Source organism: Hippopotamus amphibius, chromosome 4 (assembly GCF_030028045.1).
Source record: "Hippopotamus amphibius kiboko isolate mHipAmp2 chromosome 4, mHipAmp2.hap2, whole genome shotgun sequence".
NCBI classification, from domain to species: Eukaryota; Metazoa; Chordata; class Mammalia; order Artiodactyla; family Hippopotamidae; genus Hippopotamus; species Hippopotamus amphibius.
In genome coordinates this window covers 58,818,461-58,935,660 of record NC_080189.1, presented here as the reverse complement: position 1 = coordinate 58,935,660, position 117,200 = coordinate 58,818,461, and the positions used below count along the sequence as shown (strand labels likewise).

At 36.0% G+C, this 117,200-nt stretch overlaps 2 protein-coding genes and 1 pseudogene across 5 annotated transcripts; all 3 read right to left on the bottom strand.

Moving 5' to 3' along the window:
* Positions 1–18,523: 18,523 nt before the first annotated feature.
* On the bottom strand, positions 18,524–18,851 carry LOC130851877 (peptidyl-prolyl cis-trans isomerase FKBP1A-like; annotated as a pseudogene).
* A 15,263-nt stretch (positions 18,852–34,114) lies between these two features.
* Positions 34,115–96,228, bottom strand: CASD1 (CAS1 domain containing 1). Of its 4 annotated transcripts, XR_009053301.1 has the most exons (19): positions 95,828–96,102; positions 88,625–88,721; positions 87,954–88,074; positions 73,217–73,261; positions 71,770–71,832; positions 67,976–68,020; positions 67,407–67,530; positions 66,017–66,231; positions 63,989–64,411; positions 62,870–62,959; positions 57,346–57,465; positions 56,181–56,337; positions 54,720–54,799; positions 52,276–52,377; positions 50,168–50,308; positions 49,568–49,645; positions 47,608–47,700; positions 36,716–36,820; positions 35,467–35,565 (listed from the first exon to the last, which is right to left on the bottom strand). XR_009053301.1 is itself a non-coding variant. In XM_057732804.1 (18 exons), the coding sequence occupies exons 1-18, from the start codon at positions 95,958–95,960 to the stop codon at positions 35,299–35,301; spliced, it is 2,394 nt and encodes a 797-aa protein (XP_057588787.1). In that variant the 5' UTR covers positions 95,961–96,228; the 3' UTR covers positions 34,115–35,298. The 4 variants fall into 4 exon arrangements, 3 of the variants coding, with proteins under 3 accessions (XP_057588787.1, XP_057588788.1, XP_057588789.1); XM_057732804.1 differs by lacking the exon at positions 36,716–36,820 and having other exon boundaries at positions 34,115–35,565; positions 95,828–96,228; XM_057732806.1 differs by lacking the exons at positions 35,467–35,565; positions 36,716–36,820 and adding an exon at positions 37,178–37,292.
* Positions 96,229–109,925: 13,697 nt separating this feature from the next.
* On the bottom strand, positions 109,926–111,115 carry LOC130851555 (ubiquitin-conjugating enzyme E2 variant 2-like). Its single transcript, XM_057732050.1, has one exon. It carries the CDS (start codon positions 111,096–111,098, stop codon positions 110,661–110,663), a length of 438 nt encoding a protein of 145 aa, XP_057588033.1. The 5' UTR covers positions 111,099–111,115; the 3' UTR covers positions 109,926–110,660.
* Between the last annotated feature and the right edge of the window lie 6,085 nt (positions 111,116–117,200).

Here is a 117,200-nt window from a genome sequence, read left to right as displayed (position 1 = left end):
GTGGTTAGATCATCTCACTTTACATTCCATTAATAGGCTGCAGTTCATCCTAGGTAATTTATCATGTAGTTTTCATATTGGTGTTTATATTTGTTAGAATTGTGGCAGCCATGGTGGGTGCTGCTTGGATCTTCTTTCAGGAAGGAATTCGCCATTCAGCTGCAAGGAGGGCGGTTAACTGACAGCTTCCAGTTGTTAGCACCTTCAGGACTTGCCTTGGCCTCTTAACAGAGAAACTCTTCCTGGGCAGCCACCCTCCAGCCATGACTGAGCATGGTCTGAGTCGCAGGACCTGGGACTCCTCTAATGGGAAATCTTTACTCTGGAGCTTTCTATTGGGTTGGCTGTGACTTCGTCAGATGTACATTGTGGTCAGACGACCTCCTTACCCAATCCTGCTTCCTCTCTACCCCCTTTTCTGTCAGAGATGTCAGATCGCCATCGTGGGTTGAAGATTTTCCTTGTCCAGCTCTTCTTCCATCCCCTCTTATCTTTCACAGCTTTGGCACCAATAAACCTTTGCACTTGCAATTTCATTTCAACATCTACTTTCCAGAGGTTTCCAACTGATCACTATGTATTGCTTCATGTTCCCAATCACAAATGTAGATCAGTGGTTCAAAAATGGTTTACTGAAGAAGAAAAGTCATAAAAATAAGCACACTATACCAAGAGATACACATACTATAATTCAAAAGAATGCCATGAACGTAAGAACTGATTAGGGCTCCCACTGCAAATATAGGATGTAAGTCTCTGTGTACTAGAATACATGATTTTGGGCGAGGATTTTACATAAAAGAAGCCCAAACAGAAAAGTACCCGTCTTAAAAAAGTGGATTTTACCTGATCAGAAATCTGTTCCCTAGTACCTCAGTAACTAGTTTGTTGTCTGTTTTGGCATCATTTTCAAACAATATGTAATTCCTCTTTAATAAATTGGGAATGAAATTGATTGCTTTTATAGATAAATTCATGAAAGGTAGCAATACCAGAGAAGTATTGGATTAGTTTGGTTCCCCCCAAAATAGGTCGTTCGTTTGGGAGGAAATCCCAGGAAGCCAGAGTACAGAAGCAGAAAGAGTGAGGAGGTTAGAAGGAAAGACCTGAAGGGTGTGTCCTTGAGCTGGCTGTTATCCTGGAGAGCAGATCCCCCTACTGGGGATCCTCTAATGAACTGTGTAGCGTAAACCTCAGAATTTTCCCTCCGCATGACAGGAGGTTTAGACTTTTACTCACAGACTTACCAGCTTGTAGTTGAGAGTTGCTCTGGGGGTGGGGGTGGGGGGAGGGACTCCCGTGAACTTGTGGGCTCTGGCTGTGAGTAGGCCAGGTGAGATCCTTGTGCTTCTGGAGAAAAACCTGGGGCAGAGAGGCTCAGAGATGCTCAAATGTCTTGATCAAGGGACACTGCTGGATATTGCATAGTATTATTGACCTACAATGTTTAAAGGCAATTACTATATTACTATCACTTGTACTTATTAGCAGACATATCAGTTTGAGATGAACAGCATGCAAGTTGACTTGTGATATACATGAGATTCATATATAAGGGAGAATGGCTTGATATGCTTTTTGCTCTATTGTTGGAGTCTCATGCCATGCGAGGACTGATTTTCATTTAGGGAAAAATTATGTTGAGAGCCATGTTGATGTGATACATATATCCCTGAAATCACAGTGGCTTAACACAATAAGAGTTTACTGCTCACTCATATCTCAGTCCAGTGCAACTATGTCAGCCTGCCTTCATCTTGCGTGCTATATGATTTGGAACACATGATATCCAGGATTTCTATGCAAAAGGAAATTAAAGCTGAAAGGTCATGTTGGTTGTTCTTTTTTTGATAAATTTATTTATTTATTTTATTGGCTGTGTTGGGTCTTTTTTGCTGTGCGCAGACTTTCCTTAGTTGCAGTGAGTGGGGCTACTCTTCGCTGTGGTGCACAGGCTCCTCATTGCCGTGGCTTCTCTTGTTGTGGAGCACGGGCTCTAGGCGTGTGGGCTTCAGTAGCTGCAGCACATGGGCTCAGTAGTTGTGGCTCACGGGCTTTAAAGCGCAGGCTCAATAGTTGTGGCTCAAGGGCTCTAAAGCGCAGGTTCAATAGTTGTGGTGCACGGGCTTAGTTGCTCCGTGTTATGTGGGATCTTCCTGGAGCAGGGCTTGAACCCATGTCCTCTGCATTGGCAGGCAGATTCTTAACTACTGCGCCACATAGGAAGCCCATGTTGGTTGTCTTTAAAAGATGGGCTTTGGAATGGCATCTGTCACTCTTAAATCTACACTCTATTGGCTCATAATGTCTTATTACCCAGACATAATTGCCATGGGCACTGGGAAATGTAGTCTTCCTGTGTACTCAGGAAGAAAAAATGGTGTGGTGAACACAAGCATTGTCCCAAACATATGACCAGTGCTTGTGGACTAATCGCAGTATATGAAAATGAAGGACTTGATTATGCAGATAAGTAGTTCTATCATTCTCAATGATGTAATTTCTCAGGTAGAATTTTTAATTCAGTGGAATTAAAAACAAAAAAGAAACTGCCTAGATATAATAACTGAGCTGAATACATTTTGGAAAAATACTGTATTGAATTCTTGTAGAAAAATATATGATTTTAAGTTCACAGTCCCTTATCTGCTATTTCCAAATCCGAAGACCTCAATTTTTCTCATAGCTTCGTAGATAATCCATTCGGTGACAGAACTTGACCGGAACGAAAATGAGGATGCGTATATTATCTTTCTTAATCCTACTTGGCATCAGTTTTTGCCATAGAAAGTTTAACATTTACTACAGGGAATTGCCCTTACCCTATTGAATATGTTACATAATATAAGGAACATACCTTATATTAACTGCACTTACAGAATCTTAAAAACAATTGAATATTAAAATATACCTGTTCTCAAGAGTTTTCAGTGATGTATTGTGGACTTACATTAGTAATTTTATAAATAATATATTTGATGACTTTTATATGATAAGCTGCTTCTTATTACCTAAATTTGGGGGTCCATGTGTGTGCCTAAAGCAAATTAAGTGCTAAAACAATGAGGCAAGATTGAGATAAATTGGTCTAACAATACTATATCCCCACTCCTTTAGCCCCCCCAAATCATCTCAAAATTTCTTATTGGATTTAGTATCAGGTCATTTTATTCATTCATTCAGTGAATATTTATTTAGAACCTGTTATGTTCTAGGCATTGAATTATATTTGGTAAATAAAATGGACATAATGTGTTATGAAAGACAATAGACAAAGTCTAGTACACTGTCTGGCACTGGTTAGCACTAAGTAAATATTTGTTGACGGAATTAATCTAATGTCAATAAGTAAAGGCTGTGAAGGTTAAAGGAGTGTTGTAATAGGGAATGGAGAAGGGAGTTGTTTAGATTAAATGATCAAAACAGGTCTATCTTAAGAGAAAACGCTTAAGATAACATTGGAAAGATGATCACATGCCAGTCACGCTTAGCAACTTTTTCAAATGGAATAGCATGAGCATGGACCCCCCAGAACACCTTCTTGTGCCAGAAAAAATTTAAATGTCCAATAAATAATGGAGGTTTACCAAAAGAATTCAGGAGCCAGCCACAAGAGGCTCACACTGGCCAGAGAGAGGACAATTTGAGTGACAAAGTAAGTATAGTAATGCATTATAAACTGTAGATGAGTCCCTGAATCTATACTGATATAAATGAATGCATGCATGCATAAATGAATAAATGCTTCCTTACAGTAGAATATCAACTAATGTAGAAGATATGATGGAATTAGCAAATCATCATTTTGCAACCACCACAGAGGTAACTGTCTAACACAGGAATCATAAATAGATAATAAAGTAGAAACTAAGATCTGGGTACTAGATATTCTAGGGTGTCATTGCTTCTAAGTCCTCCCAATGAACAGAGCTAGAAAATATATAGATGTATATATGTACACACACACATCTTCTATCTCTACAGTAAAATAGGATATTTACATAGTCTCAGAATATCTCCGTACAATCTAATGATTAAATACTGTTTTAGTTTCCCAAGGCTGCTGTAATAAAATATCACAATCTGGGTGGCTTAAAACAACAGAATTTACTGTCTCACAGTTCTAGAGGCTAGCAGTCTGAAATCAGCATGTCAGCAGGGCCCTGCTTTCTCTACAACCTTAGGGGAGAATCCTTCCTTGCCTCTTCCTAGTTTCTGGGGGTTTGCTGGCCATCTTGGCACTCCTTCAATCTCTGTCATCACATGGCATTCTCTCCCGGTGTCTCTGTGTCTCTTCTATTCTTCTCATAAGGACACCAATCAAATTGGATTAAGGGCTGACTCTATTTCAGTTTGACTTATTCTTAACTATTACAACAACCTTATTTCCAAATAAATTCACTTCTAAGCTACTGAGAGTTAGGACTTCATCATATCTGTTTATTTCCCCAGGTTTAATATATTTATTATCAAAATACTTTCAAAGAAGGTAAAGGTTTCAATTTCCACCCTAATCTGTGGGGAGACAGGTTGGCAAAGATGACAAAAATAATGATATTCATTGCTGGTACTGGTTCTAATTAATATTTCTTTGGTTATCACTAAAGGTGAACATTTTTTACATAGTGTTCTGGCCATCTTGTTTTTTCTTCTTACTGTAGTAACAAAAACCACACATAACATCAAACTTACAATCTTAACCGTTTTTAAGTGTACAGTTCAGTAATGTTAACTGTATTCACATTGCTGTGCAACAGATCTCTAGAACTTTGTCATCTTGCAAAATTGAAACTGTATACTCATTAAACACTAATTTCTCCTCCCCCCTTGTCTCAGTCCTTGGCAACTACCTTCTTACTTTGTGTTTCTATGATTTTTGACTACTTCAGCTACTTCATATGAATGGAATCATATAGTATCTGTCCTTTTATAACTGGCTTATTTCAGTTAGCATAACGTCCTTGAAGTTCATCCATGTTATAGCATATGACAGGATTTCCTTCTTTTTTTAAGGTGACATAATATTTCTTTTTTTTTTTAAGAACTTTTAATGAGATATGATTGATGTACAATAAACTGCATATATTTAACATGTACAGTTTGATATTTTTTCTTGTTAGTAATGTATATATGGCAATCCTAATCTCCCAATTCATCCCACCCCAACCCCCCCACCCCCCCCACCCCACTGTCCCCACTTGGTGTCCATAGGTTTGTTCTCTACATCTGTGTCTCTATTTCTGCCTTGCAAACCGGTTGATTTGTACCATTTTTCTATAGTCCGCATATATGTGTTAATACGCGATATTTGTTTTTCTCTTTTTGACTCACGTCACTCTGTATGACAGTCTCTAGGTCCATCCACGTCTTTACAAATGTCCCAGTTTCATTGCTTTTTACAGCTGAGTAATATTCCATTGTATATATGTACCACATCTTTTTTATCCATTCCTCTGTTGATGGACATTTAGGTTGCTTCCATGTCCTGGCTATTGTAAATAGTGCTGCAGTGAACACTGGAGTGCATGTGTCTTTTTGAATTATGGTGTTCTCTGGGTATATGCCCAGGAGTGGGATTGCTGGGTCATATGGTAGTTCTATTTTTAGTTTTTCAAGGAATCTCCATGCTCTTCTCCATAGTGGCTGTGTCAATTTACATTCCCACCAGCAATGCAAGAGCATTCCCTTTTCTCCACACCCTCTCCAGCATTTACTGTTTGTAGATTTTCTGATGATGCCCATTCTAACCGGTGTGAGGTGATACCTCATTGTAGTTTTGATTTGCATTTCTCTAATAATTAGTGATGTTGAGCAGCGTTTCATGTACCTCTTGGCCATCCATGTGTCTTCTTTGGAGAAAAGGTAGCATAATATTTCATTGTGTATCTATATCACATTTCTTTATCCATTCATCTATTGATAGACACTTGGTTTTCTTCTACCTCTTGGCTATTGTAAATAATGAACCAATGAACATGGGTGTGTAAATATCTCTTCAACATCCTGCTTTGATCAACATATCTTAACAATTACCTTGGTGAAAAACAGTAACTTTACTTAAAGACACCTGGTAAACACTACTTTAACCAAGCAACCAAAGGTACCATCAGTAATGGGACAAGTTGATGCCACACGCTTCCTGATATAATGCATCAAAAAGAACCACCATTTCTGTGATATTCCTGCCAAAAATGCGTATCCTAAATCAAACAGGCAGAAACATTTGATAATACCAAACTGAGAGACATTCTACAAAATAACTGGACTTATTGTTCAAAAGTATCAAGGTCATGGAGCTATACAGACAGAGGAACTCCAGATTAAAAGAGACTAAAGAGACATTACAATCAAATGCAACATGTGATCTTGAGTTGTAATTCTCAGCTCTTTTAGGAAATAAATTGTATATATAGAGAGAGACATGGATAGATATATAGACAGAAATAAAAAATCAAGTGTGATAAAATATTAACATTTGCTAAATTTAAGTATATGGTACTAGTTGTACTATATTTAAAACATTTTGCAAGTCTGAAATTATCTCAAAATACAAATCCTTAAAAACAGCACTCTAAAATATTAAGAATGGAGAAAAGGGGAAGGAGTTAATGCAGAGGAAAGAAGAGCAACTTTTGAGAAATAGGATGGGGAAGAAAAAATGGATAGAACTATTTGTCTTTGAGAAATTTTTTTGTACATAGAATTGATAGGATTTGTTGATGGCTTGGAAATGTGGTGAAAGGAGGAATGAGAATAATTTCCAGAGTTATGGCCTTAGTTCCTGGGTATATTTTTGATCTATTTACTGAGTTTGAGAAGGCTGAGCAAGGAATATATATCAAGGATAAAACTAAGAGTTTAGTTTTGAAGTTTTTTTTCCCTAGTTACAAAGGCCGACTCTTACTAGGGCAAAGAGCAAGGTAGATGGGCCATCTCAGGAATTTTTTATGCCATTGGCCGAATTTTTGTGTATATAAGTTTGTGTATATAAATTTTGAAACAAAATTTATTGGGTACAACAGACAGTATTAGTAAAACGTTAACTGGACATGTATACTAATGCGTGGTAATGTCTATATCAGTGCAAAGTGTTCAAAGGTTCTGTCATGGATACAGATAATGAAGTCCAGGGTTCTTGTTTCAGGTGAATGTGTAACACAGGGCTATCTTAGACAAACCTAAAAAAGGACAAACATATTTCAAAATAGAGTTATGGCCTACTTTATCTGTGGTGATTCCTCATCTCAGAAAATTATTGAAAAGTTGAAATGAATCATTGAAATTGCTTCCTTTTGTGTTCATGGATATGAATGTTGAGATAATGAACCCCCAGGCCAAGCCAAGTAGTCAGGGTCATTGATAAAGAAGAATTCTTTATTGACTGTACATGGAATTTCTAGTGAGACATAACAGTGTCATTGGTGCTACATCTTGATAGCCGATAATCATGGATCAGATATGTGAGGTCTTTCTTAAAAGAGCTTGGATCTATCACGTGGACAAATTCTGTATCACAGTGACTCACAAGCCCACTTTGTGAGAAATAGTCTATTTTGTGAGAAACGCCAAGTGCCTAAAAATTTTTAAATGTGATAGAAGATGTATCCTTCAACTAGATTATGCTAAGTAGCTTATGTCTTGATGTGTCATTTATCTACTGCTACAGTTCTGCTGTGTAACAGATTACCCCCAAAATAATAAGCATTTTTTAGCTCACTTTTGGTCAACCATTTACGCTGGGTTTTATTAGAAATTTCTTCTAGTCTCAGTTAAATTTCCTCATGTGCCGTGGAGTTGACTGACTACTGATCTAGGATGGCTGCAACTGGTATGGTGAGAAAGCTTGGTTTCCTCCAGGTTTATTTCATTTAATTGGGCTGGCATAGCATGTTCTCATAGCATGGCAGAAGCACAAAAGGGTTAGCAGAAAATGTGGATCTTCTTTCAAGCCACTCCTTGTGACATAGTTGCTAATATGTCATTGGTCAAAGCAAGTAAACGGACTGAGCCCTAAATCAGAATAGAAGAATATAAGATTACAGGCATGTTAATATGGGGCAGCTATTAACTGGGGCCATTAATGCAATCAGTCTGCAATAGTCTACACACTTGCCCTGATTGTTTTTGTTCCTTCCACATGCAAAATACACTAAACCCCTTTCAAGACTCCAAATTCTCATCCAAACACAGCAACAGACTTAAAATACAAGATTTTATGATCTACATCAAGTTCAGATGCTTCTCCTTGGGTGTGGTCCCTCTTGATGTGGAGACATATACTGAACTATGAGGAATCTGCCTCATTTCTACAATTCCACAAAGAATGATGAGATGGGGACTTGATAAATAAAATAGATACTTCTTTTTAAAAGAGGGAACCATTGAAGATGTGTAGCAGTCATTGATTTGTTTTCAGTTGCTATATGGAAATTATTACAAACTTAACAGCTTAGAACAACACAAATGTGTTATCTCAGTTTCCATGGGTCAAGCAAGTGGGTGTGGATTAGGTGAGTCCTCTGCTACATGACATGTCTAAAACAATGAACAAAATGCCAGAAGTAAGTCCTTTCTTATAAGTAGCTGCTGTAAGAGTAAATGGACTAAACTCTTCAATCAAATGTCAGAGATGGGCAGAATGAAAAAATGAGTCAACTCTATGCTGTCAACAGGAGACTCACTTCAGATCTAAAGACACAAATAGGTTGAAAGTTGTCAACTGATTTTCAACATGGGTGCCAAGAATATTTAATGGGAAAAGGACAGTCTTTGCAATAAATTGTGCTGGGAAAACTGGATGTTCACATGCAAAAGAATGAAGTCAAACTCTTACTTTGTAACACATACAAAAATTAATTCAAAATGGATCAAAGACCTGCAACAGGAAGGATACTTCCATTAGATATAGAACTATATTATTTTATAACATTATCACATAATATATTATAAAACCTCTATAATTAAAACTGTGTGGGGCTGTTGCATAAATAGCTAGTAATAGAGAGTAAGAAGTACGTAAATTGTTCCATACACATGAATGAATTTCGTATACATTATAGGTAACATCTAAAGTCAGTGATGGAAAAGGTGGACTACTTACCAAGTAGTAGGTAAGTCATTTGAAACAAAATCAAGTTGGAGCCCTACTTCACAAGTTATAGAAAAAAAATACAAGTGATTTCCTTTATTAGTTTGGAGTGGGGAAATCTTCTTTATTTAAAATCCAGAAGTCATAAAAGAAAAGACTGACAAAATCTTATATGTATATAGAACATCTACAGAGCAAAAACACCATAAGCAAAGCAAAAGACAGACTGAGAAAAAGTATCTATTTTTTATTATGGAAAAGGGCTACCCTCCCAAATATGTAAAGAATTCCTTGAAGCTGATAAGAAAAGGACCAACAATAGATAAATGAGCAAATAGTACAGGCAAAGTATTCACAGAAATGGAATTAGTAATTGCTTTTAAATATATGACAAGGTGCAATTTGATAACACACTGCATCAGGGGTGGGGCTCTAGGAGACAAGAACTGATGCATTGTTGGTTGGAAGTATACATTGCCAGGATCCCTAAGGAAAGCAATCTTGCTGTAAATATCAAAATAAAAAATGCATATACCCTATGACCCTGTGATCACACATCTGGGAACTTACATATAGCCTCCTACTGGTGGAAAATGACATATAAATAAGGCTATTCACTGTAGTATTATTTGTGACAGTAATTGGTTGGAACAAATTAATAAAAGAATGTGGGATCAATATGGGAATCAATGAAGGAATGCTAGATTGCTGTTGCCATATAACCCTATGCAGGGGTAACAAAGAGTGGGGAAACTATATACTGATCGGGAAAGATCTCCAAGGAATATTGCTAAGTGAAAAAAAAGTACAGAAATCTGGATAGTATATTTTGTGTTAAAGAAAGGGGAATATATATTTCTTTGTGCTGTATAAAGGGACTTTGTAAGGATACATGAAAGCTAGTGAAAGTTGCTACGTGCAGTGGAAGAGCAGCAGTCCTGAGAATTAGGCAGAAGAAGGACTGTGGAGGAAAAGCAAAACTTTTTTAAAAATGTTTTTTGATTTTTGAACCATCTAAATATATTCCCTATTCAAAAATAAAAACATGCAAACAAGTCATGAAGGAAGTTGACCTTGAGAGAAGATGCTAGAGGACACGGCCGGTGCCAGTATACATTCCTATTTCTGTTATCTTCACATATCTCCCCTGGTATTTTAAAGATGAGCAGAACGCTGAGAGAGAGGCTTACCAATCCTCTGGTGTCTTCTTTCTGATCTCCCCTTATAACTCCATTGGTATTTTCAAAGCTAGCACCTTGCCAAAAGTGAAGTGTACACATGCTTCATGCGGAAAGTGGTGGGCAATTTTAATTTTTGTTCCAATAATATGCCTGTTCCTTTTACATGTCCCCACTCAGATACAATTAGAACTCTGAGGAAAGAATTAAAGATAACCACTGGTCTGGTAAAAGCAGGATATCAAAGGTTTAAATCTGTAGAAAAGAAAAAAAAATGGGCCACTGCAATATGTTAGAACAGAGAAAAATAAATCACAACAATAAAGAGTAGTAAAATAATATAAAACAGGATGGAAGTAGTAAGACTAAAAATTACAGTTAGCAGAAGTGTAAAACCCCTCTGGCAATATCTGGCTTATAGCTATTCTGTTTGGTGGATTCAGAGTGCAAGTTTAAACAGTAACTGGCAGGGGACAGCGAGTTAAGGGAAACATTTTCTCTGCATCTTGAAAACCAGAAGAACCATCATTGTGCCACACCAGGATGAGCGGTGGAGGGAGTAAAGATCTGGCCAAGATGCTCCTCAAGAACAAACATGGAATTTGCTCTTAATCACAAACAGATGGGCCATTGAGGACACAAGTTTCTGCTCCCTTTAGCACAGACTCAATACTTTTATTCTGTAGAATGTCTAAGGAAGGTGTACCCCGAAGCCCACTGTGGCATGTTGAAAAAAATAAAAAAGGGAAAACTCATAAAAGCTCCCATAGAATGACCAGCTTTGAGAAGTGTTGCTTCCTGATGTACCCTCCAAGTTAAACTATTTATGTAATGTAGCCAAAGTAATGGAATGAAGTGATGTACCATAACATAAGCGACAAACAGCCATAAGTTGGAGAAAATCTTGTTTTAAAAAAAAAAATTGTAAGAGTTTTTTATATAAGAATATTAAAAGCAGGTCTACTCATTTTAAAAATACTTTTTTTCAATTTGCCTTTTAATTTATGGCATTTCTTTTGACCAAGAGAAATACTTCTTTTTTATAAATGAATATCCCAATCTTATGCATTTTGCTTTCATCTTTGGGGTATATGTTTAAGCTATTCTTTCTGTATCAGAGATTAGATTAAAATTAAGTTGTGTTTTTTTTCCTCCTTTCCCTGTTTACTTAAAATTCTGTGCTCACTGTATTATGAATTGTCCTGTATATAAGACTCTATTCCCAACTTTTTCTTCTGGTCCTTTGATGTAGCACGTGAACTTAGTTGTAACTTTCTGGGTTTCTTTGTTACTGCTGAGTACAACTGCTTCCCTCATTATTCTTTGTGGTGGCCATGGAGGTGTGCTGCTCAGATCTCCCCTCAAGACACGCACCGGTGTGAACCAGCACGTAAGAAGAGGAGTCACCCTTTTGGAAGGGACGAAGGATCCTGATCAGCAGTAGGAGGTAGGGTGGAGGGAAAGAACGTGTGTGGAACTGAGGTGATCCACTTGGGTTCCGCTTGGTTCTCCCTTGCTCTACTGTAACTGTGAATGAACAAGAGCATCAGCCCCAGCCTAGTAAGAGTATGATTACCAAGAACTCAGACCCTTGCAGAAGGAGAGTTTGGATCACAACTCCAGGTAAGCCACGGAGAGCTGCATGGCTACGGGCAAAAGGAATTTAGAATTGACAGTGGAGGAGGGAGATGTGAGCATGAGTTTGGGCCCGAAGGCTAACTGCAGATGCAAGCACTGTATTTTGTCCTCTTCACCTCTCTTTTGAAAATTCATCTTTAGAAAAAGTGACCCATAGAAATCATATAGGACAAATGCCCTGAAAATGTATGGATGTGGATTCGCGTCCAACACCAATGATGAACTGTGATGGCTGTGGAGGTGTCCTGTTCACATCTCTCTTCAAGAAAACCCGACGTGAAGAAGGTGACAGTGGACACTCTGCAGATACAACACCTTTGCACCTGCCTCATTGTTCAGGCTGAGATCTCCATCTCCCTGGGCTGCCCCCAGCCAACAGCAAGCATGGTGGGTGCCCATTAGCCAAGCTATTCCCCTCTGATGCAGGACTCCTCTGAATGGGAGATCCTTGCTCCAGGGCTCCTCCACAGCCTGCCTGAGACTTCTCAGGGTTTCTGCACTCTGAAGCGCCTCTCACCTAAATTTCTATCCTTTCCCCTTTCCTTTCACAGGTATCACAAATGCATCATGGTTTGAGGGAAAGAGATTAATAAAAATGACATAAATTTTGAGCTTGAACATTATTATGCGAAAAGTTATAATCAGTCAAATTAGAAGACCAATGGCAACCAGGGAAAGTATTTGCAAAATTAGACAAAGGGTTGTCATCCTATTATACAATGAACACTGACAGGTTACCGAGATTTACAGATTACTAAGAGAAAGGTGAGCTTTTAGTTCCATATGGATAAAGGAAATGAATAGGCATTTTATTAAGAAAAAAATTGAAAACCGAAAATAATTATGACTTGATTCTCTGATTGGTCCAACCATCGAAAAACAAAAAACAAAAACACCTTCCCTCAAAGAATTCTTTAGTTACGTATGAGTTTCCTAAAGCTTAAATATGATCTTCTCAGAGAGGCCCTTTCTGACCTTTGCAGGGAAGAGGCCTCTTTGACATTGACTCCTTTTAAAAAATATGGAGAAGGGAGTAAGGAGGGAAGTAGTGTAACCTCCTATCTTGAGTGGTCTACTCAACACCTCTTCCAAGTGCCATGTTCTTCTTACTCCTCTCTTCTCTGCCAAGGGTCACTCCTCACTTTGACACAGACTACAGGTTGGGAATTCATGGGTTAGCATCCTTCTAAAGATAATACTGCTGTTTCTCTCAAGGTCCCTGTGTGCAGAGTAGGGGTTGAGCATGGGGCAGACCTTACTCTCCTTTCACTCAACATTGGATCAGATTGTTACGGTGTCTCAAATTTTTCTGAAGGGCCAGGAAAACTAAAGCCACAAGAAAGAGAGGAATTTTCCTGAATCCTCCAGCATCCTCTGGGATACAGGAAAAAGGGGACAGGGAGACTACATTCTAGTGGGGAGATAGCGTCTGATTCATGGTTGAAAATGGAGCCCCTTGGCTGGGGCCAGATGCTGTTATAGCAGTAGCATAACGATGGTGCTGTGAGAAGCAGGTATCCACAGAAGAGGTCACTGCCCTTGCCTCAGGGCGAGTGTGTACAACATCTTGAGGCTGTGGCCTGGCATCTGGTCCTCAGAGCAGGAACCTTCAAAAGGGGAACAGAACTGGGAGTTAGGAAAGGAACCAGCACAGATATCACTAGAATTTTTGGCAATTAAAAAAAAGGAAACAGCATTGGCTGAGAAAGAAGAAGTAGTGTAGAGGGAACAAGAGGAGAACTCTCAGCCTTGTTTTTATGAAGAGTTAAACGGAGAGCTGTGAATGGGTTGAGGGTCATTTTATGAGCTACTCTGGGTATGCTGCTGTCGCTATCCTGGCTGGTGTGGTCTGAAGACACGTATGACCACCACACTGCCTTGTTCCAAAAAAGGATGTAAGATGGCTTACAGGACAAGGCAAAATATAGTCAGCATCATTTAAAGTAGATGACAGGAAAAAAAGGGCCAAAAATGAGGCTAATATAAATAACGGAGACCAAAGTGCCCTGTATTCTGGGATGGAGCACAAATCTAGCTCTAGTTTTTTATCAGCATATTTGAAAAGCCAACTCACAGTGTCCATAAGATAGTAGCAAATGAACGAACCGTTCTGGAGAAGTGCGAGTATCCAACGCGAAGGCCAGAATGAAATAACTCGTGAGAGTCCACATAAAGAGGCCATTGTGTAATGTAATCAACAACACTCTTACAGTGACACGATGATAAATTTCATGTAATGGTTTTGTAGAGCATCCTGCAATGCTGACCGAGGGCTTCAAACCAAAGACAAATCCTGAGGGTCCAGAAGGAAGATATTGCACAGGCTATCTTTGTTGGGTGCTTGCCTGACTTAATTCTGAGGTTCATTTTAAAGGATCTGAGGAGGTGGTAAAAACCAAATCCTTAGTATTCTCTTATATATTTGGCCCAAGACAAACCCATAACTGATAGACATTAGGTAGCTGGAAGTTCAAAACTGGATATCCTACACCTGGAGTTCTACTATTCCAGAGATCTAGGGAAAAAGCAGTAGCGCAGTAGGACATTGAGTAAGTGTAGAAGTGACACCTTTTGGGAAAATTTAGGAGTCTACTAATCAGGAGTTTCCGAAGGAGTACTCGAGAGCCCAGCCAAGATTCTCTTTAGGGAAAAAAAATGGGATATGTACTCTCAGACAGATGGGCCATTTAAGTTCCAAATTTCGGCTCGATACAACCTAGTCCTAATTAATATTAGTCTGGAAAATGTGTAGGAAAGGCAAACTAAACATAGTGCCCATTAAATCCTCCTCTCCCCCAACTCTTGAAAAACATCCATAGAAAGCCTAGCTTTGAGCACTGTGATTTCCTGATGTTCTTCCAAGTTAAATTATTTGTGTAATGTACATCAAGGTATCTGAATGAAGTGAACTTCTGTATAGAATTAATCAGGAACCAATGGAAGTTTGGAAAATATCTTGATTTTTCAAAACTTTAAGAGACCTATATGTACTCAGGACATTAAATTTTTGTCAAATATTCATGTTCTAAAATTTTCTGGCTTGTATTTCTTCTGCTAATATCTTTCGGCATATTCGTTTTAAATTTTTATGTAATGGAATTAACAATTCTGGTTGTATCTTTTGCTTCATTCTTAGTAAGTAGGTCTTTTCTCATCTTGAGATATTTACTTGTAATAGGGAAGAAGCTTTTGTATTCTATTACAAGCTAATCAGGAAAGGGATGTTGCCTATAAGCTTCAATCATACATAATGGCCCATCTCTGGGAACCCTGCCTCCCAGGTAATAAGCATTTAGCTAAAATACCTTTGTATAGCTTTTTAGCTCCTGACCAGGCCCACCTGTGGACAGCTGCAGGAAGGAAGACATGAAAGCCCTGGTTCTGGGTTCTGGTCGGAACCAGGGCTTGAATCCCTCGCCTTTCCGTATAAAAGAAGCCTCAGTTCTGACTCAGGGAAGATGGTTCTTTGGGATATTAGCCAACCGTGTTCTCCGTCTGCTGGCTTTCCGAATAAAGTCACGATCCCTCGCCCCAACAACTCATCTCTTGACTTATTGGCGTGTCGTGCCGTGAGCAGTACGAGCGTGGACTCAGTGAAATTTTGACAAAGCTAGCCGGACGTCTTGCTGCTGGCGGGCGGCCAGCCCCACTTGGGGAATTTTCAGGTAAGGCCACTTGTCCTGAGGGTCTGCCCTTCAAAACTCCCCCAAGTGGAACTGGCTGTCCCAGGGCTTGGCAGTTGGAGAAAGGAATCGACACCTGAGAGCGGATGGGCTCAATACGGTAGGGTAAGTCACTCTGGTTTGTATGGCCGGAAACTCATTTTCCTCTGTTTGGGGCTTTTTCCTCTGGAATCAGCCAATTTATTTGGTATTTGAGTGGGATACCCTGTTGGAGAGTGAAAACCGTTCTTGGACTTTTACCCGATTTGTTTGTTTCTTTGTGTGCTAGCATCTGTGCGCGCTGTTTGTGTTTTGCTTGTCTTGTACTTCTGTCTTTAAAAAGTGGGGACTGTTTCAACTCTTCCTAAATAGGCAAGTTCTCTGAAGCACATTTTGGATAAGTGATGTGATTACAGCTATGAACCCATGACTGAGAGGAAGATGTTTTATTGTAACCATGTGTGGCCACAGTAGCGTTAGGATCTCCACAAGGGGTTTCGGCAGCGTTACCTTGGGACCCTGTGCACCATGTACTGTCACCCTTGCTGTGCCAAGTACGTCGTTGGTGGTCTCCGGTGTCGTTGGTCTGGATCCAACAGCTCTCCCAGGAGTTACATTGCCTTGGGGTTGAGTTGATGTTTCTTGTGATACGTGAGACCCTCGAGACCAAACCTGAGGGTTTACTTACGGTGTTCAGTTTGTTCTTAGGGTTTTTCACTTCATTTTATCTTGGTACTGTTTCTCTATTTACAGACTGATGTCAATTGGAGGAACGGAACAACAACAAAAAACCTGTCTGTTCTTGTGTGAGGGTGGGATATACTCAGGGAGAAGAGAAAGTTTCCACTTGGTTCCTAAAATCACCAAAAACCCCATCCCATAATTCAGCCCTGTTGGCTAATGACAGGGGGAAAAGGCATTCCTTTAATGGTTAGAGATGATCAATTGCTATTTTATGGTGGCGTTTGGATGGCTCTATAGCTATTCTATGAAGGAACGGGGAAGAATGATGAAATCTTCTCTGTGCAGGATTTGTGCTATTACATCAGGGTGGGCGAAAGTCACACAGTTGTCACCTTTATGGTAAAAGAAACCAAGGGAAAATGTCATGCCAGGACAAAAAGAAAAGGAACAAGGGCAAGGGTATGTTGCTCCAACCTCTGCCCGAGCTGACCATCCCAGCTGCTTCAGCCCTTATACCAATGTATCCACCCCTGCCACTGCCTCCTGTTCCTGTCCAGCCCCAATTCCCGACTGAGGATCAGGAAGTGGTCAGATTGGCTTTGCCGCCTTAGAGGGTCAATTAGAAAATCCTGTTAGTTCCCAGGGCACAGGGGCCTAGTCTGGTACAGCCATCTAAGACCCACAAGGCACTCAGTTTGAACCGGGAGCCACTTCTGGAGCAGGGCAATTTCCCTTGTGCCAATATCCTGTAGGAGGCCTTCATGCAGATGGCAACCAGCTGCATTTCTATAGATCCGTAGTCCTTTTTCCACCTCAGACTTGTTTAACTGGAAAGATTGCATGCCTCCTTAAAGGGGGATATGCTTACAGGAGATGAAAGGAGAATGGTCATTGAGAAAGCCAGGGAAGAAGAGTACCAGCACCACCTAATAATAGACTCAAATGGTACACCTGAAGCCCACTTGGCAGTACACAGAGCTGAGCCAGATTACGACCCAAGTGAGTGAGGAATGCCCTCATATGAGCTCTACCGTAAGTGCATCTCGGCAGGGCTTTGAAAAGGGGTACCAAAGCAAAAGCATTTGAACAAAATTCAAGAAGTTCACCAAAAACCAAGTGAAGATTCCTTTTTATTTATTTTTTATTTTTACGAAAGCCAGTATAAAGCATTTTTTTATTTTTGCAATAAGAAAACTTGAAACATATGTAGTGCGGGGGGTGGAAATAGGGGAGGAGGAGTAAGCAGCGATTTCTCTCACCAAATCACTACACAGGACAGCAAAGGTGAGAGGCAGGGAAGTTGAAGCCAGGAAACTCTGAGATCAGCAGGGAGAGCTGAGCATGAAAAGCCAGAAAATACTGAAGCTGTGATAACCAACATTATTTTCTTAAAACAACAGGATGTGCCATGAAAGCTGGGCTTTCATGTGTGTTAATTGTCTACAAACAGCACCCTCAATTAAACTTCAATTACAGTTTTTAAAATTTGGGAAGTGGAGCTTGGATAGCCATGAGATGACAAGAGTCCTGAATATCTATTAGAAAAACCACAGGATGGAAAAAAAAAAAAAGCCAGGTCATGAGGAAGATTTCAGAGGTCCCTGCTGGCCTGGGGACAGACGCCCGTAGTGTCCACCGTCTCCGTGAAAACCACCTGCTTTCAAAAGGCAGAGCGTTTAAGGGGAGGGTGGGGGTTGGACAGTGGAGGCAAAGACTCTCCGCTTTCGCATTTTAGTTTTGGGTAGGGCTCTAATTAAACCCAAGGGCATCGCTCAACTTGGAGAATAATTCGGCCCTCAGAAGCACTTCAGATATGCTATGGCTCTGCAGTGCGGCAGCAGCAAGACTGTTTAATATATAATAGATAAAGCTTTCATCCAAAAAAATAAAGATTCTTGCACACACACACACTACCCCCATCCGGCACATACACACCAATCCTTATTCTAAAGTTAACCTATAACTTGTGCTGTTAATACCTGACTAGTACTTAACTGGAAACGCAGATCCGAAAGACTGAAGCTCAGTCTTCACCCCTAAACGAAAACAAACTGAAATGAGTGACTTGAGGTTTATGGCATGTAGGTCAGGTCACCACACATAGGAGAAAGCGGAAGAGCAGAGCGGGTGACAGAACACATTCATCAGGGAAGACGCTTATGCAGAGTGTAGTGGAGCATCGGGAAACACTCCTTGCAGACTCGCTGTGGCATCTGGGGGCGCCAGATCCTTCCATGGTGCATCCAAGAATGGGGAGCTCAAGAAGGAGGCCATTACTGTCGTTCCAGTTTTAGAAGCTCCATGTCAAAGATGAGAGTGGCATTTGGTGGAATGATGCCTGGGTGCCCAGTGGCACTGTAGGCATAGTCTGGGAAGATAGCTTGGCTCTGTGACCCACACTCATCTGGGAAACCCCTCCTTCCCAGCCTCGGACCACCTCCTATTTGCCCAGCACACAATTAAAGGCTTGTTTCTGTCCCGGGAGGAATCAAGTTTCTTTCCATCATCAAGCATCCCTGTGTAGTGCACCATGCAGGTCTGGCCAGGCTTCAGGAAAGTGCACTGGACCCTGGGGGAGATGGTCTCCACCTGCACTCCCATGGCAGCAGGGCAGCAGACACTGGGTGGACAGCCGGTACCATGGGCTGCATGGACCAAGAGTGGACGGGTGGTGGTTCTGCTGCTCTGCCTCTCCTCTGAATTTTTGGAAAGGATTTATCAGGCCTACAGACGCTATACTGATGCAGATCTGTAGGCCCCTGAAAGTATGAGCGTGGTAAATTTGACCTTTTTTTTGGGCAAAGTGCCTCAGATATCAGGAGAAAGTTGCAAAAATTAGATGGTGCATTTGGAGTGAACCCTTCTCAACTGATAGAGGTTGCTTTTAAAGTGTTCAACAACAGGGAACAACAACATAAAAAAGAAGATGCACAGCAAAATTCCGCTTTTTCTTTTTTTTCTGTTACTTTAAAAAACTGAAGTATAGTTGATTCACAATGTTGTGTTTTCAGGTGTACAATAGTGATTCAGTTATACTTATTTATATCTATTCTTTTTCAGATTCTTTTCCCTTGTAGGTTATTACAAAATACTGAGTATAATTCCCTGTGCTATAGAGTATGTCCTTGTCAGTTATCTATTATATACAGTAGTGTGTATCTGTTAGTCCCATTCTCCTAATTTATCCCTCCCCGTCAAGGGCAACCTGAGCCTTCCAGTAAGTCCTCCACTTTTGGGGAAGGAGAGTGGCCTCTTCCTGTCCAGAAACACTAGGGTTTATGTCTCATTCCTTCCCTCACTTCCAGTTCACATACTTTGATAACCATGAGTTTGTTTTCTATGTCTGTGGGTCAATTTCTGTTCTGTATATAAGTTCATTTGTATCTTTTTTTTCAGATTCTGCATATAGGCAATATCATATGATATTTGTCTTTCTCTGTTATGTCACCTAGTATGATAATCTCTAGGTCCATCCATTTTGCTGCAAATGGCATTATTTAATTGTTTTTTATGGCTGAGTAATAGTCCGTTGTGTATATATATCACAAGTTCTTTATTCACTTATCTGTCAATGGAATTAGGTTGCTTCCGTGTCTTGGCTGTTGTAAATAGTGCAGCAATGAACCTGGGGTGCATGTATCTTTTTGAATTATCGTTTTCTCCAGAATAAGGCCCAGGAGTGGGATAGCAGGATCATATGGCAACTCTATTTTTAGTTTCTTAAAGAACCTCCATACTGTACTCTATAGTGGCTATACCAATTTACATTCCCACCAACAATTGTAGGAGGGTTCTTTTTTTCTCCATACCCTCTCCAGCATTTACTATTTGTAGATTTTTCAATGATGGCCATTCTGACCAGTGTAAGGTGATACCTCATTATAATTTTGATTTGCATTTCTCTAATAATTAGTGATGTTGAGCATATCTTCATGTACCTCTTGGCCATCTGTATGTCTTCTTTGGTGAAATGTCTTTTTAGGTCTTCTGCCCATTTTTTGATTGGGTTTTCTTGTTTAGTTGTATGAGCTACTTGTACATTTTGGAAATACATCATTTGCAAATATTTTCTCCCAGTCCATAGGTTGTCTTTTCATTTTGTTTGTAGTTTCCTTTGCTGTGAAAAAGCTTATAAGCTTGATTAGGTCCCATTTGTTTATTTTTGCTTTTATTTCTATTGACTTGGAGACTGACTGACCTAAGAAAACTTTGGTATGACATAAATCATAATGTTTTGCCTATGTTCTCTTCTAGGATTTTTATGGTATCATGTCTTATGTTTAAGTCTTTAAGCCATTTTGAGTTTATTTTTGTATGTGGTGTAAGGGTATGTTCTAACTTCATTGATGTACATGCAGCTGTCCAGCTTTCCCAGCATAACTTGCTGAAGAAATTGTCTTTTCTCCATTGTAGATTCTTGCCATCTTTGTCAAAGATTAGTTGATTGTATGTGTATGGGTTTATTTCTGAACTCTTAATTCTGTTCCATTGATCCATATGTGTGTTTTTGTGCCAGTACAGTGCTGCTTTGATTACTGTAGCTTTGTGCTATTGTCCGAAGTCTGAGAGGGTTATGCTTCCTGCTTTGTTCTTTTTCCTCAGGATTGCTTTAGCAATTCTGGGTCTTTTATAGTTCCATGTAAATTTTAGCATTCTAGTTCTGTGAAAAATGCCATGGGTAATTTCATAGGGATCACGTTAAATCTGTAGATTACTTTGGGTAGTATGGCCACTTTAACAGTATTAATTCTTCCAATCCAAGAGCATGGGATATCTTTCCATTTCTTGGAATCATCCTCATTTTCCTTACTGTTTTATAGTTCTCAGCATATAAGTATTTTACCTCCTTGGTCAGCTTTATTCCTAAGTATTTTAATTTTTTGATGTGATTTTAAAAGGGATTTTTTTTTTTTTGTAATTTTGTGTTTGTTTTTCCTTTCCCTTTCTGATATTTGTTAGTGTAAAGAAGTTCAATGGATTTCTGTATGTTAATCTTGTGCTATCTTGCTGTATTCATTCATAGTAGTTCTTGTAGTTTTTGTGTGGAATCTTTAGGGTTTTCTATATATAATATCATGTCATCTGCATATAATGACAGTTTTATGTCTTCTCTTCCAATTTGGATATGTTTTTATTTCTTGTCTGATTACTGTGACTAGGACTTCCAATACTATGTTGAATAGAAGTGATTAGAGTGAGCATCCTTGTCTTGTTCCAGATTTTAGCAAGAAGGCTTTCAGCTTTCCACCATTGAGTGTTATGTTGGCTGTGGGTTTGTTATAAATGGCTTTTATTATGTTGAGATATGTTCCCTCTATACCCACTTTGGTAAATTTTCTTTATATATATCAAAACTGGATGTTGAATTTTATCAAATGCTTTTTCTGCATCTATTGAGATAATCATGTGGTTTTTGTCTTTTGTTGATGTGGGGTAGCACATTGATTTATGTTGAACCATGCTTGTGATGCTGGGATGAATCCAACTTGATTGTGGTATATGATTTTTATGTGTTGGTGGATTTGGTTTGCTAATATTTTTGTTGAGAGTTTTTGCATCTATATTCATCAAAGATACTGGCTGGTAATTTTCTTTTTTGGTATTTCTAGTTTTGGTATCAAGGTGATGGTGTCTTCATAGAATGACTGGGAGTGTTCTGTCTTTAGTCTTTTGAAAGAATTTGAGAAGGATTGGAATAAGTTCTATGGTAGAATTCCCCAGTGAAGCCATCTGGTCCTGGACTTCTGTTTACAGGGAGTTTTTTGGGTTTTTGTTGTTGTCGTTGTTTTTCAGTTACAGATTGTATTTCACTTCTAGTGATTGATCTGTTCAAATTATCTATTTCTTTTTGATTCAGTTTTGGTGGGTTGTGTATTTCTAAGAAACTTTTTCATTTCTTTTAGACTGTCCAACTTGTTCATAGTATTCTGTTATGGCTTTTTTTTTTTTTTTTTTTTTTTTTTGGTGTTTCTGTGGTATTGGTTATTTCTCCTCTTTCATTTCTTATTTTGTTTATTTGGGTCATCTTTTCTTCTTGTTGAGTCTAGCCAGAAATTTGTTGATTTTTGTTTACCCTTTCAAAGAACAGCTCTTAATTTTATGGATTTTTTTTTCTATTTTTTAATTTCTATTTTATTTCCTCTCTGATCTTTATTCCTTTCCTTTTGTGGACTTTAGAAAAAGAGTAACAAAACCCAATTATTTTAGGTGGTAGGTTAGGTTGTTTGAGATTTTTCTTGTTTTTTTTTTTGAGGAATGACTGCATTGCTATGAACTTCCCTCTTAGGACTACTTTTGCTGCATCCCATAGATTTTGTATGGTTGTGTTTTCACTGTAATTTGTCTCAAGGTATTTTTTAATTTCCTCTAAGATTTCATCATTGAGCCATTGGGTTTTTTAGTAGCATGTTGTTTGGTCTCCATGTAATCATTTTCCCCCCTCATTTCTCTTTCTGTTGTTTATTTCTAGTTTCATGCCATTGTGTTCAGAAAAGATGCTTGAAATAATTTCTATCCTTAAATTTGCTGAGGCTTGTTTTGTGTGCTAGCATGTGGTCAATCCTAGAGAATGTTTCACATGCACTTGAAAAGAGTGTGTATTCAGATTTTTTTGGATGTAATATCTTAAAAACATCAATTAAGTCTAACTATTCTATTGTATAGTTTAGGATCTTTGTTGCCTTATGGATGTTCTGTCTGGAAGATCTGTCCATTGATGTGAGTAGGGTGTTAAAGTCTCCTACTTATTGTATTCCTGTCAATTTCTCCCTTTATGTCCATTAGTTTTCCTGGGTAGAGTAATAATAAATATTATCATTTAGAATAGAAAGTGAGAATTTCTCAGGCAAGCAAAAACTAAAAGAATAGAGCAATACTAAACCTATCCTAAAGGAAATAGAAAAGAAGCAGGAATCTATAGGAAAGAAAATACAACAATTGGAAAGTAAATCACATAAAAAGTCATTACACAGATTTAAAAAGAAAATCAAAAAAGTTTTTGTGAAAGCAACGATAACAACAATGAACAGCAAAAGGAAAACACGAAAATGTAAAAGAGGACAGTAAAGTCATAAAATGTGGTGGAGGGGAGTAATAAAATGTAGGTTTCTTTTTAGAATGTGATTGAGCCTATAGGACTACCAGTCTAAAGCAAGTAGCTATAGTAATGGGTTAACATACTTGAAAAGCAGGGTTACCACAAATCAAAAACATACAATAGATTCACAAAAACAAAAAAGAAAACGCAAGCATAATACAAAAGAAAATCATCAAACCACAAAAGAGAAAACAAAGGAACAAAGAAGAAATACAAAATTAACTGGAAAACAAAATATATATTTATAGCCATTTTAAATCTATCAAAAATTACTTTAAAGGTCAATGGACTAAATGTGCCAATCAAAAGAGTGGCAGATTGGATTAAAAAAAAAAACCCAAAAAACAAGAGCCTACAATATGCTGCTTATACGAGACCTGCTTTAGGGTGAAGGACACAGATAGATTAAAAGTGAGGGGGTAGAAAAAGATATTTCATGCAAACAAATGACAGGAAAGTGGGGGTAGCAACACTCATATCAGACAAAATAGACATTAAAGCAAGGCCATAAAGAAAGATAAAGAAGGACACTATATAATGAGAAAAGAAACAATACAGGAAGAGGAAATTACACTCATTAGCATATATGCACCCAATATAGGAGCACTGAAATTCATAAAATAAATATGAGCAGAAATGCCACTTTTCTGGCAGTGGCACTGGATTCCTGGGAGGCAAATAACCTAAAGAGTAACCTGAAGTAACCTGAAGAGAGGTAAGCCACTATTGGGGATGGATCAGTGTGCTTACGGTAAGGAGGAAGGACATTGGGAAACAGATTGCCCTAGGCTAAAACATAAGAACAATAAACGATGGGAGCCTCTCATATGGCAGAAAAAGAGGGACACTGATGAATGAGGAGGCCCAGGGGCTCCCTTAGACTTGAGGCACCTAATTCCAATTTCCCCATAGGAGCCCTGGGTAAACTTGATTGTGGGGAATGAGCTGATTGACTTTCTGATAGATAGGGTTGCAACATACTCTTAGTAGACATCAAGGTGGCACAGAAAACATCTCAATCCATTCTGGTCATGGAAATATCTGGAAGAGAACAAAATTGTTTATTCTTACAACCTCTGGCGTGCCAACTAGGGGACCTCACCCTGAAACAAAAATTCTTATATATGTCAGAGTGTCCAGTCCCTCTTTTGGGCCAAGATCTCCTTTGTAGAAAAGGGCAAAGAGAGGGCCAAAGAGTGGGGTTTCACTCTTGATCACACCTTGCTTGGCTGGAAATGTAGTGCATGAGGAATTGTTTTGATCCCTGAGATACTCGACACTGTACTGCAGCATATTCATAATAGTACCCACTATGGGAGAGATGCCACCTTACAATATACTCAAATATATATAGTGAGGCCTAACCTACAAAAGATCATCCAGTGAGTCACTCAGAAGTGCACGATTTATACCTAAAAATAACCTGAAAACTGCTGCCAGGCCTCCCCAGATGGGGACTCAACAGAAAGGAACCTGCCCCACGGAGGACTGGCAAATAGATGTTACTCAAATGCCTTGAGCTGCAGGAAATTTCAGACACCTGCTAGTGTTTGGATACTTTTTCAGCATTGGCAGAGGCCTATCCCACGCAGAAAGAAAAAGCCTCCGAAGTGGTTAAAGTTCTCCGTAGGGAAATTATTTCCTGGTTTGGATTGCCTAACACCCTTCAAAGCGACAATGGGACTGCTTTTGTCTCCAGTATAATCAAACAGGTATCTAAAGCATTGCAAATTAATTGGAAACTGTGTTCATTCCGGTGACCACAATCAATAGGAAAAACTGAGAAAATGAATCATCCATTAAAAAGGAGCATTGCTAAAATGTCAAGAGACTAACTTAACTTGGGATAAGGCCTTGACAGTTACCCTGCTACAGAACAGGGTGGCTCCCAGAAGCCGGCTTAAATTAAGCCCCTTTGATATATTGTATGGTAGGCCATTCCAGGTGTCTTCCAGGGTGGGAGAATCTATAAATGCTCTAAAGACCTAGTAGCTGCCAATTATGTTAAAACTTTGGGCCTTATACTAACCCTTATACTAATCTGTTCATAAGTTTGCCTTCAAGAGGTCTGCCTATCCAACTGAAGTAGCCTTACATCCTTTCTGACCTGGAGACCGAGTCCTCCTTTAAACCTGGAGAGAACAAGGGCCTGAATATCAGCTGACTGCAAGGTGGACAGGACCACATGTGGTATTACTTACCACGTATTCATCTGTCAAGTTAGCTGGAGTAAAGCCATGGATTCATCACACTTGGATAAAAGCAGCACCACTATCGTTCAAAAATGACCCTACTTCTGAGAGGCCTGGAGAGCAATGGGTTTGTGAAGTCTTAGAAGACTTAAGGTTGCGCTTTAAAAAAAAAGTATTGATTATAATTTCATTGTTGCTAGAGAAGGATCAGCCTATTTAATTTTGTCCCAATAAATAGCACAGGAATTTATATGTATTGGGAACAGGAACCAAAACCCCAAGTTCAGTTAAATTAGACAATAAAGTGCTAAGGGGCTTAATCAGCTTCAAATAATTGTAGATAAAAAAGGAAAAGGGATTGTACTACTGACTAAAAGATTCTAAGGAATATTTCCTGTCCAAAGTTGATCAATTCCATTCTGTAATCACCTCTTTGTCACCCCTTATCAGCAGGAATTAGAGGTCTTCATCCCTTTTCCCCCAGGATTGTGGAATGGATCACTGACAGTGGGAAGTTGTAATAGGGAAGAACCTTTGTATTCTATTACAAGTTAATCACTAAAGGGGATTTTGCCTATAAACTTAAATTACACATAATGGCCCATCTCTGGGAACCCTGCCTCCCAGGTAATGAGAATTAAACTAAAATACCTTTGTTTAGCTTTCAGGGAACATCCTGACCAGGCCCACCCGAACAGCTGCAGGAAGTAAGAAATTAACACATCCCTTCCAGAATCTGGCCAGAACCAGGATTTTACACCCCCACCCCCCTTTTAGCATTGATAAAAAAGAAGCCTGAATTTTAACCAGAGAAGATGGTTCTTTGGGACACTGGTTCATCATCTTCTCAGTCTGCTGACTTTCTGAATAAAGTTGCTATTCCTGCCCCAACAACTCATCTCTCCATTGGTGGGCCTGTCATGCAGTCAGTAGTACCAGCTTGGACTTTGTAACACATTTTCTAGTTCTTATTTTGTATGTCCTTAAACCCTTTAATCATCTTGAATATCTTTTGGTATATGGAGTAAGACAGGGAATTTACTGCCCCCACTCCCATAATTAAGCAATTGTCTGAAGGCTATTTAAAGACTATGTCTATCTTTCCTTAGTAATGTAAAATGAAATATTACCTTATTCTAATATTGTCTGAATTAAAATGTTTTTGTTTCATATTCTATCATTAATCTACATATTCTTGCATCTATTCCACACTGACAACTGTAGCTTAATGTGTCTATACATCCAATTGTACAAGTCCTACCCCCCTTCATTACTCTATCTAAATTCTCTTTTGGATAGCTGTGCCCATTACTTCTCTATAGTTTCCATTTTTAATTTCATAGTCTCTAAGTGCACCAGATCTGTGTCTCTTATGTGCAAATGTGTTTTGAAATTGCTGGATCCCTTGGCTTTCAACTAAATATTTTTCCATCACATTTTCTCTCCTAGTGATAGTGTTTCTAGGTGGAGTGAGATGGAAGGAGGTGTTGTAAGGAAAATGTGGATTCTTAGTTCTAGTTTACTCTTTCTATACCAGAGATGGCTGTCACTCTTTCTCCTGAATAGCCTAGGAAAAACTCATCTTGCCATTCCACACATTAATATCTAGTCTAGTCTCACAGAGGAGAGTCTAGTCCTTTTATTAGCAGGACTTTGACCCTATGACTTGTCAGAGAAAACAAAACAAAATATACTGACCTAGTTTTGAAAAAGCTAAGGTCAAAATTCAAGAACTTTGACCTGATAAAAAGTAGAATAAAGAAGGCTAAGAATTAAAAACAAACAAACAAAAAATCTAAAAAACAAACACAACTGCCAGATAGAGAATCAAACATTTATTTTCAATGTATGATGGCTTAAGCCTCTAATATAACATAAACATTTATAATATTGGAGATATTTTAAATTAGAAAATGAAAAAATGGAAAAAATTTTCTTTCTTGGTTTACCTTGAATTTGGAAAAACAATCTTGGTACTGTTTTTTACTAAGATTAAAGTGTCAGATTTTTCCATTTTGATGTTCAGTAAGCTTTTAGTTTTGAATCCTTTAAAGACAAAGTGTTTCATTTTATTCTTTCACAGTCCCCAAAATTCTTCATAATGGATAAAATACCTGTTAATAGCTTTTATATCTTAAAGCAACTATTCCTAGTGTTAAATAGAATTCAGCTATTCCAGTTTTGTCATATGTAGGTTCTGGTACCATATATGTGGCAGGCAGCCATATAACTTTTTTCTCATATCTCATTTTTACTATTAATATGAAAAAGTAAAACATACAGTGCTTTTACATTTTATAAGATTTAAAATCAGAAAAAGTTTTCTAGAATTTAGTCTTGAACTCCATAATTTTGGGAATGTGGTTGCCAATCATTCCTTCCCTGGAAACAATTTTTAGTATAAGAAAATGAACCAGAATAAATGTTGCCAAATACATTTCCCCAAATCACAATTATCCTGAGAAATGAACAAATTGAGTCATAGATTCAATCAGATTTGAATGTCTTCGCAGAGAAATATTCAGACTGGTAAGATGGGTTGAATTGCCAATCAAAATTGGCCAGCTTTATTTCAGTCTTTGAAATTAGGCTAATGATCATTTTCTCTTGAATTTAATCTCTTTCAATAGTTCTAAAGATCTTTAAGTACAATGCCATCTAACCTGCTGTCATATAGCAGGCTCCCATATGTTACATCCAATTTATCAAACAAAACACTGACCTGTCTATAAGATAAGCCACAAAACACTTCCAGTTGATGACTTTAAAGACTATATCCAGAATGTATTCTATTTTTAAAATTTAGCATAAAGCCATTCCCAGGGAATGAAATGAGTGGAATTAAGCTCCACATCCTTGCAAAACATCACTAATTTCAGTCTCATTTTGTTAAGTCCATGGATCATCACACTAGCACTTTCTGTTATTATACTAATTAACTTTATTAATATTAGCTTATATCAAACTTTGAGATCACCTCAATCCAATCAATCAGTAAATCATTTTCTTATAATGCACATGACATACATATGTTTCTGAGTCTGTTATATTAAAATTCTCAAAGTAAGCACAAATATAATTAACTAGGTGGTTTGCTGATATCTGGGCTCTCAACTGCAACAGAAAATATCAGCAATTACACTTTTCATAAACTTCTTCTGTAAGTTCTCAGCTATATCTTGATATGCTAGGGAGATAAGTTTTCCTAGTTAGCCTTATATTTTCAAAAGCTTATTTTTTTGGCATGTAATTTCTGCTACATACAATGGATATGCTTTTAAAACTTACCATCTGTTAAATGTTCTGAAGCAATTTTTTACTTAATATATATCTGAAATTCACAGTATTATCATTTAAAAAATTTTCATTAAAGTCCTGTTGAAATTTCAGGTTTTCATTTAATTAATTAATCTGATTTTACTTGTACTGGCACTCACATATACATTTCTATGTACTGGCAATAGTTTTTAATATAGTTTATTTCATAAAGGTTTTTTTTCTCAATAAATTTTAAAGGATTTAAGTCACGTAAAGTGTATGAATTGAATTGTGTCTTTTTTTTTAAGAACTTCTTTGAGACAGTTAACAAACAATAAACAGCATATATTTAGAGTGTACAATTTGGTTTTTTAAGTAATAGTATTTTTAAGTAGTATTTTATGACATACATTTTGTCTGAACACAGAAGAATAATTTTAGCTTCCACAAAAAGCACAATCTCTTTAAAATACATGGCTTTCTTTGTTCATCTTTTCATTTTCCACCTGTGATAGAGATAGGATTCCAAAGAAATAATTCTCTCTGCTATAACAAATATAGTAGTATAAGTACGATGACAAAATTGCAGTTGACCTTTTCCCCCAGCATAAAGCAAGAAAAGGAAGAATGGTAGGACCGACAGCAAGTAAAAGGCTTACGTTCTTCCTGGTATGGCTAGTGCTTAGGTCTGCAAGCAGTTTCCATCCAGGACAGAAAGGCCCTTACCCTGCTGCACAGTCACAGGCTATATGCCATGTGACTATTTACAGTCACTCTTTATCTGGCCGCATAAGTGTGGGTTAAATTTTTTATAACACTATTCAAATCAACACCCTAAAAGCCAAATAAAGTGTATCTTTAGCCTCCTATCCAAATCACTAGGGCAGTTGCGAAAATAATCTTCCTTTTCATCATTAGCAGGGCTACCCACCTGCCTTGTATGGGGTTAATACTTGACACCGTTTCTGTAGCATTTATTAATTAGTTCATTCAGCAAATGATTGAGAAGTATTGTTCTAGGAACTGTGGATACCATAGAGAGTAAAACAGACAAATCTGTGTCCTCAGAAAGATTATATTCTAATGGGGGGAGATGAAAGCTTTAAAAAATAGGTAAGTAAAAAGTGTAAGTATGTCAGAACTACAGAGAAAAATGAAGCTGACTAGTACCATAATCCAAGAAAGAGCTGGTGGACTTCTGGAACAGGGTGGTCACACTGGAGATGATGAAAATCGGTTGACTTATTGAATTATGGATATATTTTGAAGCTGAAGCTGATAAGATTTACTAAAATAGAAGACAAAAAGTGTGAGTCAACTTTTTTATCTGAGTGCCTGAAGAATGTAGTTGCCATTTACTGAGAAAAAGACTGTGGGTGGCCAGAAGTAGGGAAGCTTAGTTTTGTTTTAGACTTGTTAAGTTTGAGATGTCTTTTAGATATTCAAATGGAGATGTTAAACATGCAGGTAGGTATCTGGATTCGAATTATAGGGAAGACGTTCAGACGAAAGACATAAATTTGGTAGACCTCAAAATATAGATAATGTTTAAAGCCATGTGACTATTCATACTTACACCTTAAGTAGTATCACCTCAAGGTCTGAGGACTGAGCCTTCGGAAATTGCAGTTTAGAGACTGAGGGTGTGAAGAGGCTCCAGGATCCAGGGCTGTGTAGGAATGGCTGCTGAGGTAGGGGGAAAACAGGAAATGGTGATGTCCTAGAAGCACAGTGAAGATGATCGAAAAGGGAGGCAGTAAGTCAATATGTCAAATACTGCTTATAGGTCAAGTGGGTAAAAACTAAAACTTGATCAATGGATTTAATAATAAGGAAGCTCTTGTTGATCTTGACAAGAGCCGTTCAGGTCTGAAGGAGAAGGTCAATGAAGCGGTAGCTTTGGGAATGCTAGTGGTAAAGAGGAGCTTTGTTTTTAAGATGGGAGAAATAAAGCCAGAACCTGTCAGCTGATGGTCAAGCCTCTCTCTGCCTACTTGTGTGTAGCATGATACTTTGTGTATCCATCTTGACTCTGGAGTTGCAATCTTACTGAAGGAATGGAAGAAATGACAACATAATGACACCAGGTAATTCATGCTAGGATAGTTTAAAAGAAGACAGAGTATTGGCTCCACAGGTGGAGTTTAAATTCTATGTTAAAGAAATTGGATTTACAGGGATGAAAAGAGTGGGAACAAAGGAATAGTATATTTGGGGAACAGTAAGATTGGTCTGGGTGGAATTCATATTAAAAAATAGATAAACATGGAGAACTTTTGCCATCAGCTAAGTTCTGGTTTATTATTTTGGCAGTGGAGATTAAAAGAACTAAATAATCCATCTGTGGTAGGTGTAGAATTAAAAAGATCTTGTTAATAGTTTTATGCTCCTTTTAAGTGACTTTCATTTTTAAAAAACTTCTCTCAAATGTCTTCTACATAATAGGGCCACTAGGTAGTAGTGAAGTAAATGCTAATACAATCAGTTGAATTTTAAAATATTATAATTACTTTTAAGGATGAAAATTTTGCCTGCACATGACAAACACTTCTTAGGGAAGCAAAAATTTCCTCTTAAAATGTTGACCTACTCCACTTTTATGGTTTGGAATGGTACTTTTAAAAGTATTTTGTAAATAATTATGCATCATATCATGTCATCTGCAACAGTGACAGTTTTACTTCTTTTTTCATTTGGATCCCTTTCGTGTTTTCTTCTCCGATTGCCATGGCTCGGACTCCGAAATAAAAGCGGCAGGAGTGGACATCCTCGTCTTGTTCCTGATCTTGGAGGGAGTGCTTTCAGCTTTTCACCACTGAGTATGATGTTTGCTGTGGGTTTATCGTATATGGCCTTTATTATGTTGAGGTAGGTTCCCTCTATGCCCACCTGCTGGAGAGCTTTTAATCATAAATGGTGTTGGATTTTCTCAAAAGCTTTTTCTGCATCTATTGAGATGATCATGTGGTTTTTATTCCTCAATTTGTTAATGTGGTGTATTGCATTGATTGATTTGCAAATTTTGAAGACTCCCTGCACCCTTTCGGGATAACTCCCACTTGATCATGGTGTATGATCCTTTTAATGTGTTGTTGGATTCTGTTTGCTAGTATTTTGTTGAGATTTTTGTGTCTGTGTTCATCAGTGATATTTGGCTTGTAATTTTCTTCTTTTGTAGTGTCTTTGTCTGGTTTTGGTATCAGGGTGATGATGGCCTCGTAGAATGAGCTTGGGAGTGTTCTTTCTCCTGCAGTTTTTCGGAAGTTTCAGAAGGATGTGTTGACTCGTCTCTAAATGTTTGCTAGAATTCGCCTGTGAAGCCATCTGGTCCTGGACTTTTGTTTTTTGGAGGTTTTTTAATCATAGAAATTTAAATCTTGTTAATCTATTAGCTATATTATAGCTCATAATACATTCAACTCTACTTTTGGAAAATAGTCTCATTTTTACTACCTTATGGATCTTTTAAGGAAGCTTTATAATTCTAATTCATATCATACAAGACTCCAGAAGGGATTTCATTAAAAGACCAATACGGGATTTAAAGGTGCTCTTCAACCATGAGTATCTTAATATTTAGAATTTTTGAAGTTGTCAAGATCAGTTCTGCGGGTAACTACCCAAGTTGTTGGTTGTTGTTGTTTTAATTAAGGGAAGCTCTTAGTCTGAGCCCTATGAAACTGCCATTTTTGTAGGTCAAAATGATGGCATATTGGCGATTTAATACTGTTCAACATAAAAATTCCAACTTGGCTCTCAAGTTTACTAGATTGTCCCTCCCTATCAATCCAAAGGGGGAGATGCATTCTCCTAGAAATTGCATGTTCTTTGACAAACTGTCTTTTATTGTGTCTGTTTTATGAAGGTTCTGCCCTAGGTCCTAAGGTTTATTTGTTTAGGCTTGACAGTTTAATATACATATTTTTACTATCTAGTTAAAAAATATAATCAAACTCAGACATGCTTATCATTAAATTTTACCAAGCTTAAACGCTTCTTATGCTAACATTAGAAATAATAATATTCACTCATCTTTAAAATTTTAACTGGTCAACTTATCTCACAATGGAATTGTAGGATATATGTTATTTTATATCAGCACCTAAAGTAAATAATAGGAGCCAGTTCATAGGTACAGAGAATGGTTTTAGGTGAAGGCTCTGAATTTTTAATGCTATGTTGGCTATCCATAAAAAGGGGAAGGTTTGACAAGGGAAACAGGGAAGGATTGGGGTAGATTGAGTCAAGCAAGTACCTTTTGGGGCCAGATGATGGATTTTTTAAACGTGATTTATATTACAGAAAATTTGAGTTTTAGAGAACCTGTGGTTTTATCTTAATTTTAGCATATCTAAATATTCTGTTAAACATCTTTTTATGAAGAATAGTATGACTGAGTGATGCAAATAATCATCATGTGAGTCAATGCAGAAAAAAATATTAAAACATACCATAGATGCTATCATTGTGGCAACTTATACCATGATAACCTCTTATCCATAAAGACTCATTAAGAAAATAAAATATAAATAGAATGTATTTTAATTACAAATGCATATTTTAATTTTTATGTGCCACAGTTAAATTTTATATATATACAATTTATATATAAATATATATGTGTGTGTGTGTGTATATATATAAAATGAGAACATGTGATAAAGAAATAGGGCTTACCAGTTAAGTTTTAGGTTTGAGTTCAAATAGGAAAGAAAACTTATAGCCACTTGGGTATCACTATTAGAAGACATAAGTACTTTTAAAAAAACAAATACTGGTCATCTTTCTTTTTCAATTGTTTCATCAAGAAGAATCTTTTTCAGGTGATAAAACTTACAAGCTAAATTAAAATGCACTCTACTCATTGGCAAGCCACACAAACAAGAATAATGTGATCACAGCACTTGGAAGTTTTTGATTTATAACTACACTATTCTCTACTTATAAGCCTGCAGTCTAGGAGGCAGAGCAATGAATCATTACAATTGTCTATCTGGGAAATGTCAAAAGATTAAGTAAGGGCAGAAGAAGAGAGGAAAAAGAACACACATCTGTTTAAGAAATATTCCTCGGTTAATGGAAATATTTCACTAGTACATAAATCCTGTGCTAAAGCAATACATTTTTGAAGTCTTTAAGTAACATTACTAATGAAACAATGTTTTAACTCATGGACAGAAAAGGCAGATTATCCTCTGAAGCACTGATAACGAAATTATTAACTAGCACAGTGACCCATATATGCTAACAGGTTGAAAAAGTAAATTTAAGCTGAGGAAATGAATTAGACATTTGAACAAATCATTAATGGATCCAGCTTTAAAAAAAAAGTTTAATTGATACTTTACAATACAAAAATAAGCATCCACAGAATGTTTATTTACTGTTTAAATTACTCCATATTTTCATATACCATGAACAAAAAATATTTTACCCCATACACAGTAACAGCAAACAAGTGCAACCTTTCAAACATTAAAATTTGTAATCAAATCTGTACAACAGATAAATAAATTTATACCTCTAACAGCTGGTAACAAAACCCAAAACATACATTGCCCAAGGTCACCGATTTACTTAAAATTCTACTTATGGTTATACATCTCAAACAATTTGAATCTTTACTACACTTAGATCGATAAATATATATATTTTTTAAATAGGAGGGAGTAATAGGAAATACCAAAATGGTTATAAAGAGCTTCCAAACATTGGAAATACACAAAAATTAATTAGATGGGGGAAAGCATATTCAATGGATCCACAGGGTAACTAGTATTACACTGGTATAGCTTAAGGAAAGGAAACAGGTGAATGTTTTTACTAGAAAGAAAATTTGGCCTTTTTATAAAAAGCTACAACAGCATCAATGACACAACCCTGTCATGGAGCCTAGAACAACTCTGAGACAAAGTATACAAAGATTTTAGGCTTATATACCTGAAAACCATAGTTAGGAAGAAAAATCATGTCAGGAAACATAACAATCAGAACATGAACACATAAAAGACATACTGTTTGTCATTCCACATCATTGCACATATAAGAGAACAACACTGCAGTCTTCCTTGAGTAAGAAAGTTTTCAATGAAGTAGGAAGTTCCATGATGAATATAGGTGCATACAATTTTATTACCGCAAATTTAGTAAATATCAAAACACTCAGTGGTGTCACTAAGGTAATTAAATTATCTGTGTTTTTTACTGGAAAGGTAATTACTTCCCTGCCTTCATATGTTTACTGAAAATCACTTATAAATGGAAATATAGATCCAGTAGAAAAGACTTTTCAATGCACTCTGTTTCACTGATTTTTTTTCAGTATTTCACATTGTATATGTACATTTCCAAAATATACAAGCACACATGTTCAACAGATGTCACTGAGCTATCTTCTTGCCACACAAATTTTTATTTGCATATACATTTATGTCTCCAGATAGATGCTGTTCTCCTCCAGGTAGACACAAAGTTAATCTGAAGAGTTTAAGTTTTTAGGATCCTAATGTTTTGATTTATCTTGAATGGATGACAAGATGAGGAGTCCACAAAAAAATGCGGCAATACATGCCAACCTTTTCAACAGAGATGAGTTTTCTTTAGGAATAATAATCTGTGCAAGCTCATTAGTGATCTGAGAAATTTCGTGTGCCACACAAACAAATATGAAAGTGCTGACAATGATGTTGAGCATAGGGTTTCCAGGGATGAGGACCAAGATACCCCTTGTGTCCGCTGCCAGCCAGATGTGATATTGGCAAATAAAGAGCTGGAAGGAAAAATATTTCAAGTTAGGTATGTCCAGAGGGTCCATGAATATATAACAGGTTTTCCTAATTTAAATATATGATAGCATAATTATGTTAGAAGGCTTTTCCAAAACCATTTAATTATATGTTTCACTATTGGCTTTGAAAAGTCTATTGCAGTCTACTGTCAGAACTCTTAACTGCTGAAGCACTGCTTCAAAGTCTCCAAGAAATGAACCAGAGGAAACTTCTAACTTTAAAAACATTTCTTTGCATGATATAAAAGACAGCTGACAATGATATATGGACTCTTATATTCAGACTCCAAACAAAGAATTACTGTGTGTTTGTGTGTATACACGTCTGTACTGCATATGTATATTTGTGAATATATTTATGTATATATTATATGTATATATGGTTTTTAAGATGTCCTCATGTCTGTTCTGCACCAAACAAATCTTGTGAAATACATTTGAATGTTTCAAAAGCGTATTTCAACTTCTTTGTGAACATACATAGTAGAGGACACAATTAGTACTTTTGATTGTGATTACAAATGTGGTTCTACCATCACATTGCTTCAAAATATCAAAGATTAGGAAAATGCTTAAGCTACCTCAACAAATATCTATATGACCAAGAATGCTAAATTCTATACAATCTTTCTTTTAAAGGAAACTTAAAAAATAGGATATTCAGGGACAAGATGGTAGAGCAGAAGGACCTTGAACCCACTTTCTCTCAGGACAACATCAAAATCACAACTAACTGCTGAACAACCATCGATTAAAAAAAAAAAGACTGGAATGTACCAAAAATAGATATTCTACATCCAAAGACAAAGAAACCAAGAGAAGGTAGGAAAGGCACTCTCATGATATAATCAAATCCCATACCCCCTGGGTGGGAGACCCACAAAATGGAGAATAATTATGTCACAGAAGTTCTCCCAGAGGAGTGAGAGCTCTGAGCCCCATGCCATGCTCCCAAGCCTAGGGGTCTGGCATCAGGAGGAAGAGCCCCCAGAGCTTTTGGCTTTGAAGGCCAGTGGGGCTTGACTGCAGGAGCTCCACAGAACTGGGGGAAACAGCGACTCCACTCTTGAAGGGTGCACACCAGGACTCAGGGCAAAAGCAGTGACTCCACAGGAGCCTGGGCCAGAATTACCTGCTGGTCTTGGAAGGTCTCCTGCGGAGGTAGAGGGTGGCAGTGGCGCTCTCTGTGGTCATAAAAGTTGGTGGCAGGCATAGCAGGGACCTACGTGAACTCTGGCTAGAGGCAGACATGTTGGGTCATTAGCACTGAGACCTGGTCGCACCCAACAGCCTATAAAGTCCAGTGCTGGGACACCTCAGGGCAAAACCCAAAAGGGTGGAAACACAGCTATCCCCACCAGTAGACAGGCTGCCTAAAGACTTCCTGAACACCCAGCCACCTCTAGATACACCCCTGGCCAACCAGAGGGCCAAGACCCAGCTCCACCCACCAACGGCAGGCACCAGCCTCTCCCTCCAGGAAGCCTGCACAAGAATCTAGACCAGACTAACCCACCATGGGGGAGACACCAGAAGCGAGAAAACTATGATCCAGCAGCCCTAGAATTTAGTCTGAAAATAGGTCAGAACCTACCCTGGGAACAGCTGGTCCCTGGCCCTTGGGTGACAAGAGGGGAGTAAACTGCTGGGATCACATAGGACATCCCCTACAGAGGGCCACTTCTCCAAGGTCAAGAAACATATCTAAGCTACAACACATATAAAAACACAAATAGAAAATTAAAATGAGATAGCAAAGGAAGATGTTCCAGATGCAGGAACAAGATAAAAATCCCAGAACAACAAAGTAGAGATAACCAATCTACCCAAGAAGGAGTTCAGAGTAATAAGCATAAAGATGATTCAAGAACTTGGAAGAAGAATGATGAACAGAGCAAGAAGTTACAAGAAGTTTGTAGCAAAGAGTGAGAAAGTATAAAGAACAACCAGAGTTGAAGAATACAATAACTGAAATGAAAAATACACCAGAAGGAATCAATAGTAGAATAAATGAGGCAGAAGAATGACTCAGTGAGCTGGAAGACAGAGTGGTGGATATCACTGTCGTGAAACAAAAGAAAAAAGAATGAAATGAGTACAGTTTAAGAAACCTCTGGGATGTTAAATGCACCAATTCACGTTATAGGGGTCCCAGAAGGAGAAGAGGGAGAAGAAGGACCTGAGAAAATATTTGAAGAGATAATAACTGAACACTTCCCTAACACCAGAAAGGAAACAGTCACCCAAGTCCAGGAAACGCAGAGTCCCATACAGTATTAACCCAAGGAGGAACACTCTGAGACAATAGTAATCAACTTTACAAAACTTAAAGATAATGAGAAGATTTTAAAAACAAGGAAAAAGCAACAAATAAGAGTCCTGTGGGGATTTTCTTGTATATCAGCTGATTCTTCAGCAGAAACTCTGCAGGCCAGAAGGGAGTGGCATGATATATTTAAAGTGATGAAAGGGAAGAAAACTGCAACGAAGAATACTCTACCCAGCAAGGCCCTTGTTCAGATTAGATGGAGAAATCAAAAGCTTTACAGACAAGCAAAAGCTAAAAGAATTAAGCACCACCAAACAAGCTTTACAACAAATGCTAAAGGAACTTCTCTAGGCAGAGAAGGAAAGGCCACAACTAAAACAAGAAAATTATGAAATGGGAAAGCTCACCAGTAAAGGAAAACATATAGGAAAGGTAGGGAATCATCCACACACAAACATGATATTTAAACCAGTAACTGTGAGAGGAGGAAACTATAAGAAAGTAATGCAGGATATTTGAAATGCATTTGATATTAAGATATTAGCAACTTAAAACAATCATGTATATATCAAAACCTCATGGTAACCACAAACCAAAAAGCTATCATAGATATACACACAAATAATAAATAGGAGTCCAAAACAACACTATAAAGATAGTCATCAAATCACAAGTGAAGAGAACAAAAGAGGAAAGGAAGAAAAAAGACCTGCAAAAACAAATCCAAGACAATTAACAAAATGGCAATAAGGACATACATACTGATAACTACCTTAAATGTAAAGAGAGTAATTGCTCCAACCAAAATGCATACATTGGCTGAATGAATACAAACACAAGACCTGTATATATGCTGTCTACAAGAGACCTACATAAGACCTAGAGACAGATACAACTGAAAGTGAGGGGATGGAAAAAGGTCTTCATTCCATACAAATGAGAATGAAAAGAAAGCTGAAGTAGCAATACTTGTATCAGACAAAATAGACTTTAAAATAATGACTTACAAAAAACAAAGAAGGACACTAAAGAATGATCAAGGGATCAATCCAAGAAGAAGATATGACAATTGTAAATACATATGCACCCAACATAGGTGAACCTCAATATATAAGGTAAATGTTAACAGACATAAAAGGAGAATTTGACAGTAACACAATAATAGTGGGAGTCTTTAAATCCCACTACATCAATGGACAAATCATCCAGACAGAAAAATCAATAAGGAAACACAGGCCTTAAATGACACATTACACCAGATGGACTTAAATGCTATTTATAGAGTGTTCCATCCAAAAGCAGGGGAATACACATTCTTTTCAAGTGCACATGGAACATTCTCCAGCATAGATTACATTCTGGGCCACAAAGCAAGCCTGGGTAAATTTAAGAAAAAAAAATTTTTTTTAAGCTCTTTATTGGAATATCTAAGAAAACTGAAATCATATTAAGCCATCTTTTCTGACCACAACACTATGAGATTACAAATCAATTACAGAAAAAAAACTAAAAAACACAAACACGTGGAGGCTAAATATGCTATGAAACAACAAATGGATCACTGAAGATATCAAAGGGAAATCAAAAAATAGCTAGAGATAAGTGAAAATGAAAACACAACAATCTAAAACCTATGGGAGGTGGAAAAAACAGTTCTAAGAGGGAAGTTTACAGGAATACAATCTTACCTTAGGAAACCAGAAAAATCTCAAACAATCATATTTACACTTGAAGCAACTAGAGAAAGAAGAACAAACAAAACCTAAAGTTAAAAAAGGGCAAGAAATCACAAAGATCAGAGCAGAAATAAATGAAATATAGATGTAAAAAACAAAAGAAAAAAATCAATGAAAATAAAAACTGGTTCCTTGAGAAGATAAACAAAATTGATAAACCTTCAGCCAGACTCATCAAGAAAAAAAGGGAGAGTACTCAAATCAATAAAATTAGAAATAAAAAAGAAAAAAATTATGAGCACCACAGTAATACAAAGGATCATAAGAGACTACTAACAGCAACTATATGCCAATAAAATAGACAACCTAGAAGAAATGGACAAATTCTTGGAAAGGTACAACCTTCCAAGACTGAACCAGGAAGAAACAGAAAATATGAACAGACCAATCATAAGCCCTGAAACTTTAACTGTTATTAAAAATCTTTCAACAAACAGAAGTCCAGGACCAGAGGGCTTCACAGAATTCTATCAAACATTTAGAGAAGTCTCAATATCTACCCTTCCAAAACTCTTCCAAAAAACTGCAGAGGAAGGAACATCCCCAAGCTCATTCTACAAGGCCACTATCACCCTGATGTCAAAACCAGAGAAAGATATCACACACAAAAAGAGAATTTTACAGGCCAATATTGCTCATGAACATAGACACAAAAATCCTCAACAAAGTATTAACAAACAGAATCCAACAACACATTAAAAGGATTATACACCATGATCAAGTGGGATTTATCCCAGGGATGCAAGGATTTCTCAATACCCGTAAATCAGTGTGATACACCACATCAACAGATTGAAGAATAAAAACCATATGATAATCTCAATAGATGCAGAAAAAACTTTTGACAAAATCTAACACTGATTTATGGTAAAAACTCTCCAGAAAGTGGGCACAGAGGGAACCTACCTCAACATAATAAAGGTCACATTTGACAAGCTGACAGCAAACACCATTCTCGATGGTGAAAGACTAAAAAATTTCCTCTAAGATCAAGAATAAGACAAAGATGTCCATTCTTGCCACTATCACTCAACACAGTTTTGGAAGTCCTAGCCATGGCAACCAGAGAAGAAAAAGAAATAAAAGGAATCCAAATTGGAAAAGAAAAAATGTCACTGTTTGCAGATGACATGATACTACACATAGAAAACTAAAGATACTACCAGAAAATTACTAAAGCTCATCAATAAATCTGATAAAGTTGCAGGATACAAAATTAATACACAGAAATCTCTTGCATTCCTATACACTAACAATGACAGATCAGAAAGACAAATCAAGGAAACAATCCCATTTACCACTGCATCAAAAAGAATAAAATACCTAGAAATAAACCTACCTAAGGAGGCAAAAGACCTGTACTCAGAAAACTATAAGATGCTGATGAAAGAAATCAAAGATGACACAGATGGAGAGATACACCATGTTCTTGGATTGGAAGAATCAATACTGTCAAAATGACTATGTGACACAAAACAATCTACAGATTCAATGCAATCCCTATCAAATTACCAATAGTATTTTTCACAGAATTAGAACAAAAAATTGTACAGAAAAAAAATTTGTGTGGAAACACAAAAGACCACAAATAGCTAAAGCAATCTTGAGAAAGAAAAGCAGAGCTGGAGGAATCAGGCTCCCTGACTTCAGACTATACTACAAAACTACAGTAATCAAAACAGTAATGGTACTGGCACAAAAAACAGAAATATAGATCAATGGAACAGGATTGACAATCCAGAGATACACCCATGTACCAAGGGTCACCTAATCTATGACAAAGGAGGCAAGAATATACAATGGAGAAGACAGTGTCTTCAATAAGTGGTGTTGGGAAAACTGGACAGCTACATGTAAAAGAATGAAATTAGAACACTCCCTAACACTATACACATAAATAAACTCAAAATGGATTAAAGACCTAAATGTAAGACTGGATACTATAAAACTCTTAGAGGAAAACATAGGGAGAACATTCTTTGGCATAAATCACAGCAATATCATTTTGGATCCACCTCCTAGAGTAATGAAAATAAAAACAAAAATAAACAAATGGGACCTAATTAAATTTAAAAGCTCTTGCACAGCAAAGGAAACCATAAACAAGATGAAAAGACAATCCTCGGAATGGGAGAAAATATTTGCAAACAAAGCAACTGAGAAGGGATTAATCTCCAAGATATATAAACAGATCGTGCCGCTCAATATCAAAAAAACAAACCCAATCAAAAAATGGGTGGAAGATCTAAATACACATTTCTCTGAAGAAGACATATAGCTGGCTAAAAAGCACATGAACAGATGCTCAACATCATTAATTATTAGAGAAATGCGAATCAAAATTACAATGAGCTATTACCTTACAATGGTCAGAACTGCCATCATCAAAATATCTATAAGCAATAAATGCTGGAGAGGGTCTGGAGAAAAGGGAACCCTCCTACATTGTTGGTCAGAATGTAAACCGGTGTAGCCACTATGGAGAACAATATGAAGGTTCCTTAAAAACTAAAAATAGAGCTACCATATGATCCAGCAATCCTGCTCCTGGGCATATATATCTGGAGAAAACCATAATTTGAAAAGATACATGCACCCCAATGTTCATTTCAGCACTATTTCCAATAGCCAAGACATGGAAGCAACCTAAATGTCCAGCAACAGAGGAATGGGAAAAGATGTGGTACCTATATACAATGGAATATTACTCAACCATTAAAAAAAAATGAAATAATGCTATTTGCTGCAACACAGATGGACCTAGAGACTGTCATACTGAGTGAAGTAAGTCAGACAAAGACAAATATATCATATTGCTTATATGTGGAATCTAAAAAAAGGGTACAAATGAATTTATATACAAAACAGAAATAGAGTTACAGATATAGAAAACAAACTTATGGTTACCAGGGGGTAAGGGGGGTGTAGGAATAAACTGGAAGATTGGAGTTAAACACATTACTATGCATAAAATAGACAACTGGTAAGGACCTATTACATAGCACAGGGAACTCTACTCAATACTCTAATGAACTATAATGGAAAAGAATCTAAAATCAGTGGGTATATGTATATGTATAACTGATTCACTTTGCTGAAACTAACAACATTGTAAATCAACTATACTCCAATAAAAAAAAACCTATAAACAACCCAATCAAAAAATGGGCAGGGGACTTTCCTGATAGTGCAGTGATTAAGAATCTGTCTGCCAATGCAGAGGACATGGGTTCGATCCCTGAGCTGGGAAGAGCCCACATGCCGTGGAGCAACTAAAGCCTGTGCACCACAGCTACTGAAGCCTGAGTTCCTATAGCCCATGCTCTGCAACAAGAGAAGCCACTGCACTGAGAAGTCTGTGCACTGCAAACAAGAGTAGCCCCCACTCCGTGAGCAGCAACAAAGACCCAACACAGCCAAAAAATAAAGAAAGAAAGAAAGAAAGAAAGAAAAGAAAAGAAAATAGGTGCTATGGCTGCCCTGTTGTTGGTTGGGACAAGCCATCCCCAAATCTTTGAAAGAAAAAAAAAATGGGCAGAAAATCTAAATAGATATTTCTCTAAAGAAGACATACAGATGGCCAAAAATACATGAAAAGATGCTCAACATAACTAATTATCAGAGAAATGCAAATCAAAACTACAATGACGTAGACCTAGGGAATGTATTGGTGTTGGCTGGGCAGAGACAACCTGAAAGGGCTGGAGTGTTATATGGCTGCAACAGTGGGTGTTCATGGAAGATGCTCAGGCCTGCCACAGAAATGAAGGGCCACTGTTAAGTGGTGTGTGAAGGGCAGGGCCACCAAAGCAGCCTCCTTCTCCACATGCTGGCCCCTGCCTCAACTCCTCGGCCTCCAGGGGAGTGCACCCCATCCACCACTGTCTTAGCAGGCTCACATGCCAACCGCCACCTTGGCAGGTCCTGGGAGCAGATGCCAATAGGTTGCCCACACACAGAGGCAGGGCTGAAACCACAGCTGAGCCCCAGGGGCCAAGCAACTTAGGAAGCAGGGCTGAAATCTCTCCCCATGGCTATGTGAGCCACAGATTTACACCTCCGCCTGCGGACATCCAAACAGATAACAGGTGCTCCTATGGCTAGGAGGGGCCTGGCCTTAGCAGCTGTGGGCTTTGTGGGTATGTGTGTGCATGAGAGCTGGGCTGGGCCAGGGTGTGAGCTGCCTCCATAGCTCTGACAGTGGATTCAGATGCGTGAGTACTGCAGTCTTGGGACCTGACTTCAGTGGATCTGTATTGGTGGCCTTGTGAAAACAACACCTGAGGGACACCAGAGCCGACTTCTGGCATTCCCATTGTTGAGGTAGGGGTAAGGGCAGTGCCAACAACACTGTATTCTGTGAGCCCACATGACAGGTGAAAGGTGACACAACAGAGCACATTCACTGGTGAACAGCTCTCGCAGAGGAGAACTCAGTGGCTCCTCTCCCAGTGGGAGTGCTCCAATCCCGCCTACCTTGGACTGTAGCTCAGGAATGCAGCTCAGAAAAAGATCTGGGGGCTTCTAATCCAATAACTAGGGAGCAGACTCTGCCCCAAGCAGGGCTGTGACAAAAGAGCAAAGAGGAGGCCCCACTCAATATTCAGTGCTGGCTCTGGTCACCACAACACCAGTCACACCTCCTATAAAAGGGATAATGGCCAGCACACAATGAGGGAAGAGGCCAGCAAGCATCTATACTAAAAAGAGCCCTTGCACCAAAAAATATTAAACTCGTGCAGGCTACACAGGGATGCTGCCACATAAAAAACAGCCCTCTAAGACCACAGCAGATAATTATTTCTCCTATACTCATAGAGTAAGAAAAATATAAGTAAAATGAAGAAGCAGAGGAACCACTCCTAATTAAAAGATCAAGAGAACTCCCCTGAAAGAACAAGTAATAAAACAGACCTCTTCAGTCTAATAGACACTGAGTTCAAAAAGGAGATAATGAAAATACTGAAGGAATTAAGAAAGGCTATCAGATTACTGTAAAAAGGAGCTAGAAACTAAGAGGAGCCAAGAAAAATTAGAAAGTTCATTTGCAGAGACAAAAGCTGAACAAAAGGCAATGAAGAACAGAATGAATAATGCAGAAGAACACATAAGTGACCTGGAAGATAGAATAATGGAAATCACCCAATTAGAAGAGCAGACAGAAAGCCAAATGAAAAAAAAACTGAAAGCAATATGAGACCTATGGGATAATGCTAAGCATGCCAATCCACACATAATAGGGATTCCAGAAGGAGAAGAAAGAGAAAACAGGATTGAAAATGTATTTGAAGAAATTATGGCTGAAAATTTCCCATACCTAAAGGAAGCAGATATCCAGGTACAGGAAGCACACAGGGTCCCAAACAAGATAAACCCAAACAGACCTACACCAAGACATATTATAATTAAAATGGCAAAAGTTAAAGAGAGGGTTCTACAGGTAATAAAAGAAAAACAGAGTTAATTACAAGGGAACAAAGAGTTAGTTACAAGGGAACCCCCATAAAGCTTCAGCTGATTTCTCTACAGAAACGCTGCAGGCCAGAAGCGAGTGGCAGGATATATTCAAAGTCCTGAAAGGGAAAAATATGCCACCTAGGGTACTCTACCCAACAAGATTCTCATTTAGAATAAAAGGAGAGATAAAGAATTTCTCAGACAAGCAAAAACTAAAAGAATACAGCAATACTATACCTACCCTAAAGGAAACATTGAAAGGTCTTCTCTAAATAGAAAAGAAGTAAGACTCTATTAGAAAGAAATAATCACAATTGGAAAGCAAATCTCTTAAATAAGCCTGTACACAGATTAAAAAAAATAATAGAAAAATTCTGTGAAAGTGACGATAACCACAATGAGCAGAAAAAAGATGACCATGAAGACCCAAAAGAGGAGGTCAGGACCATAAAACATAGGGCAGGAGAGTGAAAAACACAGACTTTTTTGTAGAATGTGTTTGAGCCTATGTGACTACCAATCTACAGCAAGTAGACATAGAAAGGGGTTAACATACTTGAGAAACAGGGCAATGGCAAATCAAAAACATGCAGCAGATTCACAAAAAACAAGAAGAGAACGTAAGTATAATACAAAAGAAAACCACCAAACCACAAAAGGAAAAACAAAAAATATAAAACCAACAAGAAAACAAGGTTTGAAAAGGCAATAAATACATATCTATCAATAAATATCTCAGATGTTACAGGACTAAATGCTCCAATCAAAAGACACAGAGTGGCACACTGGATAAAAAAAGAAGAGCCTACAATATGCTATCTGCAAGAGACCCATTTTAAGGCAAAGGACACTCACAGATTGAAAGTGAGGGGAAGGAAAAAGATATTTCATGCAAATGGAACTGAGAAGAAAGCAGGGGTCTCAATTCTCATATAAGACAAAGTAGACTTTAAAACAAAGGATATAAAGAGAGATAAAGAAGGACACTATATAATGATAAAAGGATCAATACAAGGAGAGGATAGTATGCTTGTCAACATATAAACAGCTAATATGGGAACACCCAAATACATAAAACAAATACTAACAGACATAAAGGGAGAAATTGAAGGGAATACAATAACAATAGGAGACTTTAACACACCACACACATCAATGGATAGATCTTCGAGACAGAAAATCAATAAGGCAACAGAGATCCTAAATTATACAATAGGACAGTTAGACCTAATTGATATTTTCAGGACATTACATCCCCAAAAGGCAGAATACACATTCTTTTCAAGTGCCCATATGATCCTGCAATCCCAGTCCTTGGCATATATCTGCAGAAAACCATAATTTGAGAAGATACATGCACCCCAATGTTCACTGCAGCACTATTTCCAATAGCTAAGACATGGAAGCAATCTAAATGTCCATCAACTGGTGAATGGTTAAAGAAGATGTGTGTGTGGGGGTGGGGGGGCTGTGTTTGTGTGTGTATAAAATGGAATATCAGTCATAAAGAAAGAAATGGAATATTAGTCATAAAAAAGAAAGAAATAATGCCATTTGCAGCAACATGGACAGACCCAGAGATTATCATAGTAAGTGAAGTAAGCCAGACATAGACAGATATCATATGATATCACTTATATGTGGAATCTTAAAAAAACAAAAAAGACAAATGAACTTATTTCCAAGACAGAAAGAGATGCACAGATATAGAAAACAAACTTATGGTTACCAAAGGGGAAAGGGGTGGGAGTGATAAATTAGGCAGCTGGGATTAACACACTACTATACATAAAATAGATTACCAACAAGGACCTACTAATAGCACACAGAACTATACTGAATATTTTGTAATAACCTATAATGGAAGAGAATCTGAAAAAGAATGTGTATGTGTGTGTGTGTGTGTGTGTGTGTGTATAATAGAATCGCAGAGAAATTTTCCCCATTTTAAAGACAATAAATATTATAACTCTAAAATGTATCTTTTATGATTACAATACGAATTCTACTGTTTTAAAATGTTCTATTTCAAATAATAAAACTCAGAACACTCAGAATGTATTTCATAACCTACTTTAAGCTGATTTTGTAGATAATTTCATATCAGATATAGCACACAAAATGTAATGAGTTTAAAAATTTTCCCCAAACTTCCAATCATGTGTGAATTTTATTATAAGCATCAATAAACTAAATTCCAGTAATATTTAATTATAAATGAACAAATCAAAATCCTTTCAGCTTGATTTCATTTATGTCTATTTACAAATTGCATTTATATTTCATTCTTTTTCTCTTCTGATTTAAGCATCTTGGTGGTACCTGAAGACTTAAGACAATTTAAAGAATATTTGAAAGTCATCTATGTCCAGCCATTTAAATAAGGCTTTAAAAACATTCTATAATACTGCTGTTGAAGTACTAAGTTTTCCCCCTATAATTTCATAAATAACATAGCTTTGGCTGAAAAAAAATGTGTCAGACTTACACACCTATTTACTTATTCACATACACACCTGTATACAGGTTGTGTAAGATGGACCAAAATATTAATGTACCAACCTCTAATGAAATTTTTCCAAACCAAGCAAAAAATGAACTGTAAACTGAACGGGCATATCCAGGGATATTCCTTATTAGGATGAAGGCTAAAATCTAAAGAAAAAAACACAGAGGCAAATATTAATAATCTGCTTATTAAAATAACTTTGTTTTCTTTCAAGTGATAACTTTATTCTTTATGTTACTGAACTTGATATATAGACATAATGGTTTTTTTCAATAGATAAATGTTTTTTCTCAAGTTATTTTTGATCTAGAGTCTACTCAAACTGGATTTCTCAGCATATGGTCTGTATACTGCAAATAAGTACAGGTTTACACAGTATATGGCTGAACAGTTTTATTTTATGTATATTACAAAAAATATAAACTCATCTTGAGGCCCTTTGTATAGAAAAGAAATGACATATTTATGCAGCAAAATTCATAAAATTCCACGATACAATTTTGCTCCTCCCATAAAGTATTTGCTTTGTTGGGAGCTGCCCACCCCCATCTTTTTGCTCTCTTCAAAGTCTCTTTCTTATCGACAGTAAATGTGGGAAAAAAGTAACTTAGGAAAGATGAGCATGTGAAGGGTAGTGACTAGGAGAAAAGGTGGTAAGGCTCAGGAGTGCTTATGTTAGTGTCATTCTATGTGCAGGCACTCTCTCCCTTAGCTCCCCTCATATTGTTCTGTATTGGTGCACTGTTAGTGGAACATCCCCCCCTTCCTTTCATGTTGTTACAGAAATGACATCAGATATGATATACAGCGTGTTACTTGTGAGCACTATGGTTGTCTGCAGAAGTCATGAAAATGCTCTATGAATACAGTACAATGTTTAAAATGTCATTATCAGTTGTGTTTGGAGAGTCTGTCATATGCTTGGTTCCACTGACTATATAGAGGTTTGAGAGGGATAAAATAGTTTCTTCACTGAAGAGAACTTAAAACCTAAAAGAAGGTCCTCCAGAAATCCTCCCTGTTTCTCTTTGCTGAACTACTCATTTTTTAGGCCTCGCCTTAGACACACCTTCTCCAAGCACCCTACTCTGATATCAAGATGGGTTAGGAAGAAATCCCATGTGTCTTCTCTGTTTCCTACCGACCTCCCAGGCACTACCACATACCTCTAGACCTTGGCTCTCTGAGCTACAGCCCCAATGGCCTTCTTTAAGTTTCTTGAATATGAATATGCTCTCTTCTACCACAGAGCCCAAGTTCTCACTGCCTGCCTTCATTCCTCCACTCTCAGCTTAATTTTATCAGGGAAATCATCTCTGAACCCTAACCACCTTCACTCCAACTCCACCTAGGTCATATCCTGTCATTATATTCCCTTGTAGCATCATGTACTTCTATTTATAATTATGCGGTAATTATATGATTACTATCTCTGACAGAAGAATACAGGCTGTGAGGGTAGGGACCATGTCTTATTTGGTCACCACTATATTCCCCAGCATAATATCGAGCACACAGTAAGAATCAAATATTTGTTAAATGAATTTTAAAAACTGTTAAATGAATGAATGAATGTTTATTGGTCCATATCTCTATTAGACTGTAAGTTCTGTGAGGGCAGGAGCTACATGTACTTTTTACATGTAGCATGGTTCTTAACACATAGATCATTAATAACTTATTAGATCGTTAATAGCTATTAATGACTAAGTAAAAAAGTGCATGAAGAAATTTGAATAAATGATGAAAAAGTAAACAGGAGAAAAGAATTAACATTTTCTCAGTGCTTATTAAGCGACAAACACTGATCATTTCCATACATTTAATAATAACATTTAACTACCCTTTAAAAGAGATTTTAATATCTCTGTTAGAGTAGAGGAAGGTAGGGCTTAGAAAGATTAAGTATTATACCTACATTTAACAGAGTTTGATCTCAAATCTTTCTGCCTCTAAAGACTCCGTTCTTATCAAAAATTAAGAAGGAAAATTTCTCTACATAGGGATAATTACCTGTACCACGGAAACAGATGGGTGGAGTTCATTGCACTCTGCTTTGTTTTTACAACTGCTAGCCCAGATGGAATAGGTCTAAAACAAAAAATATATGGATCAGTTCACAAAAACAGTTGTGCCTTAAAGAGGTAGCACTCAATTTTAAAAACAGTTTTCTTTATTTATAACATGATACTTCATTATTCTATTAAAAAAGCTTCAGTAAAAACTATCCACAGGTTTGCTCACCACTCATTTTGGTGTGCTCAAATATAAGAAAGTAGAGAGAGAGGAGCACAGGTCTGCTTTTCTGGAAATAGTGATCATAAGCAGTGATGGCTCTTCCTGTCAAACACCTTATGTTATATTTTTTTCTCCAACTTATTACAACTTTTAAAATTTCTATTTCACTGACATCTCAGTTATTCTTCATATTTAACAAATATATTTATATTCTCTTTAGAATTTATATTCAATTAAAAAATAAGGAGAAAAAAGAATTTTAAAAGTAGAGATTTTACTTATTAAAAACAAATGATTAAATTTCTCTCTCTTAAAGTTAATTTTCTGCACTGTTTAGGATTTTGGAAGTTTAGAAGATTACGTTTTGAAACTTACCAAGAAAGAAACTACTGAAATAAATAATAGAAAATTTGAAATTTTGTTTGAAAAAAGAGGTTCACCCTTTCCTTCAGAAAGTACTTGGCGCTTCTGTAAAGCCAGATAAATGAAAGCAAACAACATTCCATGAAAGACTACCTAAAAAATAAGGAGAGAAAACCTGTTTTAAAACAGCTACTTTTCAATAAATAGCAAATGTATTTGGTAAAGAACAATATGTATAAAAGTATGTAGGTAAAAAGCTTAAAGGTCCAAAGTTTCTATGAAGAACTTAAACTTCAAGAAATGAAGTCAATGATCATTGGAAACAATCTGCCTTAGACAAGCAAACATCTCTTGCAATGACACAAGATAAGCTGGTTTACCCCAAGCAGTCTCAGCAGCAAGTGAAGAAATAAAGATAATTTATACATCCAGATAAAACCATAATTCGAAAAGATACATGCACCCCCATGTTCACTGCAGCACTATTTACAATAGCCAGGACATGGAAGCAACCTAAATGTCCATCAACAGGTGAGTGGATAAAAGAAGATGTGGTACATATAGACAATGGAATATTACTCAGTCATAAAAAAGAATGAAATAATGCCATTTGCAGCAACATGGATGGACCTAGAGATTGTCATACTGAGTGAAGTCAGAGAAAGACAAATATCATATGATATAGCTTATATGTGGAATCTAAAAAAATGGTTACAAATGAACTTATTCACAAAACAGAAACAGAGTCACAGATATAGAAAACAAACTTACGGTTACCAAGGGGGAAGGGGGGAGGGATAAACTGGGAGATTGAGATTGACATACACATACTACTATATATAAAACAGATAACTAATAACCTGCAGTATAGCACAGGGAACTCTACTCAATACTCTGTAATGACCTACATGGGACAAGAGGCTAAAAAAGAATGGATATATGCATATATGTATAACTGATTCACTTTGTTGTACACCTGAAACTAACACAATATTGTAAATCAACTATATATCAATAAAAATTAATTAAAAAATAAAGATAAAAACTATTCTGAAGACACATGATAAAATTTAAAGGTACTCAACCAAGATAAAACACATTTTACATTGGTACTTCCAAGCAAAGAAAACAAACGATAACATTACGAAGATCATACTTTTAAAAAGGAGTATATGCACATAAGAATGAAAAAAAAATGGTGGATCAGAAAGTACAAAAGCTTTCTTTTTTAAATAAACACTTAACATGAGCTATCATGGTAGACTGCTCTAATGAGAAAATTGAGAATTTAAAATTATTTTATGGCAGGCTTTAGCAAAGCTTTTTATTCACATGGTTTTGAAATGCAAGGCTCAATTAGAAAAATGAGGAAAAGAATTTTAAAAGTAAATTATTTATTAAGAATAATTGGAAAGTGCATAGGTATTAGAAACCAGGAATGGCACAGAAAAGGCACTAAGAAAACATTTGTTGAATGAAAAAAGGGAAGAGTAAAAGATGGAAGTTAAAGGGAGAGCGGAGAGTGGTAATTAATATTTATTCAGTGTCTATTATTTTCCAAATGCTGTGCTAGATGTTTTACATTTTCTTGGCCAATTTCTTGGCCTAATCAGCCTTCAATATAAAATTCATGGCATCATCCATGACACTGCTCTTTTTCTTTGCACACTTTTATTACAAATTCCATACTGCAGAGTTTGGCACCTAATTATAAGCAGTAATCTTGAGTTTAAAACTAGATTATAAGGTTTAGAAGCCTGGTGGTATGTCTTCTTTCTCTACAATATATCCCCTCATAACACCAACATCTAGAGCATATATTGGGGCTTAATAAATATTGTGTTGAATGGCTGAAGCATATGTATGAGATCATCTCTAAGCCAAAATTATGACTCAAATAAAGGTCACTGCATAGACAACATTTTTACAGTGTTTTCCTACTGATCTATGTACACATGCATACCCTTTCTCCACTATAAAAACAGGAGGAGGGCTGGATTGCTTTGATTTACCAAATCAATATGTTTCCTTATTCCAAAACTAAATATAGATTAAAATTTTCCAAATAATTTTTAAAATTATAATTTAAAATAGCAGAAGATCGCAAGGTAAATACATACGTAACGATCTAACCTCCATCTGAACCACCATTCATATACATTCCCTTTCAGTTCAAAACACTTGGACAATGGCCAAAGAGAAAAGATCTTCTCAAATGCACCCTGAGAAGAGAAATTCAAGAAATAAATTAAGATGGTACAAGTCTATATTTGCTTTGCAATTCTATTATAAACTGTAGTTTTCTAAAGTTAAGATTATATAAGGGTCATCAACAATTTACAAATTCTACTTAAATATTTCATTTGAAAATTTCATTTCATTTGAAATTCATTTGAAAATAAATTTATCCTACTAATGGCTAATAAAGATGACTTAAAACATTTTTGTTAACTTACTTTCACTGCACATGAAAGGCTACTGAGACTGCAAAATCAGAAGACAAACAAACAAACAAAAAACAAACAAAAAAATCCAGAACAAACCAAGCTGGTAATTGAAAAATTATTCCATTTAAGGTTTTTAATCTAGTATACAAAAGAGCTAATATTTTCTGATCAAAACACAAAAATACAAAACACTTCAGCCAATATGGTATAATAACCTAAAAGGATGATGATTAAAGTTATAGTTTTTCTTTATCTAAATGTTCTTAATAATCTATAATTAACCATTTGAGTTAAAAGAATCCTCTGAATTAGTCACCTTACTCAATCAACCATACCCAAATCCCATTACTAGCCTTTGAAACAAAGTTTACAATTTTACTCTGGTTGAGTTAGTGAATGTACTCTCTTATTAATTTGACAGCCTGGAAAATCTGGGAATGAAGGGGCAGAAGTCTTGGGTACATTCCTGCACATTAATGAAGTCTTTCAAAAAAGAGAACAAAAACCTCAATTTCCAGACTAAAGAATGACGACAAACTCTATTAAGGAAACTCCATTATCAGACATAATGCCACAACATAAAAAAATGTGTAACATCACAATTTTTAAAAAGGCTAATAAAAAATCAAAGCAAAATATGAAAATAGTATATTTTACGTAACACCAAATCTTTAGGTCAGAACTTTATTATTTTAATAAAATGCAATATTCTCCATTTAACCACAGAATTTAAAATGCTAATAGCTTATAAAAATAGGTTCTACCAAAGTCTATACCTCCAAAAATTAAGGATGATTATTACCAAGACTTGCAATGTAAGGTATATACCTATTTTATCATATTTCTATATTTTATCCATATATTAGATAGAGATACATGGCCCTATAAATAATATATCACATATATATCACATATATGTGATGTATTTATAATTTAAAAATTTATTTCTCATTAAAAATTTATTTATATGATCAATAAGCAAGTATTTAATGAGCACCCATTTTGTGAAAGACACTGGGCTATGTACATTTTTTACTTGTCTAGTGGTCAATACTGATCCAAAGCTGGGGAAATCTTCTTAATTCTTTCTATTGAATTGCTGGTCCGCCTTTCTTGCCCTCAGATGAACCAGGGAGTGTTGGGAATTTTACTGAATAATTGTCAAGTAGTGTGACAGTTACCTGGCTATTTCTTTATACATTTGTCTATTGCTTCCTTATTATTTTATATATTTCCTGCAAAAAACCCTGGAAGTCAGGCAGAAATAAAAATGCTCTATTTCTAAATATAAAAATAAGTAGGAATGCCTATAGAACAAACAAACAAAAAACAGCTTTATAGGACTACACACACACACACACACACACACACGTGCACACACACACTGCTTATATGGCATTTTTACCTGGGGCAGCCAGATACAAGACATAGAGTGTTGGAGATGCGAGTAAACTACAGAATATGTCACAACTACAGGCATTCAAATTAAAACATTTTGTTATAAATATCATGCTGCCCAAATAATATGTCTGTGTGATGGACTGACCAGCAGATAGCGATTTGCCGTCCTGCTAAAACAGCTGAAAAAATCTCAGCCATCATAATAGGGGGATAAAAGTTTAGAGATAAGAAAATGACCAAAAGTTTTATTAAGTTAAACATACTACATATATACAAACCCCTTTGCTCCTAAGTTGGTTTTATTAACAGACAAAATTTTACTCTATGCAGTTATGGAAAAATCAAGTAACACTTTGGTGCCATGAATAATGCACAAACCAAGTTGCAAATTCTGTCAAGGGAATTCTGATCTTCACTTAGAGTAGTGTGTTGTAAGAGGCATTCAATAAAAGTTTGATTGATCAAAGTCAAGTAAAATGGATTTTGAACAATTGCCAGAGGAAGAGCTTTCAATTGCTCTTACAACAAAAACAGTGGTAACAAAAGTAGATAGGTCTCAAAAGAACTACAGTGAGTAGTCAGCTACAGAGTGACACTTTTATTATAGTCATTAAAAATGAGGCTTAAAAAAAGCTCTGATTCCTCTCTCATACTTTTATAGATTTGAACTTTAGAATAAAATAGAACAAAATATAAGCCAAAAAGACTATACAAACCTGAGAATATGCCAAAAAACATATACATAACAGCAAGAAGGCTAGTTTCAACAGTAAGCCAAAATGCCAGAAACAATTTCCTAAGAGAGAAAATATTTAATTTACTAAGAAATGTAAACTTACATTAGAAAACACATTAAATACTCTCTATTTAACATATTAATTCCCTGCATAGCTCTTAAAAATAATTTAAGGCTGCCTACTGGATACACAAAATACATCTAAGTAGTATAAATTATAAGCAGGACACAAAGGAAGAAAAGGTGGAGGGTCCTTACTAGGAATGAGGCTACAAAATTAATCTGATACCCCATATACCTGCTATTTATCCACTATAAATACATTTGAAAACACCTCCTACATTCAATTATACTATTTATTATTGAAAGTTACAACAAAATTTAGATCAATAGGTTCAGTGTAATTCCAACAAACACTCACGTTTAATATAACTTAGGTAATACTGCTTAAACATTACAGTTCTAAGGAGAGAGCTTAAGAACTCCCTAGTGGACTAATTTAACCATAAGATGTATTTTCACACATGCATATTTTAAGTTATGTGTTCACAGTTTATACACATTGATTATCATTTGATTAATATGCTGGGTTTGTGTTGAGGAATTAAACTATACAGACTGTCCAAAGACACAAATGGACTTTATTGAAGGGTGGAGCTTAACTCTTTCCTGAAAAATTATTTGATATTATAATAGAAGTCAACAGAAAATATATTTTGATATACAATATTTGGTTGAAAGACAAGTTATTAAAGATAGAATATTTTCTTTTTCCAAAAAAGGGAGGCTTTTATTTTAATGGCATGATCTGGACGGGGAAAAACATTAAGATAAATGACTGTGACCTCACTTTGAACATTATCAGATCTGGCTGTGTGAAATTTGAAGATGACACCTCCTGGGCACTTAGATTTCCTTAAACGTAAAACTGGTTGATAATAACTACTTAAAGGGTTGTCTAGCAGATAAGCTATATTAGTGATTTTTAAACTTGTTTGACATAAAAAGCTTTTTTGCAAATGAATGTTTACTCAAAATCTCAATAAATCTAAGAAATCAAATAAAGCAGAACTTCGAAGATTGAAGCAGAATGTAAGGCCTTGGGCCCGTTTGGCCTTCCTCTCTTCTGACTCTCTCCATTCTGGCTCCACACAAGACAGTTTGAAAATGGATGCACTAGTAGACATGGCTTTGAAAATTTAACTTTTAAAAATGAGAAAGCACACATGATATAAATGCAAACTACTGTTCTGTATTGTTATACCACTTGAACTATTTAACTGTAAAATTTTAGAAACGTAATTTAAGAACGAAATTTCAAAATGTCAATGCTACACATAAACTGTCAACATGTCCCAATAAAAATAACAGCCTTTAGCAACTAAAAGAAACTTACATTGGAAGAATATATTTATTAACGTTAGTAAGAGAGTATATTTACCGTTTGCTTTTTTTTGGATTATTTGTGGCCATAGTGCTAAAGTAACATATATGACCATGAACCACACAGTGACCAAGGGGACAAAGTAATAGAATTGATAAGGCCGATCCATTACTATACATAACACCACTACCAGGAAATTGAGACGAAATAAGACCTATTAAAAAGGAGAAGAAAATGGTTTTCATTCCAGGTATGCATGAAAAGCAGACAGATTTTGACAGAGTATAAATGTTTATTTAAGACTAAAATAATAATTGTACAAGTATGTTTTACTAACCCCTAAAATCACATTTGTTTTAAAAACACTGTAAAGAGTTCAGTATAAAATATTTATGCATCATTATATTAACTGAATCCCAGCAAAGCACCAACCTGAGCTGTCCTTTGGCTACAACTGCCATCTTGTTAAACGCAGGAAAAGAATCATAAACCTCCTTGCTAGAGCTACAGTTCATAAACAGAGGTTAGATTACCTCAACAAGAGTGTCCATTTCACCTCTATTTGATGTTGATTTACCCCATTTGGTATTAAATTGAAAGTTTTAATAGATACAAAAAAAATCACTCAAATTAAAAAGTGTCTTTGAAAAACAAAAGTATCTTTGGGACTTCTGTAACAGTCATTTCAGAGAGTGTGGTGTCAAAGAATACAGAATTTGAGCAGATTAATATTAGAGATTTAATCACTTACTATGTGACCTTAGGGAAATTATTTAACCTCTCTGAGCCTCAATGTTCTTGTCTGTAAACATAAAGATGACAACTCAGGGTGGTAATGAAGGGTAAAAAAATAATGTTTACAAACTACCTAGCACAAGGTAGAAACTTAATAAATATTAATCCTTTTCTTAGAAAGAGAAAACACAGCACACTAGAACAATCCCAGGTAATTGTACGTTTCTATAAAACTAAAGTGAATCAGCAATGTTCTCCCTTCTGCTTTTATTATACATTCATCTAAATTCTATTTTTCCATCCCTCAGTAATAAATTATTTATCTTGAATTATTAACCACAGAACATGGAAATAACAGAACTTTAAAGTGCTATTTCATAAATTCAAACTATTCGTGGCCTTAAAATGGCCATATTTATATTTTCTCAACAGTTAGGCTAAAACCATGTTGAAATGAAAGGGAAAAAAAATAACAATGCATTCCTACCTGACATACTCTATGGATTCCAAAGTCTCCTTTGATCCAAAAGTATGAGAAATGCCCATACCCTGTCTGAAATAGATATGCAGCAACCAGAACCCGAATGTGCATGTATACAGGCAAAAACTGTTGACAAAAACAAATAGGTGAAATACATGCTGACACTAACTATACCTAAATTATCATACCCAGTACATTTAACCAAGATAATGGAGTATCACTACTATAGCGCAATGAAAAACTTTATTCTAAAAATTAAGGCATTATAGCAGGGGTTAAAAAAAGTAGAGTTTGGAATTAGATATACCTAAATTCAAATTCTGGTTCTGCCACTTATTAGCTATGTGACTTTAAACTTAAATTTGAATTTTCTAAACTGCAAAATGAGACTATCTTCTCCTTCCTTAAAGGGTCTTGTGAGGAATGACTGAGTTAATAAATGTGAAGCACTTTGTATTTTTCATCCAATTTCAATTAAATATATGATATCCATAATTATTAATCACCATGTATGCTGAATACAAGGTCACTCTGGAGTTCACATTTTCTCTACGAGAAGATAAAAAAAAAAACAACCGAAATCCTACACTTTTGGCCCTCTTTGATAAATAGAATTTAGACTTGTAAATAAAATTGTCACATGACTACTTAAAATATTTGATTATTTAGCAAAAAACACACATTTAAAAAACATATGCAAACATAATTCGGAAATATTATTTCCCTCCTAATCTTATTTTATAAAACAATTTATACTCCTGCATCGATGTTTCATCTTTACCATGATTTTTCAGAGCATCACATCTTCACTTCTAAGCTGAATGAAATATAACATTTCTAATCTATATTTTATGGGTGTCACTGGAAATATTATTTCATTTACAAGTCCTAATTCTCTTAACCTTGGAACACAGTCACTGCGCCTCCCCACCTCCTATGAGTCCCTTTGGTGTATATTCATGATCTCCACAACACAGGTAGTGTACTGCTTTTTAAAATGATCTTTAAAAGGCTTGTTCAGTGACATCCAACGTTTGTAATTATAAGGCCATTGGTTTAGGAATAATTACTAAATCTATGTAAACATTTTTTGGCTTCTATTTTATAGACTCATCTGATCACCTCTGTAATTATCCAGCATTAACACTGATTTTGGCCACTTTAGTATCTTCCCCAAGTGATACTTTGTAGGAAAAATGATGGAGCAGACATCTTAAATACATTTTTATAAGGCCTCGAACACATGCATCTTTTGTATATACCCTTGAATGCATCCTTGAACACTGTCTTTTTCTTCTCTGAGGGATAACTTTTTTTCCTGGAAGGAAAACCCCCTAAATTATAATAAGTCATAAATTCTTCAACATAGTCTCCACTCTAGACAAACTGTTAGGTTCTCTGTCTCCTAAACTGGTCCTTCTTGTGCTTTCCCATCACCTCTCCTTTGTTCATTCTACCCCGGAATGTTCTCTTAACCACATTTTGTTCATACAAATCCTATTCTTCTTTAGAACCCTGGTCAAATTTTCCAATCTTTTACTCTCAGATGAAAGCCATTTCTACTTCTTTTGAGGTCCTTCAGCACCAACAATCTATATATCAGGGTTTTTCTTTATCGCTCTTCATCATTAGGCCTTTTTAAATGTCTTATCTTGTCATTAGATCAGAAATTTTCAATGAGGGTATAACATATGAGAATCACGGGGATGGAGGTGGGAATATAGTATTGCAATAGCCTCAAAACTTACCTAATCTAAATCTGTATCTTTACCTCATTCTTGAATGCACTCTAAAATATTCCCTTCAAGTATCTGAGTACTTTTTAATAGCAGAAAACATACAAATTCCCAAGGCAATTCATTCCATTTTCAGACGGTCATTAATTGCTATAAAGTTCCTTTTCATGAAAAGTTGAAACCAAACTCTATGTAAAAGCTACCAACTTTAGCGCTCTAGGGCAGTGCTGTGGGATGAAAATTAATGTGAGCCACATGGTAAATTTTTAATGCAGCTGCCAGACATTTAAACAGTTAAAAGAAATAAGTGAAATTAATTTTAATAAACACATTTATTTAACTCAATATATATCCAAAATACTATCATTCCAACATATACTGTGATATTTCATATTTTTTATACTGTTTTTGAAATTTGTATGCATTTATCATAATGAATCATACTTAATCTGATATATATTTCACATTTACAGCACATCTCAGTTCCAGCTAGCTACATTTCAACCACTTGATGGCCACATGTGGCTAGTGGCCACCAAAATGGAGAGTCTAGCTCTAAAGCCATATGCACGCACTTAATCACTTTTACATCTGATAGTTCTGTGAGTATTTGAAAACAGATGTCAAATGGAGGCTAACCATTCCCAGTTACTTGAACCACTCTCCATAAAACATGCTTTCAAGTCCCTTCAAGACTGGGTCTGGGCCTACAATGTTGAGACTTCGTTACATTTAAACAGTAAATACAACCATTTAAATTGAATTGAACACTATCACAACAATTTGCCAAGTTTCTACAGTGTTGGATTATTACAAATTTCATGTAATACTTCCTCCCAACTTTTTAAGATATTTTAAACCAACAGGTAGTTGCAAGAATAGCACAATGAACACCAATTTACCATGCTGAACTATTTAAAAGTATTTGCAGACCATGTGACATGATCCCTAAATATTTTAGCAAAATCACCTAAGAAGAAAGAATAGTTTCTTACATAGTTGCTTACATATTATCATTATAATACCCAAGAAATTTAATATGACTATAATAGTACCTACTGTATAATCCATATATAAATTTCCTTGATTGTCCCAGTGATATCTTTTATGATTAAAAATTTTTTTTTGATTTTGGAACCCTGAACCAAGAACCACACATTGCATTTAGTTTTCATTCCCCTTTACTCTCCTTTAAACCAAATTGTTTTCCTTTTTGTCTTTCAGGAGTCAAGTATTACTTGCAACAAAATTTTAGTATTAAAAATGAATTGAGAATACAACTTCATTAGAATTAATAGTTAGGCTGACTTCTGGTTCTGTTCTTTTTCTAGCCCCACAAATTTTCCCGTAAGACCTTTTATTCAGATCCCTTCACGGAAGTTTATTTACAAACTCTCAAAGGAGAAAAAGCCAAAATGGAACACAAAATCATCTACTATATATACCTAACTTGCTGCACTCTCTATATTTAATTCACAGTATTTTATCCATATTTGATATGTTATATTTTAAAAGAATGTTTATACCGACAACTGCAATCTGCCAGACCATCTGGATTATTTTAATAATTCCCTGTTTTTTGACATAGTTTCTATTTTACTATAAAAACATGGCAAAACTAAAGTTTAACATATTTTACTCAAAATACATTATGATTAGATAATTAAAATAATCATAACCATTAAAAAGAGCTTTTAATGAGGGTAATCTCACAAATATCCAAGAATCAAGTCCCAAAATATGTGATAACCCATGATAATAATGCTTTGCCAATGTAGATAAGGTAATTTTTAACCACAAAATTCTATATAAAAGAACAGGGATATGTTAATCATAATAAATGACCTGTTAATAAAAAGTATGTCCTTCCAGAATAGAGATGTTTTTAAATTGTAATTTAGAATGTATTGGGATGTAGTCTAAGATGTATTAAAATGCTAGCTTGGCAAATGATTATAACAGAATGCCAAATTATTTTCATCCTTTTATGATTCAAATCCTTTTTGGAATCACTAAATTGAAGAACTGAATCTGCCATTAATTCTATTATTATTTTATTTTACAGTACTATCACCCTTTAGTATGTCCCAATTAATTATGTCTTTAGGTGGCATTTTCTTAAAACAAAACCTTTTCCCCACCCCCCTCAAATTAATCTAATCTTTCTTCATATGTCAGAGATATTTCTACAATTCAATATTCATCTTTATTTACTTTTTAGAGAATCTGCTATATTTATCCTACAAATTCTGAACTAGGCTTATAAACTAATTCTTACTATCTTCATCTCTCCTTGCTTTGGATCTCTTTTATTGTCTTGGCTCTTTCACAATTACTTGAATTCACTAGGTCCACTTCAGCTGCAGTGTCACAGGAGTTTTACTGCCATCACAAATATACATATCACAGCCATACAATTTCAGTAAAAATTATACTTCTTCCTCTGCCTTTTGCCCTTCAAACAAGCCATCCATAAAATCACCAGTAATTTTTGAAAATAATAGACTTAATGAAGAATAACATTAGTATTTTCTAATTGTTAGAGATATCTGAAAAACCTCAGTATTATTTATCTTCTTAACTGTTGCTAGGGAAATTTCAAAATACTCCTTTCTGGGCAACACTTCCCTATTATCTCAACTTAACATTGATTCAGTGTTAAATGAAATCACTGATTCTATGTTAAATTACTGTTTATAGACATATGCTTTAGATAAGCAAATAAAGCAATAAAAACCAGTACTGTAGTTCCCAAATTATAAAAGAATTTGTTAAATGTTTAAAACATATTTTATAGGAATTAGTTTGTACCTTCACTATAAAAACGTGTATGAAGATGCCTTAGAGGACTGGGACGGGGAGGGTGGGAGGGACTCGGGGGAGGGTGGGGGGGGAGTCGAGGGAGGGAGGGAATACGGGGACATGTGTATAAAAACAGATGATTGAACTTGGTGTACCCCCCCAAAAAATAATAAATAAATTAAAAAAAAAACAAAACATGTATGAAAAGCGGTTATTAGATACCCAGGTTTACTCTTTAAGGCTTGTTTTAACTGTATGTAGCTGTAATGTTACAAGTCTGAATACATTTTTTCTACCCCGACCAAATCTAAGATGTCCTCAGGTCATGAGAATCCCAAGTCTAAAAGATTTAAAAAGATACCTAGGGATAAGGGAAAAATTATTTTATCCAGCTACAGAGGGCACTAGGTAAGCAAATGATGGGTCCTCCATCTCATGGAAGTGGTAATACTTATGAAGTATGGCACATAATACATGGTCAACGACAGCACACCATCAGTATCTGAGTACTCCGGATACTGGGGCAAGAGAGTTCTAAGTTTTTAAACTTTAAAAGTATAAAAATGGTCGGTCAAACTTACTAAAATACAGTGAAGGGTAGAATATAAAATATCATCTAATTTGATTTCTTTTAATAGTAACCTGCCTATTCTAAATCCTTTGCAATTAAGTATCATCTACAAAGTTTCTTGACAACTTTAAATTAGTTGTTCAACAGGAGGACACAAAACAATACCCTACTACATTAAAATTAAGACCAAGTAAATACAAATTACTGCCTTATCTTTTAAAAAATAATTATTTTGTTTTTAAGACTACACATTCTCAAAGAGTCAGGTGGTAGGAGAAAAATGGGAAGACAGAAAGGTTGGGAATTAAGAAGAGTATCCACATGGTAGAGAATATAAAACACGAAAGAATTGGTGCCCTTAAGGAAACATTAAAGTGACATTATTTCCCATATTTTCTGAACTTAAATTCAAAATACTTACCGTACTTGCTCCAGAGATATGATAAATCAAAATCACAAGTTGCATCCAGCCTTTCCATTCATCTGTTTGTTCTCTATTTAATACTTTAGTCTGTGTAAAAGAATCAAAATTTGTTTTAAAATTCATCACAAAGCTATTATTTGGACAAAATACATTAGATATGTTAAAAATGTTCTTATAGGATGTAAAGCTAATGCTTCTTTCAAAAGAACCTCGGGGGAAAAAGTTAAATATTGTCATTTTATTTCTTGATAAAAGAGATAATAAAACTAAAGTATAATATGAATTTGAAAATGAATATAAAAGATTTTAAATATTTAAGTTGATACTTATGGTTTCATATTAAGATTACTTTTAAACTATGACAGCTGTGTTTGTAAATCAAAAAAATGGCATTTTATAATTTTCTTTAAGAAAATCTTAGAATTTCAGTTAGAAAAGTTCTCTTACACTTTATTGTGGTAAAAAAAGCTCCATTATTATACTTTATTTTCTCTAGAAATTCCCACCGGAGATGAAGAACTGATTAATCATCCTCATATGAAAGTTATTTCTTACAATAGAATTTATTAATTCAAATAAATCATGACTTATAAAGGAGTTACATTAATATTCTGAGCAATTACAGCAATGCTAAAATAGGAATTCAGAATATTGTGAACAGTGCCCACATTATTATGTAAGTTCTAATTTGTGTGTACATGTATCTGACTGTATAAATACATAAATATAGAAGTGTTTATTAGTATAATTATATGTTTTTAACTTATTAAAGATAATAGTATCTCATGTTTGAAGACCATTACAAAATTGGGAGCACCTTGACTTTCTCCATCCTCAAGCAGGCAAAATAACACCAAGTCATGATATCTTTTTCACAGGTCACTATTTTTCAACTTTTCAACAATCTTTATGAAAATCTGAAATTTCTCCAAACTGTTTCAAAAAAGCAGCAGTTAAGAGTTCACTAAGTGAAGTACAACTGCAATATTCCTTCATCCTCTTTTATAGATGTAAATGTTTGTATATTATGGCATGATAAATGATATTATTTCTTTAATCTAGACTTTGTAATGAGATGAGAAGGATAACATGAACTAAAAAGAAAATGACTCTTACCTCCTTGGTATTTTCATTGTAAAATACTCCCAAAACCAAGATGTAGATAATTGGAATAAAGAAAGTTGAATGTGTATAAAATTTGTTTTCCTTCATAAATAGATTTGCACGGTCACACATATAGAAATAAGCCATAATCAGGCCAAGTTTGCAGAAAGACTGTAAAAGTATTTCTAATGGAGACACAAGGGGATTGATAATATTTTTCTTTTCTTCTCCACTTTCCAAATCAGTACAAGGCTTATTCTTCCGATGAGCGTTACGATGAATTACATAAAAAATTAAATATCCAGTAACAGATAATGTGAAAAAACAAGCAGCTAGCTTCTGTAGGAGAGTAAGAGGAGGCCGAGGTTGACAACAGGAACCATCTATGGGCTTCAAAATCTTATTGCAATACACGTTCATAAGAATCATTGCACTCTGTGAACAAATCAAGTTATTTCGTTATTATCTTGTCAGTAATGTATTTCCCATTAGATTTTCTCCTGTGAATACTACCGACTTTTCAGCACTAAAACCAAAATGCTTTTGTACTTTTGCTATCATTTCCCAAACACTCATGTAAATAATGGTATTCCTTCAATCTGTAAATAACTAGTACAGGGTTTTTCAAACTTCCTGGGCCATGATCCATAATGAAAAATTCATTTTATAATATCACTCAGAACATATATACAGGAAACAATATCTATCCTTACTACTTGGAATGCATCTGACTTTTTTCTATTCTCTTTTTTAAAAAAAGAAAAAAATACTGATTTCATGGCTGTTAATGGGCCACGACCTTTGGTTATAAAAATACTGACAGATGTCAAGAAGCAAAGAATTTTAATTAGCAGATTTTCAGTACAGAAGATACCGAGATACTTAAGATAGAGTTCCATTCTTTAGATGTGAAAAAAGAATGTAAAAAAAACTGCCACCAAAAATAATGAATTCTTAGCTAATAATATTTATAATATGCCTTTCATTTGGTTTACAGTTTGTGGACGACAGCATTCAACAGTTTTTAAGATTTCTAATTTTAAATAAAGTGTAGAATCTTCAACATGATTTCATTATAATAAAAATATTCTAGGCAAGCTGTTAAGAGTCTTTCTAGCTGAAGGTTCAGTCAAATCTAGTTTTATGAAAACTTTATAGTTTAGGTACCTTTAGAACTCTTAAGATTATTATATTATTCAAGCCTAAAGCATTCAAAGTACTCAGCTATGTGGAAAATCTTTCTCTTAGCTCTGAGACATCAGGAGATTCTGAGCCTGGAACTTTTGTAGATACTAGCCAAAAACTCCATCCCAAGGTGCTTAACCAGTTCCAGGGAGTCCACAAAGCCCCTGATAAAATGTGGAGAACCGTGCATTTTTCTGCAGGAGAGGAAAGGAACCATTACCCTTTATCAGATACGGGGGTTATGTGATCCTCAAAAAGGTTAAGAACCACTGCTTTATAAGAAAACAGTAACTCTAAATAATACGTTGTACTATGTGTGAAAATTTATAATTATGCAGTTCTCTTTTGTACTTAACCTAAAATCCTTTTCCACTCATCAATCTGGATTTGTTCAGTATCTACTTTGTACTCTGAATAATGCTTAGGGTATCAGAACTAGAAGGAAATAATAAAAATTATTCAACATATTAAAAAAAATGTGTTCTTTACAGAAGCTTAACCTTGTAAATTTAAGGTTTAAGGCAAAGAGAATGTAAAGCAGTAGTTTTCAAACATAAGTGTGCTGAGAATTTATAAGCCTTTTACAAAACAAGGTATGTTAAGAGTAACTAGCACTCACTAAATGAAGTTGCTTTTCCTCCCTTCCATAGCTTTCTCTCTTAGAGTATACTAAAACTTTCGCTTATATATTCAGCTAGGTGATGGGAACCAAAATTATTTCTAGATCTATGTTTAGGTAAAGTAACTGCAAGTAATTATGATTGCAATTAAATTATTTATTACCATGTTATAGTGACATATAGCTATAACCAATTAGATATTACGGTCTCTACTGACAGATACAAGAATTCTTACAGTTTCTCTGCTTGATTCAGGAAGGTGTAAGCCATCCAAAGATTCCATGATGGTTTCCTGAGCAATTAATTTGGAAACACTGAACATCTTAACATTTGATTTAGAATTTCTGGTGCTGCTATTCAAAATACTGACTGCAGCTTCATTGTAGGCATCTATCTTCTCATTAGTGATCATTTTCCTATTTTCACTTAATAGATCTTCATAAACAGGATCTGCACATGAAACATATTTTTAAAAATACACTTAAAAATCCCTATTGATAGAAATTATAATCATGCAAGTTAGTTAACTGCATTTCATATTTTGTTGTTAAAGTTTAGAGAATTTCAAGCAACTAACAATTCATTTTAAAATGCAGTTGGCCATGGTTTGCAGATTTCCTATCTTGTATTCAATTTTTGAATCAATCCATATCTCTCTTAAAGAACTTTTATACCTCTTCTCTCTTAGGTGCACAGCTTTCAGGAAATATTTTTATGTTCCAGCATGTCTTAAGAGTTTCAAAATTTAAATTTTGAATTTAAAACTGGATTATGGAAGATGGCCTAATTAAGAATAGCAGCCAATCACTTTTTCCTCCCGTCACTGCTTCATTTTGCAAACTTTGTTCACACAATTAGGAGGTAATATTATTAAGGATTGAGGTCTTTTATGAATCATTTAAATTTAACTTTTTCTCACTCCAGTAATAGAAAGGTTAATAATGAGTCTGTAAGTGAAACAGGGATTTTGGAAGAGATTATCACCAACCTTGTTATTTCTCTCAGCTTGAAATTAAACTTGGAGATAATCATGAGAGTTTCTGACAAACAACTTGAATTGCTAAAATACCCAAGGCTTTTAATATTGTGCCAGGCATTAAATAATGGACATTTAATAAACTCCTGAAATGAGCTGATCTAATGTAAACTATCTCTTAAAAATTTCATTACCAAGTATAAACAGATGGTTTGAATTTAAATATATTCTGTCGATTCCAAAGAATATTTACTTCCAGTGAATCTAATATTATGAACCAGACAATTTTTTCTCTATTTTCCAATCACAATAAATATTCTTGGTAAGAAATAAAAAATCTGAGGCAAACATCTTATTTGCCTTTAGGACTTACTCTCTTTTTTTAAATATTCTGCAGACATTCTACCTGCTGAGGCTCCTTGGAGAATATCTTTATTTATTATTAATTTTTTAAAATTTATTATATCTATTAGTCTATGTGTTCCTTAAGTTCAAAACAGGAAAGCAACAGATTTATTCTAATTTCTCAAGTCTTGTTTCAAAATTTATTCTCATAAAGTAGTAATTTTGCTTCTTGCAATAGAAGATAACAGAAACCCATGCCTCTGAATATACACAAAATGACATTTTTTCATTACTTATCCCTTACCTTGTAAGACCCAATAAACATCACTAGTCTTTGCCAATTTTTCTAAAAGTGGTGCTATGGACGTGATGTTTATTTTATATTGAGAAAGCGCTTCGTTGCTGCCATTGTGAATCTTGATAGACCACTGAGAGGAAGTAAAATTTAAATATTAATTCAGTATTTATCACAGAAAAATTAAAGTATATAATTTCCTCTATTGAAACAAAGGTTATTATTTTAAGATAATTCCCATTTTTATTCAATATTAGAATAAAATATGGTCAATTTATTTCATGAAATATATGAAGGCAGTTACATAAAGCTGATGTAAAATTAGACTTTCAATGTATAACATTCAAGAGCAAAGAATGTAATTTTAGATATAAAATAATATTGACATTTACCATCAAATGTCCTAAGTTTATTCAGATCTTTTTATTAAAAATATCAGTTTAATTAATTATAATAGAAATAGGAATTCAAATATAAGTATAATCCAGAATTCTATTTAACATAAGTTAATTTTTTTCTCAGCATGTTCTTAAGTATGAAACAAAAATTATTATGTAAGAATACAGATAATAACTTACTGTGGCAGCTCCTGCTACAATTACATGGGGCTTTGCGACAGAATCCTGAAGAAAAAAAAAATCTTTATAATACTGTTATATTCAGTTCAGGAAATTAATACAAGTAATATCACTTAATTTTTTCCCTTAAATTTAAGTTCTTCCATTTAAATGCATTTTAATTTTCTAGATTCCTTATAAGATTCTTCTTACAACAAGATGGACATCCTATGCCTAAGACCTTACATGGTTATATGACTATACAGGATGGCATGAGGCTTGTATGGCTAATTCTTTGGTGTTCTTTAAAACAAAAACAAAAACACACTAGTGAAATCTAATACAGCCTACTATTATTCTGACTACTGAGTAAATTGTGTAATGCTCTAGTATATTATGTCAGCCAATTAAAAAGTATTCTTGGAAGGCTACAGGGTACACAGTTTAAGTGTTAAATAAAATGCAGTGCTATAAAGAAACATGATCTTTTGGAAAAGCCAATCTGGTGTGTATTTTACAAAGTAAACCAATTATTATAGACCATAATGTGGAAAGAAACAAGAAGAAATTTGGTAGAAATTCTTACCTAGTGCAAATCACACTATTAATAATACTACCAACTATATAGTACTCAGTAATTTACTAAGTATTTCTCTTAAATGAGTTCATTTTAATATAAATTCTTGCCACTTGTGAGATAGGCAGGAAGACATTATATATATATATCTTATAAAAATGGCTACAGACTCAGAAAGGTTTATAGGTATTTCTGAGGCTTGGCAGGGACAGAGCCAGAACTTAAGTCTTCCAACTACTGAGTTCAATGCATCTTCCATAACATAGAAGATCTGATAATATAATCATGTGCACAAGAAACAATTAAGAATAAGAAATCAGAAAAGTCCAACCCATATATAAAAACAGAAATGACAGTTACTGTCTCATTATGAAGGTAAAACATGTTCAGTGTAGAAAACTATGAAGGCAGAGAAAGGTAATACCAAAATTAATCTATTTCCCAACAGAGATATTCCAGTTTCCCGTCTAGCATGCTCCACTGTACGTCACTATTTTGGTGAAACTTTCCTCATCCAAAGGTGGCTTCCTTTCTCACTCTTAGCCCAAACTGTATTTTCCTTACACAGGTCCCTCCTATCTCTTCCTTACTTTTGGCATAAAGCCTAATTCTCAAACTCCACAGAGAAAATAGAATTCATCTGCTTGTGTGCTCTCGCCTGCCTTCCTCCATTCTTACCACTTTCTCCATATACTCACCCAGTCTACCTTCCTTGACAGAAGAGTAAACAAAATGTGTCCCTATTCTGCTTAATGGCCAACCTGTTACTCTGTGCCTGCATCTCCTCCCTTTTTATTTCTGGAGCTATATGGATATAAGTTATGTCCTCGAACTCCTAAATTGTCCACTTCATCCTTCTCTACTCTTCTTCCTCCCCTCAATCCACAGAACGTTAAATCATCTTTACCCTCAAAAAATGCTCCTTCAATCCTGTCTCACTCTCAATTCACACTCTTGACTAACAGATTACGTGGAAGAGCATTCTGCTTTCACTATGCTAATTTCCTTATCTCTCATTTATGCCTCAATTTGTCATGTTTTGATTTTGAGTTAATCATCCAATAAAACTACCCTTAGAGCCAATTAATGAACTCTGAATTGCCAAGTCCTGTAGTTTCATTCTCCCTATGTAGTTCCTAAAGTGACACTATCCACTTTTTAAAACTCTTTCCTTCCGTGTGTTATATTACACACTGCTTTTCCTCTTACTCCTTTTACTGCCTCCTTTCAGAATCTTTTTTTATAGTTCCATTCCTACACTCTTTTCTTTAATCTATACTTGCTGCCTATTCAATTATTTCCATTCAAGTCACTTCAAATATCACCTCACTCATTACCAAGACTCCCCAAATCCATCTAAGCAGCTCAGACTTAATGACTACCTACAGAATTAAATCTAAATTGCTGGTTTCCTCAATTACCTATATCTGCCACTCATCTAGAAGCTCTTTGAGGAGAGGAACTCTGTTATGTTAACCAGGGTATCAACAGTGTTTAGCCTGGTGCCTAAAATATGGCAGGTGATATATAAATATCTGTTGGATAACAGTACAGTTGTTTAAATTCAACTTTGCTTTTATGCCTATAGGTATCTGTAAGGCTATTTCAGTTCATAAGGATATCTTTCTAATCCACTGTTCTTCTGGAAATATTATTTCCTCTGTAAAGCTTTCTTAGATCCTCACCTATACTTTAAACAATTCTCACCCTAAGTGCCCCATCCATGTTTTCGTAGTTCTTTGTGCTCAATTCTATTGTTACCCTTCATATTATCATATCATTATTCATAAGAAATCACTATCTATTAGGTTGTACGTTCCTCGAGGCCTGAGACTGGCGCTAATTTCCAGACACATTCCTAATACCAAGAACAAAGCTAGTAATAGTACATACATAATAAAAGTATGGAACTTTGTATTCTCAGGATCTAGCAGATTACTATGAAAATAGTAAAAAAAAAAAAAAAAAATACATAAATGCATGCATATATACATACTCTTTGACTGAAATCAATCAACTAATCAATCTCAGGTAATTACATGGCCATCTATCCAAATAAGTTGAATCTTTCCTCTGCCCCCAATAATTATGAGCAGTTTTATAACAGAATCTAAAGCTTCAAAAACTAGTTTTAGCAAATTATAAGAACAGAAGATCTGAATGTGCAATATATCTCCAGGTTAGTAAATAACAAAGTTTTTCTGTGATCTTGCCTGACTTATAAATTATATTACACTGATGTTTAACTGTGAATTTCTACTACTTTAATGGATATACTTTCAGGTCCAGCACAAATATAAAACACATGTTTAAACCAACTTAAATATACATATAACATTATTCTATACTTCTGGACATTTAAAAATATCAATAAAAACAAAACAAAATTACATGAGATCCCAATTTTCTAGAAAGTTGAATTCTGGAAGTTGTCTGCATGTTTGCTTTTAAAAAACTTAAACATTTTCTCAAAGAAACAAAGTTAAAAATGTTGACTAGGTTCTCACTGGATCCTATAAAAATCCATTTGGTTGCCATACTAAATACTTATTGTGAAAAGAAGCAAAGAAAAATACCACTGCAACACAAGTAATTAAGCAAAACAAGGTCAACAAAATTGAATATTGTTTTATCCATCCCAAATGCAAATACCTCTAGCAAAAAAATACAAGTTTAATTAAAGGACTGACAAGGAGCTATAAGGAGACACTGTGGAAATTCTAAAGTGGACTTGTGAGAAGTCAGGGGTTTTCTGAGGTTAATAGCATTGCCTGCCTTATATCTAATTTATCTCCAAACATTATGAGCCAAAACACACTAGACTCAACTTTTAGGTCACAAATATAATGATAAAAGGGAAGAAAACAGGATATTAAAAAAAAAAAAAGGTTTCCTGAAGTATCAGGACATGAGTTTGAAGAACAAAGTAGAAAAATGCTCAAGAGAATGTGTATTGTTCTAGAAAGATTATCTAAGTTTGAATGAACTGAGCTGCAACACTAACAGTTTTAAATCAGTGAAGCGTGGTACGGGCATAATCACCATAGCGTTCGAATGATAACAGAGACACCCAATCAAAACTTTGTTTTCTCAGTAAAGCGATAATCAAACCAGCATGGTGGAAATCAAGGAGGTTGGTATCAAGTACAGGAGAGTGGGACACAGATGAGTATGGGAGACCCAGTTTTCAAAATTTGATTGTTCAAAACCAGCAAGGCCTATATTTTCAAATACAGACCTCAGTCCACACTCTGATACACTGTTTCATAGAACCATTAACCTCTGGATGCCACAGAAAATCCTAAAAGAGAAATGTAAGACAAGAAGTCAAAGAAAACAAATCCACCATTCAAAATAAACTTTAACATACCTCTTACAGAGTACCTAAAACACTACCTTATCTATAATATCTTCATCTCTCACTTCAATTTGGCAAGAGTCTCACAATAGTTCTCCTTATGTCCACTTTCGCTTTTCTCTAAAATATTCCCCACATTTTAGCCACAGTAATGTTTTAAAAATTTAAACCTGACTTTGCCACATCCCTGCTTATGTATTCAAGGACTTTCAATCAATTGCCCTGAAAATAAATTCCAAAGTCCTTAGAATTCCTAAGAAGTTGTAGGCTCTGGCTCCTGCCTGGACATTCTGCCTTTTCTCCTGCCACGTTCCCCCTTGCTCTAAGGATCCTTTTGGTTCTTGTTCAGCTCCTGCAATACTCTATGTGCTCCTTTTTCTCCAGAGCTTTGTTTCTGTTCCTTGTGTCTATAATGCTCATAAATTCTCCCCCTGAGCCTAATGAGCTCCTACTTATCCTTGAGGCCTCAGTTAAAACATTACTTCCTCAAGGAGGAAAACTACCTTTAATTCCTTGTTCCGTACATTTCCAATGCCCACATTTTTTCCTTTTTGCCATCCTTATCCCATGTTTAATTGCACATGGAAAACTATGATGATGTGCAAGCTCCATTAGATCTAGGACATTGTTGTCTTGATCCCCATCTACATTCTCAGTATCTAGAAGTCACTGTGACTGGGAATTCAGGAAATTCATATATGTCCTTTTATGAACATTGATCCTGAATATATACAGGTTTCAATTTTTTTTTTAATTTATTAATTTTATTTTTGGCTGTACTGGGTCTTTGTTGCTGCACACAGGCTTTCTCTAGTTGTGGTGAGCAGGGGCTACTCTGCATTGCAGCGCACGGGCTTCTCAGTGTGGTGACTTCTCTTGTGAGCACAGGCTCTAGGCACACGGGCTTCAGTAGTTGTGGCATGTGGGCTCAATAGTTGTGGCTAGTGGGCTCTAGAGTGCAGGCTCAGTAGTTGTGGCGCATGGGCTTAGCTGCTTTACAGCATGTGGGATCTTCCCGACCAGGGCTCAAACCCATGTTCCCTGCTTTGGCTGGTGGATTCATAATTACTGTGCCACCACGAAAGCTCTACTGGTTTCAAATTAACACACAAGATTATTTTTTCCTGGATAAAAATCTGAGAGACCAAATTTTCTATTTTATTACACAAAACAGTACACACATTTATTAATTATCTTTCTCTACTTATTTGCTCTCAATACACTGAAATACATTTAGTATATACAAAACATTAGCTGATCTGCAAATAAATTAACCAATGAATAGTTTCAACATTATAACATTTAGGTTACTGTTATATGAACTTACCACTTTAACTGATGCAGTCTTGTCTTCAAAAGGAATGTTTTCATGCTACCATATAAAAGGGGGATAGACAACAGAGAAATATTAATGAATAGATTAATTTTATGTAAATAATTCCTCCTTTAGCTGCTTTTGTTGATTCATTTATATTTTATATCCCAATTATCAACATTCAACACAGAGAAAATACCTGCAGAGATTACCAAAAAATAAGTGATATTAAATTGTTTATATGCGATCTTCAACATCTAAGATAAAACTCCAACTATGAATAAGCAGGTATGTGAATGTGCCTATATAAATTATCTTTGTGCCAAGCTTCCCATGATTCCAATTTAGTCCTAATATTATTATCTATGGCAGAGACTGATTTCTACCCTATATTTCCTGAATGCCTTCCAGTTAGACAGGATCAGATGACTAGTTCTGGCCAATGTAATACACCTAGACATAATGTGGGTCACTTTCAGGCTGAAGTTCCCAGGGCAATTCTAGTCTCTGGCTTAACCTGATACAGAAACTGAGGAGGCTGAATGTCCCAAATGGTACAACCAGAAAATAGTAAAAATTCCAAGAGCAAAACTCCCTGAATGACTACATGGAGCAAAGCCCCTTGCCAACCCACCTAGGACAAGAAGTGCTAAGTATTAAGATTGTAGTGTGGTTTGTTGTCGTAGCAACATCTAGTCCATTCTCACCAATATACTAGTACAGGCCCTGTTTAAACAGGAACGGACATATATGACTAGATTATTGTAGATTTTACTCTGAAGGTAGTAAATAGTCCAGTCGTAGAAAAAAATTAAAATCCAGAGACTACAACTTCTTGTAACTAAGTGTTCCATAAAAAGAACAGAAATCCTTTCATAGTTAAATATCCAGGATGGAACAGCAGTGGTTAATAAGAAGCTAATTTTCTTCCTAAAACCACGGTGAAAATGTTTTCATTAATTTAACCAGACATTTTTTTAAATCATGAAATAAAGTTGCTTTTATCAACAGGCTAAATTTAAAAATTCTTGTTAGTCCTGCTTAAGCATCTTTTCCCAAAGGGACTCTTTTTTTGTTTTTAATTTTTATTGGAGTATAGTTGATTTACAGTGTTGTGCTAGTTTCAGGTGTACAGCAAAGTGAATCAGTTATACACATACATATATCCATTCCTTTTCTTTAGACGTTTTTCCCATATAGGGCATTACAGGGTACTGAGTAGTATTCCCTGTGCTATACAGGGGGTTCTTATTAGTTATCCATTTTATATATAGTAGTGTGTATATGTCAGTCCCAATCTCCCAATTTATCCCTCCCCACCCTCATCCCCTGGTAACCGCAAGTTTGTTTTCTACATCCGTGACTCTATTTCTGTTTTGTAAATAAGCGCATTTGTACCCTTTTTCCCCAAAAGACTCTTGAGATCATTAATTCAATGGAACTGTAAGGTATGATATATGAAAAGAGTTTCCTTAGTCAAAGAAGTTGGAGAAATACCACGTTGGATAAAATCACACAAGTGTTCTCCTCTTACCCTGTCCTAACCTTTAAAAAATTCTTCCTCAAAGAAATAGTGTGTTATGAAATTTCTTTTTCCTTTTTGTATAGCACAGTTAATTCAATCAATTCAATCTCTTCATTTCCTTTATTATTTTAATATAACATTTGTTATATACAAAATAATATATCACATATATGTGTCACAAGGCATAGTAAAATAAATAAGCACTTGTGAATCCACGGCACAAATCAGTGTTACCAACACATGGAATGACCTCTATGGCTCTCTCTCTCTCTCTCTAAATTCCTTGCTTCACCCACAAAGAAAAACCATCTTGAAATTTATTTTGCTTTCTTTTTTTATTATACAGTTTTGTCACATGTATATGCATCCTTAAATGATATACTGTTTAGGGTTGTTGGCTTTCACTCCAACTTTTAATTTTGAAAAGTTTCAGACTTATTAAAGCAAAGATGACCCCCTTTACCAATTGTTAATATTTTCTATACTAGCTTCATGCGTCTCTGTGCACCACATATAGTTTTTCTCCTTTGCTGAACCATATGAAAGTAAACTGCAGACAGAATAACAGTTCACCCCTAAATACTTAAGTGCATATCTCTGAAGAATATAGACATTCTTTTATATAAATGCAATACTACAGTCCCACCTAAGAATCTGACATTGATAAAATATTATCTAATCTAATATACAGTGCATGTTCAACTTTCCCTAATTTCCCAATAATGTCTTCTCTATAGTTCTTATATATAAATCTAGATTTCAATTAAAATCAGGTATTGTGTACCCAATTGGAGACAAGATGGTGGAGAAAAAGGACTTTGAGTCCACCTCCTCTCACGAGAACATCAAAATCACAACTAATTGCTGAATATCCATGGATAAAAAAGACTGGAACCTGCTGAAAAAGATATTCTACATCCAAAGACATAAAGAAGAAAACCAACAAGACAGCAGGAGAAGCACACCTGTGATATAATCAAATTCCATATCCAGGGTGTGTGACCCACAAACTGGAGAATAATTATATCACAGAAGTTCTCTGACAGGAGTAAGAGTTTTGAGCCCCACAACAGGCCCCCAGCCTGGGGGTCTGGCATCAAGAGGAAGAGTCCCCAGAGCATTTAGCTTTGAAGGCCAGTAGGGCTTGACTGCAGGAGCTCCACGGGACTAGGGAAAACAAAGACTCCACAGAGGGTACACACAAGGTCTTGTGAGCACCAGGACCCAGGGCAAAAGCAGTGACTTCACAGGAGACTGGGCTGGACCTACCTGCTGGTCTTGGAGGGTCTCCTGGGAAGTGTGGGGTAGCTGTGACTCTCTCTGGGGTCATAAAAGCTGGTGGTGATAATATCAGGGAGTGTTCCTCTACTTGAACTCTTGCTGGAGTCAGACATCTTGCTTGGGTAATTAGCATTAAGACCAGGCTCCACATAACAGGCTGTAGGCTCCAAGGCTGGAATGCCTCAGGTCAAAACAACCAACAGGGTGGGAATAAAGCCCCACTCATCAGCAGACAGGCTGCCTAAATAATTCCTAAGCCCACAGCCACCTCTAGACACGCCCCTTGACACAGCCCTGCCCACCAGAGGGCCAAGAGCCCAGCTCCATTTACCAGTGGGCAAGCACTGGTCTCTCCCACCAGAAAGCCTGCACAAGCCTTTAGACCAGATTCACCCACCAGGGGGCAGACGCCAGAAGCAAGAAAACTACAATCTGGCAGCCTGTGGAACCAAGTCTGCAAACACAAGTCAGAAACTGCCCTGGGACAAGCTGGCCACTGGACCTTGGGTAAAGAGAGGGAAAGTATACTGCTGGGACACATAGGACATCCCCATAGGGGGCCACTTCTGCAAGGTCGAGAAATATAAGTAAACTTCCACATACCTAAAAATACAAACAGAAGTTTAGACAAAATTAGATGGCAGAGGAGTATGTTCCAGATGTAGGAAAAAGAAAAAAACCCCAGAAGAAGAACCAAGTGATGTGGAGATAGGCAATCTACCCGAGAAAGACTTAAGAGTGATGATTGTAAAGATGATCCAAAAACTCAGGAAAAGAATGGATGCACAGAGCAAGAAGGTACGAGAAGTTTATAGCAAAATGTTAGAAAATATAAAGAATAATCAAACAGAAATGAATACAATAATTGAACTGAAAAATACACTAGAAAGAATCAATAGCAGAATAAACTAGGCAGAAGAATGAATAAATAGATAAGTGAGCTGGAAGACAGAATGCTGGAAATCACTGCCGTGGAAGAGAATAAAGAAAAAAGAATGAAAAGAAACTAGGACAGTTTAAGAGACCTCTGGAACAATGTCAAACACATGAACATTCACATGATGAGGTTCCAGAAGGAGAAGAGAGAAAGGGCCTGAGAAAATATTTGAAGAGATAATAGCTGAACACTTCCCTAACATGGAAAAGGAAACAGTCATCCAAGTCCAGGAAGCACAGAGTTCCATATAATATTAACCCAAGGAGGAACATGCCCAGAAACACAGTAATCAAATTGACAAAAATTAAAGACAAAGATAAAATATTAAAAGCGACAAGGGAAAAGCAACAAATAACATACAAGGGAATCCCCATAAAACTATCGGCTGATTTTTCAGCATAAACTGTACAGGACAGGAGGGAGTGGCATGATATGTTTAAAGTGATGACAGGGAAAAACCTACAATGAAGAATACTCTACCCAGCAAGGCTCTTGTTCAGATTTGATGGAGAAATCAGAAACTTTACAGACAAGCAAAAACTAAAAGAATTCAGCACTACCAAACCAGCTTTACAACAAATGCTAAAGGACTATTCTCTAGACAGAAAATAAAAAACAACAATTAGAAACAATAAAATTACCAAATGGGAAAGCTCACTAGTTAAGGCAAACACACAGTAAAGGTAGGAAATCACCCCCACACAAACATAATACCTAAACCAGTAACTGTGAAAGAAGGAAAGTATAAATGCAGGATACCTGAAATGCATTTGAAATTAAGAGATCAGCAACTTAAAACTATCATATATATATATAGACTGCTATTATCAAAACCTTATGGTAAACAGAAACCAAAGAACTATAATAGATATACAGTCAAAAAAGAAAAAGCAATCCAAATACAACACTAAGGATAGTCATCAAACCAGGAGAGAAGAGAACAAAAGAGGGAAGGAAGAAAATAGACCTACAAAAACAAATCAAAACAATGGCAATAAGAACATACATATCAAGGGGCTTCCCTGGTAACGCAGTGGTTAAGGAGCCACCTGCCAACGCAGGGGACATGGGTTCAGTCCCTGGTCAGGGAAGATCCCACATGCCATGGAACAACTAAGCCCGTGTGCCACAACTACTGAAGCCCATACGCCTAGAGCCTATGCCCCACAACAAGAGAAGCCACAGCACCACAAAGAAGAGTAGCCCCTGCTCTCTGCAACTAGAGAAAGCCCATACATGGCAACAAAGAGCTAAAGCAGCCAAAAATTTTTAAAAATTAAAAAAAAAAAATCAAAGAATATACATATCCTTAATTACCTTAAATGTAAACACAGTAATTGCTCCAACCAAAAGACATAAACTGGCTGAATGGATACCAACACAAGACCAGTATATATCCTGTCTACAAGAGAACCACTTCAGATCTAGAGACACATACAAACTGAAAGTGAGGGGATGGAAAAATTATTCAATACGAATGGAAATCAAAAGAAAGCTGCAGTAGCAACATTCATATCAGACAAAATAGACTTTAAAATAAAGACTGTTACAAGAGACAAAGAAGGACACTACAGAATGATCAAGGGATCAAGATGAATATATAACAATTGTAAACACACATGCACCCAACATAGGAACACCTCAATATATAAGGCAAATGTTAACAGACATAAAAGGAGAAATTGACAGTAACACAATAATAGTGGGAGACTTTAAACCCCACTTATATCAATGGACAAATCATGCAAACATAAAATCAATAAGGAAACACAGGCCTTAAATGACACATTAGACCAGATAGACTTAATTGATATTTATAGAGCATTCCATCTGAAAGCAGAAAAATACAGATTCTTTTCAAGTGCACATGGAACATTCTCCAGGATAGATCATATGCTGGGCCACAAAGCAAGCCTCAGTAAATTTAAGAAAACTGAAATAATATCAAACATCTTTTCCAACCACAATGCTGTGAGATTAGAAATCAACTACAAGAAAAAAACTATAAAAAAAACACAAATACATGGAGGCTAAACAATATGCTATGAAACAACCAATGGATCATTGAAGAAATCAAAGGGAATACCAAAAAACACCTAGAGACAAGTGAAAATGAAATCACAATGATCCCAAACCTATGGAATGCAGCAAAAGCAGTTCTAAGAGGGAAGTTTATAGGAATACAATTTTACCTCAGGAAACAAAGATCCCAAATAAAAACCCTAACATTATACCTAAAGCAACTAGAGAAAGAAGAATAAACAAAACACAAAGCTAGCAGAAGGAAAGAAATCATAAAGACAAGGAGCAGAAATAAATGAAATAGAGAAGAAGAAAATAATAGAAAAGATCAATGAAACTAAAAGCTGGCTCTTTGAAAAGATAAACAAAATTGATATATCTTTAGCCAGCCTCATCAAGAAAAAAGGGAGAGGGCTCAAATCAATAAAATTAGAAATGAAAAAGAAGTTACAACAGACACCACAGAAGTTAAAAGGATCATAAGAGACTTCCTATAAGCAACTATATGCCAATAAAATGGACAAACTAGAAGAAATGAATGACTTCTTAGAAAGGGACAATTTTCCATAACTGAACCAGGAAGAAATGGAAAATATGAATAGACCAGTCACAAGCACTGAAATTGAAACTGTGATTAAAAAACTCCCAGCAAACAGACGTCCAGGACCAGATGGGTTCACAGGTGAATTCTATCAAACATTTAGAGAAGAGTTAACACCTATCCTTCTGAAACTATTCCAAAAAACTGCAGAGGAAGGAACACTCCCAAAATCATTCTATGAGACCACCATCACCCTGACACCAAAACCAGGCAAAGATACCACAAAAAAGAAAATTACAGACAACATCACTGATAAACATAGACACGAAAATACTTAATGCTAGCAAACTGAATCCAACCATACATTAAAATGATCATACACCATGATCAAGTGAGATTTATCCCAGGGATGCAAGGATTGTTCAATATTGGCCAATCAGTCAGTGATACACCACATCAACAAATTTAGGAATAAAAACCACATGATCATCTCAATAGATGCAGAAAAAGCTTTTGAGAAAATTCAACACCCATTTATGATAAAAACTCTCCAAAAAGTTGGCATAGAGGGAACTTATCTCAACATAATAAAGCCCATATATAATAAACCCACAGCTAACACCATACTCAATGGTGAAAAGCTGAAAGCATTCCCTCTAAGATCAGGAACAAGATAAGGATGTCCACTCTCAAGACTTTTGTTCAACATAGAACTGGAAGTCCTGGACATGGCAATCGGAGAAGAAAATGAAACAAAAGGGATCCAAATTAAAAAAAGAAAGAAATTAAACTGTCATTGTTTGCAGATGACATGATACTATACACAGAAAATCCTAAAGATGCTATCAGAAAACTACTAGAGCTCATCCATGAATTTGGTAAAGTCTTGCAGGATACAGAATTAATACACAGAAATATCTTCCACTCCTATACACTAACATATACACTAACAACAAAAGATCAGAAAGAAAAATTAAGAAAACAATCCCATTTACCATCACATCAAAAAGAATAAACCTACCTAAAGAGGCAAAAGATGTGTACTTTGAAAACTATAAGACGCTGATGAAAGAAACTGAACGTGACACAAACAGATGGAAAAATATATTGTACCATATGTATATATACACACACACACATATATGTATATGTATGTATATGGATGGGAAGAATCAATATCTTCTAAATGAATATAATACCCAAGGTAATCTACAGATTCAATGAAACCCCTGCGAAATTACCAATGGCACTTTTTGCAGATCTAGAAGAAAAAATCTTAAAATTTGTATGGAAACACAAAAGACCCTGAATAGCCAAAGCAATCTTGAGAAAGAAAAATGGAGCTGGAGGAATCAGGCTCCTTGACTTCAGGCTATACAACAAAGCTACAGTTATCAAAACAGCATGGTACTGGTACAAAACAGAAATATATCAATGGAACTGGATGGAAAGCCCAGAGATAAACCAAGCACCTATGGTCAATTAATCTACCACAAAGGAGGCAAGAATATACAATGGAGAAAAGACAGTCTCTTCAATAAGTGCTTCCGGGAAAACTGGACAGCCACATGTTAAAGAATGAAATTAGAACATTCTATAACACCAAACATAAAAATAAACTCAAAATGGATTAAAGAACTAAATATAAGACTGGATACTATATGGCTCTTAGAGGAAAACTTAGGCAGAACACTTTGACATAAATTGCAACAATGTCTTTTTGGCTTCACCTCCTAAGAGTAAGGAAAACAAAACCAAAAATAAATGGGACCTAACCATAAACAAGATAAAAAAAAACAACCCTTAGAATGGGAGAAAATATTTGCAAATGATGCAACTGACAAGGGATTAACCTCCAAAATATACAAACAGTCCATATAACTCAATATCAAAAAAAACAAATAACTCAATCAAAAAATGGGCATAAGATCTAAATAGACATTTCTCCAAAGACATATAGATGGCCAAAAGGCACATGAAAAGATGCTCAACGTTGCTAATTGTTAGAGAAATGCAAATTAAAACTACAATGAGCTATCACCTCACAGCAGTCAGAATGGCCATCATGAAAAAGTTTACAAACAATAAATACTGGAGAGGGTGTGGAGAAAAGGAAACCCTCTTATACTGTTGTGGGAATGTCATTTGGTACAGCCACTATGGAGAACAGTATGGAAGTTCCTTAAAAAACTAAAAATAGAGCTACCATATGATTCAGGAATTCCACTCCTGGGCACATATCTGGAGAAAACAGTAATTTGTAAAGATACACGCACCCAGTGTTCATTGTAGCACTATTTACAACAGCCAAGACATGGAAGCAACCTAAATGTCCACTGACAAAGGAGTAGATAAAGAAGATGTGCTACATATATTCAGTGGAATATTACTCAGCCATAAAAAAGAATGAAATAATGCCATTTGCAGCAACATGGATGGACCTAGAGATTATTATTCTAAATGAAGTAAGCCAGAGAAAGACAAATATATTATATTGGTTATATGTGAAATTTAAAAAAAATGATACAAATGAACTTATATACAAAACAGAAATAGACCCACAGACACAGAAAACAAACTTATGGTTACCAAAGGAGAAAGGGTGGGGGGTGATAAATTAGAGGAGTTTGGGATTAACATATACACACTATTATATACAAAAGAGACAGTCAACAAGAACTTACTGCATAGCACAGAGAACTATATTCAATATTTTTTTAATAATCTGTAAGGGAAAAGAATTCTGAAAAAGAATATACATATATATATTCACTTTGCTATACACCTGAAATTTAACACATTTTAAATCAACTATACTTCAATAAAATAGAAAAAACAACAGGTATTTCATTTAGTTGTCATGTCTCTTTAGTTTCATTTTACATATCAATTTATTTTATCAATACATATCAAATTTTTTTTCTTTTTAGAATCTAGGTTAGTTGATAGAATGCACCAAATGGAGATTACAGACAGCACGTATAGTTACCTTCTTGAACATCTCTTTACATGATTAAGTTTCTGTAATAATATTTCTCAGTGTTCATAGACTATACAAATGTTCACCCTCACATAACAATGCAAATTATTTTTTGAAGTGTTTGTAACAATGTACCCTCACCAGTGGTTTGAGACACAGCCTCTCTAATACATCTTGTTAGATTTCATATTTTTTGCCATTGTCAAACTTAATTTTGCCACTAAAGTATGTATAAAATGCTATCTCACTATGGTCTTAATTTGCATTTCCCTAATTACTAATGAGGTTAAACATCTTTTAGATTTACACTGGGATTTTTGTTTCCTCTTCTGTGAAATGCCTCATCATGCCTTTCCTCTTTTTATTCTACTGGGTTGTATTTTTTATTAATTGGTTCTTTTCATTTCTTGGATATATGCAACAAATATCATCTCCCAGTTTATAGTTGTCTTTTTTCTTTAAGGTATCTTTTGATGAACAGGTAATCTTAATCTTAGAAGTACGTGAATTCATTCATCTTTTACGTTAGCACTTTTTGTTTCTTATGTACAAAACTTATCCCTACTTGAGGTATTGAAGATAATCTATTTTTTTTTCCTAAAGTTTTCAAAGTTCTGACTTTCACATTTAAGTCTAAATTCATCTAGAAATGATTATACTTGATGGTGTGAGGTAGGGGTCCAATTTCACTTTTTTCCATTATATAACCAATTGCCTCAGCATCATTAATTGAACACACCTTACCATCTCCAGGGATCTTCAATGGCATATCTGTTTAGTCTTCTTTGCATATGCCTGTGTCTGTTTTAGAGCTGTATACCCTGCTCCACTGGTTTCTTTGTTTAGCTCTCCCAGTACCACATTTTCTTAATTAAAAGATGTCTGGTTAAAATAGATCTTAATATTGGAGAATAAGTACTTTCCACCTTGTTCTTCAGATCTCTTGTGGTTATTCTTGATCCACTGCCCTCCATATAAAATTTGGAATGAACTGGTAAAGTTGTACAACAAACCCTATTAGAATTTTAATTAAATTACCTTGAACCTATAGATTAATTTGAGAATAGCTGACATGTTTACAATATTGAGTTTTCTCATTCCAGAATATAGTACATACCTTCAATTTAATTATATTTAAATTGTCTTTTAATAAAATTTCATTGATTTTTCTGCATATAGACCTTCCACATTTACTAGGTTTATTCCTATGCAGTATGTGTTATTTGTTATTATTGCACACAGTATATTTTAAATAACATTTCTGAACTCTATATTCTTGATAAGTAGGTATGCAATTAATTTCTAACAGCTTTATTGAGTTACATATATTTGTACATATACAATTGTACATATACAATTAATTTTCATATATTTATCTTGTAATCAGCTATACTGTTAAAATTTTTATTATGTCTAGTAAATTTTCTACAGATTCTTTGGGATTTTCTATGTAGATAACTGTATTATAAAATATCAAATTTATTTCTATCCAATCCTTACATCTTTAAATTATCTTTCTTTAGCCAAGGATCTCTAATACAATATTAAATAGAAGTAGCAATAGTGGACATCCGTGTTATCTTCCTCAGTTTAATGGAAATTACCTAACATTTTACCATTGGAACATTTACTGTAGGATTCTAGAATTTTTATCAGAATAAGTTAGAATATAAAGGAACTTACCTAATAAAGAGAGAATGATACCAATTCTCTGATATTGTTAGGACTTGGTTAATGGCCCAATATGTGATCAAAAAAAATATTTCATGTGTGCTTTGAAAAAATATATTCTCTGATATCTTAGTGTATTCTTTAAGTATTGAACTATAAGTTGCAAAATCAGCATGTTAACAGTCTATGTTTACTTATTTGCTTGCACTATCATTAACTGCATGAGCAGTGAGTAATCTCCCACTATGGTGGAGAATCTGTCAACCTCTCACTGTAACCATGTAAACTTTTGCTTTATGTATTTTATGGCTAATTTATTAAATGCCTACAATTTAAAATCTTTCTAGTGATTTGAATCTTTTGTCACAAAAAAGTATCTATATCCCCAATAATGCTTTTTGCCTCTTAATCTATTTTGTCTCATATTAATATGACTTACCTTTCTTTAATAAATATTTGTCTGGTAAATCTCATTTTAAATTAAATCCTTCCTTTGTCCTTTTGTTTTAGGTATCTTTTTAAGCAGCAGAAAGTTCTTTTTAAAATCAATCTGAAAATCTGTTTGACAAATTTAGATTCCTTACATTTTTTTGATTATAAATGTTTCTATCATCTTACTTTTTGATTTCTAGCTCTCTCACACATACATTTTTATATACATATAAAATGCAAACACTGATTTTTACATGTACATATAAATGTTTATATATAGGTATATGTGTGTGTATGTGTATTGGAGCATATATATGTGTGTGTGCATCTGTATCTACCTATGGGCATTATATTTAGTATTAGATGAATTTGGTTTTAATTTTTTTCTTCTGGTTTGGAATTACCCATCCTAATTCTATCCTTTTAGTCCTTGCCCTTGGACTAAAGGGCATCATTAACTTAAGTTCTAAAGTAAGATAATATCTTAAAGAGTAAAGAGGACACAAGAACACTTCAATTGTGGTCATCTTTCTCTGACTTATATGCTATTATTGGCCAGTCCTTTAGTACTGTCTTTTTGAAAAGTGTAAAAAGACATTATTATTTTACACAGACACTGTTTGTTTAGATTTATATACATGTTTACTATTTTCTTTAGTCATTGTTTCAGATCTTTTTTTCTCTGAATTATTTTCCTGCTTCTTAAAGTTTATTCTTCAGAAAACCCTATAGTAGAAGTTTATGTGGCAGTAAACCCTCATAGTTTTTGTTTATCTGAAAAACGTCCTATATTTCAAGAATAGAGGAATTTGTATGCTAGGGATACAATTCTAGGTTGAAACTTACTTTCTATCAGAATTTTAAAGCTACTGTCTACCATGCTCTGGCTCCCAATACTACTATTTGAGAAACATGCTGGCTCAAAGCTTAGTTTTCTATATGTAGGGCATTGCAGCTACTGGCATCTGTCTTTAGGGCAACCTGAATCTCTACTGCATGCCTACTGTGATTGTTCCCCTCTCTGGTTTTGCCTCATAGTTTGTTCCTTTTGGGGGGCATGTCTCCCAGTTGAAAGTCTAGAAATACATCAACAAGGGTTTTTTTAATCTAGGATCTAGTTGGTTTGAGGTGGAAAGGGGCCCCAGAGTATCTAGCTTGCCCTCTGGCTAGAAGTAACACAAACAGGTTTCTTTACAGCAAGGCTTCTCAAGTTTTTAATATCCTAGCCTAAATTAAAACTATCTAAGAGGGGGATATAATATCTGGCTCTGCCCAAACTTATTTGACCAGAGCTTCTTATAGAACTAGTCTTCCACAAAATATAATTTGAAAAAAAAAAAAAAAATCCTGCTCTAAAGCTTCTTTTTAAAAAAATTTGCCTCAATACAGAAAAATTCAAAAAAACATTATCTTCAATAATATTCCACCTATTCCACCTAAAGAATCCCATTATCAAGGCTAAAAAAAAAAAAAAATCAGCTTTCACAACATGCCAGGCTAGGCTGGGCACAAGAAAACTATTTTAAAAAATAACAATAATACACAATTTTTGTCCTTAAGGTGTTCAGAGACAAGAGAATAAGTAAAATACAATTTGGCAAATGCTCCACTAGCAGTCTGATCTAAATAGTTTCACAATAATTGTCTCTTTGAGACTATGACAAACTGTGTTTGTTTCTTTTTAAAATGCATATAAAATAAAATGTATCTTGTTTGGTAATTGTAAGATAACTAGAAATCTCTAGAAAATAAAAACTGGAAACCTACAGCTCAGAAACACTGTACCGCATTGTACCTACTTTTGGCTATAGACTAAACCATTATAGATTTTTTCAACTAACTGTTGCCAAATACCTTATTCCAGTTTTCAAAAGTCACACTATTCTAAGCCTAGAAACACTAAAAATGTTTTTTTTAAATCAGACATCTCTGTTTTTTAATGTTTACTGAAGTTTTTTACTTCAAACTGTAAGAATCTCATGTCATTAAATTGTTCCCACTCTTCTGTCTTATTTTGTATGTATAAATACAAATGGAAAATACATTTATAGATACCAAATAAAATGAAAAGTTGACTTTGTTATCTTCTATTATTCAGCTTTAAAATCTATACTAGCTTTTCCTAGTAGACAAAATCTCTAATAGCCTCCACAGGCTACTCTTCTCACAAGAAGCAGTTCTTAAGGACTTAGTATCCATTACCATCATCACCATGAGACTAGCTACCTAGCTGTGAAGTCCCTGATTTTTCACCTCCTTACCACTGGGCAAGCTGATATGTACAGGTGGATTTTCATCATAAATTCATGAGCTATTACCCATAATTCTGAACTTTCTTGTACTTTACTTTTTTCTTCTTGCAATTTGCCACTCCCAACCAATAAGCAATTAAAGACAGGGATTAGAACCTTAGATCACTTAAAAATGTATAAACAGAAAGATAAGATTAGATAATTCCCCCCAGATTAACTAATTAACAAATTAATTAACATTTAGAAAGAGGTTCATCCTTGTTAGCTTTAAAAAAAGGACAGATTTTTTTAAATGAGAAATTAAAAAGAGCAGAAATTTGTTACACTGTCATTTTAACTATATATAGCATAAATGCCCGGTGCCAGAAAGGTTACAGAAAATTAGGTCCCAATATACACTGCTAATTACAGTACAGACTGAAACAGTTTCAATAATTTTAAAAGTATTTATATTCGTTAACCTAACATTTGCATTGTAAAGATTCTATCCTAAGGAAAGAATTTAAAAAGCAAAGTTTTTACACAAAATGTAATAAAATGTCCTTTTTAAAATTGTAAAATAAAAAAAATTAGAAAACTGCAAAAAGTTAAAGAAGAGGGAAGATTATATAAAATCACATTACATCCACTCAATAATATGCTGCCATTATGAAGATACTTACATTGATTGTATAATATGGTAAATTATGATAAGTGGTGGGGAAAGAAGCAAGATATAAAATTGTACATGCTAAACTATTACAATTTTGTTTTAAAAAAAGAGACTGAAAAGAACTATGGCAAAATATTAAAAGGCGGATAAGGGATATTTCTTCTTTGTTCTTTCTAAAAATTTTTTTTAACTTTTTCCATGGAAAGAATTTTAATATTTCTGAAAATGAAAAGTTTAAGTCAATAAAAGCCTTGCCAATACCTTACCCACCACTTCTTTTTCTTATGTTCTCCATTATGGCCAATTGTCCCTGTTTTCCCCCTCCAGCTTTCCCAAAACCAAAGTAAAACTTTTATAGTTCCTTTTGTTAATGTGAAAGGGCACATTCCTCCTATAACTATGCAGTTGGCTAACTTCTAAAACAATACGCTAAAGAAATGAATAGACAAATTTTACCTTATTTCCTTCTTCTTTAAATTGGGGATTAATTATTTTTACAAAAGAATAAAACAATTGACGAATTCTGGAATCTCCAATAAATGCAATATGTTTATCTACAAGGCAGTTCTTTGCTTCACTGAAATCAACAAAGAAACATCAATCAGAATACGGAAAATCAGCATACTGGAATTTTTCAAAGCACAGAATTTGTGAAGAAAGTAGTACAGCATTATTATACACATAGTTATGTTGCTTTAGAAATAGGTGGCCAGGTTTGTTTAACCTACCAGTCCATGTATGATCGACTAACTCTCAATAATAACTGTGCTCATCTAATAATGTGTCAGATGTACTCTAACCATAATAAGTGCTTTATATCCATTGTCTCAGAAAAACTCCATGAGGTAGCTATCCAAGTCCCAAAGCAAGAGTCCTTTATTCACGGGCTATTGCCCTGGGCCTGGTTATCTCTCACCTGAGATAAAGCAGATTGGTCCAAAGCTTTCCCTAATGCTTTAGAGTAAGAATATTCCTTTTGACTCACCCCCACTCCTACCCTGTCAGCAATTCTCTACCATCGCACAGAGAAGTACCATCTATCACTTTCTCTGCTTCACCAACATTTTCCTACCAGATATTAAGACCCGTTTTAGAAAAGAAAACAAACAACAAAATGAAGAAACTACCTGATTTTGTACTTATGCATCATACAGCTGTGAGGTTGCCAAACTTTCTCTCCAAGAAATCTGCCACTTGAGAGAAGGTATTCACATGAATCATTGCCTATAATAAACACAATAATGTTGTAAACAATAGTTAAATTTTTATAGGTTGGTTATCTGACCTCCTTTAAGCCTTTGAGATGACAGAGTACAAAGTTTTCTATACTTCACTATACCTTCTAGGTGCATATTACTCATCCATGAGAAGCACAGTAAATATTAATATATTAATATTCAAGAGGATATGAGCCACTAATGACAGATACTTTATCTAGGAGATACTTCATTCCCAATGCTACATTCACTGCTTTGGCAGTTCCTTCTGCTTCAGGTTTTCCTTTCAAGGATATCACCTTGCCTCAAACTAGCCTTTATATCTGTTTATCACTCCTACTTCTATTTGGGAAAGAAAAGTTTAAGGGATAAAAGAGAAGACTTTGGAAATGACTTCCTATTCAACTATTCTGGTACTTAGTGCATCAGCATATCTGGAAACCTAGCAAATACTAAAGTATGTTATAAATCTACTCTCTAATTTTCACAACTTCCCTGGGAGGAAGTGGGCTATCCCTATTCTGTAAATGTGCAGAGAAAGACTTATTCAAGAACTTCCTAAAAAGCTTAATAAAATTTTATCCTTTTGCAATCTCATAAAGATAAGACTTAAAACTATGGTAGTCAAAATGTGGCTGAAGATACACATGATCAATATCAGTAATAAATGCTGATTTATTACTACTCTCTACTTCTCTACGTCTCTTGCCTCCGTTAGGATGACCAGCCAACTCCTCCCATTGTGGTTGGGACTGTCACAGTTTTAAACAGAAAATTCCTTATCTGCAAAACCCCTCAGTCCTGTGTAAACTGGGACAGATGGTTACCCTACTTCCTTTGGCCATTTTACCGTACATTAGCTTAATGTACATGATCAATGTACGTGGTTAAAAAGGGGGTTGGAGGCATTAAAACAGTTCAAATATGTCAATGGAAGAGGGAAAAACGAAATGTGTACATTAACTGTGGGGTTATAATAAAATACATGTGTTTTTAAATTTGATCTCTAGTTCTTTATTAACAGTCAAAAGCAATCTCTGTTTGTTTTACAAATAGTTAAGGTCAGGATAGGGAGTCTGGTAAAAACAATAATACAGAACAAAATGGTGGGGATAGGGAAGACCCAAAGATATTTAAAGTATAAGAATACATCTCTTTTCTCAATCCAGTCATCCATTTATCTGGTCCACATACAGATAAAAGGTGATACAAATACAAGACAGGTATGCATAAATAACGAAAGTGTTGATACCACAGTGTCATAAATTCTAAAATAGAATGGGAAGGAAAACTGAAAATACTGCATTATTCTGCTGATGAAAAACTGGATAAGTAGAATATCAATTATTACATTTTTGCAATTATATATGTAGCCTGGGCAGTTTTTTTGTATTTCAAAGATTTTTTTAATAACATCTCTCTAAGGAAACTATAAATAATCAGTTCTTAATTCTTTCCAATTATTAAAAACTAATTCTAGTTCTAAAAAAAACAAAATTAGGCTACATAAGCAATCAAGGAGGAGTAAAGAAAGGGCAATGGGAACTCACAATTATTTCCTAAAAACAGCACTCCTGCTGCATTCTTTTATAATGGCCATACAGTAAAATCCTACTAAAAATCTAGTAAATGTTTAAAATTAGGATGAAAATTCTATATTTATATCACTTCTACCTCTTTGAATACATCTATTAAACCAAGTGAAAAGTTAGTCACACATCTATTTTATAAAAAAGTTGCAGAAAGTTGTAAATAACTGGTATTAATTCTGTGAAGTTTTTCTTCATTTTCTTTCTTCTTCCTTTTTTTTTTTTTTGGTTGTTGTTGTTACTTGGTTGTTCTTTTTTAATAGAAGCCTGAACAGGAACACACCTTGACCCATCTTCAGTGTGCGGGATTATGCTATTTGTTCACCATCTACTATGGGTTATCAACATCATTTTGTGGAGACTGAAGTACCATACCAGTGTCTTAAAATAACCAATTCTTTCCACCAGAAAGTGTTTTAAAATGCCAAATTCTTCTCTCTCTTTAATATTACTACTCAGACATTATTTTTCAGAGCTCAGCTAGTAGAAAACAAAAGCTCTAATCTCAAAAACCCACATCAGAAAAACCTCATAGCAAAACAAATTTGAAGCTGTCGCCAACCAAATGACAGTATGAACACAGTACTTAGAGACCACTGGTCTTTGCAGGGAAGAAATTCTTAATTTGGTAATGAATGCTAGTTAATGGTGACTTTTCATAATATATTTTATGATGCAAATTAAAAAAAAAATCCTCGTATCTGAAATTAATGGTCTTTGTATCACATTGGGTAAGTTCCACTCAAAAGACAGAATCGACACCAGCTATTTTAACAGAGAGAATATAATATGAAGAATTGTTAGGAAATTAAAATAATTGCTAACTAAATAACTGACACGGCAAGAGGAGACTGGCTTTTATATATTTGTCAGCAAAATAATAAAAATAGCAATAATAAATATTATAATCTGATTTAAAAAAAGTTAACCTGATCTAAAAACAACCCCCCCCCCCAAAAAAAAAAAACTCCTCCACAAAATTCTATATTCTAAAACTAGTTCTCCTTTCCTAGGAAGGAAATATTTTAAAAATCAAATAACTAAATGTAAATCTAAATGTTAAAGTAAGTTAATGTGGCACATTTTTATTATGTATACTAACTACATGTAAACATCTGCTGGCACATTATTTTCCTTTCAAAACTTTACCCAGAAAAACCCAAACAAAAGAAAACAGAAAAACTGCAGTCATTATATTCAATTGCTTCATATAATTTTGATAGCTACTTTAATACAATCAGCGTGAGACGAAAGTTGCCAAATGCTCAGATAAATCAAGCTAGGAACACAATTAAAAAAAAAAAAACCAAGCAACTAAAGGGATAGAATTATCTACTTCAGCTATCTCCAATACAAAGATTATCTAGATGAATGGCTGTCTTCCTCTTCATTCTGTTACCTTAAGCATAAGCATTCTGGTTTGTCAATCTGAAGTCTTAAGGTTTTATGCATGATTTTTCTATAACAGAAAGATACTGAGAGCAAACAAAATAAGCAAAAAGACAAACAAATTTAAAGAAAAACCTGAAAAACAAAATGTAACTAAAGAAAACTCTGATGTGCTAAATAAACCGTAGCTTATATTTTCCTTTGAATAGAATATCTCTGGCACATTGCAACTTTAGACTGAATCATCTTGCCAAAGCTGTGTGCTTCTTACTGTCAACCATGAAAATATCAGATCATAAAGTTTACAATATGATCTCCAGAATATTTTATTCGCCTAAAATTCAGCAAGTTATACTTTCATCTGTGCTTGAAAAATCACCGTTTACATTTTTCTTTAGATAACCTAGGAGTGCCTCATTACAAGTGGTGTCATGTGGATCAGGATATTTCTAGCAGTCAAAGAAAAAAAGGGCTGAGAGACCTAGAGCTGCTTCTTTCCTGCTTTAATTTCTGAAGCTTTGAACTCATTTTTCTTCAAAACATACAACAATATTTAGCATTTGCATTTACTATGCCTAGTGACAGAAAGGAATTACACTTCAACAAAATGAAGATCTGAAGCAAGTTAACTTTATCAATTAAAAAATTTAAATTTATCCAGATGGGAACTACCCTTAAGGCTAAAGATACTGGCTTCTTATCACAGAAATGATGTTTTTAGTCTGTAATCACAGTATTAATGGACATTTTGTGATTCAGTAATGTTAAAATTTAGAAAAAATAAAATTAAAAGAACAATTTTTTAGAAGTCACTCTATTATATTTTGTAAAAATAATATTAATAATGCAAAAAAGCCCCACAAAACTCTACTTTCTAAAGTTGAGGTCAGAACATGCTATTAGAACATGAAATTCAATTAAAACCAAAGAATGAAATGCAAGGAGGAAAAGAGAAGGAAATAAGGACTTTGAAAACCTATTTATTCCATAATTGTTTACGGAGTTCCTACCATGTGTTAAACTCTGATGATTTAAAGATGAATAAAATACCCTTGGAAGCTCAAAGTTTGTGTGGGGGAGTCAGATACAAATTATTATAATACAACATGATAAGTATGTACTAGTTACTGCAGAAACACTGAATTCCTAATTCCTACTTCTGTGCTGGTGACAGCTGAACCAGGAAGTAAAGGAAAAATCTGTACTTTCTTTCAAGGAGAGACACAGGTCATTGCAGGCAAAGAAAATCAGATATCTGTGAGATATGCAAAAGGGCAAAACATATTTAGACTGTGAGCCTGGAGTTTAGGAAGAGGGAAAAAAGATAAATATAGGTAATAAAAAGTAAGCTGGTCAGATTTTGAAGTTTTACACATGCAACTTTTAGAAAAATCAACATGTACTGGAAAAAGAATAAGAAAACTCTTGGCTGGCACTGTGAGGTTGAATTAGTATTTCTAAATGGTTTAACCCATGTCCTACTGGAAAATGCTTTCTCACTCCACCTTTTATACATCACCACTGCCTAAGGGGCTCTGAGAAAGGCAGAATGTAACATAATAGCATGAGGCAGACTAACTGGGTTTTAAATCCTAGCTCAGTCAGACTAATTGTGTATCTTTAGGCAACTTAACCTCTCATGCTTCATTTTTAAAATGTAAATAATACTGTAATTTGCTAAATCTAAGACCACTGATTATAGAATACACCATTATTTTATGTAACAGTAGGAAAAAAATGTTGTCAATTAAACTCTGACACGCAATCAAAGTTTTAAAAACGCATCTTGATTACAGAGATAATAAAAATGGTGCGGGCAGAAAGAGGGGAGGATGAAATCTGGTAATTGTATCTACCTCATAGACTGGTTGTAAAGACAAAATGAGTTAAAAGATGTAAAACCCTTAGTAGAACAGCACCTGGCATATAATAAGTGCTCAATGATAGCGCGTAATTTTACCCACTCACTTTCTGTAGTTTGTAAAGCAAGAGATACTATGTGTTTTCCAACTGCATTCATTCTACCTTGCCTGAGGCAAACTCATACCCACACATTGAAGAGTTTAATACACAGCCTAAACCTCTATAGCTAATATAAGGTCCTTTCTTATTCTAAAGATTTATGATACTGTGATTCAAATGTATGGTTATCCTTGTGTGAAAGGCACTGCATCTGACTCAGTTTCACACTGCCAAAGCATGAGGTTGGCTAAAAAGTTCCTGGTAAGATCATTATTTTCCCCAAACAGTCTCTGGCTCAAGTTCTTGACTTGCAGTATGGGCATGTACACACACCAGGTGTACTGCTTCACACTCAAGACACTAAAGCACCTATGGAAGCTGATGACTAGCTTCTGGAGAAGGCTTTATAAACTGTCACAGATTGCTACTGTGACTAAAAGGTTCCATCTGACATTCTATTTTCTCTGCTGATGACAGAGCTTGAAAGGATGAAATATATAATCTAAATACAATAATTAGGATCCAAGCTTATCAAAAGATAAAAGCACTGTTTTAAAAAGCGGGGGGAGGGGGGAGGAAGGACGGACTAGATGTTCACCTTTAGGACCATTGTAAAATTTATCTCCACTATCACATACCATACTTACAATTGAGTTACATTACTGTCGTCTTATACCAAACTAGCATAAAATGATAGTAGTCAGAAAATTTTCTTTAAAATGACCACAAGTTAATATATTAAACTGCTAGCTTTATTTTGTATATGAAAGTGTTGGGCTTCTATTACAGCAACTGCAGATGAACCAAAGTCTTGCCAGGTCATGCGGCTGTGATCTATAGGAGGCTGGAGGAGAAAGGCCAAAAGGGCATAAACAATTTATCTTTTTCAATCGATTTAGTGTATTTATATAAAGGGCTATTCATTCAGTACAGTACTAGAGTATGACTTTTAATTCTCAAGCATTGCAGAAAACAAAGCAGCAGAATTGATCAGAATGTCCTTCACTTTGAAAGATTTCCTAAAACGAGAAGACAGTTCAGATTCCAGTGCCCTCTTTATAGGATATTTTGCCAAAGTAAGTGTGAAGTTAAACGGGAAGTGCGTTAAATGCGCACCTGTCTATTACACATTACATCTTGACCAGTTAGTCTCATAATCACCAAGAGCTGTCCAGATAATGGCTTTGATAATACTATGAGCCACAAATAAAAGATCCTACCGTTATTAATTGCCCTCAGCCTGTCAACCTCTATCCTAGTGGCATTTTTACAGAGAAAATGAAGAAAAAAATCAACCACCATGGACAAGTAAATACCCCTTGATTACTGGAGAATAATTTGTTCTGAAATAAGGTCATATTTCCTTTTCCTCTCTACAACGATCTCAAAACCCACAGCGAAGACCTCCTCAAAAACTGCTTCCAACTTGTTTTCACTGCCCAACTCAACTCCTGTCAACCTGTACCTTCTTTTCAAATATCTGCCCCAGTAGCTTTACTTTGTAAAAAAGTGTGCAACCAGAACCCTTTGAACGTTTCTGAATCACAAAGCCTGGGTGACACCTCCTCCACTTGGCCAAGAGCATCTTTTGCCAGCTGTCACCCCGGCGGCAAAGGAAAATGGGGCGGCCCTTGCCTCTGTCAAACAGCTTGGCCCCTCTCTTGCAGGGCAGAGGCCGGATAAGACAAAAGCTAAAGAGCCGAACCCGTAGGGAGCAGAATGGGCGACCCCACCCGGGGCGGAGATGCCCCCTCGCAGGGCGGCCTTGGCCTTCGCGCGCCCCGGGCCGGCACCCCCACCCCCCACCCCAGGGCCGCCTGCCCGCTTCCTGCACGCGAGCCCCGGGCGTGGCGCCTCTACCCTGGCCCAGCCCGCGAGGAAGCCGGGACCCCGGCAGCCCCCGGGCCAGGCCCGGGTTGGCGCCCCGACCACAGCGCAGGCGGCTGGGAGAGCCCAGGACCACGGGCTCTCAACTCGTGGCCGCCCGAACTGGGGTCCGCTCGGTCGGTCCGGGGCGCCTAGCCCGCCGCCCGGGCCGCCGCCTCCTCCGCGGGCTGGGCGCGCCGACGGGCGGCCGCGTGAGCGTGGGCGTGTGTCGGGCGCGGGGGGCGGCCTCCAGCCTCCGCGTCGCCTCCTCCCCCGGCCGGCCCGGGCAGGGGGAGGGCCCGCTCACCTCGGTAGCGGCGGGAGGCGAGGTGGCACACTGCGAGCAGCAGCACGGCCACCAGCGCCAGCACCTTGGCGCTCCTCACGCTGAAGTAGTGGTTGATCTCCCGCTTGCCCAGGTTGTAGGCCAGAGCCGCCATCTTGGTTCCTCCATGACAACAGTGCGCGGCGGAGCGGGAAAGGGGCGCCGCACAGGGGCAGCACTGGGGCTGCCGCCGCCGCAGCCAGGCGAGGAGCCGCCGCCAGCCCTCGCGGCCGCCACCCACGCCTCCCGCCGGGGAGCCTGACCCCGCGGTGCCCCCGGCCTCTACCTGCCCCTCCTCGGCCGCGGCCGCCTCGGCGGCCTCCCCGCAGCCCCGCCGCCGCTGCTCCGCCGTGCCGTTTCCCCAGGCGCCCTGGACGCCTGTCTCCTCCCCTTCCTCCTCCTCCCTTTTAGCCTCCTGCCTTAATAGCGGCTGCGCCTGCGAGGGGGGTCCGGATGCCCAGTGCTCCGGGGTCACGGGTCCCCGACAGTCCTCCGGGGTCACCGGGTCACGGGCGGCGGCGGGCGGCGGCGGCGGTGGCGGCAGAGACATGGGGATGTGAGGAGAGAGGACCGGGGTTCCACCCCGACCCCAACGCGAGCCCTCGGTCTTTCAGTTAGCTTACTGGCCGCTACCTGAGTCCAGGTTGGGGCAGTAGAAGTCCTGTTCCGGAAGAAAAGTACACATCATTCCACTCCCTCCTTCCGCAACACACCCTTTCGTGAGCTTTGTACTCCCCCAACCTGCCCAGCAGGATGCGAAGGCCACCCCAATGTCACAGGGACTTATCGTTAGGCTATCTGGTCAGTCTGGCTGCCCCCAGATGCTTGCCAGATGTAGAGACTGCTGGAAGCCTTAGCGCCCAAGCCACGGGTAAGACCCGTCTTAAACTCGTTGCTTTGAAGCCCACTTCTCTTGAAACTTGGAAAAAAACTCGGTTTGCCGACCTCCAGTGGGTTTGAAAGTACACCAAAGTACAGAGGAGAAGGTACAAAACGAGCCTTAGCTTAGTGTACGTGTTGGTCAGATAAGAACCCCACTCTTCATTTGCATTTACACAAGGGTTGGCTAGGTGGATAGGCCAAATAAAAAAGTGTTCTCAGGACAGCCATTCCTGCTCCTGAAGTTGCTTACTGTGCTGTGGTTATCAAAAAAGGGAGCACTTCTTTGCCCTTGTGAAGCACTTGTTTTTTGGTTGGTTGGTTGGTTGGTTGGTTGGTTGGCTGGTTGGCTGGTTTCTCCTGTGCTGCCTTCCATGTGAGGATGGTTATTTACATTGCTTCACTTTCTACTTGCGTTGTTAAGAGTGAGTTACTGATTACTTAGCGTGTTTTCAGGTGTTCTTTGCAATGCTCCCATTTAGCCATTTCTGAACTTGTGTTTATAGGCCCCTCTTAAAATGATAGAATGTTAGATAATGAAGGGACTGTAGAGATCTTGTCATCCCAGTTCTTTTCATTCAAGGACTCTTTTTATTATGTTTTTATCCATGGACCCCATATCTTGAAAGATTTTGTCACTTAAATGAAATCACATACATCACTGTCACGGATGTGATGCTAATAAGCAATAAAGCTAAATAAGTATACAAACACTAGGCACTGTTCCCTGGAAATGGTCGCTTAATTTTGGCTGTCATTCTTTTGATCCAAGGTTGATCACAAGCTGGAGGAATTAAATCAGATATTGTAAAAAACAGAGAAATAACTCTGCTAACAGTATATGGTCTACCAATCACATCCTAGGAATTTCTATGATGTCATCAACAGCAAATTAGAACTTCTGATCAGCATGTGATAACCAGTGTTAGCCTGCAGGGTTGATTTAATGCCTGCCAAAAGTAAAGAAATTTGACATTTTATTTAATTGCAATTTCCAGAAGGCTTTCTGAAATGTTGTAAATAGCTTGTGGACCTCCTTCCTTCCTGCTAGTTTAAAGCTAATCCCTCTCCTCTGTTCTGAATCTCTTCCTGTCCCCCTTTCTTGGGGGTGTTAATGACTCCATCAGTTATCCCTATGTCAATCATCCTCTCTCTCTGTCTTCTTTAAGCTCTCCCTCTCTCCTGGGTGTTTCCCTTCCACCAATGACTTTATCTTGTTAGTGAATCTCATCAGTGGACTGTGTATGTGTTTACCTCTCCATCTCTTTCCTTCTCTGACAAGTTCTAGAAAGAATAGTGTTGACTTTTTAGTCTTCACTTGCTCCACTTCCATTCCCCCTTCTAAATAACTCTCAAGTATGTTGGCTTCTCTCCATTCACTTGTTGTTGCCTTGGTTAAGGCATGATTTATTGCCTGAATTTTTTTTTAAATTAATTTATTTATTGGCTTTGTTGCTGTGTGCGGGCTTTCTCTGGTTGTGGTGAGCAAGAGCTACTCTTGTTGTGGTGTGTGGGCTTCTCATTGCGGTGGCTTCTCTTGTTGTGGAGCACAGGCTCTAGGCACAAGGACTTCAGTAGTTGTTGCATGCACAGGATCAGTAGTTGTGGCTTACAGGCCTAGTTGCTCTGCAGCATGTGGGATCTTCCCGGACCAGAGATCGAACCCGTGTCCCCTGCATTGGCAGGCAGACTTAACCACTGAAGCACCAGGGAAGTCCCTGCCTGAATTTTTTATGCTTTGAACTCATCTTTCCCATGTCTGGCTCAAAAATTCAATCTTACAGCTCCTTGTCATTCCTCTAACCAGACTGAACTTTCTTAAACTCAAATATGATGATGCTTAAAACTAAGTAGTAGCTCCATGTTTATTTGTCTACCCCTAAACCATCTAAAATGTTAACTAATGCTAAGCAGGTTCCCTCAAACCTAATAATCTGATGAAAAGAGAAAACCATTTGATAGGAACTCTTTCAACCATGCCTTACTTAAAACAAAACAAAAACAGACAAAACAAAAAAACAAAAACCTGACTACACTTTATTCCTTCCCCTTCCCCTTCCCCTTCTCCTTCTCCCAAATATCTATTTCCTATTGTACCACAGGAGATCATGGGGATAAAGAAGACAGGAAAAAGGACTGAAAAGGACCAGCCAGCACAATAGGAGGAGCACAGTTTTGAGGTGAGAATCTTTTGGTATAAACTGTTACTGCTCCACTGTGTCTATTTCATTATTGTTTATATTGATGGGATTTTTTAATTTGGGTATAATTCACATATAACATTATGTTAGTTTCAGGTGTACAATGTGATTTGATATTTGTATATATTGCAAAATGATCACCACAGTAACTCTAGTTAACATTTGTCACATACATACACACATAGTTACAGAATTTTTTCTTATGATAACTGTAAAAAATCTACTCTCTTAGCAACTTTTGAATAAACAATACGGTTTAATTAACTATAGTTCCTTTCTGACTTGGAAAATTCTTCCTTTTCTTTCCCAAAGCTGTCTCTTTCATGTGTCTTTGATTGTGTCAATGAAATTTCATTTGAGAACCTGGTATCATATTTCCCTTCTTTATTCTACCTTCAATTTCTTCCTCGTCACTGTTTACCTAACATTTAAGCTCACATGCTTCCTATTTAAAGCACCTTCCTTAATTCACTACACAATCTCTCTTTTCCTTTAACTATCAAGCTTCTTGGAGGAAGAGTCTGTGGTTACTGTTCCGATTTTTTCTTTTTCTTTTTTTACTGCTTATTGGTTCTTTAAATACTTGACAACTGACTTCTATTACTTTACCTAAACCACTGTTTCAAATGTCAACCACATTCTAAATTACCACATCCAATGTCTTTATCTTAGCTTTATCCCTCTTGACTGTGCAACATTGTTGAAATACTTGCCTTCTTAAAATCTTATCTTTTGACTTCCATGCCACTTACACCCTTCTGGCTCTTTCTGTCTCTCTATTCCCCCCACCCCCCCCCACCCCCATGCATCTCCAAGAAGAGTCCCTTGCTTTTTCAAACCCTTATGTGAATGTGCTTCTCAGAGTTCTTTTCTTTGCCTGCTGTCTTTTCTTCTTGGGAAACCTACATTACAAGTTGACTTTAACTATCACATTGGATCCATGCATATAACCTGGATTCCTTTTATGTGCTCCAGACCTCTTTCACGTACCTCAGGAACAGCGTCATTGAGTGTCTCGTGGTACCTGAGACTCAGTGTGTTGGAAACCAGTTTCATTTTCCTTCCAAACCCATTCATCTTGTTATGTTTACCATTTTATTCCTTGCCACCACTGTCCTTCAAGTCATTTCTGCTACTCTTTGATTCATCTTCTTTCTCTTCTACCATATCTAAAGTATGGGTTTTCAGTGGGGAGGTGTGTTCATAAGATAAGCTGGTGGATAGTTAGAACAAATTACTAAAGCTTCTATTTATAGTTAATTCCTATTAAAAATGATTTAAAAAGGCATTTTAGGTGATACAAACATTAACGCTTCATGAAGTGGATAGTCTCCTTTCAGAGAACGGTAAAATGGGGTTGGAAGCTTTTATTGGATAAGAATAAAGAGCAAGGAAGAGAAAAATAGAAAATATCTGGTTGGCTGGGGCCACATAGTCAACCTTGTTTAGGATGAGAAGAAACAAGGAAATAAGAACAGAGTGCAGAGTTGGCTTGCTGTGTGGATATACAGCATTTTTGATCAAGCAGAGCAATTATAGGGACACAAAAGTTTTCTAAGTTTTGGTTTGCTGACATGGCATGGTTAGGCAGGAGCAGATCCATCCTGAGCTCAGCAAGTTATTTCAGCATTCCTAGCGACTATAAAATAATGCTTCATTAATATTTAATACGAGGACTTCCCCCAGTACTCTGATTTGGCCTATATATAGAGTCATGTCAAAGTGCACCTGAAGAGGAGTTCTGAGGGGAGAATAGGAATTCACACATCGGGGAGAGACATGGACAATGGCTCACTTATTTGTTGGCTTTCAGCATATTGTGCCTATGAGCCTATTAAATGAATTCACAGATTGTATTATCTACTCTTACTTCAACTCACAAAATGGAAAGTGGCTTTAAAAATCCCCGTGGGGAATGGGAATTAAAGATGATTCTAATCATATAAGCACTAGCAAACAAGAAGAATATACAGCATGGAATCTTCCCCTAATATAAACTCTTCGTCAGCTGCATTACGTGGTTAAAAAAAAAGTATGTGTGTATATCATAATATATACCTGACACAGATTATATAACAGACAAATATCATACCTGACATATACATATATGAACAACTTAAATCTGTAATAAATCAGGAAAAATTATGAAATTATCAAGATTGTTCGAAATAAGAATTTATGGATGGATCAATAAGATCCATTGTAAACCATGGATCTTGCTTGTAAGTGTATGATGCTTTGATATGAGAGTTACTACAGATATGAAGCCATCAATATTTTATAACTAAATAAATTCACTCTAATTTTTAACCAATGTGAGTGCACAGTCAAAAGCCTAGAATCACTCACTTAGTGAATCACTGTAGTCTGTTCATTAACTCTTTAATGCTCTGGTTTAGGCTCCAACCTGACTATTGCAACAGGTTTCTACTGCCCTTCTTACCTTTAATTTGTCACTTTTTCAATCTTATTTTTACCAGTTGCCTCTAGAATTATTTGTCTAAGGTATATTTGATCTTGTCATTTCCCTGCTTAAAAACTTTGGTGGTTCTCTGTTGTAACAAAGTGAATTCCTAGCCTCTTAACATGTGTATGGTTGTCTGTGATTTGACCTAACTCTCCATTTCTTCTCTTTAGCTCTCATTTTATCCAACCATGCTAAAGTACAAGCCAAGAACATTATGTATCTGTTGCTTTTTTCTTACTATTCCTTAGCTTGAATACTTTTTCCCCTGTACCTCATATTCTACTTATTTAAAACCTTTCTTCTTTTTTCCCCCCCTCCAGCCTTAAGGTATAATTGACAAATAAAATTGTTCATAGCGTACAACGTGAGGATTTGATATACCCATACTTTGTGAAATGGTTGCCATAGTCAGAAAAACTTTCTCCTTTAAAGACCTGCTACATTTTGCCTGTTCCATGAGGAGCCTGTGGCTCCTTGTGGGAATATAACTCTTTCCCTCCTCTGATTTGTCATAATACTTTGTTTCTGTCTATGCTAAGTATGCATTCAGCACAAGGCAACACCCAATCAGAGCAGATATCTTCCTTCCTTGTGCATGTTGTGTGTATTGGGAAACTATCAGTTCTTTTGAGATATATCCCACTGTGCCTTGTAATCTACTCAGTTATTATGTTTATCTTCCTCTTCATTCCCCTCCCTTCAGATTTTATGAATTGGGGCACAGGGAATTAGTACTTTTTGTATTATTTGTAGAGAAAACTTGAGCAAGACTTGGAAATAGACCAAGATACTATGGTTGTCTTCAGTGGGAAACTGGGCAATGTCCAAATTGTCTGATTCTATCAGGTCTCTGAATCTTTTATTGTCTTTCAGTTATTTTACACTGCTGTAAGTTACATAATACTTATAGTAATGCAAATGATTCTTGTCCATAGAAATGCAAATTGTATCTCATTGGGATTCTGTTGATTATTGCTCTGGATATTGAGTGGTTTTGAAGTTTTACATTTGTTAAGCAAATTTATTTCACCATTCCTAATGCCCATATATATGTGATTCTTTGAATTCTTTAAACCGATTGTAATATCTTTCTGGTTCCCTCATTAATTAATGAATTAAATAAAAGCTTTGACACATGTTCATTTTATATCTATGTGAAAGTCATGCTGTATCCTCTTCTAAAAATTATCTTTTAATACATGAATATGCCTTGAACTTAATAAATATTAATATTTAAGATAAGATTAAAGATCATTTAATGGAGAATACTGGAGAAAATTGAAACACTTTTCTTCTTAGAATTTTTAAGATTATGGGATAGAGAAATATTTTCCAAAGTGAATTTGGCTTTTTGAACAAGTGAACAATTTCCTCTACAAGACTGAAAAAACTTGTTTTTATCACAATGAATTTGAATATTGACCTTTGGATTTTTTGATCAAGTTGAGTATCCCCAAAACAAAACAAAAACCAAATATCTGATTTGTATATACTGAAATATCAAAAAATGATACAGAAGAGTAAGAAATTATAAAGTATTACTCAGTTATTTTGTTATATGCTTTTAGTTTTTAGTTTAATTTTTTTTTAAATCTGGAAGATTTCACCTTAAAATTATACAGAAAACTCAGTAATCATTTGGAATTTGTATAAAGTAAAAATTTATACATGATATTATAGTCTTCAATATAAGAAATACATCCTGAAGTCACAGTCTTTTCACACCTGTCCTTCTTATCTTCAGACTGGGAAACACTTGGGAGTCAACCTTAGGTCTCTGGTCCTTTCTGTCTAAATTCTCTGCTTATCCCAACTGTATTTTGCTTCTCCCACCTTTTCAGCTTCTCTTCTATTTTCTTTACTTCTGCTACCAATTGTAATGTTTCCCAAGTATCTATACTTTTGAGAAAGCTCTTTATTCCCTACCCTGGTAGACTCATTCGCTTTACTCTTTGCACAAAAGTGAAAGCAGAAGAGATGGGAAAAAATGTGGACAGATTAGGGACAGGTTTTAGTAGTAAAATTGACAAAACATGCTGATGAATTGCAGGTGGGAAGATAAGGGAGCGGGAGAATCAAGGGAGACTTCTGTTTCTGGCTTGAGCAACTGGTGGCTTCAGGGACCACTTACTGACATGGGAAAGACTAGAGTGGGCGCAAGCTTGGGAAAGATTATCATACCTGTTCTTCAGTTTCTTCTTGTTTACATCAAAGTATGTTTAAAAATTAAAGCCCAGACAATCTAATACATATTAAATTTTCATGTGTAAAATTCTGCCCCACCCCACCACCCCCAGTACCCTTTCTCCAGGACAGAAAAATGCATCTTCCAGTTTATTCCCAAATTACACATGTTTTTTCCAAGTGAAATCAACATTTCCTATCAACAGTTAACAAATAAAGGGGGAAAGGGATGATAGTGTAGCAATTATTTTGCCCTGGGTCTTCCTCAATGGCAAACAAATTCTCCTTTCTGTAGAATAGTTGTTTTAAATTAGCTGGAAATTCACAGTTCAGTGCTTTAAAAAATCCTTTAGGGAAGGCAAATATGAATATCCCCCATTGTTTCTAAGGTGAAGGATGTTAACCATTGATCAGATCAGAGTGGGGCAATTTGAAGGGGAGAAAAAAATTCTAAATGACCTGTCTGGTTTCACACAGCCCTCTGGCCCAAGTGGTACTGACATTTTCATTAAACAGGTTAAGGAAAACAATAGAGGTTAATTGACTTAGCGGTGTTTCAGCTGAAATGGCCAAAACTGCCCAAGGCCTCAGGTAAGTCTAATGTTGTTAGCAGCGTCTTGGCCTTCCACTTTACACTCTATCACCTTTGAAGGTCCATAAACAAATTAGGATTGCTTTTTGTATAACTGCTGTGCAGCTCCCAGGGATGTGTGAAAAGGTATTAGGTAATGTCTATAAAGCGCTTTAAATGATTTATTCTTTAGCCAGTTTTTCCTAAGGGATACTTTGTCTCACACGCTTCTAATTGCCATCTAGCTAGATGATAAAAGAGCAATCTTCAACTAAACACTTAGTGGGTTGCAGGAGATGACTCATAGATCTTTTACTCTACGCACGCAGAACATACACTTACATTTCCCATCATGAAATTCTGCCTTTCTAACTAGCATAATTTTTGGGGGGTGACATTTAGATATCATTTTTGGTTTGCAGAAGTGGCAGGTATAACTCTGTGGTCGTTAGTAAAAAGTTTTTACTACGGGGGTAGAATAATGTAGTAAAAAAAAGCGTAGGCTTTGAAAGAACGTTTGGGGTTTGACACCTGTATCTACCATTTACTAGCTAAATAGTGTGGCAAATTGTTTTACCTGTTGAACTTCAACTTTCTTACTTGTAAAATGAGGATAATAAGACCTATCACTCAAGGCTGTTTTTATGACTAAATGAGTAATGTATAGTTTTTGACACTTAGGTGATGCTTTTTAAAAAATTCTTTCTTCAAAATTCTTTGTCACTGGTAAATTCACCAGAAGTTTTCTTAAATTTGCTCTCTACTGGTTAATGTATGTGTCGTGGAGACTGGGTGTTTAAGTAATAGAAAATAGCCAAGTCAAACATAGATACATTCCTTTAGATAATTAAGTAATCCTTGGTTTAGTCTGTTAAACAATACTCCAGTATGATATTGAAAGGTCCTGTCATCCACCTTTTGCCTTATTTATGAGTTTTAAATAATTTTGCTTGACAGTCCATTCTTTTGATCATAAATAACATCTAGAGATTTATTTTTGATCACACACAAAAGACTGGTTTCATTATACTTTGGAGTGATTGATTACATAGTTCAGTGAAAGGTATGAACTGTCCGTGTGTGCCTCCTTGAGCATTCAGTACTGAGCGACTGTAGAGACCAAAGAATTAAATTCTGCTGAGTATTTTCATTAAGAAATATAAGGTTCATACCTCAACATAATAAAGGCCATATATGACAAACCCACAGCAAACATCATTCTCAATGGTGAAAAACTGAAAGCATTCTCTCTAAGATCAGAAACAAGACAAGGATGTCCATTCTCCCCACTACTATTCAACATAGTTTTGGAAGTCCTTGCCACAGCAATCAGAGAAGAAAAAGAAATAAAAGGAATCCAAATTGGAAAAGAAGAAGTAAAACTGTCACTGTTTGCAGACAACATGATACTATACATAGAAAATCCTAAAGCTGCCACCAGAAAACTACTTGAGCTAATCAGTGAATTTGGTAAAGCTGCAGGATACAAAATTGACACACAGAAATTTCTTGCATTTCTATACACTAACAATGAAAGATCAGAAAGAGAAATTAAGGGAACAATCCCATTCACCATTGCAACAAAAAGAATAAAATACCTAGGAATAAACCTAACTAAGGAGGTAAAAGACCTGTACTCAGAAAACTATAAGACACTCATGAAAGAAATCAAAGACGACACAAACAGATGGAGAGATATACCATGTTCTTGGATTGGAAGAATCAACATTGTGAACATGACTGTACTACCCAAAGCAATCTACAGATTCAATGCAATCCCTATCAAATTACCAAGGGCATTTTTTACAGAACTAGAACCAAAAAATCCTAAAATTTGTATGAAGACACAAATGACCCCAAAGAGCCAAAGCAATCTTGAGGGAAAAAAATGGAGCTGGAGGAATCAGACTCCCTGACTTCAGACTGTACTACAAGGCTACAGTAATCAAGACAATATGGTACTGGCATAAGGACAGAAGTATAGATCAATCGAACAGAATAGAAAGCCCAGAGATAAACTATGGTCAACTAATATATGACAAAGGAGGCAAGGATATACAATGGAGAAAAGGCAGCTTCTTCAATAAGTGGTGCTAGGAAAATTGGACAGCTACATGTAAAAGAATGAAATTAGAACACTCCCTAACACCATACACAAAAATAAACTCAAAATGGATTAAAGACCTAAATGTAAGGCCAGACACTATAAAACTCTTGGGGAAAACATAGGAAAAACCCTCTTTGACATGAATCACAGCAAGCTCTTTTTTGACCCACCTCCTAGAGTAATGGAAATAAAAACAAAAATAAGTGAGACCTAATGAAACTTCAAAGCTTCTGCACAGCAAAGGAAGCTATAAGCAAGATGAAAAGACAACCCTCAGAATGGGAGAAAATATTTGCAAACAAATCAACAGACAAAGGATTAATCTCCAAAATATATAAACAGTTCATGCAGCTCAATATCAAAAAAAATAAACAACCCAATCAAAAAATGGTCAGAAGACCTAAATAGGCATTTCTCCAAAGAAGACATATGGATGGCCAAGAATCACATGAAAAGCTGCTCAACATCACTAATTATTAAAGAAATGCAAATCAAAACTACAATGAGGTATTACCTCACACCGGTTAGAATGGGTATCATCAGAAAATCTACAAACAGTAAATGCTGGAAAGGGTGTGGAGAAAAGGGAACTCTCTTGCACTGTTGGTGGGAATGTAAATTGATACAGCCACTATGGAGAACAGTATGGAGGTTTCTTGAAAAACTAAAAATAGAGTTACCATATGATGCAGCAATGCCACTGCTGGGCATATACCCAGACAACACCATAATTCAAAAAGACACATGCATTCCAGTGTTCATTGCAGCGCTGTTTACAATAGCTAGGACATGGAAGCAACCTAAATGTCCATCAACAGATGAATGGATAAAAAAGGTACATATATACAATGGAATATTACTCAGCTGTAAAAGGCAATGAAACTGGGACATTTGTAGAGACATGGATGGATCTAGAGACTGTCATACAGAGTGAAGTGAGTCAGAAAGAGAAAAACAAGTATTGTATATTAACACATATATGTGGAATATAGAGAAAGGGTACAAATCAACTGGTTTGCCAGGCAGAAATAGAGACACAGATATAGAGACCAAACATGGACACCAAATGGGGAAAGCCGGGGGGGGCGGGGGTTGGAGGGGGAGGGAATTGGGAGATTAGGATTGCCTTATATACATTTCTAATAAGAAAAAATATCAAATTGTATGCTTTAAATATATGCAGTTTATTGTATGTCAATTGTATCTCAATAAAATTCTTTAAAAAAAATAAGGTTCAATAATTTAAAAGGATCTATTATTTTTTTCTTTCCCAAGATTAGGAAACCAAGCCCAAGAAAACCTATCCACAAAGATTTCACCTCATTGGTTATAGATTCTGATGAACTCCTTTCCACTTCAAGTCTCAAATATGCTGAGGTTCCTAGCCACCAGTAAGTGATGTTGCTTCTGACCTGTGAGGCTTTAACCATAAAACAAGTACCACACTAGTTTTTTTAGGTGGGTTTTTTAGGCATTGCTTTCAGGTATGAAATACAACACTTGCTTGTTAATGATGGGATTTCCATATCTGATTAAATGTCATTTATTTTCAAATATGACTCCCAAGTGTGACCTTATATGATGATGTCAAAATAGTCTCTGTTGGGGTGCAATACAGGATTTTTTTAATTGATTTTTATTGGAGTTTGGTTGCTTTACAATGTTGTGTTAGCCTCCACTGCAATAATTTTTTGAAAAGAGTTCATTATAAATGGAAGACAGCTTCTTTTTGACCCCAACTCCAAAGTTGCAAGTAGCTATGGAGACTTAGTAAAGATATTTGGTTCTAAATCCTGAAGGAGGCACTGAGAGTTAGGAGCCATTTTTAAAAAATGTTTCAGTTGTTGAGAGTTACATTTGATGTTGAGAGTTAAATTACCAAGGACTTCTTCATACAAGCATCAGAAAATAGACAATTAACAAATAAATGCCGTCAGTATCACAAACCAAATAACTATTATTAAATTTCCCTTATCAATTCATTTAGTTTTATGTATTTATTTCTTGTTCTGCTGCATCTTGGGTTATCAGCCTGCTTTCATGAAGTCATCTCTTTCTGAACTAAAGAGTCCTGAAAGTCTCAACTCATTCCCAAATATATCTGACAATTGTGCCAGCAATGTTATCTTTATGCTCCAAAGTTGTTACTCATGAGCCTATTCATTGAACTATCAACAATTAAGAGTACATGGTATGGTCCTTTCCATGAAATTCTGAGATTGTCCTTTGTTGAAGATTAAAAATTTAACCTGTGAGCCTTTTGACAAGCACCAGAAGATAACAGGAATCATCTGTCAATGAGACTAAATGATTATGGTTAATATATTGTGGTAACTAACAATGTCAAAGCTGAAGACAGAAATTTCTCTATTGAATGCAGTACTTAATTTTTTGTAAGAATTTGACCAATGTTTTTCCTGGGAATAAGGACGTATTATGGACAATGAGAGCACTGACAAATCTCCAGAGCCTTCCAATTCATTTTATAATGTGTGCAATCTCTGAAACATGTATATGAATAATGTTTATCTATAAAATTTACCCTTTAATTTGACCACTCTTTTGATCAGTTCTTACACTAGAGTTGAGCTAATCTACCAATATAGAACATGTCAAGAAAACAATTATTTGGGGCATTACCTCTTTTGTAAGATAAAAGAATAAATCTTCATGAATTTCCAGGGACCTTATAGGGAATTTCAAAGAAGGTTTATGTATAAAGAAAATTCTGAAAATTTTATTTTTCTGAATGTAAGATATGATTGTGGGAAAGCAAAATCAAAAGAGTTATCAGAGTACTTTAGATCATTTATTGAGACAGGATTCGGTATATCTGAGAAACAGTAAATTGTCTACGATTAATCAAAGTGACAATACGATATTCTAAATAAGAAGGTAATACAATTGAAAGGAGTCTTAGCTTTTTCAAAAATGAGGAACTTTATGTTTTTGTTGCTTAGTAATAAAGTGCTTGACAAAGTCATCACAAAACACAGAAAACTGTTTTGTTGCAGATATGAAATTTCCAACATGCAGACAGATCACACAGAATGTTAAAGAATAACTATTTACTACCCCTTGTTAAGAGAAGACTAAAGAGTTGAAGATAAACTGTCATTTTAATATATAGAAAATCAAATTCTAGATTTGCATTAATATTATATTTAGCAGTAAAGGATTCATGAGCTCCCGTCCTTACTTTTTAAATTATCTTGTAAATAAACCCATCAAAACTGAGTGAAGTTTGTCAAAATTTGAATCTATTTCATTGCTTCTTTTCAGGCTTATTATTTATAGTTTGAGGCAAATACAATTTTTTCCTGCCAATCTATAATTTTCTGTATTCAAGATTTATCTTATACAATCCTTTTTCACATTCAGGAAAAAAACAGAATTTTTCAGACAAGACTACTCTCCTTTCCTTGAAAACAAAACACATTCCATTATCTTTGCATTCACAGTTATACTTTTATGCTACTATTGCTTTGGCAGTCTTTGATTACCTGTATGATTAAATTAACTTTCAGTCAAATTAACGAACTTCTGTTTCATAGAGAAAACTGGAAAGGAGTGTAGAAGAATGTCATACAAAGCAAATTAACAAAACTCATAAATACATACATACAGCCCTCTACAGTCACATACACCCATTTTTTTTTTTTTTCCTGAGGACACATTCCACATTTTATTTACAATTTAAGACTAACTTTAATCTCAAAATCACATATTCATACACCTATTTCCTTTTTGTTGATTTCACTTAAACGTAAATGCATGTCTTTCCACCAAAGACTGTAAACAAATATTTACCACATCTGTTACATGGAACACACGGGAACAGCTTGTAACAGAAATTCATCCACCTCCCCCACAACATTTTTTTTTATTATAAATACAGGTATCAAAACAATCCTGAACGTATTTTTGATACTACTAGTAGTCAGCACCCATACGCCTCAAAACTGAACGCACTCTGCAATAACATTCCTTGTACCTGCTACTTCAGACAGTTCAACTGAAGCTCTTTCTCTAAGCAAGATGGACAGAGCAGGCCATTCCGGTTTTCCTTCTTGAGCTGCCTCTTCAGAGACACACCTGCTCACACAACCATCTGACACTTCTCGCCGTGCTTCCACCTGTAAACCTGAGCGCCACTCTGAGCACTCCAAGTGCACGCTTAAAGGACGGTGCCTTAACAAGAAAAAACACTGCTGAATTTTCCTCCTGTTACCTGAAAACATAATGGGTGTACATATATTAAATATATTCTTACAAATGTCCAGGTCATGTTTACCAGCTGGAATTATCTTACTTAATGTGTGGGTATTTTGCATTGTGATATTTAATCAAGACATTAACATGAGTAGAAGGTTGTTGATTTAAGACAAGTTTGAGATCCACTAAAATTAATTGTTGTATGTCTGTCCTTCTGGTGGCTGTGGAAGCTTCATGTTTTCTTTGGACATCATTAGACGCCTTAGCTCTTGAAGTACAACTTTAATGCTATATGAGTTTTGCCATTTTGCTAACACTGGTATGCTCCGTGCATCCACCATGCCACTGGAATTATGTGTTCCATTCATATTAATTTTGGTTACAAATCTAACTGATGGAGGAGCTTCTGGGTATTTGGGTCCACATTCTACTTTCAGGCTATATATTCTGTTTTCATAATTTGTCCTTGGAGGCCCGATAATCATGCCCATCCACCTCGTGAGCGTCATATCTTCATCATCTTCAAGGCCCCAGCTAACCGTACCGTCGCCCACTCCTTTCTGTCCTTCTTCAAGCTCTTCCAACAAGCGAAAATTACGAGGAACTTTAACGCCTGTGGAGACCGCCATCTTCTCCTGCAGCCCAACGCTCCCCATACACCCATTTTTCATCTCTTTAAATTAGCAAAATGAATACAATCATTATCATGACCAACAAATATAGCCACTATAATAAACAAAAACAGATATGTGTGTGTGTGTGTGTGTGTGTGTGTGTGTGTGTGTGTGTGTTGGGTGACCACATTTCAGTTTTATCTTTCACTTAAAAATTTTCTAGGTGTCCAAAGTTATGCATTAAATAACTTGATTTAAGAATAGTCCAAGGTTTTACTACTAGAGCTAACCAATGAATTCGGTAAAGTTGCTGGATACACAATTAATACATGGAAATCTCTTCCATTCCTATACACTCATTCCTATACACTCACAATGAAAGATCAGAAAGAAAAATTAAGGAAACAATCCCATTTACCATTGCAACAAAAAGAATAAAACACCTAGGAATAAACCTACCTAAGGAGGCAAAAGACCTGTACTCAGAAAACTGTAAGATCCTGATGAAAGAAATCAAAGACTAAGCAAACAGATGGAGAGATATACCATGTTCTTGGATTGGAAGAACCAATATTGTGAAAATGACTATACTACTCAAAGCAATCTACAGATTCAGTGCAATCCCTATCAAATTACCAAAGGCATTTTTCACAGAATTAGAACAAAAAAATTGTACAATTTGTGTAGAAACATGAAAGACCCTGAATAGCCAAAGCAATCTTGAGAAAGAAAAATGGAGCTGGAGAAATCAGGCTCGCTGACTTCAGACTATACTACAAAGCTACAGTAATCAAGACAGTGTGGAACTGGCACAAAAACAGAAATATAGATCAATGGAACAGGATAGAAAGTCCAGAAATAAATGCACACACCTATGGTCACCTGATCTATGATAAAGAAGGTAAGGCTATACAGTAGAGAAAAGACAGCCTCTTCAAGAAGTGGTGCTGGGAAAATTGGGCAGCTACATGTAAAAGAATGAAATTAGAACACTCCTGGACTTCCCTGGCAGTCCAGTGGTTGAGACTCTGTGCTTCCAATGCAGAGGGTGTGGGTTTGATCCCTGGTCAGGGAACTAAGATTCCACATGCCTCACAGCCAAAATATAAAAATAAATTAAAAATTAAAAAAAAACAAACACTCCCTAACACCATACACAAAAATAAACTCAAAATGGATTAAAGACCTAAACATAAGGCCAGACACTATAAAACTCTTAGAGGAAAACATAGGCAGAACACTCTTTGACATAAATCATAGCAAGATCTTTTTTGACCCACCTCCTAGAGTAATGAAAATAAAAACAAAAATAAATGAATGGGACCTAATGAAACTTAAAAGCTTTTGCACAGCAAAGGAAACCATAAACAAGACAAAGAGACAACCCTCAGAATGGGAGAAAATATTTGCAAATGAAGCAACTGACAAAGGATTAATTTCCAAAATATACAAGTAGCTCATGCAGCTCAATATCAAAAAACAAACAACCCAATCAAAAAAACAAACCAATCAAAAAAATGGGCAAAGAACTAAATAGAGTTTTCTCTAAAGAAGACATACAGATGGCCAATAAACACATGAAGATATACTCAACATCACTAATTATTAGAGAAATGCAAATCAAAACCACAATGAGGTATCACCTCATACTAGTCAGAATGGCCATCATCAAAAAATCTACAAACAATAAATGCTGGAGAGGGTTTGGAGAAAAGGAAATGCTTGTACACTATTGGTGGGAATGTAAATTGATACAGCCACTATGGAAAACAGTATGATGGTTCCTTAAAAAACTAAAAATAGAATTACCATATGACCCAGCAATCCCACTACTGGGCACATATCCAGAGAAAACCATAATTCAAAAAGTTACATGCACCCCAATGTTCATTGCAACACTATTTGCAATTGCCAGGTCATGGAAGCAACCTAAATGTCCATCAACAGACGTGGATGAAGAAGATGTGGTACATGTATACAATGGAATATTACTCAGCCATAAAAAGGAATGAAATCGGGTCACTTGTAGAGACATGGATGGACCTAGAGACTGTCACACAGAGTGGAGTTAGTTGGAAAGAGAAAAACAAATATTGTGTATTAACACATATATGTGGAATATAGAGAAATGGTACAAATCAACTGGTTTGCCAGACAGAAATAGAGACACAGATGTAGAGAACCAATGTATGGCTACCAAGGGGGAAAAGGGTGGGATGGGAGGAATTGGGAGATTGGGATTGATACATATACACTATTGATGCTACGTATAAAATAGACAACTGATGGGAACATACTGTATAGCACAGGGAACTCTACTTAATGCACTGTGGTGACCTAAGTGGGAGGGAAACCCAAAAAGGAGGGGATATATGTATATGGATGGCTGATTCATTTTGCTGTGCAGTAGAAGCTACCACTACATTGTAAAGCAAATATACTCCAATAAAAATTAATTTAAAAAGAAAAACAAATATTGTATAATATTGCTTATATGTGGAATCTAGAAAAATGATACAGGTGAACTTATTTGCAAAGCAGAAATAGAGACACATACTCAGAGAACAAACCTATGGCTACCAAGGGGGAAAAGGGGGGCAGGATGAATTGGAAGATTGGAATTGACATATATACACTACTATGTATAAAATAGATAACTAATGAGAACCTACTGTATAGCACAGGGAACTCTACTCAGTGCTCTGTGGTGACCTAAATGGGAAGGAAATCTAAAAAAGAGGGGATATATGTATATGTATAGCTGATTCACTTTGCTGTACAGCAGAAACTAACACAACATTGTAAAGAAACTATACTCTAATAAAAATTAATTTTTAAAAATAGTCCAAGGTTTTAAAGTTAAATAAGGATCTTGGTTGACATATAACAACTTAGAAAATCATTTATCAGAATTATAATTTAAGAATTTATTTAGGCTATTTGTATTCACATAGCTTAATGATTGGGACTGAGAACTGAGATCCCCAGTATCAATTTGACTTAATATTTGTTCTAGGAAATTCTTGCCTAGGAAAATAAAGCTGGAGCCAATCAACAATTTCACTATTTGCTTCAGGAAATTCCAGAAAAGCAATTTATCCATATAGTTTGTCCATCTGGCCAAACAGCTCTGTCTCCTATCAGGATAATAGATTGTTCACTTGGTCAAATAGATAGCTTATAAAAAAACATTTATTTATCAAGACTCACATCAGGAAGCTGACTTTGCCTTGTCCCTCAGTCCTAAACTAATATGTCAGGGACTGTGCCGATCACAATTAGTTTTCTTGTCTTGACAAACCTAACTTCAACCACTTAAGCCCAGATCCCCAAGTCCTTCCCCAGTCTCCCCATTTTGAGACATCACTATAACCTCTCAAGGTAGTGTTCTCAATTTTTCTCAATTACAGATACACTGACTTGCTAAGAATAGCTTTAGTTCTACAACCTCAATCATAGATTAACATTAAATGCAGAACCATAAACACTCACTAAAGAAGATCTCAAGGGATGTTCTACTTTCAGTGAGTATAAAATGTTGTCTTGACTGAGTTGAGTTCAGAAATAAACAAAAAAAACAAACAAAGGCTAACCAGATTCTTTATCATCTCTCACCCAACTGATCCCCATTATACTCTGACAGAGATCACCTAATGATTAGATCATAAAGCCAGATACCCAAATACTGCTGTTAGCAATGAGGAAAAAGAATGTTGACTGTGTATAATTATACACAAGATGCCTTCTTGACTATGAAATCAAGACTGTCCCAGTGGTCCAGTATATCCACTGGTCCATGGGTCCAGCTGTGGAGTTAGGCAAGACATGAATAGATGAATAGATTTGTCCAGGAACCAGAAAAAAGAAATGAAAACTTCTGTGGTTTACTCAGAGAACAATGATTTAGGCTGTTTTGATATCAAAGAGTTTCCATGGGGAGTAGGATGGCCAAAGGGGCCACATTAACTGATGACCTTGAATGCTAAAAAGTGCCAGTATAACTTTGTTGAGTATGTTAAACTACACTTCTTTTTAGAAAGGTAAAACTACGACTTTCATACAGATATAAAAATGAATAGATGTTAAAGATTTAATTTACCTCGTTAATGAGGAAACTGGTGAGGTATTACAAGTTCAAGGAAGAATTAAAAAAAGATATTTGCAAATCAGAAATATTGAAATAAATGTGCAAATTGAAGTAATACTGGCCTTAGGGGGGTGGGTGGGAAGGGAGAAGAGTTAATTGACTCTCCACCAGGCAGAAATTGCACAATTATAGACAATAATTATTGTGCATTTTTATCAGTTATCTACAACTTACAGAGCTGTAAAATAATTCAAGAATAATGAGAGACTACAATCAGATGCCTAGAAAGCTGTGATTTAAATAATACATACTCTTTTACCTTGAAACCTATTTTTTTCCCCTGCAGCGAGCTTGACGGGCTTAATAATGGGAGAGGCGGGGCAGATTTGAGAACTGCTTTGGGGGTAGAAACCATGTGACTGTTAGTTGCTTAGATGTAGTGAGTAGGAAGGAGGAGTCAAAGATCATTCATGACACCTGTGGTGTTTGCCGGAGTGTTTAGTGGTTGCTTCATGTGGGCTAGGATCATAACCTGCAGGGTGCTGGGGGCAATGAAGGGAAAAGTGAGAAACTATTTTCAGAAGGGATCATTTTAGAAACTCAAGCTCTGTGATGGTAAAGAGGTCTTTGGGAGGTGGGGGGAGGGTTGCCATCCACTACGTTATCATGAGACCCCCCCTTTTTAAGGTCATATCAAGTAATCATGCAACCTAAGTGAAAATGGTGTGCTTACCCGGCCTGGAAGCTCCGGGGCAAGTCCTTTGGCTTTCCCTTTTGGAATAGACGTAGAGTATATGATCTTTGTTGGTGCACTTGATCAGGAATCATTTGTGGACCTGCAGAAAAAATTCAAGAGGAAATTTGGGAAATTCCTGAAGGGAAGTACGTTGCTCAGTACTTTTCTTTTTCCCCAGTGTGAATTTGATAAAAGAATATTCCAAGGGAGAAAAAAGCAAGAGGAGGAATAACTGAAGAAATGTTACCCTTTCTTCTGAAAGTCTGGGGGAAAAGGCAATGGTATGACCAGGAACCTTTTTCACATTTAAAATATGAAGAACACTAGGTTCTTTGTTTATAGCTTTATTACTGTTTGCTTAGTTTAAAGTCCTTTGAAATTCAGATTTATATCCAAGATCTGCTCTAAACTAGTCAACTTGCTGTACTGGTTTCCCAACATTTCAAAATTTCACCTTTATATATCTTTTCTGTTTATCCTATGTATGAATATGAGGTACTACATATTTTTGTTTCTTGTTGAAGGAAGGAAAGAAGGAAGGAAGGAAGGAAGGAAGCAAGGACAGTAATGGAGGAAGAAGGGAAGAAAGAGAAAAAAAGGAAAAGTTGGGGGAAACCCTGATTCTAGTTGCAGTTTGATCACTAGCTTGTTACAGTAGAGTTAATCTGGTCACTACTGTAGAGCTAGGATGTCCTTTTCTTGTTTTGAGCACTGGGCAGTAGTAAAACCCCCAAACCACAACTTTCCTTAAAGTTCATTGTTCTTTCATTTATACCATCAATCAATCAATATTATTCAGTGCCCCACGTGTGCCAAGTCATGTACTGGAGGCTGGGGATATGGTAGTGAACTGAGGCATCCTTGCCCTGTTTAGAGTTTTGCTCTCATGCGAGGTACTAAAAAAATAAACACATTTAAGTAAAGTAAAGTTTAATACAGGATGCTAAGTAAAAGAGACCTTTTTTGTTACTCACATATTGATGACTTAGAAGCCAAATCTAGGTTAAAAAATGTGAGTGCTTCAGATTCTAAAGACAACAGCAAAGAAATGGGGACAGACACCCCATCAAGGCTTGGCCAGCTCCCCTCTTCATTTCCATTCAGTCTCTCTTAGAGGGTTGTAGAGAGGGATGGAGAGAGAAAGAGAGAAGCAGCTGTCTAACGTGAGAGTGCTTGGCATTTTCTCCTCTTCTACTTGGTGGAATTGAGGAGGTATCGCCTAAAAGTCAAGTGAGTGTTTGTTAACTCCAAAAGCCAAGTGAGAGGAGCTGCAGGAAAGCCACCCATAGAGGTT

What these genes read in the sequence shown, in the direction of transcription:
- CASD1 (XM_057732804.1), bottom strand. Translation starts at nt 95,960, where the DNA reads ATGGCGGCTCTGGCCTACAACCTGGGCAAGCGGGAGATCAACCACTAC. An exon ending in CGCCTCCCGCCGCTACCGAG is followed by an intron (nt 88,722 to 95,827) that starts GTGAGCGGGCCC and finishes TGTTTATTATAG; the next exon opens with GCAATGATTCATGTGAATAC. An exon ending in TTAAAGAAGAAGGAAATAAG is followed by an intron (nt 73,262 to 87,953) that starts GTAAAATTTGTC and finishes TTTATATGGTAG; the next exon opens with CATGAAAACATTCCTTTTGA.
- LOC130851555 (XM_057732050.1), bottom strand. Translation starts at nt 111,098, where the DNA reads ATGGCGGTCTCCACAGGCGTTAAAGTTCCTCGTAATTTTCGCTTGTTG.